Raw genomic sequence first — 144,179 nt, forward strand, 5'->3', positions numbered from 1 at the left:
ATGAATTGAATCTTTACCCTTGAAGTTTTGTCTTGTCTGATTGAATATTCAGAGATGAGAACACATGATTTATATCTTGCAATATGAATACTTGAGGTGACAATTGGGGTATCTTATTGATTCACTTGATATATGTTATGGCATTCAACTTGTGGATTCCCGCGGTGACATTGGGGTAATCTATGCATAGGGGTTGATGCACGTTTTTCTCCGACGGAAACTTCGGGGTCTCTTTTGTCGGATGTGGGGTTCCGGCAAACCCTTAAGGTTCGAACACTGGGGTGCGCGCGAAGTCTTTCCCTCCTACCGATCTACGCTCTAGCTCGCTAAGATCTCGCAGACGAACTCGACGAACTCGCAACACGGAAAGACACGAGATTTATACTGGTTCGGGCCACCGTTGTGGTGTAATACCCTACTCCAGTGTGGTGGTGGTGGATTGCCTCTTGGGCTGATGATGAACAATACAGAGGAAGAACAGCCTCCTGAGGTTGATGTGTTCTTGTGCTTGGCTAACTTGTGTGGGTGAGAGTGATCTGAATCAGTTGCCCCCTTCGGTGGTGGCTAGCTCTACTTATATAGGCCCTGGTCCTCTTCCCAAATATTGAGCGGGAAGGGAACCAACAACGGCGGGCAAATTTGAAGGGGGGCAGCTAGTACAAGCTATCCTGACAAAAGTGGTCTTCGCCTGCAAAAGGCTCTGGTGGTGACGCCGTCTTGGGCTCCATGATGACCTCTGTGTTGCCGTCCTCCTGGTCTTGGTCTCGTTGCACTGATATAGCAACCTTTGCCTGATGCCTCGGTACTCCTCGCTTGCGCCTGTTTCCTTAGCACCAAAGAGGAAACAAGGACGTTGCGCGCGCTGGCACCCGCCTGGTGTCGATCGTCATGGCTCACGTCACGTGAGCCTCATGAGGTTTGCCCCGCCTTGATATCTCCGCTCCTCGTGAGCTTGCCTGACTAGGCCAGTCCTGAGGAGGTCTTGCGTCGTCCGCCTCGCGAGGCTTGGCCCCTCGCGAGGGTCTTGGATGCCTTGTTGATGAAGATGGTCGTACGGCCTGCTGGCTTAGCCATGCCGTGGGCCGCAGGCAGGCAAGTCTGGGGACCCCCATTCCCAGAACGCCGACAGTAGCCCTCGGGCCCAAGGTGCGCTCGGGCTTGGCTTTGCGGCGAAGCCAAGGGTCAAGTACGGAGCACCGCGGGCCCCAAAAGCCTGCGGCCGCGGTTGACGCATGGCGGTTGATTGGGCGTGGGCGTCTCCGCTTCCCCACGCTGCCCTTTAATCCGCCTGGCTATGCGGCCCCCACCTCTCACACAGTTATTCTTCCTTCGCCCACGCCTGGCTCCTCCAATCTCCCTGCTTCCTCGAGGCCCTGCTTTGCCCTTCCGATCTGACTTGTGCTCCGCCTGCCTCATTGCCATGGCGCCGAAACAGGCTGAAAAGGGGAAGAAACCTCTGTCTTTGCCAACTACGCCTCCGCCCTTTGAGCCTCCGCTCGGCCGGCCTCGGGTGCTCAACGACGAGGCCATGGACAAGGTGCGCCCCATGCTTGCCTCCAGCTTCAACGAGTGGGGAGAGATGGTGGCTTGGCCCGCATCTCGCACTCGCATGGATCGGGCAGCCACTGAGGTCCCGGTCTTCATTGATGCCCTCTGGGCTGGCCTGATTCCTCCCTTCTCCGCCTTCTTCAATGCGGTGCTCGAGCATTATCAGATCCACATGCTTCATCTCGACCCTCAATCTGTGACCCTTCTTGCCGTCTTCGCCTTCTTGTGCGAGGCCATGGTGGGCATCGCTCCTTCTGTGGCCCTCCTCCGCCATTTCTTCTTATTGCATCTGACCGGTCACCGGCAGAGCTCGGGGTGCGTGGGCTTCCAGACCGTGGCCGCGACTGCGGGCGCGGGGATTGACTTCGAGCTTCCCTCATCCACGAGCGAGTTCCGCATACGATGGGTGTTTGTTGACGCCGGCGTGCTCAGCCCTCTGCTCCAAGTTCCGGCGGGGCCTGCTGTTCCAAACTCCGGCTGGGGCCATCAGAAGCTCACGAGCCCCCGCCTTGCCCCCGTCTGGGCCAGGCTGAGGTGGTTGAAGGACCTTGGCGTGACTGCGCCCATGGTGGTGAAGGAGATCATCAAGCGTCGAGTCGCTCCACTTCAGCGCCACTCCCGCCCGATGTGGGACTTGCTCCGCAGCCAGGACCACATGAGGTTTCAAGAGAAGGGGATTCCTCTCGCGACGCGGCAAACGGTGCTCATGGTCCTATCGGGTGTCCCTCTGCCGGATGAGATGTCCAGGATTAGCTGCCTGTTGTACCGCTGCGAGAACAAAGTCGCATTTGCCGCGAGCATGCCTTCTTTTGACGAGTGGGGGCTGCGCCCAATCAGCCTGGTGGGGTCCCACGAGAACCCCGTCGTCGTGGTTCCCTTCTTCGCCGCTGGTGCCGAGCTCGCCCCAGGTGAAGGTGCGGGAGGGCGAGCTCCGACGGGGGCCGGTGACTCGAGTGCTGAGGAGCACATGCCGAGTGGTGATCCTGGGGCGTCGTCCTCGGGGGCCTGCGACCCCCCTCCTGAGGCGTCGGTCACTGAGGAGACGCAGCATGCGGCTCCCGAGGCCAAGGCTCCAGGAGCCTCGGGAGGTTGTGGTGAAACAGTGCCCGGCTGTTCGCCGCTACCGGGCACCCCTGAAGACATCCTTCCAAGATCTTCTTCGGCCCCGCCACGCACCGGCCGTCACGTCCAGCGCTTCGGTCGTCTTTGTGTGGACTTCGAGGAGCTCCGCAAGAGGAAAGGATCCCCTAGCGGCAGCAATATCTTCGGGCCATTGAAGCGACGAAAGTACATCGCCATTGACACGTAAGTATCTTATTGTCATGGCTTCTTGCATGTAGTCTTCTTATCCTGACGTCAGTCCTTCAGGGCTCCTTCCGTTAAAGCTGTTGCGTCTTCTGAGACCTCCTCCTTCACCAGCTCCCCCATCGGCCTTGAGCGTTCCTAGTCTGCCTGCCGCCCCTGGAGCAGGGTCAGTTGGGGGAGCGTCTCCGCCTTCGTGGTGCGCTGAGCCCGCGGCTTGGCCACCCCTCCCCCACGGTCTGGCGTGGAGCTTGGCGGGCGTGCCCAAGACTCCTTCTTTGCTCATGGACAGCAGCTGGTTGGCTTTGATCTTCGGTTACTCTTCAAGCAACGAGCCCCGATCGGCTCGGGCTCCTCGCGAGGACTGGCTGACGTCAAGTGCGGCGTCAGCCCCCAGCCCCCTGCCGGGAGGTGGCGCGCCACTTGGCGCCCCACCCGCTGCCCCGGAGGTGGAGGACGAGGTGGGCAAAGCGTTCGAGCTCGAGCGCGGGCGGAGCGTAGTTCGTCACGAGCTCTTCCAGGAGGGGATGGGCGCGATGAGTCGACTTGGTGAAGAGCTCGCGGGTGTCGACTCGTGCCTTGAGGCTGAAGGTCTCTGGCTGGTGGAGGAGCGGCGCAAGCTGAGGGTGGCCATCAACCTCGGCCGCTATCAGCGTGACCTTGAGAACGCGAAGGCCGAGGCGTCCCTCAAGGTTTCCCACGAAGCCCGCTCGCGAGCCTTGGAAGAGGCTTGCGAGGCTGACCGCCGTTGCGAGGCTGTGGAGAAGCACGCATGGGAGCTCCAGGCCTGGAGCGCGTCCCTTGAGCAGTAGGTGGAGGCGCGCAGGGCTGCTCTTGCATCGCTGAGGGGGACGCCCGCGGAGGAAGAGGAGGTCCCGAAACGCGAGGAGGCGCTGGCCCTGGAAGCCGTGGAGCGCAGCCTCGAGCTCGAGCAACTTGAGACGAGGGAGCGTCAAGTTGCTCAAGCAGAAGATGCCGTCGGGGCTCACGAGGCCAGAGTTGAGGAGGAGGTCGACCGCTGGGTGGCTGAGGTTCGCATAGACCTGGAGGGTAGGTATGACTTGAAGCTGAAGCTCGCGGGTGTGGAGGATGCGGGCAGGGCCGCTGCCCTCAAGCCCAGGTTGGATGTGGCCGAGAGGCATGCGGAGGCCACGGCCGCCACCCTGGTTACGATGCAGGCGGACTTGGCCTCCGCCCGCGCCGAGCTGCTTTCTCTCCGGAAATGGGTTGATGACGCCGAGGCCGTCGCACGGCGAAACAGGGAAGAAGTGCTCCAACGTCGGACGCTGGAGCGCGAGCATGCTCCTATGCTTCAAGACCTCTGGAACAGGGCCAACACCACCCTGGGTTACATCTGCGATGAGAATGCTCCGGCCCCTCACTCGAATGACTATGCCAGCCATCTGACCTTCTTCACCGAGGTGGTGACGCGCCTGGAGGCCCGATCTGACAGAGCTCGCCAGCTTGTGGAGGAGAGGGGTCGTGGCCTACTTGGGCGCGCTTTCTCCCGTGTCTTCAGCCACCTTCGGAATGCCAACCCCGACTTTGATTTCGACGCCGCCATCGCCCCAGTACCCACGGCCGTCCGGGGTGACCTGGCGCGTTGGGTTGAGGACAATGTGGACGCGTTGGTAAGGGCCTTTACTTCGGAGGATGACGCGGTGGTGGTCGTCGCAGACGAAGGCGACGTGGTTGACGACGGCGATGGGGGCGTCGCCGACGGCGGCGGCGATGCCGACGAAGACGATGACGACGCGAGTGACGCGTCCGTGGGTGATTTAGCGAGTGACATTTCTGGCTGATCCCATGTTCTCCTGCCGTTCCATCCTGCACACAAAACTCGGGCGTGGCCCTTGGAAAACTTCTAAGAGCATTTTGAGAGAGGGAGCCCCTCATGTAAGCAAATTGCAGTTTTTACTTTCCTATGCGATGTGAGTATGTGTCCTCGTGAACTCGTGAATCCGGGGGCGAGTTTTCCGTCGTGGTTTACCTTAGTCGGCGCCAGCTTCGAGCTGGGTCGGGAAGCGACGAGTTTCTGAGAATCCTGTGGAGCATATCGCCCCGTCTGAAGGGGCCCCACAAGAGGTGAGCACGAGCCGCAGTGCTGGCGCGTGCTCGGCGAGCGTGCGCTTCGTGCGGTCCAGCTCGTGAGGAGCTCGTTAGGGAAAGGCAATGGACATGAGTCCCAGACAAAACGAGATCTAGAAGGCAAGATATTGCTCGAACGAGAAAAGGCACCCCCCGCGCGCATCGATAAAAATTCGGCTTCAACTTAAATCCAGATCCAGAAAGCAAAGCTACAGAAAGAGAGATCCAAAGCAAAAGGCCGCGTCCGGCACCTAGTCTAGTCTTCCGGTCTTCAAGTCTTCTCACCAGCGCAGAGCTAAGTGCTGCCACTAGGCGTGGGAGGGAGCCCCAGGGCCTGAGGCCGGCGCTCCTGAGACTCCGGGGCGTGTACAGCCCCAACTCATTATTACGTGAGAGTGTCACGGGCGGCGAGCTTCACAGGCACTGGGCCTTCTTCACAGGTACCGGCCTTGCTTCATATCGCCAGTCGAGGGCCCCGCCTTGCACCACCCTTGACCTCCTTTGAGCCGACCTGTTGCCAGGACGACACAAAAGAGGGAAAGAGGACGCCAGCGGTGCCCTCGGCAACCATAGGTCCTCTGCCAGGGGAAGGGTTGTCGAAGCCTCCCCGACAGAGGGCCTACCTCCGGGTGTCCCCTGGCTTCGCACGTTGTGGGGAGGGGCCTGGCTCCCGACCCCTCTCCTGCAGCCCCCAACGCGATCCCCCTGCCGGCAGGGAGGCCGCCGAGCTGGGGCCGCCGGCCGTTGTGGTGACCTGTTCCTCTTGCGACTCATGGTTAGCATAAGCTTGCTCCTGAGGGATTAGGGGTACCCTGTAGTGGTCGTTGTACACGCGGTCGTGGTGGTTCCCCAGCGGCTCCTGGAAGGCTTCGACTCCTAGTGCCCCTTCTTCCCAATCTTCTCCAACGAATGAGACGGGGTCGTCCTCCGGTGTGTACTCCTGGTCCGTCATGCGGGGCACATAGGCTTCCGGGGCTGTTACCCCGAACACCTCGCCGTAGTGCCCCACACTCCATGTTGCCCGGCCCAGCGTGGCGTCCTGAGGGTAGTAGCGTGGCATCTCGCCGGGACCATGGGGGGCGACGCTTGTGCCCGTGCTTGTAGCGGGCGGTGCGGGGGCGGCGGGGCCTCCGGCGCCGCCGGCCGCGCTGGTGTTGACGAAGCCACCATGCGCGCCCGCCAGCGCGTGGGTGCGGCGAGGCCCGCCATGAGTTCCCGCAACAGCCTGTGAAGAGAGTCGATAGCAGAAAGGCGGCGCTCGCGAGGCCGCAGCGTCCAGCAGCTCAACAATGCGTTCTAGCAGCGCGTCCCGGCCGCTCTCCATCAGCCGGCACCGCAGAAGCTCCCTTGCCATGGTGAGTGCCGCCCGCATGTTTGCCTGCTCTCGCCGCGAGTGCGGCGCCGTCGCCGCGGCGTGGCTTGCTGCCCTTGCAGCAGGTCGTACCTGTCGTGGGGTGGGGGTGGACGATGCCTGGCCGCGCCGCCCGTGCCCCGCAATGTTGGCCGACGCCCGCGCCGCCTAGAGCGCGGGGTCGAGGTCTTCATGGGCGGGCGTCGTCGCCCGGGCTGGCCAGGCTGCCTAGCGGTCGGAGCCAGCTCTTGGGTCGCCGGACATCTTGACCGTGGAGCGTCGGCAAGTCGACTGGCGGAGAAGAAGCTCCGGCGCACCCCTACCTGGCGTGCCAAATGTCGGATGTGGGGTTCCGGCAAACCCTTAAGGTTCGAACACTGGGGTGCGCGCGAAGTCTTTCCCTCCTACCGATCTACGCTCTAGCTCGCTAAGATCTCGCGGACGAAATCGACGAACTCGCAACACAGAAAGACACGAGATTTATACTGGTTCGGGCCACCGTTGTAGTGTAATACCCTACTCCAGTGTGGTGGTGGTGGATTGCCTCTTGGGCTGATGATGAACAGTACAGATGGAAGAATAGCCTCCTGAGGTTGAGGTGTTCTTGTGCTTGGCTAACTTGTGTGGGTGAGAGTGATCTGAATCAGTTGCCCCCTTCGGTGGTGGCTAGCTCTACTTATATAGGCCCTGGTCCTCTTCCCAAATATTGAGCGGGAAGGGAGCCAACAACGGCGGGCAAATTTGAAGGGGGACAGCTAGTACAAGCTATCCTGACAAAAGTGGTCTTCGCCTGCAAAAGGCTCTGGTGGTGACGCCGTCTTGGGCTCCACGATGACCTCCGTCTTGCCGTCCTCCTGGTCTTGGTCTCGTTGCACTGATATAGCAACCTTTGCCTGATGCCTCGGTACTCCTCGCTTGCGCCTACTTCCTTAGCACCAAAGAGGAAACAAGGACGCCGCGCGCGCTGGCGCCCGCCTGGTGTCGATCGTCATGGCTCACGTCACGTGAGCCTCGTGAGGTTTGCCCCGCCTTGATATCTCCGCTCCTCGTGAGCCTGCCTGACTAGGCCACTCCTGAGGTGGTCTTGCGTCGTCCGCCTCGCGAGGCTTGGCCCCTCGCGAGGGTCTTAGATGCCTTGTTGATGAAGATGGGCCGTACGGCCTGCTGGCTTAGCCACGCCGTGGGCCGCAGGCAGGCAAGTCTGGGGACCCCCGTTCCCAGAACGCCGACATCTTTATAGTTCTTTGTGTGGATTGAGTATTGTGAATATGAATTTTCTTTGGTGTTATCTTAGTACAAACTCTTGATTAGATCGATCGGAAAGAATAGCTTGCGTTATTCTAGTACGAACTCTAGGATAGATCGAACGGAAAGAATAGCTTTGAGTTGGTTTCGTACCCTACAAACAATTTCTATCTTTTGTTCTCCGCTAATAGGAACTCGGGAGTGATTCCCTATTGCACTTTGAGGGATACTCATATGATCCAACTATGTTAGCATTGTTGAGAGTTTGCACTAGCAAAAGTACGGACCCTAGGCCTTGTTTTTAAGCATTGCAATACCGTTTTTGTGCCCGTTTACTATTTGCTACCTTGCTTTTTTTATTTATTCAGATTATAATAATATATTTCTACCATCCATATTACACTTTTATCACCATCTCTTCGCCGAACTAGTGCACCTATACAATTTGCCATTGTATTGGGTGTGTTGGGGACACAAGAGATTTCTTGTATTTGGTTGCAGGGTCGTTTGAGGGAGACCATCTTCATCCTACACCTCCCACGGATTGATAAACCTTAGGTCATCCACTTGAGGGAAAATTGGTACTATCCTACAAAACTCTGCGCTTAGAGGCCCAACACGTGTCTACAAGAATAAAGTTGCGTAGTAGAATCAGCTCTCTGGCGAGACGAAGATCTAGTCGCCTCCGCAGGGGGGCGGCCGCGACCACGCCCTCTTGGCATGATGGCAGATAAAGAGCGGAGAAGAAGAGAAGGCACAAAGGGATGCCCCTCTTTCTCCTCCCGATCCCCCTTTTATAGCCAAGCAGGAAGGACTGGAGGCTTGCTCTAAACCTTCTCTGAAGGGCCCTTTCGAGTCTGGCTCATTAAGGCCATTGCCAACGAGCGAGGCCGTCGACCGCCATCCCCGCGCCAATCAAAGGCGCATGGGTATCTGCCATGGCACGCCTTTCCATATCCCGCACGCCCGCCACCTACCCCGCGCCATGCATGCGGCGTGCATGGCGGAAAAGGCGGGCGTAGTGGGAGGCATGAAACGGCGATTACCATCCCGTGAATAAAGGCTATGCACGGGCTGCTGCGAGCACAACAGACGAGAAGATTATAGCAGTTATCCCCTGCCACGCGTGCCCACACACTGTTTGGGCCTGGCCCAACGACGCTTCGCGCTCGTGTGTGGCCCATGCCCAGGGGCTCCTGTCGGTGTACTGAAGTTTGGGCCTTTAGCACCCCATACCTGTGCACGGGCAATCGTAGCCACACGCGCGGCAAGACATGAAGAGGGCGATCAAGGATAAAAACAAGATCACTAGAGAAGCGGCCAAGCCAGAGACGAGAGAACAGAGACGAGCTGGACCCCCGGCAAGATCTTTGCCAGGACGGCTTGCGAGACCCAGGCAAGATCCTTGCCGGGACGGCTTGTAGGGCACTAACAAGAGCACCACCCTTATGGTTGAGAGCTCTGTCACCATCGACAACATTAAGGCCAAGACCCAGGGGCGTGCGCGTAGTTGCGTGCAGATCTTTGTGAAGGCCAGAAGACAAGGTGCCTAGCAAGATCCTTGACGAGGACGTCTGCGAGGCCCCGACAAGATCCTTGCCGGGGACATTGGCAAGACCGCGGCAAGACTCCGCCACCCTGTCACCACTCCAGCGCAGTGGCCGACCTGCCAGCCTAGCAAGCGCCTGCGTGGTGGCATGCAGATATTTGTGAAGATCCTGCCACCTCCCCAGCGCAGCAGCTGGCTAGCAAACTTGGCACTGCATGTCTTGTCGGCATGGACGTGTGTCGAGACGGAGCGGGGCGGCAACGGAAGGGACGGGTTTTTTACCCGTCCCTGATAAAGCTGAAGGGCACGTAAGCAGCGCATATAATGCGTTTGTCCTAAGACGCCGATGATAAACATAGACATTGTAGCTACTTTTCACCTCCTGTGTGCCACTGTGGCAACCCCTTGGACATATAAAAGGAGGCCCAAGGCATGCTGGAGGGAGATTCGGACTTTTGGACCTCTCGGCCCAGCTTGCATGCGTAGCAGCTAGCCGAAGCTCAAGAACACAGAATATACACCAAAGCAGGACTAGGGGTTTATGCTTCTCAGTGGCCCTAATCTGGGTAAAAATCCGTCGTCTTGATCATTAGATCCGCTCTTTGCACCACCCCTCTTCCCTGCCAAACCGTAGAAGGGATCCACGTGATCCCGTAGGTGTCGTTCTCCGACAAGAAGAATGATGAGGATATGACTACCTTGAATACGACCAAAAATATTGCATACATGCATATTTGTGAGGTGATTTCTAATGCAAACTATGCAATAATTTATTTATGTTATGGAGGATAAAAATACTTCACAGACTTCTGTGTCGCAATAATTTATTTATGTTATGCAGGACACAAATACTTCACAGACTTCTATGTCATGTCTAATTGCAGGTGTATGGGACTTTTGTACAATCCACATATGAAGATAAGGGGAAAAGAGAAGTTTAGGTGTTGTTCAAAAAGTCCTCTCATGTCGCTTTTGGGCCAAGAGAAGATAGAGTCCAAGTCTCTCACGTTCTGGACTCAGATTCGGACTACACAGACATACCTAACTCAAAACGCCAAGATCTCTTTCATCCGGACTCCGAATTGGGTGATTATTTTTTTGTTGGAAAGTAGATTTTGTGCTATTTCGAAGCCAATTGGATTCACCTTCATATTCGTCCGGAGCGTTGAGATATTGATGAAACAATTTGACGCTGCAGGAGAATTCGAGTCAAACTACAAGTCCAAAGGTGTTGCATCATCTCACTTGGGCCCATGGGTCTTGTACGACCCAGGGTTAGTTTTAGGCTGCCTTGGGATGTCCTCCCACCTCCTTGGCCGCCACCCCTTGCTCCTATATAAGTAGATCAATCTAGTAGCTTTTTCCTTGGGATTTGTTTAGTTAAAAGTTAGCCAACGCAACTTCGTGTACTTCATTTGTGTCCAACGACGAGACCAAGACCACTTTAGGATCCCCACCATTATCAATACTTCATCCATATTTGCAATATTCAGGTTGCTTTATCATATTCTTGCTTGCTCTTTGATTGCTTGCAGGAATAGACCTTCGTGGTCAGGTTGATCGTGCTCCGGCGTGGTCAATAACCTCTCGGAGTTGGTTTAGTGATTGCTAAGGCGCAACGTCGTCCATGTTTGTAGTCGGATCGTCAAAGTCATCTCCACCAAATCGATAGTTATCATCTCATTGAAAGATCAGGAGACCCTCGCCTCTATCAAGCCCCCCGTGAAAAACTCTGGAGCACCACCACCCCAACCGCCCGGGATCCTTTGGTGAAAATTCAACTACACCCAAATAAACTACGAACCGAAAATCCCCGCGAGCATAGCCCCGATTTGGTGCATGTACCCCCATGAAAATGATTTGCTTCGTGGCCTACATCCACCACCATTCCTCGCGTCCTCCCGTGGACGTTGATGATGATGAGGTGTCGGCAAAGAAACCCCACTAACCACGTGATGTGCGAGCGAAAAAATGTCGGAGAAACTGACCTCAGATCATTGATGGAGTAGAATCTCTCCTCTCCGGTCGTTCGTTGCCTCGCGCAAGCCACCAGCTTCCCTCACTTCCTTCTTCTTCCGTCCACACGCGCGACTCCTATCGCGTCAAAATTGCTCGAATCCTCCCGCCTCCACTGCTCCGCTGGTCCGTTACCTTCTCTGCCGCTTAATCAGTCACCCTGGCCACACTCGCCGTGAAGCTCTATGGATGAGGGATTTGTGGATTTCTCTCCCCCTCTTGTCGCCGGGTAGAGAGGGAGTGGGGAAGGGAACGAGGGGACTGGAAAAAAAGCCGGGCGCGTCTCCCAAAATTTCTAAGGGGAAGCAACAAAAAACCACCGTCTCGTTCCTGTCCGCTTGGTCGGTCCACATCTCCATGTGTCTCGATATTACGATAGATGGACGGTTCTTGTGCGGCGGCTCGAGCGCGCTTGATAACGCACGCGCACCGCGCAACATTTGGGTTTATTTAGTGCAAGGTTTGGATGGCTGGCTCGCATACGTGTGTCCACGGACACATAGCTTGTATTTTTTTAACACAGTACAGAGCAAGCGCTCATACGTACACGCATACACTCACCCATATGAATACACATGTGGGACTTTCTGGACTAGCGTCATGCCGCTCTTCCCTTAGCCCTCCTCTTCCTCTACGCATGTTCTACTCCTTCCACCTCATCCTCTCCGCCTGTCCTTCTCCTTCTACCTCATCCTCTCCGCCTGCTCTCCTCTTCCTCTTCGCCTGTCCCCTGCTTTCTCCTGTAGATTGGAGAGATTTCTCTTCCTCTGATCTACTCCCTTGCTTCTTTGGTTGTTTTTAGATTTGGGATGGAGGAAAAGATCTGGCCAGGCATCTGGGTTCATTCAAGTGATATTGTCAATAGGTTTGATGTTACTAATGCTTTTGTTGTTCCTTTTAGAGGTGCTTCGGGTGGCCTTTGGCTTATGTGGATTGATGAGCTCAAAGTCTCTGTTCATACTGTTGCTTTCCACTATATTTTAGCTAATGTAGTCCACGTAGCTTCTGGGGTCAGCTTTTGCTTAATTTGTATATATGGTGACCCGTATCATAGGCAGACTAGTGCCATATGGGAGCAAGTTTCAACTTTTGTATATGATAACCTAGGCAAGCCCATGGTATGTATGGGGGACTTGAATGATATCCTATATGATGTTGACGGTTGTAATGGTAATATCAACTACTATCGTATGCATGCCTTTCGGTCTCTTGTAAAAAATTGTGGTTTGTTTGATATTGGTTATAGTGGCCGTGCGTATACCTGGCGTGGCAGACAAAATACTTCTAAACCTATTCATAGGCGTCTTGATCGTTGTCTGGTTAACTCTGATTGGTGCTCTTATTATCCTAATACTAAAGTGCTTAATCTTCCTATTATTCTTAGTGATCATGCTCCTATTTTAATATCTACCGAGGGTCAATTTGTGAAGCCTAGACAAACTTTCAAATTTGAAAACTAGTGGCTCATGGAGAAAGATTTTCAATCCTTTGCTAAATCTGTTTGGCTTGGTAATAATCTTACTTCTTTTGTTGCAAAGTCTTCTTCTCTTGTGGAGTCATTAAAAACTTGGTGCAGAAAGAAAAAACTTCTTCAACAGGATCTTTCGGAGCTGGAAGCCCGGATTAATGAGCTGCAACAACTACCTCTTCAACAGCAAAATCATGCCTTGGAAAACTCTCTCACAGCTAGGTATGAACACACTCTTTCCAAACTCAATTAGTTCTATAAGCAGCGCAGCAAGAAGTCTTGGGCTGTAGCAGGTGATCGCAATACTAAATTCTTCCACCAAGCTGTTCTCAAGCGTAGGAAAAGAAACACGATTTGTTCTATCAAATATGAGAATGATTTGATTCACTTTAAACCTGTTACTATCACGAATACTTTTGTTAACTATTTTTGTTACATTTTTTCTTTCTCCAATGATAATGTGGACAGACCGTATCCTCACACTCAACGGTCTACTGATTCTGTTGATCCCACTTACTCTATTCCTGATAAGAATGAGATTTTGCAGATCCTTAAGGACATGAAACTCAATGCTTCTCCAGGGCCGGATGGCCTCAATGTAGAGTTTTATCTAGCTATTTGGGATTGGATTGGGGATGAGGTAACTCAGCTTGTGACTAACTTTTATACTTCTGCTGTCCTTCCTCCTCATATTAATGATACCAACATTGCCCTTATCCCTAAAAAACTGGTTCCTCAAGTTCCCATGGACTATCGTCCTATTAGTATTTGTAATGTTATTTACAAAATCATTGCTAAATCTCTGGCTAATAGGATCAAACCTCATCTCCCTGATTACATTGATCCAACTCAGCAGGCTTTTATTGAAGGTAGGCGTGTTGGTGATAATATTATCATTGCCCAAGAAATTGCACACTCTTTCTCGCTCAAATCTTGGAAACGCGATGCTTTCATGCTTAAAATTGATCTTGCCAAAGCTTTTGATCGTTTAGAATGGAATTTCATTGTTTCAGCTTTGACACGTAAAGGACTTCATGATCATTTTGTTAATCTGGTTCATGCATGCATCTCTTCGCCTATGTTTTCTGTGCTCATTAATGGGCATCCCTCTCAAAAATTTAGAAGTTGCTGAGGTATCTGACAAGGTTGTCCCATGTCTCCTTATTTGTTTGTCATTGCCATTAATGACTATCTATCATGCTCAATGAGGCTCTTCAGGCCAATCATTTGCAGGGTATTTCTCTTGGACTAAATTGCCCCTCTGTGCATTCTCTTCTTTTTGCAGATGATTTGTTGGTGTGTGAGCAGGCATCTTGCCAAGAGGCACAAGCTATGGCTAATCTCATTCAATATTTTTGTGCTCTCTCTGGTCAAACTCCTAACTGGAATAAATCTGCCATTCTTTTTAGCTCTCATGTTTCTCAAGCCACTATGAATGACATTAAGCAAATTTTCTAGTTTGCTAATCTTGATGCTAATTTCACTCATCTTGGTCATCCTCTTATTCTTCCGGCTAAAAATAGAGGTGTTGCTTATAATTTTGTGTTAGATAAATTTTTGAACAAGCTGCCCTCTTATAAAGTGAATATGCTCTCGCATGTTGCTCGGCTTGAACTTATTCGCTCTATCTTCTCAGCTATTCCAGTTTATTATATGGCCAACATTTTGTTCTAAAAAAAATTCATTGCTAAACTCACAGCTATCATTAGGAATTTTTGGTGGACAGGTGTTCGAGAAACAAATTCGAAAAAGAGTCTTTGCCTCAGGGCTTGGAAGGATAACTAATTCCAAGGAGAGGGTGGCTTAGGAATCAAGAATTTAAAAGCGATAAATGAAAGCCTTATCCTCACTGCAGCCTGGAGGCTAGCAAAAAATCCTTCTTCCCATTTGTATCATGTTCTTCAGGCCAAATATTTTCATACTTCTACCATTTGGAAAGCTACGACTACTCCTCCTAAATATGCCTTTTGGGCTTCCATTTTAAAAATGTTGCCTAAGCTTAAAGAACATGCTTTTTACCAACTCACTCAAGGTAATATTTCATTGTGGAGCATGCCTTGGTGCAATCTTTGGAATTCTATTCATGATTATCTCATTCCTCAACAACCAGGCTTTGTTTATCCTTCTTTGGTTAGAGATCTTTGGTTGCCTGGTCAAAAAAGATGGGATCATGAACTTATTTTCTCTCTTTTTTAGGAGCCTCTTGCCTCTCATATTGTTAGTTTGGATATTATTGATGATGATACTGAAGATTTGCTTTGTTGGGCTCTCGCTCCTAATGGTATTTGCTCTTCCAAATCTGCCTATAAACTCTGCTTGTAGGCAATTTATGCTCATCCTAGAACTGCTCCTGTGGGTGTTTCTTCAGACTTGAAAAACTTTCTGAAGACTATTTAGAAACAGAAAAATTTGCTTCCTAGAGTTCAAACCTTTGCTTGGAGACTTCTTAGTAGGGCTCTGCCTACGGGAATGAGAGCGGGTCATTTTTTCATTCACATCTCTCAAAATTGCTGCAGATGTGCTCAACCAGAAGATGATATTCATCTATTCTTTCTTTGTGACTTTTCTAGAGCAGCTTGGTTCTCTTCCCCTTGGTTTCTTCGATCTGACATTCTTGTTCAAGGACACTCAACAATGCATTCCATTCTTATTCATCTTGTTACTATGGGGCCATCCTCATGCTTCTTTGCAGAATGCTCTCAATTTTTTGTGGTGCATTTGGAAAGCTAGAAATGATTTTCTGTTTGATCGCGAAAAGCATCTTCCTTATCAAGTCCAAATTGTTGCCGCTAATATGGATTATGGCTTTCAAGAGGAGCCTTTCCATTTCCCTAATAAGCAATCCTCTAATAATAATCAACATGCTTCTCATGATCTTCCTATACAGGGCCGCACTCTCAAGTCTGATTTATTGATCTTGGTACTAAGATTTTTTCGATGCAGCGTTTCGGTCCTAAAAAATCCTAGGTCTTACACATGGAGAAGTGGGGTCGGGCGTCGGTGTCTATTTTTGTATTCCTTCAAACCAAGGTGAGATCAATATTGAGGTTCAAACTTCGGCACCTCCTACTTCTACTCCTCTTCAAGCAGAAGTTGTAGCTCTTGCCTGTGCAGCTCAGTTGGCGGCTCGCCTTAATATTCATTGTCCCACGTTTTTGACGGACTATCTTTCGCTTGCCTTTGATGCTGCCTCTCGAAACATTTCTCATTCTACTTCGCATTGGAATATTAGAAAAGAATTGGCGACCTTTGTTAAGTGTACCTCTAATCGAAATCCTCAGGTGTTTCACATTTCCAGTGACTTTAATGGAATTGCTCATAACCTTGCCCAGCAGGTTTTCCGATCTATTGGAGGACCCTTTTTGACATGTTCTGCTCATTCTCATTCATCTTCTCCATGTCCAGTGGCAAATACATTTCCAGGTTTTCAATTTGAAGGTATCTAGCTGCATACGGTATATTGTTTCTAATGCAAGCAAAATCCAGTTGCAGATCAAGATGAACAATATTCTTCTTCAAGGAGTTATTCTCAGGAACATGCATGAATAGTTTTATATATTTGCTAGTTTTTGTAATCTGATCATGATGCTCAGGGCATTGAACTTCTGTTCACTTTGCCTTTTCAGGGCATTGAACTTCTGTTCACTTTGCCTTTTTAGGATCCTTCCTTTAGCTCCCTCTGAGAGTTTCTGCTATATCTCTTCTTCTTCTTTTCTTTTGCAGAACTCTGTATCTGACTCGTACTACCCTTTGAGCTGAATAGAATATTTGACACCTTTGATGCCTTCGTTTGTTAAAAAAAAGAACGTACACACACGCATACCCTATCCTTATGAGCTCCTTCAAGAGACTGGGCCGACATATCATTTTGAGATTTACGAAGTCATTTAGGCGCCTCGTCGTCGACGGAACGCCTTCTCCCACTAAAAGCGCATCATCGAAAATAAATCCAAGAATAATGCGAGTGCATGCTCGTTGGAGATGCCCTGGGTGCAAATAACAACTCGATAACACCCTCCCCCGCCCCCCCCCCCCCCCCCCCCCCCCCCCAATCCTCCCTCAAAGCGAGAGCTCCGTATCGCCGGCCTCCCCCTCCGATCCAATCCCTGCCTTTTGCCCTCTTCTCTTGCGCGGCCCTTTCGCTACCATGGCGGCGGAGGGGGAGGACAAGAAGGATGCTAATTCCGTTGGAGGCGGCGGCGGCGGCGAGAACACCCTGGAGGCGGCGGAGGAGGCGATTCTGCAGGCGGTAGGGCAAGAACCCGGTCAAGAATTGGAGGGCGAGGCGGAGGAGAGCGCAGATCGAGAGGGGAACGGCGACGACACTGGGAAGGAAGATAGTGGGTGTAAAGATCTGGTCCTGGTAGAGGACCCTGTCCTGGTCGAGGATCCAGAGGAAGGTACCTGTACTTCTCTGGCGGTCGCATCCAAGAACTTGTTCCGTCCATTGTTAAGCACGCAAGAAACTTTTCTGTGCTGTTATTTGGCTCTATTAGCTGACTGTTGGTAGTGTTCAACTGTAAGATGCAATAATACAATAGAAGTTCTATGGTGTTCTTGCGTAGGAATAGTTGCAGAAGAAACAGTATAGCTGGTTTTCGGGTGTTGCTAATTTTAAATTTAACAATTAACTATACAAAGGATGCTTTGTTGTACAAGGACAAATAGTGTCTCTTCAGTTTTTCCACGCTGTATATATATAATACGTTGTTCATTTAACTACGCACATAGGGGTGCCTTTCTTTTTTGCTAGTTATTTTGGGATTTAGTTTTTTTTGTTTCTTTATGGCTGTTTGAAGAGAATTATTTAGTTGCTAAGAAGAAAGAAATGACATAAAGCTCGAGGGGTTTCTTGTTAGTCGGATATTTTTATTTTCCAGTTTATTGTCAGGCATGTTTTTTTTTTGCTTCCTGTCGTTCTTAACTCCTTTGCATTGTACATTGACTTAGAATTTAGCAAGAAACTGTATGTTTTCAGGATTCCGCTACAAATCTGACGTCGGGTTCTTTAAGCATGGCAAATCTGATTTATTCATTGTTACGTTAGCTTTTCTTAATACTGACGATGCACAAAACATTAGATTTTGGGTTTACCATTGCTTAGCTGTCATTGTTGTCTTTATGTACAAGGCCGAGCTATGTAAGTGTCGAGTAGATTTCTGTACTGCACATAATACTTACTTGAGCCCATTAATTTGTTTGTATTTGTTTGGTTGACAGCGGCAGCAACTGCAGCACTTCAGGAAGAGATGAGAGCGCTTTTGGCGTCTGTCCCTGAAGGTGCTGGGGCATCATTTACTGCGATGCAGCTGCAGGAGCTAGAGCAGCAGTCTCGGGTATACCAGTATATGGCTGCCCGTGTGCCTGTGCCTACCCATCTCGTCTTCCCCATCTGGAAGAGTGTTACCGGTGCATCCTCTGAAGGCGCGCAGAATTACCCTACATGTATGCCCTTGTAATCTGTGTCATCGTTGATATGTTCCTTGATGTCAGAATTTATTGAATATTTGGTAGATATCAGAAAATATTCATGTTAGTTGATTGCGGTATCTAGGGCAGTGCAGTAAGGTCCTTGGATGTCATACCTAGTTGGTTTTATAGCAAATAAAAAGCTCCAACGACATGCAATAGCTGTTGAAATGATGGGAATGATCAAGAACCCCCTGAAAAGTTAGACATTTCATATTCATTTATTTTTCAGAGCTATTTGAGGCTTTCTAACTGATTTGTATTGCTGGACTGGGCAGTGATGGGATTGGCAACACTCTGCTTGGACTTCGGGAAGAGCCCAGAACCAGAACCAGGAAGGTGCCGGCGAACAGATGGAAAAAAGTGGCGATGCTGGAGAAAAACAATCCCAAACGAGAAATATTGTGAACGCCATATGCACCGTGGTCGCAAGCGTCCTGTACAGGTTATTGTTGAGGATGACGAGCCTGATTCCGCATCAGGGTCAAAATCGTCATCTGGCAAAGTCACTGAAGGAGGCAAGAAGACTGACAACAAGAGTTCAAGTAGCAAGAAGCTTGCAGTGGCAGCACCAGCTGCTGTGGAGTTTACATGATTGATGATGCAGCATTTGGAAGGTGCAAGAAGAGCGTAACCGCCATGGCAATTAGAGTTCCGTTATTGTAATCCTCGAAAGACTTTAGTGTTGTCTAGCTATAACCTCATTAAGCAAGCAAAATGTCTTGTCGGAAGAAGCCACAAAAACCCTGTTTAGCTGTCACTGAATCTTTCAGTTTAGGTGTATAGTTTGAATTAGCTTGGTCGTGCCTTCGGCCTTTGGGCAGGTGATGCGGCATAATTGGATAAGTCTTCCCTCACTGATAAGTCGCATTGTGACTCAAGAAACTGGTGGATGAATCTGCAGAGACTAGATACTATTTGTTGTGTGCTTTTAGTGGCCTTCACAATTGTGTTGTTTGTCAGTTGCATAACAATTGGAAGATCCATATAATTTTAGACCCTATGGAGATTCAGTTACGAGAATACATGTCTTTATTTTCAACATGCTATTTGTTAATGTAAGTTCTAACAACCTGAGGTGCTCTGATATGATTTGAATGCATGTGTGATGTAATGATGTGGTAATGGATACTGCTAAGGATGTTTTGATGCTTCCACTGATTGGTATTTGGTCTATCATTGGATAATGTCTGGGTACTAATCAAATGGCGGTGGAGCCATTTGGATTTCAGTTTGCATGGTTGAATTCCTCGGAGGCTTTCTTATACTAATAATCAAATGATATGATAGCACTCTTTTTCTTGATTGACCGCTAGAGTTAATGGAATCATCAGGATCTATTTGTGTGCCCGGTACAAGTTGATTCCAGGGTAATGACGCCTGATTTGATTTCCAAATGGCCGCGTGGGGCGAGACATGTGGTTGCATTGAAAGATTTCAGTTTTATTCCAGAACCTTAGGCTCAATCTGTTAAGTAAAAACAAGAGAGCTGCCTTGTTAATTACCAAAAACCTGGTGAGAACTGTTACAAACATGTTGATCAGGCACATTTCAGTTGGCTCGATCTCAGGCTGAAGGTGGGAGTGGGGTTAAATGGGACTAATCGGCCCATTCCACTTAAATAGCTTTAGTGGGATCCCATTGAATAGGACAAAAACTAAGTGGGCTAGCCCTATGCCCGGACCCCCGAGTCGCTCCCCAGGCGACTCCGGGGGCGCAACCCCGCCGCCACCTAGTACTCCCCCATCGGTGCTCCCCCTCCGCCGCTGCCGCCGGCATCTGCGCCGCGGTGGCGGCGGGCCCCCGCTGCCAAACGGCGCTGGGGGCAGATCCTTCTCGTGGTTGCGCTAGCGACTGTTGGTCTCGGCTGGGGACGAAGATGGCGGCTCGCGGGCACGCCGGGGCGGCGGCCCCGGGGACGCGGAGGAGCGGGAGGGAGGCGGCTTGCGGTTCCCGGCGTCGGGGCTACGGGATGGCCCCGTTTCTGGGGTCCGATCGACCCAGATCTGGCAGGGGCGGCGGCTTCCAAGGCGGGCCTCCGCGCGTGGCGGGCTGGCTGGGGCGTGGCTGCTCCGGCTGGCATCCGTGAGTCCGTGGTGGTGGCGGTGTGCCACGGATTGAGGGCGGCGACGCGGCGGCGTCGCTCGAGGTGGTGTGCCGGTAGCGGCGAGTTTGTCCGGATCTGGCAGTACTAGTGGCGGAGGCTACTGTGATGCGAAATGTGACTCTTCCAGATGCGGTGGTTGATCTGCTCTTGCGACTCGAGTGGGTGCTGGGTTCTCCGATCTGGGTTGGGAGAAATCCCTGCTTAGGCTCACAACGGCGACGCCCGCGGGTGCCGTTTCCTTTCTGGAGGCGTTGTGTTGGAAACGATCAGACTCCCTTCCTCGAGCTCGGGGGAAACCCTTGTCTTGGTCTGGCCTCCTGATCGGACGGCGGCGGCGGCGTCAAGGCGTTGTTACCTTCCTGAAGGCGTCGTCTTGTTGCTCGAGGAGTCTCGTTGGTGTGGCTTGAGTGAGTCGGCTGCCACTCTGGGCGTGGGCCTCCTGGGCGCAATGTACGCCATCTCCGGCGCTCTCACGACGGTACCTTCCCCAGGTTTGCTCAGGCCCTGCCGTTCACTTGCCGACTTCCTCTTGGCGCAATTGGGTGGCGGTACGTTGGTTTGTGTTGGCCTTGGGATTTTGGTCTTGTTGTAGAAGTCTCGGCGTTGGTTGTGACGTGGCTGGGTTGCCCTGTGGCTTGCCTTGTTGTCATTGGCATGAGGTTGGACTAGGAAAACATGTATCATAGTAGCCAGAATGGATGTGCGTGAAGGCTAATTCTCGTGATTAGCGTTGTAATGGCTGAAAGGCCTTGTATCCGGCTTCTTTGCTGCTTCTTCTTTAATGCTATGGTACGCATGCCTATGCGTATTCGAGAAAAAAAAGTGGGCTAGCCCTATTAACCCTTTGGGATTGACCCACCAACGTCTTCCTTCTATAGGTTTCTCTCCTGATACACGAGGCGCCGCGGCGCAGGCGCACTCTCGCCGCCGCCGCGCCGCCGCCCACGCATCCATCCATCCATCCACAATAGCAAAGCTACTTGTACCAGCACCATTGTGGGCAAATTTGACAAATTTAACCTATAATCGAAATCAAATCACAGAATGAACTGTCCGTGAAACTATTTCACACGGCTGACCCTTGGCGCCTAACTCTCAGGCGCTGCACTAGTGCAACGCCCAGGAGCTAGGCGCTGCACTGTGTAGTGTGGCGCCTAGCTCTCAGGCGCTGCACACTGACTTGGGCACATATGGGTGCGACGCTGGCCGTGTAGCGCCTATCTGGGAGGCGTTGCACAGTAGGGTGTGGCGCCGGCGTGGCGGGCGCTACACAAAAGGGTCAGGGGAGTGAAATAGTTTCGCAACCAGTTCATTCTATGCTTTGATTTTGATTATAGGTCAAAATTGTCAAATTTGCCACCATTGTGCCAATAGTACGTTGTAGCCTGTACCTGCGTGTGGGGGCTCTCTCTCTCTGGCTAGCTGCGCACACAAGAGCGGCATAGCGCGGCACTGCGGCCCAACCGGAGTGGCTTCTCGTCCGCGCCCCCAATGGCATCGCGCCGTGTGTGCAGTGTCGCCGCACCAGAGCATGCATGCATCCTCAGCGGCGACGCTGCAGCAGGGAGAGTGCACCATCCCTACTCCTCTTTTGGCGATTCATCCGTGCTCTCCAGCCACCTCGGTCGCCGCGAACAGCACTGCAGCTCAGCTCAGCTACCTCTGCAAGGCAACAGCTGTTTCTCTTCGGGTGGCTCCGTGGGGCGCTATTCCTACTGCACTAGGCTTCTCCTTCCTTCCAACCGTGAGTCCATTTTCTATGTGGGATCCCACTTGTGTCCACCTAATTTGTGTAACTTCTGGTGGGATGTCCGGTTATTCCCACCAAATATACTGGGACTAAGTGGGCTAAAGGTGGGACTCCCACGAATAGTCCCACTTACCGCCTAGGCCCAATCTTTCGATGATATATAGTATAGATTTTGTTGGGGAGGCTTTGACGACCAGACTCCAACACTCACTCGACGGTGTGTCTTGGCTATCACTTAACTAACTCCGGTATGGTTATTGATGTTGTTGGAAACGCAACCAAACATTCAATCGAAGAATAAGCAATAATTTGAGATATGTAATCTGGATTGTGGATATAAATTGAAGTACTTGGTTAACACAACATGATTCAATGACGCGTAGTACGAGACTCTGGTGTTTATAACAGAGAATAACAAAAGTAGTCTGAGCACTCCAATAGCTTCCCTTCAATAGGGCACACAAAAGTAGTTTGAGCATCTCCAACACCTGGATTTTTTCTCCAACAACAACCCTATAATAGGACACCACTACTCTAACAGCTGCCCTTAATATGACACTCAACCACATCTTTTGCTCCAAAATTTCATAAATATAGAAACACATACATGAACTATTGCTATAATTTAAACTTTGCAAGACACAAATGCACATATCAAATTTAACTTCAAATCCGCATATCAAATTCAAATGCAAACCACTCATCATAGTGCATCACCAATGCAAATAAAAGTACATAGAACATATCTTCTAAACTCTCACCGCCGACATGGCCACTTGTGCTTGCATTGTCTCCATGGATTGCATTGACTTTTCACCATTAGTTTCGTTGTCTTTTTTGCCATGTATGGTATAATCTATGCCTCCTCCCATGCCACCACCCATAGCACCCCCATGCCTCCTCCAGGCCAGCACTCATGCCTCCTCCCATGACACCACCTATAGCACCAAAGAATCCTCCCATGGCGCCTCTTGCCTCCTCTAAATTAGGAAGGTGTTGGGCCCCAAGTGCAATGGTTTGTAGCAAGCAGCAATTTCCCTCAAATGACCTCAAGGTTTATCGAACCAACAGGAGTTTGTGTTCACAACTAATGATCAACACCTCCACATACAAATAAAACACTACCTTGGCCCCTAAAGAAACTAGCAAGGTTGTCAATCCCACTAGCTTTGCTAGTTACAAAGGAATTAAAAGCACAAGTGTATGGAGAGTTAATTGCAGCAAGAAAGTAAAACAAAATGTAAATTGCGGTTGAAATATTATAGGAAGAAGATGGACCAAGATCCGTAGGTTCACTAGTGGTTTCTCCCCCGAAAGATAGCACGGTGTGGTGACCAAATTACAGTTGAGTATTGAGTAATTGCGGTATTTATGAGTATGGATATCCACGACATAATTAGCATATGAGCATCATGCATGTCCCAATATCTAGACCGCCATCGGACTTCATCAATATCTAATACTCCACCACAAGACCGCCATCCAGCATGCATCTCAAAGTATTAAGTAAACAGAGGATTTGATTAAGTAGTGCCATGAAATCGATGATACATTGCAAGAAAAATGATGTGTTTGAATAATTCCAATGAAATGTTTCGATTTCTCATTTAATTTCGTCAAACACAACTAAAATGTATACTAAAAACTTTTATAGCATGAAATTGAATCCACATAATTGTGATTAAATGATTAAACATAAATATATATCTAGCAACACGTGTTTTGTTGATGGACGCTGCTAGTGCGTAGTGACTAGCAGCGCACACTTATTCCCAAACATTGCTAAGGGTTAACCATATAACCGCACCCCGCAGGACATGTGGAAATTTCCCAAAATCCTGACAAGCGCACATCGATTTCAATCCCTATCCCTCTACCTTTGGTTAAGCGTCGCCCGCTCATGGCCGACCTCGCTGCCCTACCCGAGCTCATGGGCGCACCCGGTGCTCCTCTGTGTGCCGACGTGCCCCGATGTGGCCGCCCGCGGTCATCGCTACCCCATGGTCCTCTGCACCAGATTTGCCCCTGCTCCTCTGTGTCACAGCCTAGCGCTCCTCTACATCGCCGCTCGGTGCTCCTCTACGTTGCCGCGGTGCTCCTCTACGTTGGCCCTGCCCTGTCCTTTTCTACCTCACCCTAACATCCTCTACGCTGGTAGGTGAGCATCCTCCTCCCTAGTTTATGCTCAGTGGGGGATCTAGTGGGGGTGTCCCCCAGTGTTGCTGAAATTATGATGATATTTAGACTAAATTAGACTATATATAAGAATTTTCCCCCTAATTTTCAAACTTTAGCCCCCCCTCCAGTGTTGTGGTTCTCGGTCCTATTCATGTTGTTGATTGATGTTGCTCTACAGGGTTTGATGAGGACATCACTAATATAGTTACAATCACAATCCCTGCTGCTAGACATACTAGACCAATTACTAGAGTTCGCGCGTGCCCATTAAATTACCAGGTACTTTCGTTTCTTGGTAACGATTCTAATGTTCATGAAAACATGATGTTGCCTAAATTGGATACATTTGTTTTGCTTACAAATTAAGGGCCCAACATGGACAAGAAGGATGAATATTGCATCATGATCAAGCATGGAGATGATGGCGTGCGCAAGGGGAACAAGAACATAGTTTCTTGTGGAGTTTTCAACACTTTGGATCCATCATGATGACATAAAAAGACATGGACGAAATATACAAGACGGCCTTTCATAAATTCCGTCCAAAGCTTAATATAGGTGTTGCGCCACCTTATTTTTGGTCCAGTCCCATGTAATTTTGAAATACACTTTAGGCTGTTATTTAGAGTCCGTATTAATAGGGAAGGTGACATTGGACATAATTTAGTCCCACCTTTCCAAGGGTGGATAAAATTCCCTTTGTCTCCTTATAAATAAAACCCTTAGGGCATCATTTTATACTTCCGTTTTGTTTATATTAAAGTTCTCCATAGCTCCAACTCGTGTCCTTCGTTTGTGTTCAAAGACCAGACCAAGACGTCAAGTAAAGCTTTCCACTTATATTGCAATATCCAGATTGCAATCTCAGTTTCTTCCTTGTTCTTTATTTGCGTGCAAGAAATAGACCCTCGTGGTCAGGTTGATCATGCTCCGGCATGGTCACCTCTCGAAGTTGGTTTAGTGATTGCTAAAGCAAGACATCTTCGCACATTCCTAGTTGGATCGTCAAAGTCGACTTCCACCAAAAACGATAGCTAACTCTAACATTGGGACATCTTTGCCCCTATCAAGTGGTATCAGATTTCTAGGTTGCTTGATGAGATTTTCCAGTATTTTGTAGTTTAGCCTACAGTCTCGGAAAAAGCCACAAAAAATTAGGGTAAGATCATCATATCCGAACCAATATGAGACTTTTGCAATTTTCTGTTCGATGTTTTGCTTTGTTGAATTTGCGGTTGCACCGTTGTGTCGAGTTGTTGATCTTAGCGTATAGTCCTTTAGAGTAACTAGTTCTATCCACAAGTTGTCACGCCACCGCCGCACCATCTTCATCATCACTGTTGTATACCACCACCGCACCATCTTCATCGCCGCTGATATATACCACTACCACACCTTCTTCATCACCGGTGCCATATATACCACCGCATATCTACCACCAATCTGAGTACATATAGACCACCACATATCCGCCACCAATCCGAGTCCATATATACCACCGCATATCCGCCGCCAATCTGAGTCCATCACATATTCGGTTTACTTTTGAGATCTATCTGTAGCCAGTTTCGTGTTGCATTGTCTGAGTAGGTTTCAGATTTCATCAATCTTGCTCTGTCCCTAGAAGAGAGGTGATTTCCAAAAAAAGTCCAGAGAAAGTTCCACCCCTAGTGTCCAGAGAAGTTCCTTCATGTTTCAAGAAAATTTCCTTTCTAGTGTCTAGAAAAGTTCCAAAAACATCAAAAATAATTTTGTGCCTATACTGTTTTAGGCCTTGGGAAGCGTTCCGAGACAGTTGCCATTATAATGTTTTTTCACTAAAATAATAATTCAGACCGTGCTTCCCCTTGTTTACGTGCAGCGCCATGATTTTGTTAGTGTTCTAGGCTCGCGTCTATATCACAGTCTAGCCTAGGACCAGCACGGTACCGTCGTTGAGCGTTTATTCAACTTTGCATCTCTGAATTGATTATTGCTGACCTTTTTGCTACCATAATGTCAGCCATCCCAGCTCCACATACAACTACTTCGTACGTTTGACACCACCTGGCAATCGCTCTATGCAAGCTTTGATAGTTTGATTACAACGGTTGCCGACAATCACCTGCTGCTTGGTAAGAATGGGTAAGAATTTGTGATTAGCTTGACGGATTTGTGACTTTCCACCACACCACAACCTATTACAAGTCAGTAGAACCATATTCTTCTATGTTTCTATTGCTGCTAACCATGACAGGATCATACGTCGATGAGCTAGACTGGGAGAGCATGACGAACAAGGAACTATATGATAAATTTCAACAAATAATGGGTGAACAGGTGCAAGACACGCTGAACAGATTTGGAGAGGCCATGGAGACTAGATGGCTTGGAGAAGACGTTCGACACCAAGATGGAGGCCAAGTTTAATGAAGCACTCGCACGTCTACCATCACCACCACCGGCTGTACCTGTCGCACCTCTCAACAACAATGATACAACGCCGCCTGCCAAATCACATGGGACAAGCACAACTTGTGCCTCGAGCAAGGCCAACATTATTGTGCTGTTGCTAGTGTTGCTGCTTCTGTGGCTCCTGCTACTACCGTCAATCAGTACGATGACTATGATGGTGATTACGAGGATGAGGTTCCTCAAAATCAAAACTACATGCAACCACCAGCACCAGGTCGTTCGCATGCATACAATCGCAATAGTAGGTCTACACCACCCCCTTAGGTATGAGTTCATGACCATGTCCCTAAACTAAAATTGAATATTCTGCCATTTGAGGATATATACATTCTGAATGTATATCTTACTTGGGAGTTATAAACTGAACAACCTTTTGCATGCTTACGTGTCCTGAGGATAGACGTTTGCTTCTGTTGTTTGTGAATTCACTAGTTTTCCTTCTATTTGGTGGTTTGAACATTGTAGATTATATCATTATAATATCCGAACTAATTTTCACTAGTGGAAAAAGTGCTAGCCACAACTCTCATTGGTGGCGCGCCATTTCCAACCAACGCAAGCACTACTTTTTTCAAATAGTGGTGGCGTCGTCTTATTTGATACGACATTAGTAGATGCATAGCGCTGGCGTAGGAATTCAAGTGTACGCCATTAGTATGTGGGCCCGGTCATCGTCCCTTTTCGTGGAGTACTGCTGGCGTACGGAAAACACCTACGCCAGCACTGTGTGAGATGCTTGTGTCGTAGGACGTTGTGGCAACGCCTAGTGCTTAAGTGCGGCCCAATATCAGTTAACTGATATTATGCTAGCATCACAACTAATAGCACGCCATAGGTATATGTAGCTCTCTCTATATAGATTGATTGCTATGCGTATCTAGCTCATACTGTGAACATTATCTTTTTTAATTTTTTTTTTCAATCTAGCTTGTTTCTCTCTGCAGATCCTAAGTAATACACCCGGCCGTCCGCTGACCTGGACCGATATCATGTATCGACGACTATATTGATCTAATCTAGGCAATATACCCAATTTTCAGTTTTTCATTTTTTTAGCAAAAGGTATATATATACATATATATATATATATATATATATATATATATATATATATATATATATTGACATGTTGAAGACCTTTTTTGTAGGAAATGGTATGAAAAGAACGGTTCTTACATATATATTTATATGGATCAAACTATAAATGAGTTCTTCGAGGTGGCATTGGAAGATATGAATCGCAGAGGCAAGAAAGAGATATTATGTCCATGTAAGAAGTGCGGAAACAGAGTTTTGATTGACCCTTCCACTAGTCGTGTGAAGATGCACTTGTGTGAAGATGCACTTGTTGAAACATAGTTTCAAGCTTGGTTACACATGATGGACAAGTCATGGTGAGGACGAGGAGGATGCCGGAGCCGAAGAAGGCGCGACACATGATGATAAGCCAGAAGGAGGCATGAAGAAAGAGGCCGGACATGAAAATCAGCCGGACGGACAGGTAATCCGTGCAGAGGTTCAGGAAGTGAGAAGTCTTTTGTACAAAAGACAGAAAGAATATAGTGATAAAGACTTGTCCAAGAAGGAAGATCTAGATGAGCATGCTGATGACAAACAATTTGGCGTCTATCAAGAAGAAGGTGAAGTCCAGCTCAAAACAAAGTGTATGAAAAGAAGCCGAAACACGTTGTTTTGTGTAGAAAGTTCTGTCGAGAGAATTCAGAAACGACGCTGCACTTAATTTTATATATATCTTTTATTATTAAGCAACACTTTTGTATCGACTCTACGTATTTCAATCTTAATAAATTAAATATTCTCACATATTTTTTGGATGTAAAAGAGCTACACGCAAAATGGAGCTAAACGAAATTTGGTGGGTGAAGATTTGCCCCAAATCAGCTAAGGGAATGGTGAAAAATAGCTATGGCGTTGGTGGTCACCAACACCATAGCTATTTTTCATCATTCCCTTAGCCGATTTGGGGCAGATTTTGTTTCGTGCTAAACCCACACACTCCAGTTCTCTCGGGCCTCCGCCACCACCCTCGTCGCCGCCCGCCACCGCACCATCCGCTGTTGACGCCCCCGTTGACCTCCTTGGACGGCGCCGCTGCTTCTCCTGCCGCCCCTCGCCCCCTCCCCCACCGTGCCCTCGCCCCTCCCCCACCGCGCCCTCTCCCCCTCCCCACCAAGTCCTCGCCCCCTCCCACATCGTTCGCTTGGCCCCCGCCCCTCCCCGGCCGGCGGCAACCACCTCAACCTCGCCTCGGGCATCTCGGGTTGCGAAGCGTCTGACGTCGCTCTGCCCAGGCGCGGAGACCGCGATTCCGCCGGTAAGTGAGATATCTCCATTTTCTTGAAGTTCATAGACATATTTGTTACAATTGGTACACATCTATATTTTAGTGTAAATTAGTTGTTTTGTAATATTGTGAGTTGTATTGGACATGGATTTGAGGAAATGTGGCTGAAATCACAAAGATTTAATTGTTCATGGACATGGATTTGTCGAATTTTTGAGGAAATGTGGTTGAAATCATGTATTGTAGGTGCTGATTTGTTTGCAGGAACTGTATAGGGTTGCCAATGTTTTTTCGAAACGTTGATTAAATTCCGTTTCGTCAAATTTCTGGCAACCAATATGTCATATTTTTAGCAAAGGTCATGCCAAAATTTTGAATTTTGTATACAAATTAAGTATATGTCCTATTTGTTTGTAGATGTCCGACGTGGTCTCTTCTTCGACACATTCGTCCAACGGCGAAGATGTATTTACGGACGCGCAGGGAAATCATGACTATGAAGAAGATCTCCAGGGGGGATATAAATCCGGATGAGTGCTACATCAAAGGCAGTGGCTACAAAGATGTTCCTGGTGAGGATAGTATTCCTGATAAGGACACTGCTACTAATGAAGATGATATGTATGAGTATTGTGCTGAGGATGAGGAGGAGGTGGAGGATGCTCCAAAAACCAAGAAGCAGCGGAAACCTAGGAGCCGAAATGCTATCAGTAACGACATGATTGTGGTCACTCGAGTTAACTCCGCCGATCACCAAACTAGAAGACTTGAAGAAGAACTGGCAAGGCAGCATGTGGAACCTCAGAGCTCTCAAGGGTCCATGGCCAGGTGGAACACTCCTCTTAACTGGTCGATCAATGTGACCCTCGGCACGAACCCGTTGCATTCGCCGGCGGGTGGCCGTGAGAACGGCACCGGATGCGGAGCCAAATGGGATGATCATTATGTCGAAGACCACGAGCAGAGACGGTAGAGAAGGAGATCCAACAAGCAAACCATCGAACAGAAAATAATTGCAGTCACAGCCGCCGCCATAGCCGCAGCAACTGCCGAAATTGAAGCACGCATCAACACGCAAAGCCATGCCCATGCCCAAGCCATGTTGCCTTCAATAATCGAGAGCGTCAAGCAATGTATCAAAAACAGTGAACTAGGAAACATTGTCATCGATGCATCACCCAAGGATAGCAGCCCTTCTGTCTCTTTCATTGGCAACCCATCGCCAATGCCTGCTCTTTATGCTCTTATGGAAGACACTCCGTGCAGTCTCTTAGCCCATGTGAATGGTGAGCTGATTAAAGTTGCAATCGACTCGATCATTCGCCCCAAAGATACAATCATGCACGGAGTGCAGATGCCTGAGGGGGTCTTCAAAGTTGAGTTGTCTGTTGTCTTAAGTGGTTACGATGATATTGCTCCTCCGATACAACCTCCCGGTGCAGATATCCAGCTTACCCTTGGACAGTGCTTATGTTGGCCAATGATGTGGCTGAAGAGTCAAATTCGGCTAGGAAACGCCCAAATTCCAACAAGCTCACATCAGATGAACAATGGAAAGACGTCGTGTCGACGACCATCTCCTTTGGGTCAGAGTCAACGTGAATTGCATAACAACAATGTGGATGTCATTGAGGACCAAGTAAATAATGATGACTTACTTGTCAATCGATTCTTCTTGGCTGAAGAATACCAAAACTCAGCTGCCATGTGCAATCTTGATGGACCTATGATGATGCGGAGCATCCTATGGTCATCCCCATGGACCTACCTACATCTCCCATGACACCACTTGGACCAATGACAAGAGCCCGTGCGAGAGCTATCGAAAACGAGGTTAACTCTCTCCTTGTTGAACTCCCCTTTGACCCACTTGAGACATGGCTACTACCTCAAACGAAGATTCTTTGTGTGCTTAGGTACAAAGGAACCAGCCTAGGAGAAGCTATGGTGCAAGATGGACATCAAGAATATGGAGAGGATCTGCCCAGTCCGGACCGGGCGGTACTACCGCCCACAGCAAGCGGTACTACCGCTAAGCCCATCCAAGCGGTACTACCGCCGAACATCCTCTCTACTGCCGCTCAACCCGACAAACTCCTGTGATCGAGCGAAACGAGTCCGGTACTACCGCCCAGCCCGAGTGGTACTGCCGCTAAAGCGGTACTACCGCCCGAGGGTCCGGTACTACCGCCCTGCCTGTGCACAGAGAACGGGCCAAGGGCCCATGTATCCCCCCTCTCACTTACCCCTTCGTGGACTTAGACTATATATACTCCCCGCCCTCCTCCTAGCTAGGGTCAGCGTTGTGATAGCTCATATGTGAGATAGAGCCTCGCTCATCCATCCGGATCTGCTCCTCCGAGAGAGACCGACACCTCTTAGGAGAATATCCACTTGGATTCAAGACCCCTTTCGGGAAGACCTCAAGACCTCCTCACGGAGAAGAACCAGTTACCCTATGTATCGTCTCTTGTTGGATTTGGACCGTGTGATCTCTATGTGTACTTGGATCTAGCATATGTGTGACCAAATCTCGTTGGTTTGAGTGTTCCTCTTGTGTTTCCCTTCGTGATTTCCCCTTGTGTTCTTCGTGTTCATCGCGGGATCCGCTCCTTTCGTGAAATATCGGCCGTATAGGGTTCCACCTACATCATCTTGGTATCATGAGCCACGTTGATCATGAATTTGGAGCACCTACCCTTTGTTTTCTAGCTTGATTTTGTTGTGTTCTTCCCAAATTTCAAAAATCCCCACCAAAAATAACCCCAATTTTTTTGTGATTTGTTGGTGTGATGAAGTTTTTTTGGGTTTGATCCATGGATTTTCTTTGCCACGAGTGGATCTAGCTTTCCCATAAGTTTCACCTCTTTCCATCCATGAAATCCATTCAATTTTGCCCCCGAAATCATCCATTTCCGCCCCAAAACTCGCCCCGATTCAGTTATGCGAATATTTCCCGACACTAGCGGTACTACCGCTGAGCACCACAAGCGGTACTACCGCCCACCCAAGCGGTACTACCGCCCATCCCAGTTTCAGCCTTCGCGGATCGACTGTTTTTCCTAGGTCCTCCACCATATCTTCTGTTTTTCTACAACAAATTCCTCATTGCCAACCTCGATACGACCATTTGACCTTGGTTTTGAGAATTTGAGTTGTGGTTCATCGTTTCCTAGGGTGTTTAGGCTAACTAGGAACAGTTCGACATCGACATCACCGCCGCTCATCTTCGCCAAGGACTCGACACCGACAACCTCATCTTCATACGTCCTTGCTTACACACGACATACCACGGACGGTAACTTCGACGACATCTTTGTCTACTCCTTGCCATTGCATTGATAGCCCATAGCCCATTTTGTGTAACTTACCCATCGAGACTAGCCTTTGAGTATTGCCGGCAATGTTACTTGTGCACATTACTGATCATACTTCCCATAGCATACATACCATACCATCATGGTGCATACCTTGGTATCATCTCTTGTGTCACAAGGTTGTCATAAGCATACACAATTGCTATCTCGGTTAATGAAGTTTTGCATGAGAAAAGAGCTCAAAAGAGAAAGAGCCATCCAAGCTTTTAAGCAAAGAGGAAAAGATAAGCAAAAAGCTCATAAGCAATAACCATAGCAGCATACCACATTAAGATTGTCATACTCGATCATCTTGGATCATATCATAGGAATACCATACATATAGCATATTTGGGATAGAAGTTGTTGCATTTTTGCTTAGTAGGTTGTGCACAAGTTTCGTATCCGCCTATTGTGCAACCGTGCTAGTGCTACGTCTTGAGCATGCGTTGGTTTTCCCTTGAAGAGGAAAGGGTGATGCAGCAAAGTAGCGTAAATATTTCCCTCAGTTTTTGAGAACCAAGGTATCAATCCAGTAGGAGATTACACGCAAGTCACCTAGTACCTGCACAAACAATCAAGAACCTTGCAACTAATGCGATAAAGGGGTTGTCAATCCCATCACGGTCACTCGCAAAAGTGAGATCTAAAGATAATACGATAAATATTTTTGGTATTTTTGTTGTATAGATTGGAAAGTAAAGATTGCAAAATAAAATAAATAGGAAACTAGAATTGTAGATCGGAAACTTATATGATGTAAAATAGACCCTGGGGGCCATAGGTTTCACTAGTGACTTCTCTCAAGATAGCATACATTACGGTGGGGGAACAAATTACTGCCGAGCAATTGATAGAAAAGCGCATAGTTATGAGAATATCTAGGCATGATCATGAACATAGGCATCATGTCCGTGTCAAGTAGACCGAAATGATTCTGCATCTACTACTATTACTCCACACATCGACCACTATCCAGCATGCATCTAGAGTATTAAGTTCATAAGAACAGAGTAACGCATTAAGCAAGATGACATGATGTAGAGGGATAAACTCAAGCAATATGATATAAACCCCATCTTTTTATCCTCGATGGCAACAATACAATACGTGCCTTGCTGCCCCTATTGTCACTGGGAAAGGACACCGCAAGATTGAACCCAAAGCTAAGCACTTCTCCCATTGCAAGAAAGATCAATCTAGTAGGCCAAACTAAACCGATAATTCGAAGAGACTTGCAAAGATATCAAATCATGCATATAAGAATTCAGAGAAGAACCAAATAATATTCATAGATAATCTTGGTCATAAATCCACAATTCATCGGATCTCGACAAACACACCGCAAAAAGTATTACATCGAATAGATCTCCAAGAACATCGAGGAGAACTTTGTATTGAGAATCAAAGAGAGAGAAGAAGCCATCTAGCTAATAACTATGGACCCGAAGGTTTGTGGTAAACTACTCACGCTTCATCGGAGAGGCTATGGTGTTGATGTAGAAGCCCTCCATGATTGATTCCCCCTCCGGCAGATCACTGGAAAAGGCCCCGAGATGGGATCTCACGGGTACAGAAGGTTGAGGCGGTGGAAAAGTGGTTTCGTGGCTCTCCTGGATGTTTTCGGGTATAAGAGTATATATAGGCGAAAGAAGTACGTCGGTGGAGCTCCGTGGGGCCCAGGAGGGTGGGGGCGCACCTACCCCCTGGGCGCGCCCTCCTGCCTCGTGGCCTCCTCGCGGAGTTCCAGACTTCAACTCCAAGTCTTCTGGATTGCGTTTGTTCCAAGAAAGATCATCGTGAAGGTTTATATTCTGTTTGGTATTCCTTTTCTGCGAAACACTAAAATAGGCAAAAGAACAGAAACTGGCACTGGGCCTCCGGTTAATAGGTTAGTCCCAAAAATAATATAAAGGAGCATATTAAAGCCCATTAAACATCCAAAACAGATAATATAATAGCATGGAACAATCAAAAATTATAGATACGTTGGAGACGTATCAAGCATCCCCAAGCTTAATTCCTGCTCGTCCTCGAGTAGGTAAATGATAAAAACAGAATTTTTGATGTGGAATGCTATCTAACATAATTTTCAATGTAATTTTCTTTATTGTGGCATGAATGTTTAGATCCATAAGATTCAAAATAAAAGTTTAATATTGACATAAAAACAATAATACTTCAAGCATACTAATAAAGCAATCATGTCTTCTCAAAATAACATGGCCAAAGAAAGTTATCCCTACAAAATCATATAGGCTGGCTATGCTCTATCTTCATCACACAAAGTATTTAATCATGCACAACCCCGATGACAAGCCAAGCAATTGTTCCATACTTTTGATGTTCTCAAACTTTTTAAACTTTCATGCAATACATGAGCGTGAGCCATGGACATAGCACTATAGGTGGAATAGAATGGTGGTTGTGGAGAAGACAAAAAGGAGAAGATAGTCTCACATCAACTAGGCATATCAACGGGCTATGGAGATGCCCATCAATAGATATCAATGTGAGTGAGTAGGGATTGCCATGCAACAGATGCACTAGAGCTATAAGTGTATGAAAGCTCAACAAAAGAAACTAAGTGGGTGTGCATCCAACTTGCTTGCTCACGAAGACCTAGGGCAATTTTGAGGAAGCCCATCATTGGAATATACAAGCCAAGTTCTATAACGTAAAATTCCCACTAGTATATGAAAGCGACAACATAGGAGACTCTCTATCATGAAGATCATGGTGCTACTTTGAAGCACAAGTGTGGTAAAAGGATAGTAGCATTGTCCCTTCTCTCTTTTTCTCTCATTTTTTATTTTTTTATTTGGGCCTTTTCTCTTTTTTTATGGCCTCTTTTTTCTCTCCTTTTTTTTATTTTTCGTCCGGAGCCTCATCCCGACTTGTGGGGGAATCATAGTCTCCATCATCCTTTCCTCACTGGGACAATGCTCTAATAATGATGATCATCACACTTTTATTTACTTACAACTCAATACTTAGAACAAAATATGACTCTATGTGAATGCCTCCGGCGGTGTACCGGGATGTGCAATGACTCATGAGTGACATGTATGAAAGAATTGTGAACGGTGGCTTTGCCACAAATACGATGTCAACTACATGATCATGCAAAGCAATATGACAATGATGGAGCGTGTCAGAATAAACGGAACAGTGGAAAGCTGCATGGCAATATATCTCGGAATGGCTATGGAAATGCCATAATAGGTAGGTACGGTGGCTGTTTTGAGGAAGGTATATGGTGGGTGTATGATACCGGCGAAAGGTGCGCGGTATTAGAGAGGCTAGCAATGGTGGAAGGGTGAGAGTGCGTATAATCCATGGACTCAACATTAGTCATAAAGAACTCACATACTTATTGCAAAAATCTATTAGTTATCAAAACGAAGTACTACGCGCATGCTCCTAGGGGGATAGATTGGTAGGAAAAGACCATCGCTCGTCCCCGACCGCCACTCATAAGGAGGACAATCAATAAATAAATCATGCTCCGACTTCATCATGTAATGGTTCACCATACGTGCATGCTACGGGAATGACAAACTTTAACACAAGTATCTTTCAAATTCACAACTACTCAACTAGCATGACTCTAATATCACCATCTTCATATCTCAAAACAATCGTAAGGAATCAAACTTCTCATAGTATTCAATGCACTTTATATGATTGTTTTTATTATACCCATCTTGGATGCTCATTATATTAGGACTAATTTTATAGCCAAAGCAAATTACCATGCTGTTCTAAAAGACTCTCAAAAAAATATAAGTGAAGAATGAGAGATCAATCATTTCTATAAAATAAAACCACCACCATGCTCTAAAAGATATAAGTGAAGCACTAGAGCAAAATTATCTAGCTCAAAAGATATAAGTGATGCACATAGAGTATTCTAATAAATTCCGATTCATGCGTGTCTCTCCAAAAGGTGTGTACAGCAAGGATGATTGTGGTAAACTAAAAAGCAAAGACTCAAATCATACAAGACACTCCAAGCAAAACACATATCACGTGGTGAATAAAAATATAGCCTCAAGTAAAGTTACCGATAGACAAAGACGGAAGAGGGGATGCCTTCTGGGGCATCCCCAAGCTTAGGCTTTTGGTTGTCCTTGAATTTTACCTTGGAGTGCCTTGGGCATCCCCAAGCTTAGGCTCTTGCCACTCCTTATTCCAAAATCCATCAAATCTTTACCCAAAAACTTGAAAACTTCACAACACAAAACTTAACAGATCTCATGAGCTCCGTTAGTATAAGAAAATAAACCACCACTTTAAGGTACTGTAATGAACTCATTATTTATTTGTATTGGTGTTAAACCTACTGTATTCCAACTACTCTATGGTTCGTACCCCCCGATACTACTCATAGATTCATTAAAATAAGCAAACAACACACAAAAACAGAATCTGTCAAAACAGAAAAGTCTGTAGCAATCTGTATCAAACAAATACTTATGGAACTCCAAAAATTCTGAAATAAATTGGTGGAGGTGAGTAATTTGTCTATTAATCATATGCAAAAAGAATCAACCTAAAATCACTCTCCAGTAAAAAAATGGCAGCTAATCTCGTGAGCGCTAAAGTTTCTGTTTTTTACAGCAAGATCGCAAAGACTTCACCCAAGTCTTCCCAAAGGTTCTACTTGGCACAAACACTAACTAAAACATAAAACCACATGTAAACAGAGTCTATATGAATTATTTATTACTAAACAGGAACAAAAAGCAAGGAATAAAAATAAAATTGGGTTGCCTCCCAACAAGCGCTATCGTTTAACGCCCCTAGCTAGGCATAAAGCAAGAATTGATCTAGGTATTACCATCTTTGGTATGCAATCCATATGTGGCTCTCATAATAGATTCATAAGGTAATTTAATTTTCTTCCTAGGAAAGTGTTCCATTCCTTTCCTTAACATAAATTGGAATCTAATATTTCCTTCTTTCATGTCAATAATTGCACCAATCGTTCTAAGGAAAGGTCTACCAAGAATAATAGCACATGTAGGATTGCAATCTATATCAAGAACAATGAAATCTACGGGCACATAATTCCTATTTGCAACAATAATAACATTATTAATCCTTCCCATAGGTTTCTTAATGGTGGAATCAACAAGATGCAAATTTAAAGAACAATCATCAAATTCGCGGAAATCTAACACATCACACAAAGTTTTTGGAATCGTGGAAACACTAGCACCCAAATCACATAAAGCATAGCATTCATGATCTTTAATCTTAATTTTAATAGTAGGTTCCCACTCATCATAAATTTTTCTAGGGATAGAAACTTCTAGCTCAAGCTTTTCTTCATAGGATTGCATTAAAGCATCAACGATATGTTTAGTAAAAGCTTTATTTTGATTATAAGCATGAGGAGAATTTAACATGGATTGCAACAAGGAAATACAATCTATCTTAGAGCAATTATCATAATTAAATTCCTTGAAATCCAAAATAGTGGGTTCATTGCTATGTAAAGTTTGGACCTCTTCAATCCCACTTTTATTAATTTTAGCATCAAGATCTAAAAACTCCGAATCATTGGGACGCTTTTTAACTAAAGTTGACTCATCTCCAATCCCTTCTTTATCAAGATTCATAATGGAAAACAAAGATTTAATAGGAGTCACGTCAATTACTTTTAGATCTTCATCTTTATTATCATGAAAACTAGAACAACACGCTTCACAAAGCAATCTTTTTTAGCACGCATCCTAGCGGTTCTTTCTTTGCATTCATCAATGGAAATTATCATGGCTTTGAGAGACTCATTGATGTCATGATTAGGTGGAACAGATCTAAGTTTCAAAGAATCAACATCAAGAGAAATTCTATCCACGTTCCTAGCCAACTCATCAATCTTGGGCAATTTTTCTTCAAGCAAAGCATTGAAATTCTTTTGTGAATTCATAAATTGTTTAACACTAGTCTCAAAATCAGAGGGCATCTTATTAAAATTTCCTTAAGAGTTGTTGTAGGAATTACCATAGTTATTAGAGGAATAATTAGGAAACGGCCTAGAATTAAAGTTTCCTCTATACGCGTTGTTACCAAAATTGTTCCTACCAACAAAATTCACATCCATAGATTCATTATTATTCTCAATCAAAGTGGACAAAGGCATATCATTAGGATCAGAAGAAACACTCTTATTAGCAAACAATTTCATAAGTTCATCAATCTTTCCACTCAAAACATTAATCTCTTCAATCGCATGAACTTTTTTACTAGTGGATCTTTTGGTGTGCCATTGAGAATAATTAACCATAATATTATCTAGGAGTTTAGTAGCTTCTCCTAAGGTGATTTCCATAAAAGTGCCTCCCGCGGCGAATCTAAAAGATTTCTAGAAGCAAAATTCAATCCGGCATAAATTTTTTGTATAATCATCCATAAATTCAAACCATGTGTAGGGCAATTACGTATCATTAATTTCATCCTCTCCCAAGCTTGTGCAACATGCTCATGATCAAGTTGCTTAAAATTCGTGATATCGTTTCTAAGAGAGACGATCTTAGCGGGAGGAAAATACTTAGAGATAAAAGCATCTTTGCACTTATTCCATGAATCAATACTATTTTTAGGCAAATAAGAGAACCAAATTTTAGCACGATCTCTAAGCGAAAACGGAAATAGCTTCAATTTAACAATATCATTATCCACATCTTTCTTCTTTTGCATATCACACAAATCAACAAAATTGTTTAGATGGGTAGCGACATCTTCACTAGGAAGGCGAGAAAATTGATCTTTCATGACAAGATTCAACAAAGCAACATTAATTTCACAAGATTCAGCATCGGTAATAGGAGCAATCGGAGTGCTAATAAAATCATTGTTGTTGGTATTGGAAAAGTCACATAATTTAGTGTTGTCTTGAGCCATCGTGACAAACAATCAATCCAACACACAAGCACACAAGAGGCAAGCGAAAAGAGGTGAACGGAAAAGAGGCGAAGAAGAGGCAAAGGGTTTTCGAAAATCGTTTTAGAAGTGGGGGAGAGGAAAACGAGAGGGGAATGGCAAATAATGTAATGCGAGGGAGAAGAGTTTATGATGGGTACTTGGTATGTCTTGATTTGAGCGTAGATCTCCCCGGCAACGGTGCCAGAAATCCTTCTTGCTACCTCTTGAGCATGCGTTGGTTTTCCCTAAGGAAAGGGTGATGCAACAAAGTAGCGTAAGTATTTCCCTCAGTTTTTGAGAACCAAGGTATCAATCTAGTAGGAGATTACACGCAAGTCACCTAGTACCTGCACAAACAATCAAGAACCTTGCAACCAATGCGATAAAGGGGTTGTCAATCCCTGCAAGGTCACTCGCAAAAGTGAGATCTAATAAAGATAATAAGATAAATATTTTTGTTATTTTTGTTGTATAGATTGGAAAGTAAAGATTGCAAAATAAAATAAATAGGAAACTAGAATTGTAGATCGGAAACTTATATGATGTAAAATAGACCCGGGGGCCATAGGTTTCACTAGTGGCTTCTCTCAAGATAGCATATATTACGGTGGGTGAACAAATTACTGACGAGCAATTGATAGAAAAGCGCATAGTTATGAGAATATCTAGGCATGATCATGAACATAGGCATCACGTCTGTGTCAAGTAGACCGAAACGATTCTGCATCTACTACTATTACTCCACACATCAACCGCTATCTGGCATGCATCTAGAGTATTAAGTTCATCAGAACAGAGTAACACATTAAGCAAGATGACATGATGTAGAGGGATAAACTCAAGCAATATGATATAAACCCCATCTTTTTATCCTCGATGGCAACAATACAATACGTGCCTTGCTGCCCCTACTGTCACTGGGAAAGGACACCACAAGATTGAATCCAAAGCTAAGCACTTCTCCCATTGCAAGAAAGATCAATCTAGTAGGCCAAACTAAACCGATAATTCGAAGAGACTTGCAAATATATCAAATCATGCATATAAGAATTCAGAGAAGAACCAAATAATATTCATAGATAATCTTGATCATAAATCCACAATTCATCGGATCTCGGCAAACACACCACAAAAAGTATTACATCGAATAGATCTCCAAGAACATCGAGGAGAACTTTGTATTGAGAATCAAAGAGAGAGAAGAAGCCATCTAGCTAATAACTATGGACCCGAAGGTCTGTGGTAAACTACTCACACTTCATCGGAGAGGCTATGGTGTTGATGTAGAAGCCCTCCGTGATCGATTCCCCCTCTGGCAGATCGCCGGAAAAGGCCCCAAGATGGGATCTCACGGGTATAGAAGGTTGCGGCGGTGGAAAAGTGGTTTCATGGCTCTGTTGGATGTTTTTAGGGTATACGAGTATATATAGGCGAAAGAAGTACGTCGGTGGAGCTCCATGGGGCCCACGAGGGTCGGGGCGCGCCTAGCCCCCTGGGCGCGCCCTCCTGCCTCGTGGCCGCCTCGCGGAGTTCCAGACTTCAACTCCAAGTCTTCTGGATTGTGTTTGTTCCAAGAAAGATTATCCCGGAGGTTTCATTCTGTTTAGATTCCATTTGGTATTCCTTTTCTGCGAAACACTGAAATAGGCAAAAAAAAACAGAAACTGGCACTGGGCCTCCGGTTAATAGGTTAGTCCCAAAAATAATATAAAAGAGCATATTAAAGCCCATTAAACATCCAAAACAGATAATATGATAGCATTGAACAATCAAAAATTATAGATACGTTGGAAACGTATCAGCTAGCGTCTCTCTAGTGTTGTGCAACAAGAGCATTTTCGTGGATTCCACATTTTGGCTCATTCCTTGGTTGCACGACCCCATTTATCTATTTGCGTGTGTGTTTTCGTGTAACCATATCTTGCTATTGGTCTACTTGTTACATTTGCAAATTTGTGAATCTTTTCCAACATTATTGAGGCTCACTAACAATTGCATCAAATTTTGTGCCACCATCCTCACCAAGCTCCACCATAAGCTTTTATTTGTGTAGGTGTGAGAAACTGAGAAGAATTGGTACCAATTGTGCTATTTCCCAATCACACATTTGAGCGATCATTGATCCATCTTCAACATCGGTCAAGGTACATTTGGTATAAGTTCTTTCTCTTTCTCCCACTCACATATTTCTTTACTTGGAATGATGGATAGGCCAAGTACTTCTACCAACCCACTTTTCGTCGAGCAAGACGACGACATGTCCTCCTACGTCACAAAGAGCCACCTCTTTGGTGCACAACGAGCTTTGCATCAAGAGCAACAAGCAATGAGTGACCGCATCGACCATCTCGCCACCGACCTGCGACTATCCGAGCAACGTACAAGAGACTACTTCGAAAACAAGCTCGATGAACACAAACAAGAGAATGACGCAAGAAGGACGAGATTCGTGCCTTGTTGGTCAACCGATCATCTACCACTTCGTCCTATTCAAGACAGAGCCGCTCGAGTCGACACTCCGACGACACTATTTCCAGCTCAAGTACTCCGACATCAAACACTCTTCGTCGTGCCGTGCGTCAAGATCATCAATCCAACCGCAATCCTTTACACGACTACGATTCTCAAGAGCAAGTTCACGCGCAAGAACATCGACACCACCAAAACCAAGCTACTTTCACACAAGCACAAGAATGGCAACGCCAACGCCAACGAGAAGAGGAAGAGCGAGCGCGAAAACATCAAGACGAACAAGATGTCGAGGCACAACATCAAGAACAACAACTACGTGAAGCTCAAGCACTTGAGGCGCAACGTGCCCTCCGAGATTCAAGTCAAGCCGTAGCCACACGCAACCGACAAGCTCGTGAGCAACAAGTAGCGCTTCGCGATGAAGTTCAAGAGAGGATTTATCAATCAAGAGTGCATCATCAAGTTCCTCAAGCTCCTCCGCAAGCTTGACAAGAACCTCAAGTTCACCAAGAACATGAAGACAATGGAAATCCTCCACGACAAGAGCAAGTTGAGGGAGACAATCCTCCTCGTCAAGGACGTCACCACCATCGACCCCAACACAATGAAGAGCAACGTTATGGCATGCTAAAGTTCACCATGCCCAAGTTCTCCGGAAGCAATGATCCCGAAGAGTACCTTTCATGGGCATTGAAGGTTGACAAAATCTTCCGCTTACACAACTATGAGGAAGAGAAGAAGATCGCGATGGCATCCCTTGAGTTCCAAGACTACGTCCTCATTTGGAGGGAACAAGTCATTGAGCGCCGTGCGGCAAGAGGTGAACCACCCATCACTACTTGGGCGCAAATGAAGGATGTCATGAGAGCATGTTTCGTGCCTACCTACTACAACCGCGACCTCTTCAAGAAACTCCAACTCCTCAAGCAAGGAACCAAGAGCATTGAAGAGTACTACAAGGAAATGGAGATTGCCATGATACGAGCCAATGTCACGGAAGATGATGAGCAAACTATGGCACGTTTCTTGAATGGACTCAATCATCCTATCAAGAAGATCGCCGACTTCCAACCATACTCGAACCTCATCGAGCTAGTGCATCAAGCTACCAAGGTGGAACGTCAAGTGCAAGATGACTTCAAATATGCTAAGTTCTCATCCAAGTCCTATGGTTTCTCCAACTCTCAAGCTTCAACGACTCCAACACCTTCTACCTCAACCAAGTCACCTACAAGCAACGGCGACAAGTCAAGTTACAAGAAAACTTCGACAACCTCAAGTCGTCTTCCTACTACAAGCAACTTCAAGCCGAGAGCTTCATCGTCATCTACCCCAACCGATGAGACCATCAAGACAAGTTCCTTCAAATGCTTCACATGCGGCGGCCAAGGCCACAAGTCCTTCGAATGTACAAACAAACGCACCATGATCTTCAACGATGATGGTACATATGACTCCATGAGTGAAGGCGAAATGGAAGCCCTTGAGCAAGTGGCCATGCACCAACAAGTGAACGAAGATGAAGATGATCAAGTCTTTTGTGACGATGATTCGAGCCTCGCTCTTGTTGTCTCTAAGGTCTTGACACTTCAACATCAAGAAGACGAAGACCAAAGATGCCATATCTTCCACACCAAGGCTGGCATCAATGGAAGGTCCGTCAAGGTCATCATCGATGGAGGGAGTTGCCATAACTTGGCTAGTGAAGAACTATGCTCCAAGCTCCAATTGGTCAAGATGAAGCACCCGCACCCCTACAAGATTCAATGGCTAAGCGACTCCGGCACTATCCAAGTCGAGCATATGGTACAAGTTTCCTTCAAGATCGGAGCATACGAAGACACTATGGAGTGTGATGTTGTTCCGATGTCTGTTTGCCACCTCCTTCTTGGACGGCCATGGCAATTTGACCGAGGCGTCATCCACAACGGGCGTACAAACCACTATAGCTTCAAGATGAAAGGAAAGGAGTATGTGCTATGACCTATGTCTCCAAGCCAAGTGATCGCCGACAAGCAAGCCACCCATCATGGAGAGAATAGTGAGAGAGCGAACCACCAAAAAGAGAGTGAGCGCCACAAGCTCGAATTGAGTGCCTCCACGATGAGCGACAAGAACTTAGTCCTCTTTGCCACCAAACGCGAGATGAGAGAAGTGTATGAGAACCCACCAAGTGTTAAGCACTATGTTCTTTTGTGCAATGACGAGGCACCAAAAACTAACAACTCTCACAATCTACCTTTAGTGTTATCTTCTCTATTGCAGGAATTCCAAGATGTTTTCCCCGATGAGCTACCTCCGAGTCTACCTCCACTACGAGGCATCGAACACCGAATTGACCTCATCCCTAGAGCACCCCTTCCGAACAAGGCTCCCTACCGCGTCAACCCCGAGGAAACTAAGGAGATCCAACAACAAGTATAACAACTCATCGACAATGGCCATGTTCGAGAAAGTTTGAGCCCCTGCGCCGTCCCGGTAATCCTTGTTCCCAAGAAAGATGGTACATTTCGCATGTGTTCCGATTGTCATCCTATCAATGCTATTACCGTGCGTTATCGTTACCCTATTCCACGCCTAGATGATATGCTAGATGAACTTAGCGGAGCCACCATTTTCTCTAAAATTGATCTTAAAAGTGGCTACTATCAAATATGCATCCAAGAAGGTGATGAATGGAAAACCGCATTTAAGACCAAATTTGGCTTATATGAATGGCTTGTTATGCCAATGGGTTTATCCGAAGCACCCGGTACCATCATGCGACTCATGCATTTTGTTTTTCGATCCTATATTGGTGTATTTGTTGTGGTCTACTTTGACGAGATTCTTGTGTTTAGCAAATCCCTCAAAGATCATGCCACCCATCTTAGAACCGTGTTGCAAACTCTTAGAAAAGAGAGCCTTTATGCTAATATGGACAAATGCCTTTTTGGTGTTGATAAGCTTGTTTTCTTGGGTTTTGTTGCGTCTTCTAAGGGTGTTCATGTTGATGAATCTAAGACCAGTGCTATTAAAACTTGGCCCCAACCAACCAACTTGCAACAAGTGCGTAGTTTTCTTGGTTTAGCCGGTTTATATCGTAGATTTGTGAAGGATTTTAGCAACATTGCTTCACCTTTGCATGCTTTGAGTAAGAAAAATGCGCCTTTTGTTTGGGGACCATCCCAAGATACCACATTTAATGAACTTAGGAATTTGCTTACTCATGCTCCCGTGCTTGCATTACCCAACTTTGACAAACCTTTTGAAGTTCATTGCGATGCTAGCGGTAATGGCATAGGAGGTGTGTTAACACAAGAGAAGCGCCCAATTGCTTACTTTAGCGAAAAAAATTCTACAGTGCAACTCAACTACCCCATCTATGACAAAGAGCTATATGCTTTAGTGCGAGTTTTGCATGAATGGGAACATTATCTTCGCCCTCATGAATTTTTCATCCATACCGACCATGAAACGCTTAAATACCTTAAGGGTCAAACTAAGTTGAACAAGCGTCATGTTAAATGGAGTGAGTTCATTGAGTCATTTCCTTACGTCATCAAGTATATTAAAGGTAAGGAAAATGTTGTGGCGGATGCACTTTCCCGTATATGCATGCTTGTTACTCAACTTGAATTGAATGTCATTGGCTTTGAGCACATAAAAGACTTGTATGCGCATGATCCTATCCCTATGCCAAATGTTTGACGCATACATCTTGGGAACGCTATTACATCAAAGATGATTATCTTATGAGAGCTAACAAACTTTGCATCCCCGAGTCTTCTCTTCGTTTGTTACCTTCGCAAGAATCTCATGGAGGAGGACTAATGGGGCACTTTGGACATGACAAGACATTTGCCACGCTCTCCAAGAACTATTTTTGGCCCAAGATGTTCCGCGACGTCTCCCGTTTCACCACTCGATGCTCAACATGTCGCAAAGCTAAGTCTAAAGCTCAATCTCATGGCCTTTACATGCCCCTTCCAATTCCATATCACCCATGGGAGGATATTAGCATGGATTTTGTCCTTGGTTTGCCTAAAACTAGAAATGGAAAGGATTCCGTGTTTGTTGTTGTGGACCGATTCTCTAAAATGGCACATTTCATACCATGCAATAAGATAGACGATGCTTCACATGTTGCAAATCTTTTTTGTAGGGAAATCTTGCGCTTGCATGGAGTGCCAAAGACGATTGTCTCGGACCGCGACGTCAAGTTCTTGAGTTACTTTTGGAAGACCTTATGTGCTAAGCTCTGAATCAAGCTCTTGTTCTCTTCGGCATACCATCCTCAAACCGACGGCCAAACGGAGGTGACGAACCGCACGCTCTCCACTCTACTACGTGTGTTGATAAAGAAGAACATCAAGGAGTGGGAGGAGTGTCTACCTATCGCCGAGTACACCTACAACCGTGCAAGACATTCGACTACCGGCAAGCCCCTTTCGAGGTCGTCTACAGCTTCAACCCGTTGTCCCCATTGGACATTCTTCCTCTACCACTACAAGAGCGCACCAACATGGACGCGAGTGCCCGAGTGAACTACCTCAAGAAGATGCATGAAGATACAAGGCACACCATCGAGCGCCAAGTACAATGACTCGCGACCAAGCTCAACATCAACAAGCAACCCATGATATTCAACATTGGAGGTCTTGTGTGGCAACACCTTCACAAGGACCGCTTCCCCAACGAATGAAAGTCCAAACTTCTACCACGAGCCGATGGACCCTTCAAGGTGCTTGCACGCTACAACAACAACGCCTACAAGATCGACATTCCACGCGACAAGTACTCCGTGAGTGACATCTTCAACGTCAACGATCTCTCTCCCTACCATGGTGATGAAGATTTCGATCCGAGGTCGGATCTTTCCCAAGGGAGGGGAAATGATGCGGAGCATCCTATGGTCATCCCCTTGGACCTACCTACATCTCCCACGACACCACTTGGACCAATGACAAGGGCCCGTGCGAGAGCTACCGAAAACAAGGTTAACTCTCTCCTTGTCGAACTCCCCTTTGACCCACTTGAGACATGGCTACTACCTCAAACGGAGATGCTTTGTGTGCTTAGGTACCAAGGGACCAGCCTAGGATAAGCTATGGTGCAAGATGGACATCAAGAACATGGAGAGGATCTGCCCAGTCTGGACCAGGCGATACTACCGCCCACACCAAGAGGTACTACCGCTAAGCCCATCCAAGCGGTACTACCGCCGAACATCCGCTCTACTGCCGCTCAACCCGACAAACTCCTGTGATCGAGTGACACGAGTCCGATACTACCGCCCAGCCCGAGCGGTACTATAGCTAAAGCGGTACTACCGCTCGAGGGTCCGGTACTACCGCCCTGCCTGTGCACAGAGAACGGGCCAAGGGCCCATGTATCCCCCCTCTCACTTACCCCTTCGTGGACTTAGACTATATATACTCCCCCACCTCCTCCTAGCTTGGGTCAGTGTTGTGATAGCTCATATGTGAGATAGAGCCTCACTCATCCATCCGGATCTGCTTCTCCGAGAGAGACCGACACCTCTTCGGAGAACATCCACTTGGATTCAAGACCCCTTTTGGGAAGACCTCAAGACCTCCTCATGGAGAAGAACCGGTTACCCTATGTATCGTCTCTTGTTGGATTTGGACTGTGTGATCTCTATGTGTACTCGGATCTAGCATATGTGTGACCAAATATCATTTGTTTGAGTGTTCCTCTTGTGTTTCCCTTCGTGATTTCCCCTTGTGTTCTTCGTGTTCATCGCGGGATCCGCTCCTTTCATGAAAGATCGGCCGTATTGGGTTCCACCCTACATCATATGCCTGTTGATCCCGTCCAAGCAATCTCTGTGCTTCCTGCTATCCAAGCTGATCACCGTGTTGTTCCTTGCCAGAAGAGTCTACTGTTCAACGAGGACTTCACGCCACCAGACACACAAGTGCCACCATCTAGGAGAGGGTTGTTGAGTCCAAACACACTCAATGTGACGCTAGAAAATGCACTGACGGGCGGTGCAGCTAGCCAGCCTAACATGTCACACAAGAAGAGGAGGCGACCAGGAAATGCTAAGAAGGGCATTGCCGCCGCCAGCCAGCCGGTTAAGAATAATAAAGAATTAGTTCATCGTGTTGGATGGCGGCTTTACCATTCCCCGGGTGAACCCATCCTTCCAAAGGAGCTCTCCGATCTTCTGCAAACATAATTGAGACTTCTGCATGCCACAGTTCTCTATAGGGAGAAGTACGCATTTACTCATGCAGGTGGACATCGCCCCATTTTCACAGTGATGGTGCCACCTAATATTGGTTTCTGTGATAGTTTCCCCGCGGAGAAGTTCTATGTGCCATTCGAAGACATCTTCAACCTATTCCACCTATACAAGCTTGGTCATTCCTTAATACGCCTATAGGCAATCAATACCGCCTACACTGCCATATGTGAGCTGAACAAGGTTGTCGCGTTAGCGGACCCATACCTCATGCACGAGAGCAATGTCAATCTCCCTGATCACTGTCAGGCTATGAGGAACTACCTAACAGACTTCATGCTAGCCAACATGGAAAAAGATTGCCTGCCCTACTATCCGAAGAAAGTCATTGGTACTCGGTACACACTATTCTTTCGTACAATCTCATTTTGCTTCCACGTCAAAACATTATATACTCGAGAATAATTGATTTTTCTCTACTTTTCATGCAGAGAACATTGTGTCCTCATCGTTATTTCCTCGAAGTTCGCTGAAACTTATTTCTTGGATTCAACGAGGAACCTGAAGAAAGACTACAAAGGCATCAAGAAGGTTCTCGATGAAGTACTGGTTGATTATACTAACCGGGAAGGAGTGATCAGAGAGGGATATCGCAAGTTCGAAAAATTTAAAGTGGTACGCTTCGCCCACAAAATTGACTTTTGTTGCATGCAACAACCGGAAAACAGTGATATAGACGGCTACTACGTCGTCCACCACATGGAGGACTACATACGGAAGGGAGAACGCTTTCAAAAGAACTCTGACATCATCGCATGGGGGAAGAAAATGGAGGAAATTAGCCCGGGAGATAGTAGAGATGAGTTCAGACGCGTCCAAGTCAAGTTTGCTACCATCCTCAACAAGGATGTCATCCACCATGCCGACATTTTCAACGGCGGCACACCTGCCAGCTCAGAGGAGATAAAAACTCGTCTTAATAAGCAAGGTCACGATGCTGACAGACCGGTGTTTCTTGCGGATCTGACGAAGAAACACACTGATGATCCTTATTATTGATGTAATAGGATAGTGACATCTAGCTATGCTGTTGTGGTTCTGTAAACTACTCGATCAGCTACACATGTCATTCTGTCGTCTTATCGTACTTCAAAACTTCGCCTAGCTATCTTACTTTGAAGTGCTACACGGAATTATCGTGGATGTATTTTAATTAATGTTACCTAGCTAGAAATATTTTTGATCTTAAAAAACGCTACCATGGCACCGTTTTTCGGCTGACGTGGTAGCGTTTTCCCTATGCTTTCAAATTAAGTAATGGCGTCGGAAGGATATGCAACGCCTCTAAGGTTTCTCCATATTTACGTCATGTGGAGATGTACCAACGCCGTAGGTATATATGATATTACCGTCGTGCCACTTTAACCAACGCCATAGATACCAGAAACTCTGCTCGCGTAGGCACCAACACCACTGCTATATTTTAACATTGGCGCCATATTGGTGGTGTCGGGTTCCTATGCCAGCAAGGCACTTTTTGGCACGCCATAGCTAGGCTTTTCTGCACTAGTGTGGGCCGCTTCGAAAACTGATATGTGTACTCATTGGGTTCCACCATATTATCAATTTGAATTACTTCAAAAATTGCAGCTTTTAAGACAAGGATTTTTTTTGTAGAGGAATATTATCAAGAATTACACATTGGCATGATTAGATGTGGTATTGTTGAGGATAATGAAGCTATGCTTACACATTTTATGGAGGGGTTAAACAGAGAAATCGAACCATCTTAGAGTATAAAGATTATAACCATATCAGTTGTTTATTCCATCTTGCTTGCAAAGCTGAACATGAAGTGTAGGATCAACAAGCATTGGCGTGAACTAATATTTCTGTAGGTCGATCTTCATCATGGACACCACATACACCATCTACCTCCACATGTCCTACTGCAGCACCGCCTACTTCAGCTGCCAACTCGAACCGAGATACAAGAAAACATGCACCACCACCCATCGCCAAGAGCACACCTTCGGGTCCCGCACACAACTCTTCTTCATCCATGGCATCAACACGGCAAACACATGATGTTATATGTCATTGTTGCAAGGGTGGAGGTCATTATGTAAGTGTGAGATGACCATTAATGAGGATGTTGGGTATGAGTCCGCTAGTGACTATGATGAGGAGACTTTGGCCTTATCACAAGTGAAGAACAAGGTATTGATGATTCTGGCCACAAGACGCAATACATGAACGCTGCAGATGCTGAAAGGTATGCAAGTTTAGTTACTCAACGTGTTTTGAGAGTGTAGGTAACACAAGCTGAGAAAAATCAAAGGGAGTTGTGAAGGAACACTGTGTCCGAGTCATCATCGATGGAGGGAGTTACAACAACTTGGCTAGCATGGAGATGGTGAAGAAGCTGTCTCTCACCACCAGACATCCTCATGCTTATTACATACAATGGTTCAACAACAGTGGCAAGGTTAAGGTAACATGTATTGTTTGTGTGCATTTTAGCATTGTTATATATGCTAAATATGTTGATTGTGATGTGGTACCCACGCAAGCATGGTTTGTTTTACTTGGTGGACCATGACAATTTGATAAAAATTCTATACACCATGGTAGGAAAATCAGTATACTCTTGCTCATAAGGATAAAAATATTACTTTACTTCCTATGCCTCCTGATTTTTTTGGAAGATTACATTACTAGAGCTAGTAAAGCAAAATAGGAGCAAAATAAGAGTGGAAACCAGATTGTGGCAAAAGAATTTGGGAAACACAATAAGCATATCAAACCATTATCCAGTGTTGCCTCTGAAATTAAATTGAAAAGTGGATGTTTACTTGCCACCAAATCGGATATTGATGATCTAGATTTTAGCAAATCAGTTTGCCATGCTTTTGTGTGCAAAGAGGCATTATTTTCATTCAAGGACGTGCCTCCCTCTTTGCCTCCCGCTGTCACGAACATTTTGTAGCAGTTTGCCGACGTCTATCGGATGTGGGGTTCCAGCAAACCCTTAAGGTTCGAACACTGGGTGCGCGCGAAGTCTTTCCCTCCTACCGATCTACGCTCTAGCTCGCTAAGATCTCGCGAACGAACTCGACGAACTCGCAACACAGAAAGACACGAGGTTTATACTGGTTCGGGCCACCGTTGTGGTGTAATACCCTACTCAAGTGTGGTGGTGGTGGATTGCCTCTAGGGCTGATGATGAACAGTACAAGGGAAGAACAACCTCCTGAGGTTGAGGTGTTCTTGTGGGTAGGCTCTCGATCGGGTTGGATCAAGCTAAGATGAGATGCCCCTACTATGGTGGCTAGCTCTACTTATATAGGCCCTGGTCCTCTTCCCAAATATCGAGCGGGAAGGGAGCCAACAACGGCGGGCAAATTTTAAGGGGGACAGCTAGTACAAGCTATCCTGACAAAAGCGGTCTTCGCCTGCGAAAAGCACTGGTGGTGACGCCGCCTTGGGCTCCACAATGACCTCCGTCTTGCCGTCCTCCTGGTCTTGGTCTCGTTGCACCAATATAGCAACCTTTGCCTGATGCCTCGGTACTCTTCGCCTGTGTTGGCCTCCTTAGCACCAAAGAGGAAATAAGGACGCTGCGCGCGCTGGTGCCCGCCTGGCGCCCGCCTGGTGTCGTTCGTCATGGCTCACGTCACAAGAGCCTCGTGAGGTTTGCCCTGCCTTGATATCTCTGCTCCTCGTGAGCCTGCCTGGCTAGGCCACTCCAGAGGAGGTCTTGCGTCGTCCGCCTCGCGAGGCTTGGACCCTCGCGAGGGTCTTGGATGCCTTGTTGATGAAGATGGGTCGTACGGCCTGCTGGCTTAGCCACGCTGTGGGCCGCAGGCAGGCAAGTCTGGGGACCCCCGTTCCCAGAACGCCGACAGTAGCCCCCGGGCCCAAGGTGCGCTCGGGCTTGGCTTCGCGGCGAAGCCAAGGGTCAAGTTCGGAGCACCGCGGGCCCCAAGAGCCCGCGGCCTCGGTTGACGCGTGGCGGTTGATTGGACGTTGGCGTTTCCGCTTCCCCACACTGCCTTTGAATCCGCCTAGCTATGCGGCCCCCGTGGCCTACACAGTTATTCCTCCGTCGCCTGCGCCTCGCTTCCCCAATCCCCTGCTTCCTTGAGACTCTGCTTCCCTTCTCCGATCTGACCTGCCCTCCTCCTGCTTCGTTGCCATGGCGCCAAAACAAGCAGACAAGGGGAAGAAGCAAATGTCTCCGTCCGGCGCACCTCCAGCTGTCGAGCCGGTGCTAGGCCGATCCCGGGTGCTCAACGATGAGGCCATGGACAAGGTGCGTCCGATGCTCGCTTCCAGCTTCGGCGAGTGGGGAGAGACGGTGGCTTGGCCTGCGTCTCGCACCCACATGGCTCGGGCAGCCACCGAGGTCCCAATCTTCATAGATGCCCTCTGGGCTGGCCTGATTCCTCCCCTCTCTGCCTTCCTCAACGCGGTGCTAGAGCATTACCAGATCCACATGCTGCATCTTGACCCCCAATCGATGACTCTCCTTGCTGTCTTCGCCTTCGTGTGCGAAGCCATGGTGGGCATCGCTCTTTTGGTGGCCCTCCTCCATCACTTCTTCTCATTGCACCTGGCCGACCCTTAGCAATTCTTGGGGTGCGTGAGCTTCCAGGCCGTGGCTGCGACCGCGGGCGCGGGGATTGACTTCGAGCTCCCTTCATCCACGAGCGAGTTTCGTACGCGATGGTTGTTTGTCGATGCCGGCGTGCTCAGCCCCCTGCTTCGTCTCCCGACGGGGCCTGCTGTTCCAAACTCCGGCTGGAGCCACCAGAAGCTCTCGAGCCCCCGCCTTGCTCTCGTCTGGGCCAGGCTGAGGCTACTGAAGGACCGCAGCATGACCGCGGCGATGGTAGTGAAGGAGTTCGTCAAACGCCGGGTTGCTCCGCTTCAGCGCCACTCTCGCTCAATGTGGACCTTGCTCAACAGTCAGGACCACATGAGGTTCCAGGAGTCTGGGCTCCCTATTGGGACGCGGCAAACAGTGCTCAAGGTCTTGACGGGTGTCCCTTTGCCGGCCGAAATGCCTGGGAAGAATTGCCTGTTGTATCGCTGCAAGAAAAAGGATGAGTTTGTAGCGAGCATGCCTTCCTTCGACGAATGGGGGTTGCGGCCGATTGGACTGGTGGGGCCCCGCGAGAACCCCGTCGTCGTGGTTCCCTTCTTCGCCGCCGGTGCCGAGCTCGCCCCAGGTGAAGGTGCAGGAGAGCGAGCTTCGACGGGGGCCGGTGGCTCGAGTCCTGAGGAACACATGCCGAATGGTGATCCTGGGGCGTCGTCTTCAGGGGCCTGCGACCCCTCTCCTGAGGCGCCGATTATTGAGGAGGTGCAGCATGTGGCTCCCGAGGCCAAGGCTCCAGGAGCCTCGGGAGATTGTGGCGGGACGGTGCCCAGCTGTTTGCCGCAACCGGGCACCCCTGAAGATATCCTTCCAGGCTCTTCTTCGGCCCCGCTGCGCACAGGTCGTCACGTCCAGCGTTTCGGTCATCTTTGCATGGACTTCGAGGAGCTCCGCAAGAGGAAAGGATCCCCTAGCAACATCTTCGGGCCGTTGAAGCGGTGAAAGTACATCGCCATTGACGCGTAAGTACCTTGTTGTCACGGCTTCCTGCGTGTAGCTTCCTTATTCTGACGTCAGTTCTCTAGGGCCCCTTCCGTTGAAGCTGTTGCGTCTCCCGAGAAGCGGCCTCCTCCTTCATCAACTCCCCCATCCGCCTTGAGCGTTCCTGGTCTTCCTACCACCCTTGGAGCTGGGTCGGTCGGGGGAGCGTCTCTGCCTCCGCGGCGCGCTGAGCCCGCAGTTTGGCCATCCTTCCCCCACGGTCTGGCGTGGAGCTTGGCGGGCGTGCCCAAGGCTCCTTCTTCGCTTATGGGCAGCGGCTGGCTGGCTTCGATCTTCGGTTCCTCTTCGAGCAGCGAGCCTCAGCCGGCTTGGGCTTCTCACGAGGACGGGCTGGTGTCAGGTGCGGCGCCAGCCCCCTGTCGGGGGGGTGCGCCGCTTGGCGCCCAGCCCGCAGCCCCCGAGGTGGAGGACAAGGAGGGTCGAGCGTTCGAGCTCGAGCGCGGGCGGAGCGTGGTCCGTCACGAGCTCTTCCAGGAGGCGATGGGCGCGATGAGTTGACTTGGTGAAGAGCTCAAGGGTGTTGACTCGCGCCTTGAGGCCGAAGGTCTCCGGCTGGTGGAGGAGCGGTGCAAGCTGAGGGTGGCCATCAACCTCGGTCGCTATCAGCGTGACCTTGAGAATGCGAAGGCCGAGGCATCCCTCAAGATCGCCCATGAAGCTCGCTTGCGAGCCTCGGAAGAGGCTCGCGAGGCTGACCGTCGCCGCGAGGCTGCGGAGGAACGCGCGTGGGAGCTCCAGGCCTGGAGCGCGTCCCTTGAGCAGCAGGTGGAGGCACGCAAGGTCGCTCTTGCGTCGCTGAGGGGATGCCCGCGGAGGATAAGGAGGTCAGGAGGCGCGGTGAGACGCTGGCCCTGGAGGCCGTGGAGCGCAGCCTCGAGCTCGAGCGACTGGAGACGAGGGAGCGTCAAGTTGCTCAAGCAAAAGATGCCATCGGGGCTCGCGAGGCCGGAGTTGAGGAGGAGGTGAATCGCTGGGTGGCCGAGGTTCGCGCGGACTTGGAGGTAGGTACGAGCTGAAGCTGAAGCTTGCGGGTACGAAGGATGCTGGCAGGGCCACTGCCCTCACGCCCAGGCTGGACGAGGCTGAGAGGCGCGCGGAGGCCACGGCCGCCGCCCTGGTTACGGTGCAGGCGGACTTGGCCTCCGCCCTCGCCGAGCTGAGCTCCCTTCGTAGGCGGGTTGATGACGCCGAGGCCGTTGCACGGCAGAACACGGAGGAAGTGCTCCAACGACGAACGCTGGAGCGCGAGCATATTCCTATGCTTCAGGATCTTCGGAATAGGGCCAACACCGCCCTGGGCCATATTTGTGATGTGGAGGTGCCGGCCCCGCACTCGAATGACTATGCTAGCCATCTGATCTTCTTCACTGAGGTGGTGACGCGCCTGGAGGCTTGATCTGCCAGAGCTCGCCAGCTTGTGGAGGAAAGGAGGCGTGGCCTGCTTGAGTGCGCTTTCTCCCGTGTCTTCAGCCACCTTCTGAATGCCGACCCCAACTTTGATTTTGACGCCGCCATCGCCCCCGTTCCAACGGTCGTCCTGGATGGCCTGGCGCATTGGGTTGAAGACAACATGGACGCGTTGGTCAAGGCCTTCACTTCAGAAGATGACGGGGTGGTGGTCGCCACAGACGAAGGCGACGTGGTTGACGACGGCGTCGAGGGCATCGCCGGCGGTGGCGACGTTTCCGACGAAGACGATGATGACGCGAGTGACGCATCCGCGGGTGATGTAGCGAGCGACATTTCCGGCCGATCCCATGTTCTCTTGTCGTTTCATCCTGCACACAAAGCTCGGGCATGGCCCTTGGAAAACCTGTAAGAGCATTTTGGGAGGGGAAGCCCCTCATGTAAGCAAATTGCAGTTTTTACTTTCCTATGTGATGCGAGTTTGTGTCCTCGTGAACTCGTGAATCCGGATGCGAGTTCTCTGTCGTGATTTACCTTTGCCAGCACCAGCTTTGAGCTGGGTCACGACGCGTCGAGTTTCTGAGAACCCTGCGGAGCTCGTCGCCCCGTCAGAGGGGTCCCACAAGAGGTGAGCACCAGTTGTAGTGCTAGAGCGCACTTGGCGTGCGCGCTTCGCGCTGTCCCGCTCGTGAGGAGCTCGTGAGGGAAAGGCGACGGACATGAGTCCCAGGCAAAACGAGATCCAGAAGGCAAGAAATTGCTCGAACGAGAAAAGGCTCCCCCCGCGCACATCGATAAAAACTCAGCTTCAACTCAAATCCAGATCTAGAAAGCAAAGCTACAAGGAGAGAGATCCAAAGCAAAAGGCCGCGTCCAGCACCTAGTCTAGTCTTCTGGTCTTCAAGTCTTCTCACCAGCACGGAGCTAAGTGCTGCCACTAGGCGTGGGAGGGAGCCCCAGGGCCTGAGGCCGGCACCCCTGAGACTCCGGGGCGTGTACAACCCCAACTCATTATTACGTGAGAGTGTCACGGGCGGCGAGCTTCACAGGCACTGGGCCTTCTTCACAGGTACCGGCCTTGCTTCATATCGCCAGACGAGGGCCCCGCCTTGCGCCACCCTTGACCTCCTTTGAGCCGACCGGTCACTGGGACGACACAAAGGAGGGAAAGAGGACGCCAGCGGTGCCCCCGGCGACCACAGGTCCTCTGCCGGGGGAAGGGTTGTCGAGGCCTCCCCGGTAGAGGGCCTACCTCCGGGTGTTGCCAGGCGCCGCGCGCCGCGAGGAGGGGCCTTGCTCCTGGCTCCCTCCCAGCGGCCCCCAGCGTGTCTCCCTTGTTGGAACGGGTGCTGCCGTGCCAGGGTCGTCGATCGATGCTGCAACCTGAGTCATCTGCAGCCCATGGTTAGCATAAGCCTGTTCCTGAGAGATTAGCGGTACCATGTAGTTGTCGTTGCCGCCGCGACTGTCGTGGTTCTCCATTGGTTTTTGGAAGGCTTCGGCTCCTAGCACCCCCTCTCCCCAATCTTCTCCAATGATTGAGCCAGGGTCGTCCTCTGGTGCGTACCCTTGGTCCATCATGCGGGGCACGTAGGCTTCCGGGGCCGTCACCCCGAACACCTCGCCGTGGTGCCCCACGCTCCATGTTGCTCGGCCCAGGGTGGCGTCCTGGGGATGACAGCACGGCATCCGGCTGGGACCATGGAGGGCGACGCTTGCGCCCGTGCTTGTCGCGGGCGGCATGGGGGAGTCGGAGCCCCTACGCCGCTGGCCGTACTGATGTTGATGAAGTGTAACGCCCACGATGCGGCTATATCTCCCACTTGTCGAGGCACGACTTAGAGGCATAACCGCATAGTGGTTTTGTCGCAAGAAGGGTCATCTTCACACAATCCCATGTAATGAACAAGAATGGGATAATGAGAGTTGGCTTACAATCGCCACTTCACACAATACATAAATATAATTCATACATCATACAAAATCCACACATAGACCCGACTTAGGTCAAATCCAAATGAAAATAAGATAACCCCAAATGCTAGATCCCCGATCGTCCCAACTGGGCTCCAGGAAAAGAAACATAGTAACGACCACGTTCCACGTCGAACTCCCACTTGAGCTCGGTTGCGTCGTCTACACTGGCATCGTCGGCACCTGCAACTGTTTTGGTAGAATCTGTGAGTCACGAGGACTCCGCAATCTCACACCCGCGAGATCAAGACTATTTAAGCTTATAGGAAAGGATTGTAATGAGGTGGAGCTGCAGCAGGCACTAAGAATATATGGTGGCTAACATACGCAAGTGAGAGCGAGAAGAGAAGCAACGCAACGGTCGCGAAGCTAGAAATGATCAAGAGGTGATCCTAAAACTACTTACGTTCATGCATAACTCAAACCGTGTTCACTTCCCGGACTCCGCCGAGAAGAGACCATCACGGCTACACACACGGTTGATGTATCTTAGTTAAGTCAAGTGACAAGTTCTCTACAACCGGACACTAACAAATTCCCATCTGCCTCATAACCGCGGGCACGGCATTCGAAAGATAATACCCTGCAGGGGTGTCCCAACTTAGCCCATTATAAGCTCTCACGGTCAACGAAGGATAAACCTTCTCCCGGAAAGACCCGATCAGTCTCGGAATCCCGGTTTACAAGACATTTCGACAATGGTAAAACAAGACCAGCAAAGCCGCCCGATGTGCCGACAAATCCCGATAGGAGCTGCACATATCTCGTTCTCAGGGCACAACGGATGAGACATCCTACGAGTAAAACCAGGCCTCAAGTTTCCCCGAGGTGGCCCCGCAGTCTACTCGGTTCGGACCAACACTCGAAGGAGCACTGGCCCGGGGGGGGGGGGGTTAAAATAAAGATGACCCTCGGGCTCGCGAAAACCCAAGGGAAAAGGCTTAGGTGGCAAATGGTAAAACCAAGGTTGGGCCTTGCTGGTGGAGTTTTATTTAAGGCGAACTGTCAAGGGGGTCCCATAAATCACCCAACCGCGTGAGAAACGCAAACTCAAGGAACATAATACCAGTATGACGGAAACTAGGGCAGCAAGAGTGGAACAAAACACCAGGCATAAGGCCGAGCCTTCCACCCTTTACCAAATATATAGATGCATTAATTAAATAAGAGATATTGTGATATCCCAAAATATCCATGTTCCAACATGGAACCAACTTCAACTTCACCTGCAACTAGCAACGCTATAAGAAGGGCTGAGTAAAAAGGGTAACTTAGCCAAACAACGGTTTGCTAGGAAAGGATGGTTAGAGGCTTGACATGGCAATATGGGAGGCATGATATAGCAAGTGGTAGGTAGCGCAGCATAGCAATAGAACGAACAACTAGCAAAGCAAAGATAGAAGTGATTTCGAGGGTATGGTCATCTTGCCTGCAAGGTTCTCAGAGTTGTCGAAAGCTTGATTCTCGTAAGCGTACTCAACAGGTTCCTCGTTCACGAACTCGTCTCCCGGCTCTACCCACAGCAAGAACACAAGCAATGGAACCACAATCAATCACGAGAAATGCACAAGCATGCAACATGATGCAAAACATGTATGATATGCGAGATGTGGTATGCGATGCATATGCGTGCTCCGGAAGAAAAATGATGAACAAGGCAGTAAATTGGCAAACCAAGCATGCCACTGGAAAGATGAGATGATTTCGGTCGAAATCGATATAAAGATCACCGAAAACGGATGCACGGTTTGCAAATGGCAAGCAAAACAAGAATGACACGATTCTGCGATTACAGCATGATAGCACTTAGAATACATCAAGTAACTATGTTACAGCACTCCAACATAGCAACAAAGCATATGGCAATTATCTACAGGAGATGCTTGACAAAAGATGAACACTGAGCTACGGCTAGATCACAGCATAACAGGATCAAACAAGCATGGCAAAAGTGCAAAAGATATCAGGTTCACAGACTTAGTGAAATTACTGGACATGGCTAAAACAGCATCAGGTAGCAATGTTCAGAGCAAGCAACCAACATCATACAGGAACTTAACATAGCAAAACAAGGCATGGCATGAATCTACTAAATGCATAGAACAAAAGTACCTTACTGACTATAAGCCAAAAAGGACCAGACGATATGATGGCAACCATGTAAACATAGCAAGTTTCGTTAACAGGTTCCAGACTTGGCAGAAAACAGAGCATGGCAGAAATAGTATTATGAAGGCATCGTTGTGAGCTTGATTCACTCACCACAAAGCAATGCATGACAAAACAAGCATATCTACAGCAATATGGAATGTTTATGAAGCTATCCATGGCAAGAGGAAATACATAGCATGAATGGATCAACTACAACAACCTTGGCAAACTTGAATATCATGTTAACAATCTGCCAGAAATATTTTATAGCAAAAGTATAGCAAGATTAAGACATGCTATGGCACTCCATAATTTCAACCAGGGGCATGGATGGATAGAGCCCAACTATATCTACAAAACATCCTTACTGAACATCTCCAAAAGGAGCATCGATCTCTCTGTAGCCACATGGATACGTAGCAACAAGTAACAGCAGTCACAGACAGTAAAATTACTAAGCCCCTGAAATCAGAAACATCACGAAGCCTAGTTTGCATGCTTGTGCTAGTCACCACAGAGATCACAAAAATACATAGCATACACCCCTGTAAAGATGGCATGTCATACATCAAAACACATGTAGAGCTCATGCCCATAAGATGCACACATCAAATGCAACAAAAATAACAAATCCTCATGTTCTGATAAGTACAGCAGGTAACAGCATATAGCACTCTTGAACTAGAGATTCGGGCATCAAGATGGACTCAAATGAACATGGCACAATGGAACAAAATGAAGAGCATCTCGATACGAACATTTTGATATATTACACGCATGAAACGGAGCTGCGTGCAGAGAGTTATGATGCGATGAAGTATGCAATAGAATGTAAAAATCATGGGACTTGGAGAAAAATCAGGGGGGGAAGGGGTCAACCGTCTCGATCTGGATCTGGCGCGGTTCGTCGGTGGCGGTGCGAGCTCGCCGGAGTGAGCTCGGGAGAGGGAGGCGAGGCACCGGAGAGGGAGGAGGAAGGCGCCGGGGACGGCGGGCTCGGGGGCGCGGCGACCGGTGCCGGAGATGCGCAGAGACGGGCGTGGTCGGCGCCGGCGTCGGTGACGGGGCTCGCCGGCGAACGGCAGAGGCGGCGGCGGCTGCCGGCCGGGAGGCGGCGGGAGGTGGCGATCCCGTGCGGGCGACGGGCGGAGAGAGACCGGGCCGCGGGGGGGGGGGGGGGGGGGTGGGCTCGCGTGGGCTCTCCGGGCTTCGGCGGCGGCGCGGCGTACGGGCGCCACATGGCAGCCTCTGATAGGCTGCGGGCGGCGGCGGCTTTTGTCCGGCGCCGGGCGGACACGTCCGGCGGCGCGGAGGAGCGGGCTAGGGTTTCGGGGACCCGGAATTTCGGAGGGGGAGGTGTTTTTATAGGTAGAGGGAGCTAGGAGACTCCTAATGGAGTGCGGTTTTCGCCCACACGATCGTGATCGAACGACCTAGAGCATGGAAGTGACTTAGATGGGTTTTGGGCTGTTTGGAGGGGGGTTTTGCTGCAACACACAAAAGGACTTTGCGGTTACCCGGTTAACCGTTGGAGCATCAAACGACCTCCAAATTGAACGAAACTTGACAGGTGGTCTACCGGTGGTATACCAAGGCCACTTGACAAACCTCGGTCCATTCCGAGAACGTTTAACACCCGCTCACGAAAAGAAACAAGAGGGGGTGCGCCGGTGCATGTGGGAGTGCCGGATTGCAAAACGGACAATGGGGAAAATGCTCGGATGCATGAGACGAACACGTATGCAAATGAGATGCACATGATGACATGATATGAGATGCATGACATGAACAAAATGCAAAACAAAAAACAAAACCCGACCACGAAGGAAATATCATAACACATAGCCGAAAATGGCAAGAGTTGGAGTTACAAATATGGAAAGTTACATCCGGGGTGTTACATGAAGCCCCCGGGCGTAGTTGATCGCGCGCGGATGTGGTGAGGTTCACCGCGCGGCCCTACAGTGGCCTGAGGAGGAAGTCGATAGCAGAAGGGTGGTGCTCCCGACGTCGCTGCATCCAGCAGATCGGCAACGCGCTCCAGCAGTGTATCCCGGCCGCTTTCCATCAGCCTGCATCGCAGCAGCTCCCTTGCCACGGTCAGCGCTGCCCGCATGTTTGCTTGCTCCCGCCGTGAGTGCGGCGCTGTTGCTGAGACATGGCTCGCTGCTCTTGCGGCGGCCCGTACTTGCCGTGGGGTGAGGGTGGACGACGCCTGGCCACGCTGCCCGCGCCCGACGGAGTTTGGCGGCGCTCGAGCGGCCTGGAGTGCGGGATCGAGATCTTCATGGGCAGGCGGCGCTGCCCGGGCTGGCCAGGCTGCCCAGCGGTCAGAGCCGGCCCTTGAGTCGCCGGACATCGTGGCTGGGAAGCGTCGGCGAGCTGGTTGGTGGAGGAGAAGCTCCGGCGCACCCCTACCTGGCGCGCCAAATGTCGGATGTGGGGTTCCGGCAAACCCTTAAGGTTCGAACACTTGGGTGCGAGCGAAGTCTTTCCCTCCTACCGATCTACGCTCTAGCTCGCTAAGATCTCGCGGACGAACTCGACGAACTCGCAACACAGAAAGACACGAGGTTTATGCTGGTTCGGGCCATCGTTGTGGTGTAATACCCTACTCCAGTGTGGTGGTGGTGGATTGCCTCTAGGGCTGATGATGAACAGTACAAGGGAAGAACAGCCTCCTGAGGTTGAGGTGTTCTCGTGGGTAGGCTCTCGATCGGGTTGGATCAAGCTAAGATGAGATGCCCCTACTATGGTGGCTAGCTCTACTTATATAGGCCCTGGTCCTCTTCCCAAATATCGAGTGGGAAGGGAGCCAACAACGGCGGGCAAATTTTAAGGGGGACAGCTAGTACAAGCTATCCTGACAAAAGCGGTCTTCGCCTGCGAAAAGTTCTGGTGGTGACGCCGCCTTGGGCTCCACGATGACCTCCGTCTTGCCGTCCTCCTGGTCTTGATCTCGTTGCGCCAATATAGCAACCTTTGCCTGATGCCTCGGTACTCTTCGCCCGCGCTGGCCTCCTTAGCACCAAAGAGGAAATAAGGATGCTGCGCGCGCTGGTGCCCGCCTGGCGCTGCCTGGTGTCGTTCGTCATGGCTCACGTCACGAGAGCCTCGTGAGGTTTGCCCTGCCTTGATATCTCCGCTCTTCGTGAGCCTGCCTAGCTAGGCCACTCCAGAGGAGGTCTTGCATCGTCCGCCTCGCGAGGCTTGGACCCTCGCGAGGGTCTTGGATGCCTTGTTGATGAAGATGGGTCGTACGACCTGCTGGCTTAGCCACGCTGTGGGCCGCAGGCAGGCAAGTCTAGGGACCCCCGTTCCCAGAACGCCGACAACATCTTTCCACAAGATGTGCCATCGAGATTACCACCTATTCGAGGGATTGAGCATCAAATGAATTGACTTAAACTCATGGTGCCTCGCTGCCCAACCGTGCGCCATACCGTACCAATCTAGGGGAGACAAAGGAGATTATGTGTCAAGTACAGGATCTGCTGAACAAAGGTTATATACGCGAATCTCTTAGTCCTTGTGCTGTTCCTATTATATTAGTGCCAAAAAAGGATGGTACACCACGTATGTGTGTTGATTGTAGAGCCATTGATAATATTACTATTCATTATTGTCATCCTATTCCTAGGCTAGATGATATACTTGATGAATTAAGTGGCTCTACCATTTTCCCCAAAGTTGATTTGCATACTGAATACCATCAAATTCGCATGAAATAGGGGGAGAATGGAAAACAACATTTAAAACTACTTTTGGCTTATATGAGTGGTTATTCATGACTTTTGGGTTAACTAATGCACCTAGTAATTTCATGAGATTAATGAACAAAGTTTTATGTTCTTTCGTAGGATGTTTTGTGGTAGTCTATTTTGATGATATATTGATCTATAGTAGATCTTTGGAGGAACATTTATGTGTTGCTTTTATTGCTCTACGTGATGCATGTTTGTTTGCCAACCTTGGGAAGTGCACCTTTTGCACCGACTGAGTATCTTTTCTTGGCTATATTGTTACTCCACAAGGAATTGAAGTTGATAAAGACAATATTGAAGCTATTGAGAGGTGCTCACAGCCCAAAAAAGTCACATAAGTAAGGAGTTTTCTTGGCCTCGCTGGTTTCTATAGGCGTTTTGTGAGAGATTTCAGCACCATTGCTGCACCTCTCAATGAGCTTACAAAGAAGGATGCGCCTTTTGTTTGGGGTACCACATGCTACTTATGATAGGTGTTGGGATTTCCCCAAAGAGGAAGGGTGTAGCAGAAAGTATTTCCCCCAGTTAAGAACCAAGGTTAATTGAACCAATAAGAGATCCACACAAACGACCTTTAGCAGTACCTACACGCACAAGAGAAATACTTGCACCCAATGCAGGCAAGAGGGTTGTCAATCCCCTTGTACTCGTTAATTCTAAGGATTAAATCTGATAGTGGGACATATATAAATTGCAAAACTAAATAAAGTGCAGCAAGGAAATTAGGGTTTTAGCAATATGGATTTAGATGGACCCAGGGGCCATAGCTTTCACTAGAGGCATCTCTCTCAAGAGCATAACAAATGGTGGGTAAACAAATTACTATTGGGCCATTGATAGAAAAGCGCATAGTTATGATGTTATTCATGGTATGATCAGTACATATGCATTACGTCCATGAGAAGTAACTTACCTACGCCTACTACTATTACTCCACTTCGGGAGCACCTCTTGCCTATCTACGTATTAAGTTCATGACAAATAGAGTAATGAAAGAAGTATGATTACATAATGTAGACAGAATAAGACCAACTAATACAAATACATGCCTCGCTACTCCTCCTGTCATAGAGTGAGGACACTGCAAGATTGAAACTAGTGAGTCTCTCTCGATGGCTCCTCCCACCCCCCTCCCCTCCCCCTCCACCACCACCACCACCACCAACATCGTCGGCAATCTACCTCTCCCACGGCGATCATGATCTATGTGCTGGTATCATGGATGGTCTACTCCCTTGGGATTTTAACCCCGGCCTCAAGGTCGAGGACCAGGTTCGTAGGCGCTTCAGATCCACAGTGCACTTCTCTCCATCCTCTACCTCCAAGGAATTCTTCTTGGTGGTCACCTTTTCCTCAGCTTCCTTCCTCCTCTCTTGTGCTTCGGTTGGATTGGCTTTGCAATGTTGTATTGAGGGTCTTGCTTCTGGTTTCAATGTGACCCATATTGGTGCCAAGAATTTTCGTTTCTCAGTGGCCTCGAACAAAGTGGGACATTTTATCTATGCCCTAAGGGATAGAATTTGGCCAGACTTTGTCTGCCATTTTGGGTTATTTAAACAGCCATGGAATGCTCCATATGATGGGTCTGATAGATGGAGCACGTCACATGAAATCAATGAGTTATGGTCTCGTGATCCTAAAGCCATTCGCTCCAACCTGGGTTTCCTTGAGAAAAGTGCTTCTAAGGATTTTTCTTCTAGTAGTGAATTGGCGAAATTTGGTTTCTCTAAACAGATTTCTACAAACTTGATGAGTTCTTTTGATGATGCTGCTGGCCACATTTCGGATGATTGCCATGATCCTTGTTCCGATGAACTTCTGGCCAATGCAACGGTGTAGTTTGGTAGTTTGGAAATTCCTTTCTCCGCGGTGGGCAATAATTTCCTTTCCAAAAGTTTTATTGGAAAGGACCGCAGAGAGAGTAATTGGAGGGACATTCCTTGTGCTGTTTTGGAGCGTATCTTGGATCTGCGGCAGGCTCATTATGAGGAGACACACATCCAGCAAATCTGCGAATTAACTGACTTGCCATCTTCGGAGGTCATCCACAATCTTCTGGGGCGTTGCTCTAGGTGCTGGTCTCCGAACCATAAGGTGGTTCAATGTAATGCCAAGTTTTGTGACTCTTGCCATAATTTTGAGCGGGCGTGTTTCTGCCTGAGACTACCCCCTGACCAGCCCACCATGGCCTGCACCATATGCAACAACACGGCCCACCGTCGGGCATCTTGCCCAGGACTCCTATGCTGCACACGGTGCTCGTTCCTGTGCCATGACCCACATTACTGCTCAGATCAATATCGCCTCCATTTATTTTGGCGCAAGAAGAAGATGGAGCGGCAGCATATCCCCACCACAAATCCTAGGCGCAGGACACGTAAGCGGAATCCACACCTCCCAAAAGTTAAACAGATTTGGCGACCGAAAAAGAAACCAGAATCTGGGGCCCTTCCCCCGAATGCCATTGGCTTGACGACTCCGCTTTCGGCCCCTCGCCACTTCCCTATTTTGCCACCCCAGTCGACCAACGAGGAGCAAGGAAATCTTCTTCCCTGCTCGTCATCTCCGACGACTGCAGCAGCGAGCGCGGTCGAGCTCTCCACCGCCATGGCCAACTTCCCGGCCCGTCCCTTCCAGTTCGTGCCGATGGGAGCCCAGATCGAGCGTGAGCCGGACAACCGCCTAGCGCGCAATATGATCGTTGTTGATGATCCGCCACTCAGCCATGAAAGGTACGCCTTGGTCACTGCTACCCCTTCAGTTCCTGGTCATCAGAAGCAGATGGTGCTGAATGAAGTAGTCCGCATCATGACTGAGGATTTTCACCTACAGGTGCCTGATGCTTTTGTTTATCCCATTGGGGTTGGCATGGTTGCATTTGCGGATGTAGCGCTCAGGGATCAGTTTATTCAGGAAAGCCCGCACCAGTTAGATCCTCTGGATGATGAGATGACCTTTTATTTTGTGCCACATGATGAAGGAGAAAATATGCGTTAGTGCCCCTTTCAGTATGTTGCCTGGCTTCTGTTTCTAGCTTTCCCAATGGACTATCGGACGGATCATTACATCAACAAGGCTGTTTCTTGCTTTGGCAAATTAGATCTTTGGCACATGCCGGGGCAGAATAAGGAGCGGATTCTAGTCAGAGTTCTTATTAGTAACATTGCACAGGTGCCGCATAGTCTAGTTGTCAAGCGTATCGGCACCTTGCCGGGCATGGGCAGATCCTGGTCAGTTTCGGTGTATGTCCTCAATGGTAGAAATGTTCTCCCTGAGCTGGTTGGCAATGAGGATGAGGCTCCTCCAATGAATGCATCCCCCCATCCATATGAATTGCCCTATCTGACAGCAGCGCAGCAATGGCTGCTTGATCACCAGCAGATGATGCAACAGCAGATCGATGCAGCGTGGGAACCGCAAGCTCCTCTTCAACAACAAATGCAAAATGATGGCTGGGGAGTTTGGCCTGTGGTACCCCCGCCATATAGAGGATTTAGCTTTAGAACCTTGTTTCAATACAATGGCCCCTCGCTAATGGATGGAGTGGAGCAGGAAAGTAACATCTCTAATGATCCACAGGATGAATGGTCTGTCTATTTTGAGATTGAGGAAGCTGCAGATGCTCTGATCAATGGCAGGCAAGTTCCTGGAGCCCACTTCGTTCGTGCTATGGGCACCTCTCACACGATGAGGGTGAGAGCTGAGGAAGATCTTTCTTTTCTGCAATTTCTCTGGGTGATTTCTCTGGGCAGATTCACTCGTTGCATTGAGGGGCCTGAAGATTACTCTACTTCAACACTGTGCCATGGGTGCCTGCCGATAAACCCTCTCACTTTCTGTATTGCTGTAACTCAGGCGGTCAACAGAGGGAGATGTGCTGTGAGCAGTGGCCTTGGCTGCCGCATGACAGTCTATTTCGACATGCCAGTCATCATCCCGTTGGATATCTGGGAAAGGTACGCGATACAGCTCTCTCCTGCAACTGCTGGCGATGGCTTGGTGTCTAAAGCATCTGTTGAAACTCCTGATACTTTAGTGCCTGTGTTATCTGCTGCCAAGCCAACCAATCAGTATCTTCAGAAGATGGTCGCGGCGGAAAAGGCCCCTATTGACACTGCATTTCTGCGCCGCAGCTCTCGTTCCACGAAATACGACGGCTTCAGAATCCCCCAGGTCACTGACATGAAGAAGGGACAGTCCAGGGTCAAGTAGCGGGGCGCACCCTCTGTTGTCCGTTCTTCCAAGGCGACGGCTCCATGCACCAACCTGCTGATCAATGTCCCTTCCACGACAGATGACCAGGTGCCTCCCCCAACTCCTATCCATCAGCTTCAGTTTGTTGGCACTACTCTTTGTGGGATTCCACCTGAGGATCTAAGTTCCCAGAAGCTCCTAGAGGGCGATCAAGGGGCGGCCGACCCGCAGCTGCACTAGGTGGGATGTCGCAGAATAAGCAGTGGAACGTTCTCTGCTGGAACGTGCGCAGGATCAACTCTGAAAAGAAGCAGTTGGCGATTCATAATGATATCGATATTAGTGGGTGTTCAGTGGTTTGTTTACAAGATACTAAGCGCGACTCTTTTGATGCTTCGTTTGTTAAGCAGTTCTGTCCAAAAAAAATTGATATGTTCGAATTTGTGCCCTCTGTTGGGAATTCTGATGGTCTTATTACTGTGTGGATGAGCTCGGTTTTCACTGGTGTTCCAATTTTCTCTGAATCCTTTGCGCTCGGCGTCAGGCTCACTTCGGCGCGGTCTAACGATTCATGGATGTTAGTTAATATTTATGGACCATGTGTCGATCCTAATCGAACAATCTTTACCACTTGGTTGTTTGACCTTGATATCCCTAACAGTGAAGATTGGCTCATTCTCGGCGATTTTAATTTTATTCGTGCACCGGACAACTGTAAAAGGGGAGGGGGAGACGCTAACGATATGTTACTCTTTAATGAGTTCATCAGAAGGCAGTCCCTGGTTGAGTTGTCGATCAAGGGGCGTTCGTTCACCTGGAGTAACATGCAATCGGATCCGTTGCTTGAGCAACTCGATTGGCATTTTACTTCCGTTAATTGGGCCGCGAAGTATCCCAACACTGTTGTTATGCCTCTGGGTAAACCCACGTCCGATCACGTCCCTTGTTATGTCAGCATACAATCCAAAATACCCAAGTCCAAAATCTTTCGCTTTGAAGATTACTGGATCAAACAACCTGGGTTTTTTTATGTGGTTCAACGATCGTGGGCCAAACGCTGCTATGCCCCAAACGCAGCCGCGGTGCTATGCAAGAAGCTTAAAACTCTGCGCTATGATCTCAAGCAATGGAGCAGGAAAATCTCCAAGCTTTCGATGCTCATCGACAATTGCAACAAGACCCTCTTGGAGATTGACGGCCTAGAGGAGAGGAGAAGATTGTCTGCTCCTGAGACCAACTTCAGATTGATCCTGAAACAACATCTTCTTTATTTGTTGGACTGCAAGAAAGCTTATTGGAAGAAGCGTGCACGGTCAGATACTTCAAATTTGGAGACGGCAACACGAAATTCTTTCATAGAGTGGCCACTGAACGGTACCGTAGAAACAGTATCGCATCTCTCAGATTACCCGACAACTCGGTCATACATGATCACGTGGGCAAGGAGGCTGTGCTCTTTCAGGCGTTTAAGGAACGACTAGGGTGTTCCAACCAGACCGACATGAAATTTGACTTGGCTCGGATCATCAAAAAGGTAGAAGGGCTTCAAGCTCTGTCTGCTCCTTTCACCCACGACGAAATTGACAAGGTGATCAAAGAGATGTCGGCCGATCGTGCTCCAGGCCCGGATGGTTTCAGTGGTAGTTTCATCAAGTCGTGCTGGCATATCATTAAGGATGATTTCTATCAGCTTTGCTTTGAGTTTCATGCAGGTACTCTGGACCTTGAGAGCCTGAACACGAGATTTATCACTCTTATCCCTAAAATCCAATCGCCGGAAACAGCTAATGACTATCGACCAATTACTCTGTTGAACTGTTGCCTCAAGATCCTGACCAAGCTCCTCGCTAACCGTTTACAACAAGTCATCCTCAAGATTATCCATCGAAATCAATATGGGTTTCTGAAAGGCCGATCGATTCAAGACTGTGTTGCTTGGGCGTACAAATTCATTCATCAGTGTCAAGCCTCGGGGCGTGAGATCGCGATCTTGAAGCTGGATTTCGCTAAAGCCTTTGACATGATCGAACATGCCTCGATGATGGAGATTATGAAGTGCATGGGATTTGATGATCGGTGGCTTGGGTGGATCAAATGCTTGTTTTCGACGGCCAAGTCCTCGATTCTACTCCATGGGACCCCAGGCAGACAATTCTTCTGCTTGCATGGCGTGCGACAAGGAGACCCACTGTCTCCTCTTATTTTTGTGCTCGCAGCCGATCTGTTGCAAGCTACCATCAATGACGCTTACAGAGCGGGGGATCTCCAGCTGCCCATGCCCGCCCGAGAGGGTGATTACCCTGTGATCCAGTACGCCGACGACACAATCCTTGTGATGCCCGCTGATGAGATCCAAGCTGAAACCATCAAGTCCATCCTACAAGACTACGCGTCGTCAGTGGGGCTGCGCATTAACTTCCAGAAATCAACTCTTATTACAGCCAACACAGCCGCGAACACCACCTCGCATCTGGCGCAGGTTTTTGGATGCTCCATTGGGTCCATGCCGTTTACATATCTAGGGTTGCCCATGGGAACGGCCAGGCCAACAGTCGCAAACCTCATGCCACTGGTATCGTCTGTTGAGCGCAAACTCTCTATGGCAGCCTCTCTGCTTGACCTTGGTTCGAAGCTTACTCTGGTGAACTCGGTGATTACCTCCCTTGCGATCTATGCGATGTGTTCCATCAGACTCCCCCTAAAAATACTAGATCATCTGGATAAATTGCGGCGATATTGTCTCTGGGCAGAACACGAATGATGGCTTGAAAGCAGTCTCCATGGCATCTTGGGATTTAGTTTGCAGGCCCAAGCACAAGGGAGGACTCGGGGTGCTTGACCTGAAGATCCAAAACCAGGGCCTGCTGCTTAAACAACCGCACACATTCTATAACCGCATGGGCATTCCGTGGGTTGATCTTGTTTGGAACACATACTATGACGGCTTGGTCCCGCATGCCTCGGGTCCGTGTGGGTCGTTCTGGTGGAAGGATGTCATGAACCTGGCGCCTACCTACAGAGCAGTCACTTCGGTTGAGGTGGGAGATGGGAGCTCAACCTTGTTTTGGAAAGATGCCTGGCATGGTGATATACTGGCTGATAGTCACCCCCGTCTTTTCTCCTTCGCTAAACACGAAGACATATCTGTCAGAGTGCTCCTGACGTTGCCTACGCTCGGACAAAACTTCTACTTGCCGCTTTCGGTTCAGGCTAGAGATGAGCTCGATGATCTACAAACCTCCTTGGCTTCGCTGGAGCTCACGGAGGTGAATGATGCCTGGCACACGGTCTGGGGATCGGAGGAGCTCGCCTCCAGTAAGTTCTATCTGCACTGTTTTCGGGACATGGAAGCGGATGATGTGTTTAAATGGATCTGGAAAGCAAAGTGCACCAACAAATGGAAGGTTTTTGCTTGGCTGCTTCTTGCGGATAGGCTGAACACTCGGGGGCTGCTCAAGAGGAAACACATGAAGCTGAGGGATGATAACTATGCATGCCTGCTATGTCACCAGCCACCCGAGGAAACGGTGGAACATCTGTTCTTTCACTGTGAATTCAGTAAAACATGTTGGGGGAAGCTGGGGATTGCATGGCCAATGCATGGCAACCGGGTGCAATTTTTGCATGCAGCTAAAAATACGTGGGTCGGGCCAATGTTCATGGATGTCTTTATCGTAGCCTCCTGGAGCATATGGAAGGAACGTAACAATAAGCTGTTTAGAAGTGTGGCGCCGACCGTCGATGGGTGGAGCCAGAGATTCAAAGGGGACTTTGGCATGATGAGACACAGGATCAAAGAGGCCTTAGTGCCATTTGTTGATCAGATAGTTGATCTGATCTAGCTTTACAACCTTATACCTTTGATGTATAGGGATACTCTAACTCCTCCTGTCCCTATGTAATTTATTTCCCATGTAATCTTGTGTCTTGAGATGTAATACAAAAGTCAGTGGGGGGTTGCCCTCACTGTCCCAAGCTTTCAAAAAAAACTGCAAGATTGAACCTACCACACTCTCTCGCTGAATATAAATAGATTTAGTTGGCAAACTAAATGGATAGATCGGAGAGACATACAAAGCTATAACAATCACACATAGTAAAGTTTAGAAAATACTCAATTACTTTCAAGTGAATAACCTAATCATAAACCCACAATTCATCGATCCCAACAAACGCACCGCAAAATATTACATTGAATCAATCTCCGAAGAAAACATTGTATTGAAGATCAAAAAGAGAGATAGATCCGTCTTGCTGCTGCTATGGACCCATAGGTCCTGTGGGGAGGCAGCAAGGATGATGAAGAAGGCCTCCTTGATCGATCCCCCCTCCGACAGAATTCCGGAGAAGGCCTCCAGATTGGATCGCTGAAGAACAGAGGCTTGCGGCGGCAGAAGAATTGTTTCATGGCTTCCTCTGGTGGTTTCTCATTTTTAGGGAATTTATAGGCTTGGAATTGGGTCAAACAGAGTTGCGAGGGGCCCACAAGCTTGGGTGGCACCCCCTGAGGGCGCACCACCTGAGCTCGTGTCCCTCTCGTGCATCGTCTAGTCTCCCCCCGAAGCTTCTAGGATCCCTTGTGGTCCAGAAAAAATAACCATAAAGTTTCATCGCGTTTGGACTTTGTTTGTTATGGTTTTCTATGAAACAATAAAATAGGCAAAAACTGGCCCTAGGCACTAGGTTAATAGGTTAGTTCCCAAAAATGATATAAAATTGCATATAAAGCAGACGAGGTTTATATATAATAGCATGAACAATAAAAAAATATAGATACATAAAAAAAAATCAGCATCCCCAAGATTAATTCCTGCTCGTCCTCGAGTAGGTAAATGCTAAAAACATATTTTTTTATGTTGAATGCTACCTAACATGTCTTATGATGTAATCTCTTACGGTATGAATATTGAATAACGATGAAATAATTGTTTTCAACATAATAATATCCATGAATACTAAAAAACAATTATTACTTTTCAAAATATATGATGCTTAACGAATGTTATCCCTACTCACTAAATTATGTAAGCATGGCATGATTCCATCTTCCCAACATAAATACAAATCATGAGCACCCCGGTGCCAAACCAAATAATTGTATCGTACTTTTTCTTGCTTCAACATTTTTAACTTCACTCAATATATGATCGTGAGACATGGACTTAGCACTATGGGTGGAATAGAATATGTGGTAGAGGAATATAAGGGGACAAAAGTGAAGAAAGTCCCGCATCAACTCGGCGGATCATTAGGTAATGGAGAGGCCTTTCAATCGATATCAATGCGAGGAGTAGGGATTGCCATGTAACAAATGCACTAGAGCTATAAGTGTATGAAAACTCGCTACTAAAACTAAGTGGGTGTGCATCCAACTTGCTTGCTCATGAAGACCTCGGGCATATGAGGAAGCCCATCATCGGAATATACAAACCAAGTTCTATAATGGAAAAATTCCCACCAGTATATGAAAGTGACAAATCATGGAGACTCTGTATATGTAGAACATGGTGCTACTTTGAAGCACAAGTGTGGTAAAAGGATAGTAGCATTGCCCTTCTCTCTTTTTCTCTCGTGTTTTCTTTTCATTTTTAGAACAATATAATGAACCTCATCCCCACTTTTTCGAGGACTCATCAGTCCCCATCATTCTTTACCTGACTGGGACAATGCTCTAATAATGATCATCACACTTCTTTTTTTACTTACAACTCGATGAACTGAAATAATATGACTCTATATGAATGCCTCTAGCAGTGTACCAGGATGTGCAATGATCTAGCATAACATGTATTACGATGATGAACGGTGGCTTTGCCACAAATATCATGTCAGCTCTATGTGATCATGCAAAGCAATATGATGATGAATGATGTGAATGGAAGTGGCATGGAAATATATCTCGGAATGGCTACAGAAATGCCATGATAGGTAGGGATGGTGGCTGTTTTGAGGAAGTATATAATGAGGCTTATTTGTGATAGGGTGTATCATATCACGGGATTTGGATGCACCGGCGAAGTTTGCACTAATTCTCGAGGTGAAAATGGGCAACGCACAGTATCAGAGAGGCTCGCAATATGTGGATAGGTGAGAGTGTCGTATTAGTCCATGAACTCACATTAGTCATAAAGAACTCATATAATTATTATGGAAGTTTTATTAGCCCTCGAAGCAAGGTACTACTTGCATGCCCATAGGGAGGAGGTTAGTAGGAGTTAACCATCGCGGGCCTCTGATTCGAACAACACAAAAGGATTTCAACGAGGAATAAAAATGCTCCAACATCCTCGCCATGCCATGACAGACACTTAAATGAGTAATACATAACATGATTTAATATCCTATTTTTACTAACCAATGATTGTGAACTAATACTCTTTCATATCACTACATCAATATAATTAAATCACACGTTTCATATTCAGTGATCTCACATGAAAGTTTTTATTATACCACTCTTGTATACCTATCATTTTCGGACTAGTTTTATAACCCGTGCACATTACCACTTCCTATTTAGACTCTTAAAAAGATATAAATGAAGCACGAGATCATAAATCATTTCTATAAAGTATACCTACCGCCGTGCTCTAAAGATATAAGTGAAGCACATGAGCAACTGCCTACTCAAAAGATATAGGTGAAGCACATAGAGCATTCTAGCAAATTATGACGAATGTGTGTCACTCTCAAAAGGTGTGTCTAGCAAACAATGATTGTGGCAAAGTAACAAACAAAATAAAACTATAGCACAAGACGTTCCAAGCAAAACTCATATCATGTGATGAATAAAAATATAGCTCCAAGTGATATTACCGATAGATTGTAGACGAAAGAGGGGATGCCATCTGGGCATCCCCAAGCTTAGACGCTTGGGTATTCCTTGAATATTACCTTGGGCGTGCATTGTGCATCCCCAAGCTTACGGTTTTGCCGCTCCTTATTCCTTCATCCATCGCGATCTCACCCAAAACTTGAAAACTTCAGCACACAAAACTCAACAGAAACTTTGTGAGAGATGTTAGTATAATAATTCAATCATACACTTTAGGTACTGTTATAAATAAATCCATATACCTACTGTATTCTAACTTCTCCATGACTTATAACCCCCAATATAATACATAACATCATCAAAATAAGCACACTATGCAAAAAAAAACAGAATTTGTCTAAAACAGACGGTACTTTATGACAGAATATTTATCCATACCTATGTAACTCCAAAACTTCTGAAAAATTAGGACAACATAGAAAATATGTATTACAGTAATGTGTAAAAAATTCGGCAATTGATCACATTCCAGTACACGTCAACAATTCACGCTCTGGACGCTAAATTTCTGTTTGTACACAGTACCAGTTTTGAACAATCATCCAAATCATCCTAAAGACTTTACTTGCAACAAACACTAATTAAAAGATTAAAACATCCATAGTAGTAATAATCATGCTTGCACACAAGAACAAAAAAGATAACTATTGGGTTGTCTGCCAACAAGCTCTTCCTTTATAGCCATTAAGGTAGGCTTTGAGATTCCAATGATGCTCACGTCAAAGACAAGAATTTAAGCACAAAGATAGCATTATAAACATGTGACAAACACATTTAAGTCTAACATACTTCCTATGCATAGGAAATTTATAACAAAACAAAATATCAAGACAAGAAATATTTAGCATATGCAAGGAAGAAGAATAAAACATTGAAAATCTCAACATAACGAGAGGTAGTTTGGTAACATGGAACATATCTATACTTCCCTCTCTCAAAATAATTACACTTAGGATCATAATCAAATCAACAATATAGCTATCACAAAATATCCTCTTCATGATCCACATGCATGCAAGCTTGATAATCTTCTATGATAGTGGGATTGACATCAACTAAAGTCATGACCTCTCCAAGCCCACTTTTTTCAAAAAAATCGTAAGATTGATAATTCTCCGAAGTAGTGGGATAATCATTATCTAGAGTTGACGCTCTTCCAAACCCACTTTTAATAGTATTATGAATTTTTTATCATCAATAATAGATTCATTTTGAGGCTCAGAATTCTCAAGATCACAAGAAACATCATGATAATCACCCCAATCATGATCATGGGCACAATTGACATTCATGAAATTTATACTAACAATATTGCAATCATGCTTTTCATTTAATAAATGTATCTCGACAACATTTTCTTTTATCGCTACTTCATTATCAACAAATTGGTTTACAATAAGTAGCAAGTTTAAAAAGATTAGCAAGTGGAGAAGGCTTCATATGTGTAAGGCCCCAGACACACCCGCCGGTTATGGCCGTTACCCCTCTCGAGATCTAGACCGGCCCCACAGATCAATACTAGTCTTTCCTGCACACTTTGTCCTCACTCGTGCGCCCTCGGGACCAACTTCCCGATCGGTCACCCATCCTAGAATTACTCCAAGCCAAGCACGGTTAACTTGGGAGTTCTTTTTGAATGGGCTCTCGGAAAAAGAAGGAACTCCTTATTGATATGAGTAGTCTATCATCCCTATTAAATCAGGATATCACATACACCCCTACTCAAAGGAAGCGACGTCCTCGTCGGGCCACAGGAACATTCCCGCCTGGCACATACGTCCGTGCGTCCAGTCTGGCACATGTGCCATGCCGTGTGTCATGATGGGTCATAAACGTCATGCAGAACATGACAGCCAACCTGTCCGCAAACATCCATGTAACTGTGAGGGTCGGCTCTTATACCAACTTGTAACGCCCTGGACACACCCCTGGTGATGGCTGTTACCCCTTGCATGATCTAGACTGGCCTCATAGATCAATACTAGTCTTTCCTGTGCACTTTTTCCTCACTCGCGCGCACCAGGGACCAACTTCCCGTTCAGTCACCCATCCTACAATTACTCCAAGCCAAGCACACTTAACTTGGGAGTTCTTTTCGAATGAGCTTCCAGAAAAGAAGGAATTCCTTATTGATATGAGTAGTCTATCATACCAATTAAGCCAAGCTATCACAATATGTCCTTATTTTTATTTTATTGAGTCAACATGATTATTGCAAGAAAATAAGGTGTGTGTGTGTGCAGGTACCTCCGGTTGTCTGATGAAGTCTCACCGGCAACGGCACCAAAAATTCTTCTGCAACTTATGACATGCATTGGGATTTCCCCGAAGAGGAAGGGTGAAGCATTATAGTAGCATAAAGTATTTCCCTTAGTTAAGAACTAAGGTTTATCGAACTAATAGGAGATCCACACAAATGACCTTTAGCAGTACACACACACAAGAGCAAATACTTGCACCCAACGTGGGCAAGAGGGTTGTTAATCCCCTTGTACTCGTTAATTGCAAGGATTAAATCTCATATTGGGAGATATATAAATTGCAAAACTAAATAAAATTAAATAAATTCCAGCAGGGAAATTAGTGTTTTAGAAATGTGATTTAGATGGACCCGGGGGCCATAGCTTTCACTAGAGGCATCTCTCTCAAGAACATAGCAAACAGTGGGTACACAAATTACTGTTGGGCAATTGACAGAAAATCGCATAGTTACGATGTTATTCATGGCATGATCGGTACATAGGCATTATGTTCGTGACAAGTAGAATGTTAAACTTACTAACGCCTACTACTATTACTCCACTTCGAGAGCACTTCTATGCTTGCCTCTCTACGTATTAAGTTCATGACAAACAGAGTAATGCACGAAGTATGATGACATTATGTAGACAGAATAAGACCAACCAATATGATCAAACCCCCGTTGTTTTAGCCTTAGTAGCAACAATATAAACAGGTGCCTCGCTACTCCTGTCACAGAGTGAGGACACCATACGATTGAACCTACCCCAAAGCACCTCTCCCGCTGAAGATAAATCAATCTAGTCGGCCAAACTAAGTGGATAGATCAGAGAGAATTACAAAGTTATAGCAATCACACATGATAAAAGTTAGAAAAAACTCAATTACTTTCAATGAATGATCTGATCATAAACCTGCAATTCATGGAATCCCAACAAACGCACCGCAAAAGGTTACATCGAATCCATCTCCGAAGATAACATTGTATTGAAGATAAAAAAAGGTAGAGAGAGCCATCTATCTACTACGATGGACCCATTGGTCCTATGGGGAACTACTCACACATCATCATGGATGCAGCAAGGATGATGAGTAAGACGTCTGAGATCAATCCCCCTCCGGCAGATTACCGGAGATGGCCTCCAGATGGGATCGTGGAAGAACAGAGGCTTGTGGCAGTAGAAGAATTGTTCCGTGGCTTCCTCTGGTGGTTCCTCGATTTTAGGCAATTTATAGGCTTGGAATTAGATCAAACGGAGTTGCGAGGGTCCCACAAGCTTGGGTGGCGCACCCCCTGGGGGCGTGCCACCTGAGCTTGCGGCCCTCTCGTGCATCGTCTGGTCTCCCCCCGAAGCTTCTAGGGTCCCTTTTAGTCCAGAAAAAATCACCATAAAGTTTCATCGCGTTTGGACTTCTTTTGTATAGGTTTTCTACAAAACAATAAAACTGGCACTGGGCACTAGGTTAATAGGTTAGTTCCCAAAAATGATATAAAATTGCATATAAAGGACACACGATTGATAATATAATAGCATTAAATAATCAAAAATTATAGATACGCTGGAGACGTATCACCACACAGGAAGAAGCCTTCACGGTATTGAAAGATAAGTTAACACATGCTCCTTCACTCCAACTTCCCGATTTTAGTAGGACTTTTGAGCTTGAATGTGAGTGGAATTAGATTAGGAGGTGTGTTACTACAAGATGGTAAACCTGTTGCATACTTTTCTGAAAAATTGAGTGGGACTAGTCTAAATTATTTTACTTATCATAAGGAATTATATGCTCTTGTTCGGACTTTGGAAACATGGCAACATTATTTACGGTCCAAAGAATTTGTTATACATTCCGATCATGAATCTTTGAAACATATTAAATGTCAAGCAAAACTGAACCATAGACTTGCTAAATGGGATGAATTCATTGAGACTTCCCCTTATGTCATTGAACGCAAGAAGGGTAAATAAAATGTTATTGCTGATGCATTGTCTTGTCGCTATACTATGCTTTCACAACTTGAATTTAAAATATTTGGTTTGGAGACAATCAAAGATCAATATGTGTAGGATGATGATTTTTAAGATGTAATGCAGAACTAAAGAAGGAATAACATGGAACAAGTTCGTCCGTAATGATGGATTTATGTTCCATGCTAACAAGCTATGCATTCCAGCTAGCTTCGTTCATATTTTGTTGTTGCAGGAGGCGCGTGGAGGAGGATTAATGGGACACTTTGGCATGAAGAAGGTGGTGTACGTACTTGCTACACATTTCTTTTGGCCAAAGATGAGATGTGATGTTGAGCATTTTGTTGCTTGTTGCACTACATGTCTAAAAGCTAAGTCATGACTCAATCCTCATGGTTTATATATGTCTTTGCCTGTACCTAGTGCTCCATGGGAGGACATATATATGAAATTTGTTTTAGGTTTACCTCACACAAAGAAGGGGAGGGAGATCATATTTGTTGTCGTGGATATATTTTCGAAAATGGCACACTTTATACCATGTCATAAAAGCGATGCTGTTGCTAATGTTGCTGATTTGTTCTTTCGTAAAATTATTCGCTTGCATGGTGTACCAAATACTATTGTTTCAGATCGTGATACTAAATTTCTGAGCCACTTTTGGAGATGCTTATAGGCTAAGTTGGGGTTGAAATTGCTTTTTAGTACTACATGTCAACCCCAAAGTGATGGACAAACTGAAGTAGTCAATAGAACATTGTCTACTATGCTTAGGGATGTTTTGAAGAATAACCTTAAAATGTGGGAAGAATGCTTGCTTCATATTGATTTTTTATAATCGTCAGCTGCATTCTACTACTAAGATGTGCCATTTTAAAATTGTGTATAGTTTCCTACCTCGTGCACCCATTGATTTGTTGCCTCTTTCATCTCCTGAGAAGGTTATTTTTGATGCTAAACAACGTGCGAAATTGATCTAAAAAATGCATGAATTAACTAAGGGAACCATTGAGCGCATGAATGCGAAATACAAAGTTGTTGGCGATAAGGGTAGAAGACATATTGTGTTTGAACGAGGAGATCATGTTTGGTTACATTTACGCAAAGATAGGTTTCCTGATTTGTGCAAATCTAAGTTAATGCCACGTGATGGTCCTTTTAATGTGTTAGAGAAAATAAATGGTAGTGCATACAAACTTGAGCTGCATGTAGATTTTGGGGTTAGTCCTAGTTTTAACATTGCAGATTTGAAGCCTTATGTGGGTGAGGAATATGAGCTTCCGTCGAGGACGACTTCAATTCAAGTATGGGAGGATGATGAGGACATCACTAGTACATTTACACGCACAATCCCTGTTGCTACACACACTGGACCAATTACTAGAGCTCGCGCACGCTAATTAAATTACTAGGTACTTCCGTTTCTTGGTAACGGTTCTAATGTTCTTGAGAATATGATGTTGCCTAAATTGGATACATTTATTTTGCTTACAAATGAAGGGCCCAACATGGACAAGAATGATGAACATTTGAGCATGATTAAGCATGGAGAAGATGGTGCGTGCAAGAGGAACAAAGAACGAAGTTCCTGGTGGTGTTTTCAACACATTGTAGCCATCATGATGACATACAAGGACATGAAGGAAATATACAAGATGGCCTTTCATAAATTTCGTCCATAGCTTGATATAGGTGTTGCGCCACCTTATTTTTGGGCCAGGCCCATGTAATTTCGAAATACACTTAGTAGGCTATTTTTAGAGTCCGCAGTAATAGGGAGAACGACCTAGGACATAATTTAGTCCCACCTTGCCAAGGTTGGACAGAATTCCCCTATGTCTCCCTATAAATACATCTCTTAGGGCGTCGTTTTAGACTTGGGTTTTGTTTATATTAAAGTTCGCCATAGTTGCAACTCGGGTCCTTCATTTGTGTTCAGCGACCAGACCAAGACGTCATAGAATCCCACTTGATTAGTAACGATTTCCTATTATATTTGCAATATCTAGATTGTAATCTTAGTTTCTTGCTTGTTCTTCATCTGCGTGTAGGAAATAGACCCTCCTGGTTAGGTTGATCGTGCTCTGGCGTGGTCAATAACCTCTCAGAGTTGGTTTAGCAATTGGTATGGCGCAAAGTCTTCACACGTATGTAGTCGGATCATCAAAGTTGACTTCTGTAACATCCCAAACTTTCAATTTGGAATGTTATACATACGTCATCATATGCATATCATATTTTATTTGCATTTTGGGTGTGATCCTAAAAATCCTAAGCAACTCAAGGACCCACGGAGAGAGTTGGGGATTTTATTATTTTCATATTCGAAATTTTCTCAAATACTGAAAAGGGGATCATTTTGGTTTTAATTATTTTGTCTCCAACAATATTTCATATTAAAAATAAATGAGAGGAGATAATATGACTTCTCCAAAATAAAAGAAATATTGGAGGAAAAATGTTAAAATCAAATAAATAATTTTATTTGGATTTTATTGCTATTTTATTCGAATTAGAAAAATATGCATTTTTCAAAATTACATTTTTAGGCCAAGAAAATGTTCACTAAGTTCTAAATTTTTTATTTAGACAGTGAAAATTTGTTTTGGCATTTTTAGATTTTTATTTTTATTTATTTAGGATTTTTCTCGGCGGAATTTATTTAAAAAAATGTTCCGGACCGACTGGGCCGAAGCCCAGCCGGCCCACTCCCGCGCCGCCGTCCCCGAGACGGACTCCCGAAGGAGTCCGATGCCGCCATGCCGCCGGTCGCCCCTCCCGCATGCCAGGCCCCCTCGGGCCTTTAAAGGCCGGAGCCGCCGCCCCTCCGCCCGCACAAAAAGCGCTCGTCCCGATCTCATCTCCGATCTCCCTGCCGCCGACTCTTCCTAGCCGCTCCCCACGTACGAACTCGTTCGGTGCCGCCGCCGCCGTCCGAGGGGAGACACCGCCGCCGCGTCTCCAGGGCAGGACGGCTTGAATCCCTATCACCGGGATCGCCCCCGCCGAACTCCGGGCCATGGCGAGATCCAGCAGGCCGTGGCGGCGATCAGCACCGGGATAGGACCAGGAGGCCGCCGGCGTCTCCCTGATCCGTGACCCCGATGCCATGGAGCTGCTCGTCAAGGTCCGACCCCCTTCCCTTTCCGTACCTCGGGCGCCATGGCCGAGCATCCATCTATTCATCCATCCCCAATTCAATTCAGTTCATCAGCACTCGTAGATCTCAACCCAGCCGAATTGAATCTTGCTGTAGGTTCGACGCGCGGTTGCTGCTGGAGCGGCTGCGCAACAAGAGGCTGATCTTCGTGGGGGACTCCTGAACCAGAACCAGTGGGAGTCGACGGTGTGCCTGGTGTCGTCGGCGATCCCGTCGCGCGACCAAAAGTCCCTGGCCAAGTTCGTGGGGCCCAACGGCTCTCTCAACGTGTTCACGGCAGCGGAGTACAACGCGACGGTGGAGTTCTACTGGGCGCCGTTCCTGGTGAGCTCCAACTCGGACGACCCCCAGGCGCACAGCGTGGTGGACCGCGTCATCGCCTGGCTGTCCATCGCCAAGCACACCCGGCACTGGCGCGCCGCCCACTTCCTCATCTTCAACACCTACATCTGGTGGCTCAACAACTTCGAGATGAAAGTGTTGTGAGTCCTCCGTCCTCCGTCCTCCCTCCATTGCTTGCTTGGTTCAGTGGGTGAATCGGTGTGAGTGATGAAGATGATGATGATTGATAGGGATTCTTGCTGGTTGCAGGAAGAATCCTCGGGCGTTGCCGGACAAGTACACGCTGGTGGATCGGCCGGTGGCGTACAAGGAGGTGCTCAAGACGTGGGCAAATTGGGTGGACCGCGGCGGAGGAGACGAGAGAAGGCCACCGTAGAAGACCGCAGGCGGAGGAGAGGAGACGCGGGTGAGGTAAGAGGAGTCAAATCCCCATCCCGCCCCTCCCCACACGCCGCCGACCCACCCGCGGCATTCTTTCCGGTGTGCCAGGTAACTGAATCCACCTACGGTCTACTCGTACCTTTTTTGGGATTTTTTGAACTGTTTTGGGGATTTTGATTTGGGGGCGATGTTGACATGATTTTTCGAGCTGGGGGAATGGCTTCTTGTGCGCTCAGTTTGTTGTCGTCTGCAGGGGAAACAACAGCAAGATGGTGGTGCGGGTCTTCGGGTATGGGTCCCTGATCTGGAACCTCGGCTTCGATTTCGACGAGAAGATCCTGGGATTCATCAAGGGCCGCAAGCGAACGTTTAATCTCGGTATTCTTGGTTGTGCCTGAATGATTTGAAGCAAATCTGAACCTGTAACTATAGTTCTTGGTCTGAAGATATCACATCTCAACTTTTCTTTCTCCGCAGGCACCTAGAGTCGCGCGGCGACCTCACCGTCCTCCTCTTCCACATCGTCCTCGGCTGCAAGTTCATCGCCTCTCAACGACACCGGCAAAGCCAAGCTCAACGGCCTCTCAGTTCAGAGCAACGTCCAGGCAAGCCGTTCGTCCTGTTTCCTCTCTTCATCACAGTTGCTCTTCCGTGAGAATGGTGCTATGATGATGATTGCCTATTTGCTTTGGTGTGGGTTCATCGGGTGGAGGAGCAGAAGAAGCTAAACGTGCCCTCCGATGAGGTGTTGGTCAATGCCCCTGTCAGCAGCGGCCGCATCGTATGAATTTTCTCTCATCTCGGTTCTTTTTATTTTTGAACAAGATCATTGGTTCCATTCTGTTTGTGACACCGCTCTGCGAACGACCTCATATATGCAGTGTGTTCTTGTGTCCGAGGAGGACGAGGAGGCTTCATTCGCGGACCGAAAGCACCGTGGGAAGTGTGTAAAAAACTTCCACTATATATGCTCTGCTCACAAACTTGATATGGTTGAGCAATTTTACTTCTGTTGTTTCTGATGAAATGTGTGGCTCATCAGAGCTATTCCACAATTTTGTCCCCACTTGTACCTTTTTGCACTTTATATCTGTAGCTTCTTTCAATTTTTTAAGACATTGTTTTTCGTTTTTTAAGTCTTCACGTGTGCAAAATTACTTCTGTGGTGAGCCGACATCTGGTTAGCTTGACGAGTACTTCCTGACGGCTGATGTCCTGGAGAACTATGGACTTATGTAGAAGAAAAAAACTAGAGTATCTTCGGGCTATATCCCTGTTTGATCTATAAATGTTCGGCAAAATCACTTTTCTTATCAAAACATGTGGACATTTGCTTATAAGATCACAGTTTTAGTACTCTCCTTGAGGGTGATTTATTGCTCTTTGCATTGAAGTTCAAAGTAATGGCATTTTATCTCTACATTGCTAGCAAAGTGAGGTGCCAGAGATAAATGAAACTCCATGCCAGTGGTGCTGCCTTGATTATAATACATCCAGAACAGACACATAAACTCCTCTGTTCTAATAGCACTTTATTCTTATGAAATCTGGTTTTGAGCATTTTATTACGGAGGGCAGCATGGTTTGTTCAAGGATCAGATGTTACTCGTGCTTCTGAATGCCATGTTTCAGAGCTGATAGCACACGCTTCAGAAAGATAATTGTAGATGATGCGAATAACTTAAGTTTTTGTCAAGCATCAGTACACTGTATGCACTATGAAACAGATTAGTTTATATTCATGCTGAATATAAACAAAGTAGGATACATTCAGCTATTATTACTTGCAGAAAAAGCTGCATGAAAGCAATTATATGGAGTTTCAAATGGGAAAGAAATCACAAAAGATCAGTTTTTCCCTTTCCTTTTTAAGCAGCTTTCGTTTCTGGTACCACATTGCAAAGTAGGTGAACTCTGACTATAACCAAATAGTACTTTGCTGTTTTTGTGTATTCTAAACCATACACTTGTCCATGCATATGAATTTCATTAATTTTAAATACCAATACTGGTTTTGAAAAGACTGGTTCATAATATGCTTAATTATGTTGTGGTTTTTCTGTACCAATGAATGATCCTGGTGAGTGGTTAAAATATTTGTTGGCACATGTGGCTGTATTAGTGAGAGGTCAATATGCAGCCTTTTCCACTAATTAGCATGATTTTGATAAGTTCAGATTCTGAGAAGGAAAAGAAAGCCTCAGGGCCAGAGTATTCAGGAGGACACCAATCCAAACCCATGTCTGAGGCAGCTTGAAAGAAGGTTTGCTGCAGAGAAGAGATAGAAAGAGCGAAATAGAGATGGTAGGGGCGTGATCTGTTGTAGGTATGAAGTGAAGTAATCCTTCCTTCCCTGCTGTTTGTTTTTGCAAGTCTGTTTTGCACAACTCTATTTGCAGTGCGTGCAGTAACTGAGGGGCTGCGTTTTGAGGGTTTTAGGTGTCGAATATGACCGGACCATTAAAATAAAAGTTGTATATCTTTTCAAGACCTTTCCAACCAATGTTTATTTGCAATTTTTCTTCAGGTGTTCTAGGAGATATGCCTATCTGAAGTTACTGTTAGTTTCGTCAGACTGCAGTTTCAGTCATGACTTCCTATTTTGCGGGCAGTTTAAAGTAACTTCAAGGCTGAATCTGTCCATGGGGCTATGGATGTATTTTCAGTATTTGGTTTGAAATTTCCATGGATAATTTCTTCTCAATTTTTCGCTGAGTATAGTGAAAGATACAACCTTCTGAATGTGAGATCTTCCTGAAACTATATAGTTTCGGTTGTGAGTTTCAAATTGGTTTGCCGTTTTAACGGTACTTAGAGGCCGAATGTATTGTCTTGAACGAAACTGTTGCATCTTGCTTTAGAGGTTTTCTGATACGGTCACAGCTGCCGCAACTGACGATTCATTAACTCCCTCATCGTGTAACTTCCCTGCTGCAGGTGATTGGATCAGCGAACCTTCTCTGTAGTTTAAGATTTGATCGGTTGGAGGAACGTGGTAAGTCCCTAGCAAAATTCTTTTGCCTTGTTAATTCTGCGTTTTTTAGCAGTGCAGCTGGTCCATGTCATATCATCAAAGTCATCGATCTTTGACAGAATGTAATGCATGAGCAGTATAGTATTATCTCTTATTATGTGAACCCTCAGATACCTTTCCATGAGACTGAAACCCAACTGTTTCCAAATTTCTTATGTGTTTGTGTATATGACGATACATAAGTGAGTTTCACCATTATTGGTCTATTTTTTGATGTTTTTTCCAAGGATATTAGATTGTTGAGTTAATTGTCAGTGGTGCCATCACACTGAGTTGCCATTAAACTGTAAAAGTTACGTTTTTTTGTTTACCAATGCAATTATTTTAATTATTATAGAACATCTGATTGACGATGTGGTCTGTGTTACTGGAGTGAGCTTTTTTCTGGAATGGAATACATGTTAAAGCAGAACCAGTGTAAGCTGATATTCTTCATGTTGTCCTTCAAGACAATATTTCATATGTTGTAAATATTTCATGGTCACCTGGTATTGGAATCTGACATTTCGCATGGTGGTGAATGACTGAATGCATGCCGAGGCAGTTCCATACAAAAACAATTTCCTAAAAATTAAAATAAATACGTTGTTGATTTATTAATACAAATACACCACCAATAAGGCTCACTCTTGGACAATGAGGTGTCTGCTCGACATATGTTAAGATGAACAGGACCTCCAGCTCGCAGCTCCTGCGCGTGCTGCAAGGCGAGCTCGGCAGCTCCAGCTCCTGCTTGATCAAACATCATTTGTAACATTTACCATATCACTATGGTTAAGAGGTGAAATATTTACATGAATAAAATACATTGTAACTTATACCCGTGGCAACACATGTGCATTCATTTGTTGGCCCGTGGCAACGCACGGGCAATCTACTAGTACTCTTTTCATATCCAGTTTTTATGCATTAGTTACAACCCTCAAACATTGCATGAGTAGGATCTCTTAACATGTGGGTTTTGGGAAATAGATGATGAGGTAAAACCTATTGCTTTTTTATTATCAAACCCTTGGGAGTTACTTCTACGTTATGCTTATATTGCTATGCTATGTTCGTAGATGTGGATTGAGTTTGAGTGTATCCATGACAGATGTGAGATTATTAATTAATGGTTAACTTAAGGTGGCTACTTAAATACACATCTGGGTGGATTGGTTGCGGACACCTGGGGATATACCAGTGCTGTCCTTTGGTTCGCCACCCAGGCTCAAAGGGATCATAAGATTATTCATGCTAGAAACTTTCGTGTGCAGCCACAAGCTATTATGGGCTCTAGCATAATTGAGTATGTTGCATGACCTCTTTCAGTGGTAGGCTAGCAGATATAGGGGAAAGTAGGTGAAACTGTCTACCCAGAGTAAAGAGTTAATGCTTTTGAAAGACTGTGTCTCGTTCATCCATTTCTCAAACACCATGTAGTGCAAGAAATCCAACGGAGGAGATCGAGTCTTGTGGGGAAAAATGCGCAAACCTCTGCAGAGTGTACAAACTAATCATGGTTAGCCGTGTCCCCGGTTATGGACATCTTGAGTATCTGGTTCTTGGATTATCATGTTGATCTCATCACTCTAAATTAATTCATTGGGTTGTTAATTACTTTTAATTGGGATTGAGATGGGGGTACCATTCTCAATGTTTATCAGCTACCATGATAGTTAAACAAAATATATTCCTTTGATGTAGAAAAAATTGGCTTTTTGCAAAACATTGTAACCATAGAGCCTCCACCAGCCATATATGCATGTAGTGATAGCATTATTTTGTTCATTGCTCTACTATGTTACATTGCCAGCATATTTCATGTGCTGACCCATTTCGGGCTGCAACATATCATGTTGCAGACTTTTCAGACGAAGAGTAAGGTTCGCTAGGCCGTTGTCGTGCACTCAGCTATGCCGTTGGAGTTGATGGACTCACTTTATCTTCCAAGCCTTCCGCTGTTATCTTATTTAGATGGCCTTAAGCCATATTTATTGTAATAAGTTCTCTCTTGAGACTATCGATGTAGTAAGTGTGTGATTGCTACTTTGTTATCAATCCTTCAAGTATTGTGTGTCAGCATTACCGATCTAGGGATGACACTTGAGCACAGAGATTTGACCGTCTGAGGTCGGATCGCTACAACTTCCACTGACAATCATAGCTACCTCTCATCGAAACATCAAGACACCTTTGCACCTATTAGGGTTAGTCATGTTTGCTTGCTTTTCTAGGTTTTAGTTAGATAATAATTTGTTAATTTAGTATGTTGCTACTACTCTTCCAAACAATGATGATATTGCTATTATTGCTTCCATGTTCATTGTTAGTAGTTAGTTTGATTAGTATGCATGTTATAAGTTCTTATGGTTCATGGGTTGTTGCTATTTATGTACCATGTCATACTCGCCATCGAGTTGAGACCTTCCTCGGTTTTTTTCCTTATATATAAGAGTGCAAATGTTTTGGCAAAATGTTGATTCGTCAATGATTTGTCAAATTTTGTAATGTTTCATCAAATTTCATCAATGTCGTGAGCGGTTTTGAGAACTTAGAAAAATCTTTAATGCATCGCCTTAAAAACATGCATACCCCACAAAATTTTGCATTCCTTTTGCATCCCACGGGTAATGTAAATTTCCAATTACTTTAACTCTTACCGAAAATTCTATGGCCTAAAACCACACCTTTGGTATCAATGAGGTGACACTTCTCCCAGTTTAATGCAAAACATGTTCATCGCATTTCTGCAAAACCTTTTTAAGATTGTACAAATAATGATCAAAGGAAGTTCCTTGGGCAGAAATGTTGTCATGAATACTTCATCCGTTCACTCTATGAAATCAACAAAGATAATTGAAATGCATTTTTGAAACATAGGTGGCCCAATGCATAAACCAAAGGGCATTCTTTGGTAGGCATATGTACCATAAGGTCATGTAAATGTGGTTTTCTCTTGATAATGAACGGGGTTGTTGGCCATCCTTTCTGATATTTCATTGATGAAAGGTAGTGGATGATGATCTTTCTAAGTCCACTTATTCAATTTCTTGCAACAAACACACATACCATATATGTTGTGGTTTTTTAACGACATATGTCCTCAACTGGAGGCCATCGCAACTAGGTGGTTGCTTGAACGGGGTTGATCGAGAATGAAGGACACAAGTTTACCCAGGTCATCCCCTCATGGTGGAGGTAAAGACCTACTTCCTGCTTGATTGATATTGATGATGATCTCGATTACAAGGATGCGGATTCGCTAATCTAGCTTTCAAGAGATTGCAACTTAGTCTTTCCTATTATGTTTACAAGAGATTCCGGGCCGTACTATCAACCCGTATCCTACTCTAACCCTGTATCTATCTTGCGTCCCAAGTTAGGAAATCAACCACCTCTTGGGCCTTCTTGTTGAGCCGGCCCACTAGTAGCTTATACTTGAGCTGTCCTTTGGCGAATGCCCTCATGGGCCTTGTGGCCTCCTCTCCTTCGTGACATGGAAATAATGCTGACCCATGGAACCTCCGTGCTCCGGGCTGGGTGAAGACTTTTTCTGAGTCTTAGTCGTGGGGAGTATCCCCGACATTAGCCCCCAGTTTAACTTGGATTTATCCAGGTTAAGCTCCATCCTGAAAATAAGACAAGATCAAATTGTTAAGGATCAAGACGGGTCTAGATCTTTTGAGATGGCATCTTTCATCCTTCCTTTATGAGGCTGCCAGCCGGGTCAATCCATTTGTCGGCCCGCACGGCTCTCTACACACTTGGCATGTTTTCTGCTATTTCACGATGTGACATCATCATACTGGTCTTTCGATTTGCACGCATGACATCATAACGGATCTTTTGGGTGGACATGTCAGATCTTGTCAATCATGAAAATCGAGGCGTCGTCTTAGCCCACATTTACTACACACCCTAGGGTTTCGCACCTGCCATTTCGGGTTCTTTCCCCTTATAAATAATGCGACGGACCCCCAGGGGTCAGTTTGCCTTCTCTATCTCCTGCCCTTCTTCTTTCTCTCGCCTCCGATGCACATCGCCATCTTGAGCTCGCCGCCTTCTCGAGACAGTGACAACACCAGTGAGGACGTCGTCATCTGAGCTCACCAGAGACACCACGACTGCCTCCGTGACCTTGATCATCTTCAAACCTTGCTTCGTAGATCTATAAGTACCTCGCTCTTCGCCCATGCCACTTTATCATTGTAGTTCATCACTTGTTCATTGGAGTTCTTTGGAAAATGAGGCCGTAGATCAAGTTCATTGACGAACCACCAATCGTAGGGTATTTAGATGTTTCCGCTATGTAATTCATCATATCTTAGATCCCTTTTGTTGCGTTCAGTAGATTCAGCTGCTGCTTGCTTACCTAGCAAGTCTGCCATGACTAGGGTTTTCTTTTCTTTTTTCTAACATTTTCTAGACCTGTGTTGAAATCGATCATGTATAAAAGTTGTTTGTACTCCAGAAATTACTTCACAACTTGATGAATCAAAAATTACCATCATCTTTTGCCAGCTTAAACCATTACCGGCTCTCAGATCATAGCAGTTTGTGGCTGGTATTTTTGTAGACCTATGCTCATTTTGGTAATCGCAACCCGGGCACTCATAGTCGGCTCTATAGTTCAACTTGCCATTGTCGTAACCCAGAATGCCTCCATAAATTTGCCAGCCACTACAAGAAATATGTCAACTAGTGACCTTCTGTCAGTGACCCTGGAAGAATTGGTCATAGATCTACGACCATTTGAGACCAATTAGTCAAAAGCTGCTCGGGGGGCTCCAAACCCTCAACTATATCGACCATTTTGGCCATAAAGGTCGTAATTTCCTTGCACGAAATGGTCATAAAGCAGACAGCACTGATCCGCTGCCTTATTTCTAGCTGATCACGACCAACATAGATGGTCATAACCTTGTAAGTTGTGGTGGATTGCTATGACTAGGCGCCACCTCATCAGTTTTGCCTATGTGTCATGTCCATGTGTCAATTTTTTCCCTAGGTTGTGAAGCAACCTATATTTCTGTCATTCCCAAAATTCCCCAAAAAATGGGCATTCTTTACTATCCAAATCATTGCCTCATGACAATATTCAACTCCATTTGCCTGGTAAATCTTCCTTGGCAAATTTCCAAAGTTTTTGTTCAACTCAAGCTGTTGTGAAGGAAGTACTAGCTAGGCATATCCTAATAAGCTGAATTTTTGCCACATGTTCTATATCCCCAAATCATAGCTCTCCACAAAATTTGAACCCCATCTAACAATACATGTGAGTGTGGCTTCAACATTCATATTTCTGTCCAGTGTGGTACGTTGCAAAGCAAGTGACACCTCGGCTCCTCCATTTGAGCTACAAATTTTCCAAGATAGTGTCCTTAGTAGATGATCATCCTTGGCCAAAACTCAGGCCCATTGGCCATGTGCATTTCCCGTACCACTAATCAAACACTTGGGTGCTAATTCATGTTTGAGCATTGTTTGGTCACCTCGTGAGATTCTTCTGTTGTTATTTTCTTCCAAGCATCTACTTGGGGAGTGCCAAACCTACTAGACATGCTTAGGCTTCCCAGAACGCATGGCAAGTCCATGGGCACGCGGTGACCACGCGGCGGGCATGCGAGTCTACGCGCTTTGGAGTTGGGGCCCTGGGCCACCATCCAAACCTCAACGTATCGCCACCAAACCATGTATTTCTGATTAAATATATACTGATGTATCTGGAAATGTTTTTTTGGAAAAATATAATAGCAAACTATGAGGCAGGTGTAGTTCAAATCTGACCCGCTTCCTACTGAATCGGCGGAAATTTATCCTTTTCACGAGAGGTGTATCAAAAGTTTTGACACCCAACCATTTTGTCAATTGTGCATTATATATGGCATAGTATTATATAAAAATGATTTGGTCCAGTATTGCAACAAATATATGGTAGGTCCTTCACAAAAAAACTCATTTTGGGCACTCGAAAAATAGAAAATGAATTTTTCGTCCAAAGAAAATGAAAACTTCCTTAGGCAACATTGTGTGCCATCCCAAGATGCACCCTTATGCACAATATGAGATCATTTGAACAAACTATGCCATGAATGTGGCCATAAGATTGATCATTTGGCTTGAAAGCCATGCATCTTCACAAATGATAGCTCGTTTCTGAGAACACTTTTTCAAAATAATTACTGTATTAAAAGTTTATTATTTTTCCTGGTAACTTGGTCACATATAATGACACAATGCGGAGGTTTTCCAATTTTTTGATTTTTTTTTGAATTTTTTATGCCCGTTTCAAAATGTGGTCAAAACGGCGGGCATGACCGTTCCTAGCTAGTGGTTGAATCTTGGAAATTTTTTTGTGTTTCTCTGATTAAATAGATACTTATGTACCTAGAAATGATTTTTGGAAAAAATAAATAGCAAACTATGAGGCAGGTGCAGTTCAAATTTGACCCGCTTCCTATTGAATCAGCGGAAATTTGTCTTTTTCACGAGAGGTGGATCGAAACTTTAAAGACCCAACCATCTGGTCAATTGTGCATTATATATGGCCTATTATTTTATAAAAATGATTTGGTCCAAATTTGCAACAAATATTTGCTATGTCCTTCACAATAAAACTCATTTTGGACACTCAAAAATTAGAAAAATGAATTTTTTGTGCAAAGAAAATGAAAACTTCCTTAGGCAACATTGTTTGCCATCCCAAGATGCATCCTTGTGCACAATATGAGATCATTTGAACAAACTATGCCATGAATGTGGCCATAAGATTGATCATTTGGCTTGAAAGCCATGCATCTTCACACATGATAGCTCGTTTCTGAGAACACTTTTTCAAAATAATTACCGTATTACAAGTTTATTATTTTTCCTGGTAACTTGGTCACATATAATGACACAGTGCGAAGGTTTTCCAATTTTTTGAAATTTTTATGCCCGTTTCAAAATGCGGTCAAAACGGCGGGTAAAACCGTTCCTAGCTAGTGGTTGAATCTTGGAATTTTTTTGTGTTTCTATGATTAAATAGATACTTATGTACCTAGAAATGATTTTTGGAAAAAATAAATAGCAAACTATGAGGCAGGTGCAGTTCAAATTTGACCCGCTTCCTATTGAATCGGCGGAAATTTGTCTTTTTCACGAGAGGTGGATCAAAACTTTTAAGACCCAACCATTTGGTCAATTGTGCATTATATATGGCCTATTATTTTATAAAAATGATTTGGTCCAAATTTGCAACAAATATTTGCTATGTCCTTCACAAAAAAACTCATTTTGGACACTCAAAAATTAGAAAAATGAATTTTTTGTGCAAAGAAAATGAAAACTTCCTTAGGCAACATTGTTTGCCATCCCAAGATGCATCCTTGTGCACAATATGAGATCATTTGAACAAACTATGCCATGAATGTGGCCATAAGATTGATCATTTGGCTTGAAAGCCATGCATCTTCACACATGATAGCTCGTTTCTGAGAACACTTTTTCAAAATAATTACCGTATTACAAGTTTATTATTTTTCCTGGTAACTTGGTCACATATAATGACACAGTGAGAAGGTTTTCCAATTTTTTGATTTTTTTTGAATTTTTTATGCCCGTTTCAAAATGCGATCAAAACGGCGGGCAAAACCGTTCCTAGCTAGTGGTTGAATCTTAGAATTTTTTTGTGTTTCTATGATTAAATAGATACTTATGTACCTAGAAATGATTTTTGGAAAAAATAAATAGCAAACTATGAGGCAGGTGCAGTTCAAATTTGACCCGCTTCCTGCTGAATCAGCGGAAATTTGTCTTTTTCACGAGAGGTGGGTCGAAACTTTTGACACCCAACCATTTGGTCAATTGTGCATTATATATGGCATAGTATTTTATAAAAATGATTTGGTCCAATATTGCAACAAATATATGGTAGGTCCTTCACAAAAAAAACTCATTTTGGGCACTCAAAAAATAGAAAATGAATTTTTCGTCCAAAGAAAATGAAAACTTCCTTAGGCAAGATTGTGTGCCATCCCAAGATGCACCCTTGTGCACAATATGAGATCATTTGAACAAACTATGCCATGAATGTGGCCATAAGATTGATCATTTGGCTTGAAAGCCATGCATCTTCACAAACGATAGCTCGTTTCTGAGAACACTTTTTCAAAATAATTACTGTATTACAAGTTTATTATTTTTCCTGGTAACTTGGTCACATATAATGACACAATGCGGAGGTTTTCCAATTTTTTGATTTTTTTTGAATTTTTTATGCCCGTTTCAAAATGCGGTCAAAACGGCGGGCATGACCGTTCCTAGCTAGTGGTTGAATCTTGAATTTTTTTTTGTGTTTCTCTAATTAAATAGATACTTATGTACCTAGAAATGATTTTTGGAAAAAATAAATAGCAAACTATGAGGCAGGTGCAGTTCAAATTTGACCCGCTTCCTATTGAATCGGCGGAAATTTGTCTTTTTCACGAGAGGTGGATCAAAACTTTTAAGACCCAACCATTTGGTCAATTGTGCATTATATATGGCCTATTATTTTATAAAAATGATTTGGTCCAAATTTGCAACAAATATTTGCTATGTCCTTCACAAAAAAACTCATTTTGGACACTCAAAAATTAGAAAAATGAATTTATTGTGCAAAGAAAATGAAAACTTCCTTAGGCAACATTGTTTGCCATCCCAAGATGCATCCTTGTGCACAATATGAGATCATTTGAACAAACTATGCCATGAATGTGGCCATAAGATTGATCATTTGGCTTGAAAGCCATGCATCTTCCCACCTGATAGCTCGTTTCTGAGAACACTTTTTCAAAATAATAACTGTATTACAAGTTTATTATTTTTCCTGGTAACTTGGTCACATATAATGACACAGTGCGAAGGTTTTCCAATTTTTTGATTTTTTTTGAATTTTTTATGCCCGTTTCAAAATGCGGTCAAAACGGCGGGCAAAACCGTTCCTAGCTAGTGGTTGAATCTTGGAATTTTTTTGTGTTTCTATGATTAAATAGATACTTATGTACCTAGAAATGATTTTTGGAAAAAATAAATAGCAAACTATGAGGCACGTGCAGTTCAAATTTGACTCGCTTCTTGCTGAATCGGCGGAAATTTGTCTTTTTCACGAGAGGTGGCTCGAAACTTTTGACACCCAACCATTTGGTCAATTGTGCATTATATATGGCCTATTATTTTTTAAAAATGATTTGGTCCAAATTTGCAACAAATATTTGCTAGGTCCTTCACAAAAAAACTCATTTTGGACACTCAAAACTTAGAAAAATGATTTTTTTGTGCAAAGAAAATGAAAATTTCCTTAGGCAACATTGTTTGCCATCCCAAGATGCACCCTTGTGCACAATATGAGATCATTTGAACAAACTATGCCATGAATGTGGCCATAAGATTGATCATTTGGCTTGAAAGCCATGCATCTTCACACATGATAGCTCGTTTCTGAGAACACCTTTTCAAAATAATTACCGTATTACAAGTTTATTATTTTAACTGGTAACTTGGTCACATATAATGACACAATGCGAAGGTTTTCCAATTTTTTTTTGAATTTTTTATGCCCGTTTCAAAATGCGGTCAAAACGGCGGGCATGACCGTTCCTAGCTAGTGGTTGAATCTTGGAATTTTTTGTGTTTCTATGATTAAATAGATACTTATGTACCTAGAAATGATTTTTGGAAAAAATAAATAGCAAACTATGAGGCAGGTGCAGTTCAAATTTGACCCGCTTCTTGCTGAATCGGCGGAAATTTGTCTTTTTCACGAGAGGTGGCTCGAAACTTTTGACACCCAACCATCTGGTCAATTGTGCATTATATATGGCCTATTATTTTATAAAAATGATTTGGTCCAAATTTGCAACAAATATTTGCTAGGTCCTTCACAAAAAAACTCATTTTGGACACTAAAAAATTGGAAAAATGAATTTTTTGTGCAAATAAAATGAAAGCTCTATTTGGCAATATTGTTTGTCAGTCCAATATGCACACTTATGCAAAATACGAGATCATTTTGACAAACTATGCCTTTGTTATGTTTAGAAAAATCAGAGTGGATTGGATGGACCAATGAGATGCGAGGAACCGCCTTCACGCGGATCACCAAATTGGACTCAATCTGAGCCATCCATGGTGCACCCATCCAACGGTGGAGCTTCTCCCGAGAAAAAAAACCCTAACTCACCACCCAACCGCTGACCCACTCTCTCCCCCTCCCCTCGACCCCCCAGATCCCACCTCCTCCTCGCTCTCTCTCGATCCCCTGCAGATCCAGCCGCCGCCGCCGCCGCTCGCCTCCATCCTCTCCCCAACCCCGGTCGGCCTCCACTCCACTCCCCCGCCGGCGCCAACCACCGCCGCCCTCCACTCCACTCCCCCGCCGGCGCCAACCACCGCCGCCCTCTCCCCCTCCTCTCCCCTCACCCATGAACGAGAGAGGGAGAGAGAGCCGACGGCCAGATCCACTCACCAAGTCCCTCTCTGTCGCCGCCATCAAGATCTAGGCCGGGCAATTCCGGCGGCGCGCATCACACTCCTGTGGTCACCTCGCGCCTCGCTCGATCCCGCAGTCCTCCTCCGTCTCCTCACCTAATGACTAATCTCCGCCTCAGCTAGATCTCGGCCGCGTGGTTGGTGCAGGATCCGCGTCGGCTGGCGGCGACGGAAACACATGGCGCACCGGGTGGACAACGACTCCGGCGTCCGGCGTCGGCAAGTCCAACGTCCTCTCCCGCTTCACCCGCAATGCGTTCTACCTCGAGTCCAAGTCCACCATCGGCGTCGAGTTCGCCACCCGCACCCTCCTCGTGAGTACTCACCACCATGGGCAGGCCGGCATCCAGGTCGGCAACACGTGCTGGGAACTTTACTGCCTCGAGCACGGCATTCAGGTTCATCATACCCCATCTCCCACCTCTCACCCCTTCTCATGTCGACTCGTATGCGATTGCTCAGATGTGTTGATTGGTTGGAGAAGGTTTCTCGTCGTGGATCTTCTCTGGTTTGGAATATTTAGGCTGTAATTGATGCGCGATTTGAGCTGTGATGGGATTGCTCGATTACCTTTCCGTGTAGGTCTAGTTGTTTTCACGCGAGGATGCGGCAATTAGTGTTCGATCCACGCGACCCTTCTGAATTGGTCAGGAACATGAACTGTTCATAGTCCCTAATTTAAGCCTCCGACCTGTGATATTTAGTCATTTCGTTTTGTATTTTAGATCTGATATGCAATTGGAGTCCTAGGATCAAAATTTTCAGGAGAAATGAATACACTTCTGCACTAGTTTAGTTGCCACTTTTGTGTGAAATCTCAGATCTACTTAGGCCATTATCATGCTTTCCATGGTCAGTTTTGATGTGCTCTGAAATTATGATCTGCATCCAACTAAACACCTCATTGTTCCCTGCTGTAGCATGATGGCCAGACGAACGGTGACAAGACCATCTGGTGATTCGCTTCTTGCAAACAACAGCTAGTAAATCGGTCACCGTGGGGGCGGGGACATGAGATTCAGAGAAGAGATGCTGCTGCCTGCCTATACTAGTTCATATGTATCCAGCTGCCTAGATCTACCATACTCACCTCGTTTCACTCTGCTATTAGTAGTTCCTAGGCCATTAGCTCCTGCTTGCTTTTTTTGCTGCACAATGCTCATTTTGCTGCTAGTGTCCATTTAGCAGTTTTTTACTATGTTTTGGCCTAGTTTTGTTCACGTGTATAATAAGCATCCTGAATGCTCATTTAGCAGTGTATTAATAACACTGCTAGTTTTGTTCACGTGTATTCAGATTAATACACTGTGTTATTAAACTGCACAGTGCTCATCCTGTTGGCTACTTGTCGATGTTCTCCGCATAACTATAGGCTGCCATGTCTTTTCCACTTTCCTTTTCGCTTTCTGTAATGCTAACTTGACGGTAACCCTATAGTTTGTTGGCTGTTGCAACCCAGCAGCGGCGCTTCCATTTTAACGCATGTACTAGTGTGCTAAAACTTGCAAAAGACACAAATCTTGAGCTTTCTTTATCGGCTTGTTGCTGCTGCTCCTTGTGTACAATGATTGATGTTGCTCTAGTTAGTGTTGCAGAGGAAGAAAGAGGATGTATTTATATTACTTGCTTCTGCTGCTTATATATAGACATGTATGTATGTTTACTTCATTTCTTCCTTGTCTCTCCAATCCCCTCCTAATGAATTTGTTTGTTCGATTTGGATTAGTAGGCTCGTCCCTGGACCAGATGTTCAAGTACAGCCCCATCCACCGCATCGACCTGGAGTCAGGTATGTACTCGTCTTGTTGAACAAATGGGACAGATGCTTCATGGCGTAATGCTTGATGCTTGATGCATGTATCATGTTTGTTCATTGGTAAATATCTAAATCATGGCTGGCCTGATGCTTCATGGCCTCATGTTTGCTTCAGTGGTAGCACATTCAGATGTATTAATTATTTTTATACATGTTCGCGAATTTGGACGACGATAACAAACTGTAATCATGAATACTTGTCTAAAAACTTGAACAACCATCTTGTTTAATTTGGTGATGTTCCTCCATGCTAAGAGCTAATCTGCTGCACTATTATTTAGTTTTCATCACTGGTTTTGATTTTGCTAAAATTATATTTTCTTCTGTATGCTTATAGTCTATTAGTTCTCATTCTAGCTCTAAATGTTGTTTGCGGCATCACATCAAGTACGCCATCAAAGTAATTCACCACTCCACCATCAACTATGCTTTGCTCTACTTGCTCTCCTTAGTTTTGCTCTTTGCTGGAAAGCACAAAGAAAATTGAAGCTATGTAGATGATTTGATCTGAAGAGGGTCAAAGAGAAAATGCCCACGTGTTTACTGCCTTATTATGTTCTGCTTGAGTTGACACTATTTATGTCCAAACCTGGGTTTATACTCTTTGCTTATCGCCATCACTCATCGGTTGGGCTGTTTACTTAATGTATTTGTTGTCCGATTTGCTCCATCATATTTCCTGATGTACTTCTACATATATATGTTGGTTGTAATCTGCTTGAACGATCCAAGTACTTGATATTCCATTCTGTTCTCGTAGGTGAATGGAGCTTGTGTTGTTGGTAGAACTCCGTTGATGACTTCTTCCTATGTTGAAGAGCATGTTCCGTGGTATCCAAGAGTAGATAGCTTTACACTGGCAGAGCGTTTTATTTTTCGATCGCAATGTTTGTGATTGTGTGGAATATTGTACGGTTATCTACGTGAAGTTTGAAGTTCCTGGGCATGCAATATTTGATGGTTAAACTGGTTATTGTGATGTGAACGAGTGTATGGAGTTTCACATGTTTTGTTCTATACATAATATATTGTAATAAACCTATTTTGGTTGTTATTTGAAGATTTTCATATTCTTCTCTTCTTTCTGTTTGATATATACTGCTTAAAAAGCGATGTGGATCCACTGCCAGGAAAAAATCTGACAATTGGGACCCATCTAAAAACTGGAGATGACAAAAAAGCTGGAAATTAAAATGAAATGGACCTCAAAGGCCATACCCTAGAAAATAAAAAGGCCAAATTGTTGGGCCAGGCCCATGTAGCCAGAGAAAATTAACAGAAAATATACAGTAAAAAGGCTGTATTAATAGGCTCGGCCCATATAAACACCGAATTGGACCGGGCTGATTCTTATCCACGTCAGCTTGCCACGTTGGATCCTACGTGGCCTGGGGAGGCTGCTAGTGACCAACAATTTGGTCGAAGAACCAACGACCTTTTACGTATCACAAAGGTCGTTAATTTCAGTTTACGACTGCCAGCTTTTGACCTTCTGTTTTTGGTCACAAAAAGGTCGCAAATGAAAAACAATGACCTTTAAGTGACAAATAGTGATGGTCGCAGTTGACATATTTCTTGTAGTGAGCTTATACTTTGTTTCATATGTATCAGTCGACTTATGCTCATTTTTTTATACTTCATAGTTGAACCTTTATTGCAACAGAGCTCATGGCTCCCAATACCAACAAAGCTGTCAACTGGGCTATATCGAGCATGACTGCACTTATTCTGAATAATTTGGTGAACTCCGGGTTGCTCCTACCTTAGGCCGAGATAGAATGGCGTGTACCCGATGAAGCAATTAGTCCACAGCCGGGTCAGAATGAGGTTGTCATATTTGGTGACTGATATGTCCATTTTGCATCATGTTTTCATATCGATATTTATTTCATTATGGACTGTTATTTCACTTTATGATACAATTCTATGCCTTTTCTCTCTTATTTTGCAAGTTTCACATGAAGAGGGAGATTGCCGACAGTTGGAATTCTGGACCGGAAAGGGCTATATCGAAGAAACATTTGCGCACAACTTCAAATGACCTAAAAATTGACGAAGATTTATTTTGGAATATATAAAAAATATCGGAGAAAGAATTACCAGAGGGGGACCCACCAGGCAGACACAAGCCTGGGGGCGCGCCCTACCCCGCTGAGCGCGCCCCCCGAGCTTGTGGGGCCCCTGACAGGCCTCCGAAGCCCATCTTCTATAAGGTGCCATTTGACCTAGAAAAAAATCAGAAGGAAGGTTTCAGGATGAAGCACTATTGTCTCGAGGTGAAACCTGGGCAGGAGCACTTTTGCTCTCCGACGGAGTGATTCCGCCGGGGAAACTTCCCTCCGGGAGGGGGAAATCGAAGCCATCGTCATCACCAACTATCCTCTCATGGTGGGAGGACCAATCTTCATCAACATCTTCACCAGCACCATCTCATCTCAAACCCTAGTTCATCTCTTGTATTCAATCTTTGTCTCAAAACCTCAGATTGGTACTTGTGGGTTGCTAGTAGTGTTGATTACGTCTTGTAGTTGATGCTAGTTGGTTTATTTGGTGGAAGATTATATGTTCAGATCCTTAATGATATTCAATACCCCTCTGATCTTGACAATGAATATGATTTGTGAGTAGTTACTTTTGTTCTTGAGGACATAGGAGAAGTCCGGTTATAAGTAATCATCCGAATTTGGTATTCATTTAATATTTTGATGATATGTATGTTGTTGCTTCTTTAGTGATGTCGTGTGAACATCGACTACATGACACTTAATCTTCTTTGGTCCTAAGGGAAGGCATTGTGGAGTAGTAACTAGATGATGGGTTGCTAGAGTGACAAAATCTTAAACCCTAGTTTATGCGCTATTCCGTAAGGGGCTGATTTGGATCCATATGTTCCATGCTATGGTGATTTATCTTAATTCTTCTTTCGTAGTTGTGGATGCTTGCGAGAGGGGGTAATCATAAGTGGGAGGCTTGTTCAAGTAATAACAACACCCAAGCACTGGTCCACCCACATAATAAATGATCAAAGTAGCGAACGTGAATCAAACAAACATGATGGAAGTGACTAGATGAAATTCCGATGTGTCCTCAAGAACGCTTTGCTTGCTATAAGAGAAAGTTCCGGCCCGTCCTTTGCTATAAAAAGGATTGGGTTCATTATAAATTACCTTGCTATCAAACTATCTGTTGCCAATAATTTCAGTGCTTGGAGAAAATACCTTGTTGAAAACCGGTTGTCATTTCCTTCTGCTCCTCATTGGGTTCGACACTCTTACTTACCGAAAGAACTACGATTGACCCCCTATACTTGTGGGTCATCAAGACTCTTTTCTGGCACCTTCGCCGAGGAGCAAAATGCCTTTGGTAAGTGGAATTTGATAAGGAGACATTTATATTACGTGCTGAAATTTACTGTCAGTTGTCACTATGGAAAACAATCCTTTGAAGGGTTTGGTCATGGTATCTTCACCTCAACCGAAAGCACAAAGAGTTTCCCCCCAACCTACTAAAAATATTTATTATGAGATTTGTTCAGGTATGTTAGAGAAACTACTAGCTAATCCTTATGCAGGAGGTGGAACGGTACATCCTGATATGCACCTAATCTATGTGGATGAAATTTGTGGATAGTTTAAGTCTGCAGGTTTATCCGAAGATGGAGTGAAGAAGAAGGTATTCCCTTTATCTTTGGAGGGAAAGGCATTGACATGGTATAGGCTATGTGATGATATTGGAACATGGGATTGGAACCGATTGAAGTTGGAATTTCATCAGAAGTTTTATCCTATGCATCTGGTTCATCGTGATTGGAATTATATATTTTTACCTCGTGAAGGAGATAGTATCGCTCAAGCTTGGGGTATGCTTAAGTACATGATGCACACATGCCCCAATCATGAGCTCTCTAGAGAAATCATTATTCAGAATTTTTATGCTCGACTTTCTCATAATGGTCGATCCATGCTCGATTCTTCTTCTACTGGTTCTTTTATGAAGAAAACTATTGAATTCAAGTGGAATCTTTTGGAAAGAATTAAATGCAACTCTGAAGACTGGGAGTTCGACAAAGGTAAAGATTCAAGTATAAATCTTGAGATTGATTGTGTTAAATCTTTTATGGAAACCGATGCTTTTTATAAGTTTAGTGCTAAATATGGACTTGACTCTGAGAGAGTAGCTACATTTTGTGAATATAGAGGAACCCATTATAGTTAAAGATGAAACTGCCATTTACAATGTTGATCCTGTTGTGCTACTGCTTATATTGAGAAACCTCCTTTTCCCGTTAGGATCAAGGAACATGCTAAAGCTACAACCGTGCTTAATAAAACTAATATTAGAGCACCTAGACACTCTGAACAAATTAAGGTTGAACCTAATATTGCAATGTTGAAAGATGTCTTGTTGATAATATTGATGGACATGTTATTTATTTTTGCGATGATGTTGCTAGAAATTGCCAAACCCGTTAGAAATGAACACGATAAGGTAGATAAGAATAAACCCGTAGTGGGCATGCGTGTTGTTTCTGTTAAGATTGGAGATCATTGTTATCATGGTTTATGTGATATGGGTGCTAGTGTCAGTGCTATTCCGTTTACTCTATATCAAGAAATTATGAATGATATTGCACCTGCTGAGATTGAAGTTATTGATGTCACTATTAAGCTAGCAAATAGAGATACTATTAGACCACTTGGGATTGTTCAAGATGTTGAAGTCCTGTGTGGTAAGATCAAATACCCTACTGGTTTCTTAATACTTGGTTCACAACAGGATAATTTTTGTCCCATTATATTTGGTAGACCTTTCTTGAATACTGTTAATGCTGAAATTGATTGTGTTAAAGAGAAGGTTAGAGTTAACTTTGGTGATGTATCTCATGGGTTCAATTTCTCTAAGTTTAATAGCAACCACATGAAAAGAATTGTCTTGTAAAGATGAAGTTATTGGTCTTGCTTCTATTGTTGTTCCTCCTACCAACCCTTTAGAACAATATTTGCCAGACCATGAAAATGATATGCATATGAATGAAAGGAATGAAATAAATATTTTCCAAACAAGTACATATCCTTAAACATAATTGGCCTATTGAAACTCTTGGGGACCCTCTTCCAACTAAGAGTGATCCCGTGTTTGAATTGAAACAATTACCTGATATATTGAAATATGCTTATCTTGATGAAAAGAAGACATATCTTGTTATTATTAGTACTAACCTCTGAGAGCATGAAGAAAAGAGATTAAAAAATCTGAAGAAGCACCCTACTGCTATTGGATATACTCTCGATGATCTTAAGGGCATTAGTCCCACTCTATGTCAACACAAGATTAATATGGAGCCTGATGCTAAGATAGTTGTTAATCATCAATGATGATTAAATCCTAAGATGAAGGATGTGGTAAGAACTGAAAGATTAAAGCTTCTGGAAGCAAGTATAATCTATCCCATAGTTGATAGTATATGGGCAAGTCATGTTCATTATGTCCCTAAGAAAGGAGGCATCACCGTTGTTCCTAATGATAAAAATGAACTTATCCCGCAAAGAATTTTAACTGGTTATAGGATGGTAATTGATTTCAGGAAATTAAACAAAGCCACTAGAAAAGATCATTACCCCTTGCCTTTTGTCGGTCAAATGTTAGAAAGATTGTCTAGGCATACACACTTTTGTTTTGTTGATGGATATTCTGGTTTTTCTCAAATACCTGTGTCAAAAGAAGATCAAGAGAAAACTACACTCACTTGTCCTTTTGGAACTTATGCTTATAGATGTATGCCTTTCGGTTTATGCAATGCACTTGCTACCTTTCAAAGATGTATGACAACTATATTCTCTAATTTTTGTGAAAATATTGTTGAGGTATTCATGAATGATTTTTCTGTGTAGGTGACTTATTCTGATGATTGCTTAAGCAACCTTGATCGAGTTTTGCAGAGATGTGAAGAAGCTAATCATGTCTTGAATTGGGAGAAGTGCCACTTTTATGGTAAATGAAGGTATTGTCCTTGGGCATAAATTTTTTGAATGAGGTATTGAGGTAGATAAAGCTTAAGTTGATGCAATTGAGAAAATGCCATGTCCTAAAGATATAAAAGGTATAAGAAGTTTTCTTGGTGATGCTGGTTTCTATAGAAGGTTTATTAAATACTTCTCTAAAATTTCTAGGCCTCTTACTAATCTTTTGCAAAAATATGTTCCATTTGTTTTTGATGATGATTACATAGAAGCCTTTGAAATACTTAAGAAAGCCCTGACCCCTACACCTATTGTTCAACCACCTGATTGGAACTTGCCTTTTTAAATTATGTGTGATGCTAGTGACTATGTTGTTGGTGCTGTTCTAGGACAAAGAGTTGATAAGAAATTGAATGTTATTCATTATGCTAGTAAAAATCTAGACAGTGCTCAAAGAAATTATGCTACTACTGAGAAAGAATTTTTAGCAGTTGTGTTTGCATGTGATAAATTCAGATCTTATATTGTTGATTCTAAAGTAATTGTTCACACCGATCATGCTGCTATTAAATATCTTGTGGAAAAGAAAGATCCTAAACCTAGACTCATTAGGTGGGTTCTTTTGCTACAAGAATTTGATTTGCATATTATTGATAGAAAGGGAGCTGAGAATCCCGTAGCTGATAATTTATCTCGAATGGAAAATGTTCTTGATGACCCACTACCTATTGATGATAGTTTTCCTGATGAACAATTAGCTGTTATAAATGCTTCTCGTAATACTCCTTGGTATGCAGACGATGCTAAGTACATTGTTGCTAAATACATACCACCTAGTTTCACATACCAACAAAAGAAAAAGTTCTTCTTTGATTTAAGACATTACTTTTGGGATGACACACATGGAACATATAAACAACGCTAGCCTACCCGGCCATATAGAGCACTTGCGATCGCTAAGCCAGCCGGATCGTTCGATTGTTTTACTATTCCTCCACTTTTACTGCTAGCAGTTTCTTACCCGTCCGATCTTTTAATCCATGTGTCACGTTTGTACATGCTAAAGAAGCGGATGACAGGTGGGCCGCGCTATGTGTGGGCCTAATGGAATGAGGTGGGGTTTGCTGTTCGATTCGGTGCAGCAGATTGATTTACTGGCAGGTGAAAACCTAACGCACGCACGCGACCTCCTCCCTTCTCTTCCCAGCTCCTCGACCTCCCTCCCAGCCGCCGACTACTCCTCCTCTTCCTCCTCCTCCCCTTTCTTTCACGTGACTCCACCATCGATCCCCACGCTAGCCCTTCGATGGATCTGGGGTTGGGGCGCTCAAGGATGGAGGTGCTCATGGTGGAGGGAGCGAAGGACGGCCCGCAGGCGAGCTCGAGATGGAGGCGGCCCCGTGGGAGAGGCAGTGAGTCCGGAAGCAAGGGCACGGAGGTCAACAACGAGTGCTCGGGAGAGGAGAGGAAGGCGGCACTCCAGGCAGTGGTGTTGGGCAGAGAAAGATGCTGGCGGCGGAAGGAGCAGCTCGTCTCTTCCCCTCGTCTCACCTCATGGATGAAGGCGCCGGTTCCAGGAGCTCCATGATTGGAAAACGTCTTCCTTCAGAATTTTGCCAAGGTGCTCCTCTCTCTTTGCTTCTTCTCTCTTCTCTGTACTTTGTTTGGGCAGTATTTGCCATGTCCCCTGTCATGTTTTATGATGTGTTCATGAGCTAATTTGTTCTTATGGTGGTTCCATCTTTATTTCTATCTCACATGATTTTGCTGCAACGAATTTGTTAATGAAATTCTGCTTAAGAGCTTTGACCTGGCCAGTGATCTTGTCTCACATTACAGTTTTGGAATTTGTCAACGAAAGTCTTCTCCGTTTCGGGGAGGAGATCGAACACACTTGTTCTATTGATCTGGAGGGTACATATACAAAGGGAACAGAGGGCGTCTGGGCCATGATGGTGATCGTGGGCAGCCATGTTTGAGAGGTGGAGGGACGTGTGTGTGCATAGGGGAAAACTGCACACACGTACACTGTACTGGCCTACTCAGCAGACTACATACAATACTCACACACACGTATACATGTAGGTTATCACACCCCGCAGTCATGACGTCGCGCGGAGCGACGCAGAGACTGGAACGGAAGTCATGGAAGACGTCGGCCAGCAATCAGGTAAACCTTTTGTTTGGACTATTTGTCAATAGAATATTTGAAGCACTTGACTAGACGTTGTATACCAAGTAGTTCATCAATTGTCTTGCTGGCCTGCAGTGTTCGCCATCATGTAATTTTAGAACAAAATTCAGAGAAAACTTACTGCATGTTATGCGTGAGCCATTGAGGAGTTCTGATAGTATGTACATTCTAATGTTTTTGGTACGGAATATTGATTTTACTAAGTCTTCGTCTGTTAATTTTTGCAAATTTCAGCATGAATACGCATTCATACTCATTGTTGTCTACACATATATTCATGTTCCTACATGTGCAGTATGCAATCATGTTCTTTTCTTGCGATGCTTTTGACCTGTTAATCTTTCATTTGAAAGATAATCACCAAGCGAAATTAATTGAGACTATTATCAAAAATCCTCATTTTGGAGAAGGGTTAAGCAATTGGTCCGGACAAGATGTAATATCCGCAGGCATGAGTTAACTGCATATTGGAATGTAAATCCCATAAATGGCAGCTACTTTGCGTCAACAACTAGATAGGTTCACAGTTGGAGTAGCATACATTTTAGTGATTTTATTTCAGGCTGCAACTGAGCCAACTTCCCAGTGAATACTACTCTTGCTTTGACAGCTCACTGATTTTATTAGGAAACCGTATCTGTTAATATTTTCTTGTCAAATTCACAACTGCTTATAATAATCAAACTATATAGTGATGTTGAGAGATTAACCACGGCAAATGAGCCAACTTCCCAATGAGTAGGCCTTCATAGGATCCTTCAGTAGTTGGCTTAATCACTGGGTGCATAGGTGATTACCTTATGTGTGGTTTCTTTATGAAAATAAATTATTTGTTAATCACCACGGGTTATTGGGTATCTGAGTCTACAATTGGATGCAATAGTAGAGAGGTTTCCGTTTGCATAATAAAGCAAGTTCATATACTTTGTTGCCACTGCGAGCATAGAAAAGTAGTTTATGCTGTATTGCTGGGATGAATCTGTCTTGTACGTCGTTTTGGTCTTATATAGTCACTGTCGAGATATTCGTGGTGCTTGATTCTTCCTATGTATTTCTTTTCTTTTTCACGATTTCATATGTATCTATTGTATAATCTGAACCTAATTGACATGTGCACTGATGAAGCACATGGGGTGTAGATGAGGATGAAATGAGCTAGGAGGAATATTGCTGGTGAAAAAAGGCCTCCCAGGCGGTCCTCACGAAAATTTACTCCGTCATCCGATTTGGTTAAACAATCCTATATTGACCCCTAGCTGCCTCAACTGGTGGATTCCACTAGCTTCCCAATGACCAATAATAATCAGTCTCACTATATTAAGAGTTTAAGACACATGCATCACTGTTAGACATCCCAACTGAAACCACATGTAGATAAGTCAGCTTAATTACTCTACTACTTTCCAGATGGCATCAGTTAAACAAGAGGAGGCAAACACAACCAGTGATATCAGCGGTAGCCAAATTACCCATGGTAATGCTCAAAAACATACTTATGATGACTATTTTGACTTAGGTTTCAAATCATAGACATTATTTCTACTTACCATGATCTTAATTATTCATCACAGACGAACTGTGTCGGAAGCACAACAAGCCATTCGAGTATATTCATTGCCCACACGAAGCAAGCTCAACCCGAAAGTTCAAAGGCAAGAAAATCCATCTAAAGCCTGGAAAGTACATTCTCTGTGGTAAGAGCTACATTACTCTTGTCATTCCAACAACTCTCACAACAACTGCTACATGGTATAACTTTGTATAATTTAACATAGGTGAGCCTGGCATCGACCACTTAGATGAGTTTAGTCGCCACATTGTGTGGGGCAACACAGTTAAGCTCTACAATCATAATGTTCTTAGACTGTGAAAGATCATCCACAACATCACCACGCCTGATCGCTACTATGTGTGCCACATGACAGAAACATCTGCAACAGATAGCAAAAGAATGGTAATCCTTTGCAATTGCTATGTTCTGTTTCATACAGTGACATGGTATAAAATGATATACTAACTAACCTTTACTGTTATTTTCAGTACTTTACGGTTCCCTTTTCTATGGGTTCCTTTTTCTATGGGTTCCCTTTTCCCACACATGGATGGTGATCAGGGTGAACTGCCAAGCACTATTGGAGATGGAACTATTGCTGTCACATCCCGCTTTATCAAGGGTGTTGACAAAAGGGCCACCATCACTAGAGGCTGGAGCGACTTCTTCCATCGGGCACACATGAACAAAGGGCAAGCATATGCTTTTGCCTTCAAATGCACTTCCAAGGGACTGCGCCTGATCGTATACTCAATATAAGCAAGTTGCAAGAGCCCCTTGTTATATTACTTAGCATTAGTATAGATGCCTACCAAGACTTCTATGTTTATCATCCTTTTGGATCTTATGTAATCACCTAAGACAATCATGTGTGTTTAACTATCGGTTATTTGTTGCTTAGACTGTTGTGTGGTATGCTTTTCAAACAACCATGATGAAAGAAATATATGCTTTTGCCTTGAAGTGCACGTTCAAAGGCCTCTGCATGATTATCTATCCAATCTAAGCAGATCACAAGAGTCCTTTGCTACATGACTTAGTATTATTTTGGATCTTATGTAAAACATGTATCATCATCAATCCGTACTTATTTTCATATGTTTTATTTTGTGTTTACATATTTTAATGCACACTCATTCAATACCTGGCTTGCATTTGGCCTTTGCGCCATCGACGCAACGGGTCATCTTGTCTTTATAAAGAAGGAGTAGATGGTATTATTAGGACCTTGTTGACCTGAGCATGAATAGGAACAAGTCCTACGGAAGTGTCATTCCGAGGCATACAGAGGACACCATGTTGGAGACAGAATCACACATAAGGTATTACAATCTGGTTTCTACTGGCCTACTCTCTTCAAGGATGCACGTAAGTTTGTCCTTTCTTGTGATGAATGTCAAAAAATTGGTAATATTAGCACACGTCAGGAAATGCCTATGAATTATTCACTTGTTATTAAACCATTTGATGTTTGGGGATTTGATTATATGGGACCTTTTCCTTCCTCTAATGGGTATACACATATTCTAGTTGTTGTTGATTACGTTACTAAGTGGGTAGAATCTATTCCAACTAGTAGTGATGATCATAACACATCTATTAAAATGCTTAAAGAAGTTATTTTCCCGAGATTTGGAGTCCCTAGATATTTAATGACTCATGGCGGTTCACATTTTATTCATGGTGCATTCCGTAAACTCCTTGCCAAATATGATGGCAACCATAGAATTGCATCACCATATCATCCTCAGTCGAGTGGTCAAGTTGAATTGAGCAATAGAGAAATAAAGTTGATTTTGCAAAAGACCGTTAATATACCTAGAAAGAATTGGTATAAGAAACTGGATGATGCTTTGTGGGCATACATAACTTCTTATAAAAATCCTATGGGTATGTCCCCTTATAAAATGGTATATGGGAAAGCATGTCACTTACCTCTTGAGTTAGAACATAAAGCTTATTGGGAAATTAAAGAACTAAATAATGATTTCAAACTTGCGAGTGGAAAGAGGTTATTTAATATTGGTTCTCTAGATGAATGGAGGACACAAGCTTATAAAAATGCCAAGTTGTTTAAAGAAAAAGTTAAAAGATGGCATGATAAAAGAATCAAGAAATGGGAATTCAAGGTAGGTGATCAAGTTTTATTATACAACTGTCGTTTAAGATTCTTTGCAGGAAAGCTTCTCTCCAAATGGGAAGGACCATATATCGTTGAAGTAGTTTATCGCTCCAGAGCTATCAAGATAAACAATGCCGAAGGCACTAATCCGAGGGTGGTTAATGGGCAAAGAATTAAACAGTATATCTCAGGTGCAGCCGTTAATGTTGAAACCAATATTATTCAAACTATGACACCAGAAGATCACATAAGGGAAACCTTCTCGAACGCTCTACAACCCTAAAAAGGGGTAGGTATGTGGTACGGTAAGTCAACCGACCCCAAAAGTTCCATAAAAGTACTTCCTGTCCGTTTTGGAATATTTAAAAAATTAGGAAAATAATAAAACAGCCCAAAAAGTGCACGAGGGAGCGACAAGCCCGACGGACGCGCCCTACCCCCTGGGCGCGCCTCCCAGGCTTGTGGCCCCCTCGTGGACTTTCTCGACTCCGCTTTTCTTCCATATTACTTGTCTTGAACAAAAAAAATTCATTATATATACTTCCTGATGTTTTGACCACCACACCGCAAGATTCTCCTATATTCTTGTTTCGTGCTATTTTTCGGACAGATCTAGATCACCATGGCGCCTCTAAGCTCGTCCAAGGACAAGTTCTTTGAGAAGGTCATCAACCCTTATCTTCCAGAGGTGATGAAACACCCTCAGGAGATCGAGATGCATGAGGGAGTACTTCACATCCGGGATGTTCAATGGCCTAAGAAGACCGGAAGCGAGAAGGCCAGGCTGGTAGCGGTGGAGCAGGAGATGTTAAAGTGCCAGGGGATGGTGGAGCGTGGACTCATCGCTAGCCACTCCATGATCACGAAATTCAACCGTGAGCACAAGTTGGCCAGGCAGGAGGAGATCGGAGACACCATCTTCAAGCTCAATGACAGGATCGCTTTCCTTCTGGCCCAAATCTATGATTTCCAAAATTAGAACTTTGAGTGTGAAGCCAGGTTTAAAGGTATGAGTTTAGTTGCAAATTTCAGGACCCCGAAGACACGTTCATCTTTTTATGATTGGGAGCCTATGCCTTGGAAGTCGGAGGACAAGCCTACACCTTCATCATCACCACCATCACCAAAGAAGGAGACTTGAGTACACAGGTATGGGTACTCCCCTTGGCTTGTGCCAAGCTTGCGGGAGGTTCCCCGGTATCGTATCACCACCACTCTTATCATCATTCCCTATCTTAGTTTGATCCTTAGTTATTTCGTGATTTAGAAGAATGAAGTTTTAGTTTGATCTCTTTTCGAGTGCTTGATTAGTGATCTATCTATCTATGTAATCGTGCGCGAGATATATAATAAAGAGTAGTTTGAGTTTTGCTTTGCTTTTTGTTTAGATCTTAGCAATTAAAAATAATAAAAGATCATATGCTAATCCTGTGGGGAGTAATGACTTCACATAAAAGAATTATAGTTGATAAAATTTGTTGGAAGTTGACAAGCATAACATTGGTCATTGGTGCAGTCCATGAAAAAACTAACGAAGGAAGAGAGGTCTCACATATAAATATACTATATGGATATCTTTTAAGATTGTGAGCCCCCATAAAATATTCTATATCAATTAGTTGATGTTTGACAAGGAAGACAACATAATTAGTTATGGTTGTTTAGATTCACAAAGAAGTTATATGGTTATGGATCTTCTAACATGTGGTGCTTGTCTAGGATCTTTTGCTAGCCAAAATTCGCACTAAGTAGAGATACTACTTGTGCATACACAACCCTTAAACCCAGTTTTATGTCATGAGAGTCCACCATATCTATCTATGGATTGAATAAGATCCTTCAAGTAGGTTGTCCTCAGTGCACAAACCAATAAAATTGCTCCTAAATATGTTTGATCTTTTATTGTAAGGGAAAATAAGCTTTGTACGATCTTGGGATGGTGAAGAAATAAAAGCAACAGACCGCATAATAAAGGTTCCTATCACAATGGGCAATATAAAGTGACGTTCCTTTGCATGAGTTCCATGTTGTGGGTACAGTGTGCTAACCTATGCAGGGTCTACAAACTATCGATAGCCGCGTCCTCGATTATGGACACAGTTTGTTGTAGGTCACAACGTTCGATCAACACACACGATGACGGAATGACTTATATTTATATGTGAGCAAGTAACAGTTTGGCAGGATGCCGTTGATGATATTGGGATGATCTGTAGGATGATCATCAGATTGTGATGTGATCACGCAGTGATCACGAGGATATATTGATCACGAGGTTATCGAGAGGATATGTTGCCTGGCCGTATAGCCAAGAGTGAGATGATCCATGTGACCCAAGAAGATGGTTCATCTGTAATTCTAGCATTACCATATCATCATTAATAGTACTTCCACATCATAGTAGTTGTTCATAACTTAACCTATTAATGCTATGTTGTTGTCTTGCCTTGATGCTTTTGGTTGTTGTGAGCTTGTGAGTACATTCCAAGTAATCACCTGGCATGTCATGCTTGATTGCAGGTGATGTCGTGATTGATTGTTTGTCAAGGATCTCGAGTCTACAAGCTAGGTCATGTCCCAGCCAGAGTCCCTGCGGAGTGGAGTCCATCACCCTCGTCGTTGTTCCTCTGCTATAAGATGTTCCGCTACTAGCATAGAGCTACCTTAGCAGGCGTAGTTTCACCGAGCCGATGTAATCCTTTGTAATATCCGAACCCTTATACTCATATTATTTTTAATAAAGAGTTGATTTGTTCTATGCCAAGCGGTGTTGTATTCCAGAAGACTTGATCTCTGGGCTGGAATACGGGGTGTTCCGGTTCCTCTGAGCCGGGGTGCCACAAGCTGTGGTATCAGAGAGGGTCTGCTGTTGGACGCCCTAGTCAGCACGAGCATTAGGAACCGGTAGTATAGAGTCTAGCCAGTTTGCTGCATTTGGTTGGTGCATTTGTTTGTTGCATAACATGCATATAGATTTATTATCTTATCGCTAACGGTTGATCTTGTGAGTGTAGATGGCATTGGTTTCGATCCACTACAACCCGCCCCTGCATTCCCCCTAGTTTTGCATACCTGTTCTTCGGGGTTTGGCGTCATCTCTGTCCTAGCGGAGTGACGCCGAGTGTTTGTGGGATCAGTGCTCAGGTGTCATGCCATTATATCTTTTATCCAGCCACACCTATCATTTCAGTGGTAGACACGCTTCTATCCCAGATCATGCCTTTTGTCTTGTCGTTTTGGCAACCCTTACTGATCTTCGTTATGAGAAAAGGGCAATACCGGTAGACCTAGCTTTCCACCACTATCCTTGTCGGGACACCGATCCCAAGTCACACCGATCTAGCATGTAGCACATCATATCACTTTGCGGCCTCACGCACTGTAACCCACAGCTGTCGCCTTTACCATGGCCGGGACCGTTTGCGTGTTTTGGCTCACATATATGATTATGTCGCTAGCATCCATATGACAGAGAACCCGGGTCAACATGACTAGTCATAAACCAAGGTGGCACAAACAACAGGGACAAGCATACGTAACCAAGTATCGGTGTATAAAACATGGGTGTTTTACACCGTGACTTATGCACAGACAAGTAGTAGTTCCCTAGCCGGCCGAAGAGCTTTTACCAATGGTTGACAAGACCAAGGTCGACTAGCTTAGAAGAATACTTTCAAGCCAAAGGATGCTGCTCTTTGAGGAACAAGGAGCGCATCAAGAAGACCTAGACTCAAGGCTAAGATGGCCTACTTAGCTGAGGAGAAGAACAAGACAAGATGCTAGAAGCAACCCTTGCCGGCAAGGCGATGGCCCGGCAAGGTCCGTGGTCGGCAAGCTCTTGCCAGCTACCAGCACTCCACCTCATCGATTAGTTAGTCACTAATCGGTGAGGTGTTGAGCCTGCAGGTGGTTTGGTGGGATCTGTCGGGCACGTGGCAGCTCGCTGGAAGCGAAATTCTTTTGATGACACCCGTCCCATAGGCGTGTCAAGATAATAGGAGGCTGCTAGGCAAGTGGTGCACCAACCTTGCCAGGGCTCCTCCTCCTCATGACACATAACAGAGCATTAAATGCTTTTGTCCTAGCCTGACAGAGTTAGGTATGATAGCACTGTTTACAGTCTAATCAACATGTAATTACCTTTTTTCCACAATAGTGACCCCTTGAGCAATAAAAGGAGGGCCATGGAAACCTTTACGAGGGTTGGAACCCATTCCAACTCCACGCTTGGGGGAAAGCGCTCCTTGTACTTGTGCACCCACATTCTCAATACACCAAGGCAGGAGTAGGGTGTTACACCTCAAAGATGGCCCAAACCTGGGCAAAGATCCCTGCACTCTCTATTAGTCCTGCTTTTTGCGTTCTATGCATTCCCTTAGCTGAACCACAAAGGGGCTGGATCACCCCATAGATAGTCATTCCACACTGACATCTTTGGCGCACCAGGTAGGGGGATCATTGGCGTGAACCTGGATTAGCACACAACACGTCAATTTCATCAAGTTTCGTCACCATTCTCATCATCCATCGTGCCCACGAAGAAGGATTCCATAGCGACGAAACCTTCCACATCCAAGCTTCCATCACACATGTCCGCGGGCGGCACAGGTAGCGCCACCGTCATGGATAGTGCGAACGCTGCGGTAGGCACGACCAGCGCGGGCGGCGCGGGTGCTGTGCCCACTGCGGCAGGAACGAGTGGTGGAGGCACTGGAAGTAGTCACCTTCCACGATCCTCTGGCAAGCACATCAACAATGGCGCGGGTGGCGGGCACGCAGCTCCCGCTTCCTCAGCGCACGGGCGATCGCAACCACCAGAGCAATACCGTCCGGTCGGGCGCAAGCTGGGATCCTCCCGCTGCAGCGACTCTGACGGTGGCGATGGAAACGAATCGAAGCACACGCCATGTCCATCGCGAGATGGACATGACGTGGCTCCAAGCGGCGTTGTTGATCAAACACAACAACGCCCGCACGGCAAGACGCCCGTTGATCAGGCTCAAGATATTCAGGCGCCACTTCCGCCATGCCAAACTGGTGTTACTACCGCGGTACGACGACAAGATCGTAACGACGCTCCTGCTGGCTCTGCCAGGAGTCGAGCGACATCGCCTTCTTTGCTCTCCAACATGCCTTCGACGGAAACGGAGGCAATGGCACGAGCCCAAATGCCATTCCTCCGACATTAGACAAGATGGATGAGTGGAGGGCCACCATACAAAGTTTAATTGGTTTTGCAGAAGCAAAGAAATCCCAGCTGGCGGAACCCTCATGGCGCCGGCGAACAACACTGGTAGCTCAGACTGATGGCCATGTTGTAGGTGGTGCACCAACGGTGCAATCGCCTCCACGGCAACAACCCCACCAGCAGCGTCAGCAACCGCATTGAACCCAAGGAACTGCTGAGCCCGATGAAGCGTCGATGGCTTCTTCAGTTCTGTGGACATGGCAAGATCAGCGACAGGTGCTGCTGGGTAGGCGAGCAGAAGATGCTCGTACCACCGTTCAATGGCACTAGGAGGCATGCCGTCAATCTAACGAGCGCAACGGTCCAGTCGTCGATAAGACAACACCCATTATTGGCAGGTATCTACCTTACGAGGTTGGGTGCCCTACTTTCACACATGAGCTGCGGTAAGTCCATTGGCCGTCCATCCGTGCATTCAAGCCGGAAGTGCCAGAGAAGTATGATGGAAAGCTAAACCCGACATAATTCCTAGGCATTTACACAATTGTAAGCAAGCTGCCAGGGAAAGGGATGAAAAGATCCTTGCCAATTATTTCCCATTGGTACTCAAACCCAATGTGAGATGTTGGTTGATGAACTTGCCAGAGAACTCCATTTCTTCATGGTCAGATCTATGGAACGAGTTCGTTGGTGCCTTCGCTAGAGGCCAGAAAAGCCTCGGACAGCCCAGTGATTTGCAAGTGACCCCATAGAGAGAAGGAGAAGATCTGTGCAAGTATATCCAAAGATTCAACCGCGTACATTGCAGCATAACAGATGTGTAACCTGCAGCTGTGATTGCCGCGTTCCACATGAACATGCACAATCGCAAGATGTGGGAGAAGATGAACATGCGACTGTCGAAGACCGTCAACAAGCTTTGCACGTTGGCGGACAAATGTGCACGTGCTGAGGAGGGAATAAAGCTCCCTAGGGAAGATGCTTGCACTGAAGTTTATTCTGGAGACGACGATGCCGCCACCCCGAAGAAGAAAGGCCGGAAGCGCAATAGAAAGCACAGGGGTAAGTCAGTTATGGCCATGGAAGGGTCCGTCAACTGTAGTTCCGCTAAGAAAACCAAGACAGATCTTCTCCCGCCATGGAAGGGCCGCATGCATTGACTGTCAGGTAGCTGCGGTGGGCAAGAAGGCCGGCGAGTCTGACGGGCCATATTATAAGATTCACCGTACCATGGGTCACGAACTCCAAGAGTGCCGACAAGTCGAGCAGCTGGTTGAGAAGCAAAATGCTAAGTATGAGAAGCGCGACAAGGAGAAGGGCCAAGATGGAATGGGTGGATCCAGCAAAAAGGGTCGTGGTGGCCGAGGGGGCGCCATGGCAGAACCAGTAAACAGAAGGGAAAACCTGCTAGGGGCACGGAAAATAAAGAAGAAGATGAAGAAAGTGAATAGGAAGATGACGACGAGTCCCGTGAGCATGAATTCTAGAAGGCAACAGAAGCCATGTGCATTGACGGAGGTGCATCTTTGGATTTCTCTCACCAGCAGCTTAAGCGAGCGTGTGAGGTCAATGCAGCGGAGCCAGCAGTAGATGCTCAGAAGCCCCTCAAGTGGTCACACATGCCTATCATTTTTTTATGTCATGGACCACCCTGATCACACAACTGCGGTCGGGTGTTTGCCATTATTGGTTTCACCAACAATACACAACCTTAAGGTCAAGAAAATGCTAGTTGATGGTGGGGCCGGCTTGAACTTGATCTCTCCCGATGTGATCGAGAGGCTGCAAACCCCTGATGAAGAGCTTGAGAAAACTGGGACGTTCCAAAGAATTAACCCAGGAAGGAGCCAGCCCAGGGGAAAGTTCACGTTGTGATAAGCCACAAGTATAGGGGATCGCAACAACATTCGAGGGTAGAGTATCAACCCAAATATATAGATTCGACACAAGGGGAGCCAAAGAACATTTGTAAGTATTAGCAGTTGAGTTGTCAATTCAACCACACCTGGAGATTAAATATCTGTAGCAAAGTGATCAGTAGCATAGTGATATGATAGTTTGATAGTGATAGCAATGATAGTAACAGTAACAGTAATGGCGACAACAGTAGTGATAATTTTGTAGCAGTTGTAACAACAGTAGAAACAATAGTAACTTAGCAAGAACAATATGTGAAAAACTCGTAGGCATTGGATCGGTGTTTTAGTTGGATAATATGCATCATATAACAGTCATATCCTAGGGAGACACAGAACTAGCTCCAGTTCATAAATATAATGTAGGCTTGTATTCCATAAATAGTCATACGTGCTTATGGAAAAGAACTTGCATGACATCTTTTGTCGTACCCTCCCGTGGCTGCAGGGTCCATAAGGAAACTAAGGGATATTAAGGCCCCCTATTAATAGAGAACCAGAACAAATCATGAACACGTAGTGAATACACGAACTACTCAAACTACAGTAATCACCGGAAAGTATCGCAATTGTTGTCACCTTGGGGTTTACGGATCATAACACATAATAGGTGCATATAACTTGCAAGATCGGATCACGAACATAGATATACTGGTGATAACATAAATGTTTCAGATATGAAATCATGGCACCGGGCCCTAGTGACAAGCATTAAGCATAGCAAAGTCGTACCAACATCAATCTCAGAATATTGTGGATACTAGGGATCAAGCCCTAACAAAACAAACTCGATTACATGATGAATCTCATCCAACTCCTCACCGACCAGCGAGCCTACGAAGGAATTACTCACTCCCGGCGGTGAGCATCATGAAATTGGTGATGGAGGCTGGTTGATGATGACGAAGACCGAAGATCCCCTCTCCGGAGCCCCGAACGGGCTAGCTCCAGATCTGGCCTCCCGTTGAAGAACATGAGGTGACGACGGCTCTGTATTGTAAAACGCGGTGAAACTTCCTCTCCTATTTTTTTCTCCAAAAAAGGGATTTTATATCATCGGAATTAGGGTCAGTGGAGGCTCGTGGGCCCCACTACCCACCAGGGTAGGCTAGAGGGGGGTGGCGCGCCCTGGTGCCTTGTGGGCAGCTGGCCCCCCTCCAGTGGGTCTTGGTTCCATTTTTTTTATTTATCCCAAAATAATTCTCCAAAAAGTTTCGTCCAAATCCAAGAACTTTTATTTCTGCACAAAAACAACACCATGGTAGTTCTACTGAAAACAGCGCCAGTCCGGGTTAGTTTCATTCAAATCATGCAAATTAGAGTCCAAAACAAGAGCAAAAGCATTAGGAAAAGTAGATACGATGGATATGTCTCAACTCCCCCAAGCTTAACCCATTGCTTGTCCTCAAGCAATTCAGTTGCCTAACTGAAAGTGATAAAGAAAAACTTTACGAACTCTTTTGTTCTTGTTTACATATATATGCTTAAATAGCACCCAGGTTTTCAGCAAAGATCATGACTAACCATGCCGACAATAACCCTTAGAAATTATATTAACTCATATCAATGGCATAATCTACTAGTGAGCAATAATAAGATACCTCAAATGCCAACACTTTGTCAAAACAATCATGATATAATATGACAACAATGGTATCTCGCTAGCCCTTTCTGAGACCACAAAAGATAAGTGCAGAGCACCCCCAAAGTTCAAGCTGTGACTAAACATTGTAATTCATGGTAGAAGAGATCCAATCATGATGCATTCAACATTAACTATACACAATGCATGAGGATGACAATAGTGCTCTCATGTTTGGTGCTTGTTTGAGAAGGTGATGACTCAAAATAAAAGTAAAATAACATAAAAGTAAATAGATAGGCCCTTCGCAGAGGGAAGTAGGGATTTGCAGAGGTGGCGGAGCTCAAAGCTTAAATCAGAGATAAAATAATTTTGGGAGGTATACCCTTCCTGTCAATGTTACGAACAAGAGTTTTCAGTATCTTCCATGCTAAACAAATAACGACAGTTCCCAAGCGATAAAAGTAAAGTTTACTCCTCCTCCACCAAGAAACACAAGCCATGGCTTACCAAATCCATGGGTGCCTTCCATGCCAACAATAGTCCTGGGGGAGTTTTGTTTAATTATTTGCAATTTGATTTCGGGACTAGGCATCCCTATTACCAGCCCCTCTCGTGCAAGGACGGGTGAATAAACACTCATCATGAGAATAAGCCACTTAGCATGGAAGACATTGACCACCCCCTGTCGCTCCATGAGCCATCCAGGCACACAAAACAACTGTTCATTTGAAATTTTGGCACATGCAAATTTACTTGAAATGGTAGGGTAATATCGCATATAGGAAGATATAGTGGACTCATCTGGAATAACTTTGGTTTAAGGATTGTGATGCACAAGCAGTATTCACGCTTAGTACAGGCAGAGGCTAGAAAATAGGTTGAGAAGCGACCACCTAGAGAGCGAAAACGGTGATGAGAATGCATTATGGATAATTAACATTAAATACTAGCATGAGTAGGATATAAACACCATGAACATAAATATCATGGAGGCTATGTTGGCTTTGATTCAACTACATGTGTGAACATGTGCCAAGTCAAGCCACTTGAAACATTCAGAGGAGGATACCACTACATCACAATCATTTTAATGCATGTTGACACCCAAGATAAATCATTATCCACTCCTAGCTACTTAAGCATGGCATGAGAAACTATAATCCCTAATTGTCATTGCAAACATGTTTAATCATAATATGTTGAATCATGGATACTGAGTTAAACATATTTAAAAAAACAAAAACAAGTTGAGTTCATACCCGCTTTTCCCTGCTACAGTCACTTCATCAAATATCGTCATTATTGCCTTTCACTTACATGACCGAGTGATATGATAATAATAATAGTGCAAGAGTGCCGTGAAGTAAGTTGGAATCTGCAACATTTTATTCAGAGGAGAAGGCAAAATAATATGGGCTCTTTGTTAGATCAACAATAATGCATATGAGAGCCACTCAACATTTTCATCGTGGTCTTCTCCTTAGTACGACTCAACGAGACAAAAGAAAAGAATTTTAGAAAACACACTGAAATATTTTTGGAGTTTTGAGTTTTTCTTAAAAAGGAAATAAAAGAAGGAAAAATGACACAAGAAAAAAAATTACACAGGAAAGCTCGCAACAAGAAAAAGAAGAAATGGGAAATCTTTTTGGGGTTTTCTTTTAATACTACAGCTAAATTAAACTAGAAAGAAAAACCGAAAAGAAGCAAGATATTTTTTTTTGGATTTTCTCAAAGTTTTTCAAACACACAAGAAGAAAGCGAGAAAATAAATCTAGCATGGATAATACAATGAAAAAGTGTGAACACCGACAAATGGAACAAAGTGTGTGAGCGTGAATATAATGTCGATGGAAATACGTACTCCCCCAAGCTTAGGCTTTTGGCCTAGCTTGGTAATCATCATCCATAGTAGCCTTCCAGTGCCATGTGAAAGTGCTGAGGTGGCGGCACCTGAGCGTCCCACTCCTGGGGCTCCTCCTCTACCGCTGCCTGGTTGTTCCGGTAGGCAATAATGTTTGCCGGTACGATAATGTGTCCATTCCTGGTAATAGAATCAACCAAAGCAGGTGCAGGCAGTGGGATAACATCATGGGTTTTCTCACTAAAAATCAAGTTGTATCGAATGTTGTTAAAAGAATCAGTAGCATTAGTAAATTGGTGTGCCACCATCACCTGGTAATCTAGATAAACTCGGGACAAACGATAGTCATGGTGGCGTATCTGAACATTAAAGTGACTCGCTACGCGAGTGGCATAAATACCACCATGGATTTTTCCCTTAGTTCTGTTGAGGTGCAGACGACGTGCAACAATAGCCCCTAGGCTAAAGGTGTGATAATTGTGTAATGCACCACGTGAAATGGAGAGATTAGGAGAACTAAGTACACCACCTTTCTCCCTAGCAGTTAAATACTTCATGTTGAATAAAGCGAAGTAATGCATAGAAGGAAACTACAAACTAGTGGCGGTGGCTTTCGACACGCCTCTTTCCTCACCCACTATCAAAGTGAGGAGGAAGTCCTCAAACTCTGCCAGTCTAGGCTCTCTCAAGTCCCCGTCAGAGGGAATTAAACATATCTCACAAAACTCAGTGAGCGGTATCTGACAGGTCTTAGAATATAAATTGAACCGCACCGCAGGAGGTTCATGCCTATTCAGAAAATATTTTTTTTTGCACAAAGGAGTTCGTGAGGAGGTGGTGTTGGTCACGCTCATCTACGAGGAAGTTGGTTAGCCCGATACTGGACATGAATTGGGCAAAGTCTTGATGGAACCCGGCCTCGTCCATGAAGGCATCATGTGGCTATTTGCACGGTACTGTCAGATGATTCCCCAATGACTCCCTTGGCATTCTTTTTGGAGGAAAACTTCCAGAAGATACTCATCTTTTTCTATGAACAAAATTCTGAAAATTTTGGGCCACAAAATTTTGTCAACAAAACTCCGCAAGATTGATAGCAACTACTCATATGGATGCCTAGAGGCCAAATCAAACATTCAAACTACTTGGAACTCAAAGAATTCAACATGCAAGCTCATTTACAGCATCACCAAGAGTAGCTAAATACTCAAAAATTAGACCACTAGAACGAAAACTGGTTGGAGCAATGGAGGAGTCACATACCAACTAGCAATCCCCCAAAACAGTTTCGGAAATGGAGCTTCGAGAAAAGAGATCAAAATCTGCGGGTTTGAGAGCAAGAACACGAGAGATAGAGGTGGAGTGAATTTTTTCTGGAGGTAGGAGATGACATGGGCTAAAGGGATACGCGAGGGGGGGGGGGGCACGTGGGGCCCATTACCCACCAAGGCGCACCTGGGATAGCTGGCGCACCCTGGTGCCTTGGGGACTCCCTCATGATGTTATTTGTACCAAAAATTCTTAAATATTTTGAAAAAATCGTGTTAAAATTTCAGGTCATTCTGAGCACTTTTATTTTTTACCACTTTTCTATCGCACAGAAAATTCAGAAAGCATGATAAACATGGAATTTTATTTTATTTAACTAAGAAAAACAGAAAACTAAAAGCAGGGACAGAAGGTTGTGCTTACTAAATTCATCGACCACATGCCTCTCGAAAATAATCCATTAATAAGGTTGATCAAGTCTTATTAACAATCACTTTCGATTAACATGAACCCGAAAAACCGTCGTAAAACACTAAGTTACCTCAACGGGAATATGCATATCTCCAACAATAAGCATTTCATATTTCCTTTTGGCAGTAGGCAAAGGGAGTTGAAAGCTTCCAATAGTGATTGTCAGAGACTTTTCAATAACATTAATACCATTCACTTGAAATCGTTTCTTCGGAAAGTGCACCGTATGCTCATTACCATTGATATGAAAAGTGACTTTGCTTTTATTACAATCAATAACAGCCCCTACAGTGTTCAAAAAGGGCCTGCCAAGGATAATCGACATGTTGTTGTCCTCGGGCATCTCAAGTATAAGAAAGTCTGTTAAGATAGTAACATTTGCAACAACAACGGGCACATCTTCACAAATACCGATATGTATGGCAGTTGATTTGTCAGCCATGTGCAATGATATCTCAGTAGGTGTGAGTTTATTCAAATCAAGTCTTCTATATAAGGAGAAGGCATAACACTAACACCAGCTCCTAAATCACATAAAGCAGTTTCGACATAATTTCTTTTAATAGAGCATGGTATAGTTGGTATTCCTGGATCTCCAAGTTTTTTAGGTACTCCATCCTTAAAAGAATAATTAGCAAGCATGGTGGAGATTTTAGCTTCAGGTATTTTTCTTTTATTAGTAACAATTTCTTTCATGTATTTAGCATATGGGGCCATCTTTAAAATATCTGTCAAACGGGTACGCAAAAAGACTGGCCTAAGCATTTCAGCAAGGCGTTCAAATTCTTCATCATCTTTTTTAGATGGTTTAGGTGGAAAGGGCATGGGTTTCTGAACCCATGGTTCTCTTTCTTTACCATGTTTCTAGCAACAAAGTCTCTCTTATCATAATGTTTATTTTTAGGTCATTGGTTATCAAAATCAATAGCAGGTTCTAACTCAATATCATTATCCAGTTCTTTATCATTGTCTGGTTGAGCATCTACATGAACATCATCATTATCATTTTCATTGTCACTAGGTGAATGTTCATTACCAGATTGAGTTTCAGCATATGAGATGCATACATCATTATTATCTTTAGTAGGTTTTGCTATTTCAGGTTCACTAGGGGTATGCAAAGTCCTATCATTTTTCTTTTTCTTTTTCTTAGAAGGACGAGGTGCATCAGTATTAACTCTTTGATAGTCTTGTTCAATTCTTTTAGGGTGTCCCTCAGGATAAAGTGGTTCCTGAGTCATTTTACGTCCTCTAGTTGCTACTCTAACAGCATAATAATTCATATTATTGTTCACTTCACTAAGCAATTCTCTTTGAGATTTAGCAACTTGTTCTAACTGAGTTTGGACCATAGAGGCATGTTTTCCTACACCTCTAACATCATTAGTGATTCTAAATAACAAGTCACTCAAGCAAGCAATCATATCAGAATTTTGTTTCAATTGTTTCATAACATTTGCATTGAAGTGATCTTGTTTACTGATGTAATTGTCAAATTGATACAAACATTGACTAGGATGTTTATTATGAGGGATATCACCTTCACCAAACTTTAAAAGAGAGTTTACCTCTACCACATATGAAGGTGCATCAAGACCATGTCTTTCTTCCATAGGAGGTAAAATTTTAACATCTTCAGCTTTAATACCTTTTTCCTTCATACATTTCTTTGCTTCTTGCATATTTTCAGGACAGAGAAATAAGATACCCCTCTTCCTCCGAGTGGGTTCAGGTGGTGCTTCAGGAAGAGTCCAATCATCATATTTCTTCAATATATTATTCGATAATTCCTCAGCTTGTTCAATAGTTCGTTCCCTAAAAACACAACCAGCACAACTATCTAGGAAGTCCCTAGAAGCATCAGTTAGTCCAGTATAGAAGATATCAAGTATTTCATTTTTCTTAAGAGGATGATCAGGGAAGGAATTAAGTAATTGGAGAAGCCTCCCCCAAGCTTGTGGGAGACTCTCTTCTTCAATTTGCACAAAGTTAAATATTTCCTGTAAGGCAGCTTATTTCTTATGAGCAGGAAAATATTTTTCAGAGAGTAATAATCATATCCTGGGGATTACGCACACAACCAAGAGCAAGAGTTTTGTACATATCTTAGCATCACCCTTTAATGAGAACGGAAATAACTTAAGGATATAGTAGTAGCAAGTTTTCTCATCACGAGCAAAAAGGGTGGCTATATCACTTAACTTAGTAAGATGTGCCACAACAGTTTCAGTTTCATAGCCATGGGAAGGATCATATTCGACCAAAGTAATTAACTCTGGGTGGACAGAGAACTCATAATCCTTATCAGTAATAAAGATAGGTGAAGTAGCAAACTGAGGATCATATTTCATTCTAGCATTTAGAGATTTTTCTTTCAACTTGCATTATAATTTCTTAAGATCATCTCTATCTTCACAAGCAACAAAGTCTCTAGCTACCTATCCATCCATAACATAACCCTAAGGTATCTTAGGCAATTCAAATCTAGGAGAGCTAGGTCTAATAGGTGTTTCATAGTTTTTAGTTTCAAAGACTTCATCAGTTTCAGCATTCTCAATATCTTTAGCTCTAGCACGTTGTTCATCAAGAAATTCACCTAGTGGCACAGTCTTATCAAGCAAAGTACTAGCATCATCAATAGTATCATTTAGAGCAGAAGTAGCATCATCAATAACTTGCGACATATCATGATTAATAGCATGTGGCGGTGTTGCAAGTCTATTCAAAGCAGAAGGTGAATCAAGTGCAGAGCTAGATGGCAATTCCTTACCTCCCCTCGTCTTAGAGGGAACGATCTTGGTTCTAATACCTTTCAGATTCTTCATAGTGATAAATAAATATAAATCACAAGTGACTCAACAAATATAGCAATGCTCTCCAGCAACGGTGCCAGAAAAAGGTCTTGATAATCCACAAGTATAGGGGATTGCAACAATTTTCGAGGGTAGAGTATTCAACCAAAATTTATAGATTCGACACAATGGGAGCCAAAGAACATTTGTAAGTATTAGCAGTTGAGTTGTCAATTCAACCACACCTGGAGATTAAATATCTGCAGCAAAGTGATCAGTAGCACAGTAATATGATAGTTTGATAGTGATAGCAATGATAGTAACAGTAACGGTAACAGCAGTAGTGATAATTTTTTGTAGCAGTTATAACAACAGTAGCAACAGTAGTAACTTAGCAAGAACAATATGTGAAAAACTCGTAGGCATTGGATCGGTGATTTTGTTGGATAATATTCATCATATAACAGTCATAACCTAGGGCGACACAGAACTAGCTCCAGTTCATAAATATAATGTAGGCATGTATTCCGTAAATAGTTATACGTGTTTATGGAAAAGAACTTGCATGACATCTTTTGTCGTACCCTCCCGTGGCTGCAGGGTCCATAAGGAAACTAAGGGATATTAAGGCCCCCTATTAATAGAGAACCAGAACAAAGCATGAACACGTAGTGAATACACGAACTACTCAAACTACAGTAATCACCGGAAAGTATCGCAATTGTTGTCACCTTGGGGTTTACGGATCATAACACATAATAGGTGCATATAACTTGCAAGATCGGATCACGAACATAGATCCCGCTCGCTCCCTCGCTCGCACGCCGCCACGCCCAGCCACTGACAGGTGGGACCCACCTGTCGGGTTCTTCCTCCCCAAGCCAAGCAGGAGTCCAGCTCCCATACGCCGTCGCCGGCCGATGCCGAGTCCCGCTCGGGACTCCTCTCCCTCTGCCCCTCGCACAAGCCGACCCCCTCCTCCTATTTATACCGCCGCCCGGCCCCGTTCCTCCTCCTTTGCCGCAAACCGCAGCCACCGCCGCCCTCGCCGGAGTTCCCGCCTCCGATGAGATCTGCCGCCGCCGCCGCGCCCCGTTCCGTCACCCTCGACCTCCGCCGACGCCGCCATCGCCTTCCCCTCCTTGCGCCGCTTCTCCCAGACCCCGCGGCCACGCCGGAGGACCGCCGGAGCAGCCACCCCGACGCCGCTGCCGACTCCTTCTCCGGCGACGTCGACGCCCACCACCGCGGTAAACCGCCGGTGCTCCTCGTCCGTCCGATCTAGGTTAGATGGATAGGATTAGATTAGTTCTTTTTTTATTCGAATCGTTTTTTTACTTAGTGAACGTTCACTGCTTTGCCTTCGCAGCGAACGGTTTTTAACCAATAGATTTCTGACACGTGGCCAGGGACCTAGGTGTAGATTTTATTTTTGAGTTCAGTCCCTAATTTTCAAAACACCACAACTTTTTACTCGTTTGACCAAATCCAACGAAACCAACGCCCACTTCTTCGTTATGATCCCCACTATCCAGTAATCCAACTCAAACATGTTTTTGAAATTTTAAAATTTGAATTAGATCAGATTTGAATTTGAATCTTCTTTTGCTCGTAACTTGAGTTTCGTAACTCCGATTTAGTTGATTCTTTTTGCAAATTAAAGCTTTGACCTATAATTTCTGATAAGGCCAAATTCACATAATTTTGGTACTGTTAGAAATTGTTTTATGTTGCAAGAGTTAATTTCTTGGTTTTGATGTTTTCCGAAGTATCTTCTTCGTTCTTTCTGATCTTTTGAGTGATTGCTTATGTGTGGTTACTATTGCTTTCTCACGATAGATTGAACGGAGTGTGATGAGTAGAACTATCAAGAGTTATGAGTGCGAATCATCTTCATCAACATTGCAGGCAAGTTCACACTTTGATCATATCCCTTTCATACCCAGTTTTTATGCATTAGTTTCACCCTCAAACATTGCATGAGTAGGATTGATAACATGTGGGTATTGGGAAGTAGTTGATGAGGTAGGAACCTATTGCCCTGCATTCAAACCTTGGGAGTTACTATTACATTATGCTTATACTGCTATGCTATGCTCGTAGACGTGGATTGGGTTTGAGTGTATTCCATGACAGATGTGAGATTGTTTACTTAATGGTTCAACTTAAGGTGGCAACTTTAATACACATCTGGGTGGATTGGTAGGGGCACCCTGGGGATATACCAGTGGACTTGCCCGGACACCTGGGGATATACCAGTTTTGTCCTAGGAGATCCCGGGGATATACTGTGTGATCATCCTATGGTTCGCCACCCAGGTTCAAAGGGATCATGAGATTATTAATGCTAGAAACTTCCGTGTGCAGCCACAAGCTATTATGGGCTCTAGCATAGTTGAGTAGGTTACATGATCTCTTGAAGAGGTGGGCTAGCAGATGTAGGGGAAAGTAGGTGTAACTGTCCACCCGGAGTAAAGAGTTATTGTTTCTGAAAGACTGTGTCTCGGTCATCCGTTTCTCAAACATCATGTAGTGCGAGAATCAAGCGGAGGCGATCGAGTCTTGTGGGGAAAAGTGCACAAACCTCTGCAGAGTGTACAAACTAATCATGATTAGCCATGTCCCCGGTTATGGACATCTTGAGTATCAAGTACTTGGATTATCATGTGAATCTCATCATGTTACTTTAATTAATCTTGTTGGGTTAATGATGATACTTAATTGGGATTGAGATGCTGTCAACCATCTCAATGTTTAACAACCACCATGATAGTCAAATAAAATTTATTCCTTTGCAGTAGGGAAAAATTGGCTTTTTCACAAAACTATAACCATAGAGCTTTTCCACCAGCCATATATGCATGTAGTGATAGCCTTTGTTCATCATTTCTCTATGGTGTGAATTTGCCAGCATATTCCATGTGCTGACCCGTTTTCGGGCTGCAACGTTTCATGTTGCAGGATATCTTACGACGAGTAAGTGATACGTTAGGGTTATGATTTCTACACTCAACTTTGCCGTTGGTGTTGATGGGAATCCACAACCTTGTTACTTCTGCTATTTGGATTGAGGTAATAGTATTTACATTATTTTATACATGTGATTTACCTCTGTTATAAATCCTCGAGTATTGTGTGTGTCAGCATACCGATCCGGGGATGACACTTAAGCACAGAGACTTGATCCATTCCGGTCGGGTCGCTACAGGAGGTGTGTTATTACAAGATGGCAAACATGTTGCATACTTTTCTGAAAAATTGAGTGGGCCTAGTCTGAACTATTCTACTTATGATAAAGAATTATATGCTCTTGTTCGGACCTTAGAAACATGGCAACTTTATTTATGGCCCAAAGAATTTGTTATACATTCTGATCATGAATCTTTGAAATATATTAAAAGTCAAGCAAAACTGAACCGTAGACATGCTAAATGGGTTGAATATATTGAGACTTTCCCTTATGTCATTAAACACAAGAAGGGTAAAGAAAATGTTATTGCTGATGCATTGTCTCGACGTTATACTATGCTTTCACAACTTGACTTCAAAATATTTGGTTTGGAGACCATCACAGATCAATATGTGCAGGATGCTGAATTTAAAGATGTATTGTAGAATTGTAAAGAAGGTAGAACATGGAACAAGTCCGTCGTTAACGATGGATTTGTGTTTCGTGCTAACAAGCTATGCATTCCAGCTAGCTCCGTTCATCTTTTCTTGTTGCAGGAGGCACATGGAGGAGGACTAATGGGACACTTTGGCGTGAAGAAGACGGAGGATATACTTGCTACACATTTCTTTTGGCCAAAGATGAGATGGGATGTTGAGCATTTTGTTGCTCGCTGCACTACATGTCAAAAAGCTAAGTCATGACCCAATCCTCATGGTTTATATATGCCTTTGCCTGTACCTAGTGTTCCTTGGGAAGATATATCTATGGACTTTGTTTTAGGTTTACCTCGAACAAAGAAGGGGAGGGATAGCATATTTGTTGTCGTGGATAGATTCTCGAAAATGGCACACTTTATTCCATGTCATAAAAGCGATGATGATGTTAATGTTGCTGATTTGTTCTTTCGTGAAATTATTCGCTTGCATGGTGTGCCAAATACTATTGTTTCAGATCGTGATACTAAATATCTTCGCCACTTTTGGAGATGTTTATGGGCTAAGTTAGGGACTAAACTGCTTTTTAGTACTACTTGTCACCCCCAAACTGATGGACAAACTGAAGTAGTAAATAGAACATTGCCTACTATGCTTAGGGCTGTTTTGAAGAATAATAAGAAAATGTGGGAAGAATGCTTGCCTCATATTGAATTTTCTTATAATCGTTCGTTGCATTCTACTACTAAGATGTGCCCTTTTTGAAATTGTGTATGGTTTCCTACCTCGTGCACCTATTGATTTGTTGCCTCTTCCATCTTCGGAGAAGGTTAATTTTGATGCTAAACAACGTGCTGAATTGATCTTAAAAATGCATGAGTTAACTAAGGAAAACATTGAGCGTGTGAATGCTAAATATAAACTTGCTGGAGATAAGGGTAGAAAACATATCGTGTTTGCACCTGGAGATCTTGTTTGGTTACATTTGCGTAAGGATAGATTTCCTGATTTGCGCAGATCAAAGCTAATGCCACGTGTTGATGGTCCTTTTAAGGTGTTAGAGAAAATAAATGATAATGCATATAAACTTGAGCTGCCTGCAGATTTTGGGGTTAGTCCCAGTTTTAATATTGCACATTTGAAGCCTTATTTGGGTGAGGAAGATGAGCTTCCGTCGAGGACGACTTCATGTCAAGAAGGGGAGGATGATGAGGACATCAATACCATTGTTACACCCACAACCCCTGCTACTATACATACTGGACCAATTACTAGAGCTCGCGCACGCCAATTAAATTACCAAGTACTTTCGATTTTTGGTAATGATTCTAATGTTCATGAGAATATGATGCTGCCTAAATTGGATACATTTGTCTTGCTTACAAATGAAGGGCCTAGCTTGGAGAAGGATGAACATTGGAGCAAGAACAAGCGTGGAGTTGATGGCATGCACAAGGGAAACAAGAAGGGAGTTTCCAGTGATGATTTCAGGACTTTGAAGCCACCATATTGAGTGCATGAAGCCTTGGACGAAATATACAAGATGCCACTTCATAAATTTCGTCCAGAGGCTATTATAGGTACTGCGTCACCTTATTATTGGGCCAGGCCCATGTAATTTCGAAATACTTGAGTATAGGCTGTTTTTAGAGTCCGTATGTGTGGGGAAACAAGAGTTAGGGTTGGCTTCGGACCCCCTCCTCCAAGGGCCACGAAATTCCCCCCTCTTTCTCCACATATACATCCCTTAGGGCGTCGTTTAGACTTCGGGTTTTGTTTAGATTAAAAGTTTGCCATAGCTGCAACTTCGCGTACTTCGTTTGTGTTCAACGACCAGACCAAGATGTCACAGAACCCCACCTTGATCAATAAAGCTTTCCTCTTATATTCGCAATACCCAGATTGCAATCTTAGTTTCTTGCTTGTTCTTTGTTTGCCTGCAGGAAACAGACCTTCGTGGTCAGGTTGATCGTGCTCCGGTGTGATCCATTACCTCTCGGAGTTGGTTTAGCGATTGCTAAGGCGCGACGTCCTCGCACGTTCGTAGTCGGATCGTCAAAGTCGACTTCCTCCAAAACGATAGCCACCATCTCATCGAAAGATGGGACACCTTTGCCTCTGTCACGACGCCAATAATGTAGGAGTACTACTAGTATTTTGTGTCAAACTTTGACCATCTATTTAACTAATAAAATGTTAATTCATGTCACCAAAAATCATGTCACTGGATTCGTATTTGAACATAGTTTTTAATGGTATAGTTTTTTATGACATGCATTGACACTTTGTTAGTTAAATTTACGGTCAAAATTTTACACTTAGTACGAAGCGGACCAATAAACCAGGTCAGAGGTTTATATATAGGTCAATAAAAAAAATCATCAACCAAGGTAGTAGTAAATGATGAGTGCCCGAAGATTTTTTTTCCAAAATTACTCAATAATGGGCTCGTTTTCCTCAATTAAATTGTGTTTACAAATGTATTAATTGGAATGAATGTGTGAGGAACAAAATTCTTACACGCATTGGTGAGTTTTATCTTAATTCTTGCATGCAATATTTTTAATGAAGCTTGAAAATATGAACATGTCGATGGGAGGGAGTAAAAGCCTCATGCAGGCATGCAACACTCACACGAACACATGCACGCACGCAACACTCATGCATCCATGCGGCACACAACACATGACGCAACACACACGCTCACGCTCAAGTGCTCAACCTACTCCCTTCGTCCGTGAAAGACTGTACATATAGAGATTTACACATTGACCAAGAGGAACCCGAACTTCATGGCATAATTAATGCCCAAAAGTATAGCAGACTTATGTGTGCATGCGACCATTGAGAGAAGAAGACTAAATGAAGGTTGTTGCATGCTGTAATTATGATATACATGCAGCCTATAGCTAGAGCACAAGTTGGTGCATTAGTCAATCAATGCCGATTAGATTAAAGGCTAAGTGCATTGGAAGTGTAGATGTACACTCTTTGTTGGGATAATTTCTAATGCTAGATGTATAGTTTTTCACGGACCGAGGGAGTGCACATGCATACACTCGCATACACATCCATGGTGGTTCGTGCAAGGGTTGGACTCCTGTCGCGCCTGCGTAAAGTTTTGTTTAACTGATTTCTTTGCTTTTCCAACTGACAAGTGGGACCCAGAAACCAGGTGTCAATTTAACCAGTCAACGAAGTGCCACGTCGACTATGTGGCCAATCAGCAGGGTGCAATACAGTGCTCTACGGTGAGCTAGTGACCGTATAATCACCGCAAAACTATATAGTGACCGTAATGTGCGTATTGTTACATACGTTGATCGCCAGTGTGTTTTTTTGATTTCAAATTAATCCAGTGTGTTACGACGTAGTATGGACTAGTACTACTTTGATGTGTCCCGTCAACTCGTCAAACGAGGAGAAGCTTGCTTACTACGTCCTCTCCCTCGCCCACACGCGGTGGCTCACAGGACGAGGAGAAGCTTTCTTACTACATATGCCTATGCCCTCTCCCTCGCCCACGTACGCGGTGGCTCGTAGGACGAGGAGAGGGTTTTGACTACAACGCCCTCTCCCTCTCCCTCGCCCTCACGGTGGACGTGCATCAGTTCATTCGGTGTCGGATTGCCAGAAGCATATTGTACTGTAGTATCATCATTGTTGGACCTTCTAAAGAGGCGAAGAGCCAAGTGCAAGGTTCACAGGAGTACGAACTGTTGAACCTCCCGAAGAGGCGAACAACCAAGCGCAAGGTTTATAGGAGTTGTCGCCCTAGTACTACAACTATAGCGAATGATCGCTATTGTATGATGCCGCCATGTCCCCTATAGCCAAAGTTGTGCCACCTTTTTATTCTCATAGAGTGTGTTGGAGCCCGTGGAATGATGACCACATGTACAGGGGACCTATCGTAGTCCTTTTGATAAGTAACAGTGTTGAACCCAATGAGGAGCAGAAGGAAATGACAAGTGGTTTTCACCAAGGTATTCTCTGCAAGCACTGAAATTATCGGTAACAGATATTTTTGTGATAAGATCATTCGTAACGGGTAACAAGTAATGAAAGTAAACAAGGTGCAGCAAGGTGGCCCAATCCTTTTTGTAGCAAAGGACAATCCTGGACGAACTCTTATATAAAGCAAAGCGCTCCTGAGGACACATGGGAATTACTGTCAAGCTAGTTTTCATCATACTTATATGATTCGCGTTCGTTATTTTGATAATTTGATATGTGGGTGGACTGGTGCTTGGGTGCTGCCCTTCCTTGGACAAGCCTCCCACTTATGACTAACCCCTCTCGCAAGCATCCACAACTATGAAAGAAGAATTAAGGTAAACCTAACCATAGCATGAAACATATGGATCCATATCAGCCCCTTCCGAAGCAACGCATAACTAGGGTTTAAGCTTCTGTCACTCTAGCAACGCATCATCTACTTATTACTTCCCAATACCTTCCCCTAGGCCTAAATAATGGTGAAGTGCCATGTAGTCAACGTTCACATAACACCACTAGAGGAAAGACAACATACATCTCATCAAAATATCGAACGAATACCAAATTCACATGATTACTTATAACAAGACTTCTCCCATGTCCTCAGGAACAAACGTAACTACTCACAAAGCATATTCATAATCATAATCAGAGGAGTATTAATTATCATTAAGGATCTGAAAATAGAATCTTCCACCAGATAAACCAACTAGCATCAACTACAAGGAGTAATCAACACTACTAGGAACCCACAGGTACCAATCTGAGGTTTTGAGACAAAGATCGGATACAAGAGATGAACCGGGGTTTGAGAGGAGATGGTGCTGGTGAAGATGTTGATGGAGATTGACCCCCTTTCGATGAGACGATCGTTGGTGATGACGATGGCGATGATTGCCCCCTCCCAGAGGGTTGTTTCCCCGGCAGAACAACTCCGCCGGAGCCCTAGATTGGTTCTGCCTAGGTTCAGCCTCGAGACGGCGGCACTTCGCCCTGAAAGCTTCCTTCTGATTTTATCCAGGGGAAAAGACACCATATAGCAAAAGATGGGCACCGGAGGACTGTCAGGGGGCCCACAAGGCCGGGGGCGCGCCCAGGGGATAGGGCACGCCCTCCACCCTTGTGGCTGGCTGGTGGCCCCCCTCTAGTGCTTTCTTCGCCCAATATTTTTTATATTTTCCAAAACTAATCTCCGTGAAGTTTCAGGACTTTTGGAGTTGTGCAGAATAGGTCTCTAATATTTGCTCCTTTTCCAGTCCAGAACTCCAGCTGTCGGCATTCCCCCTCTTCATGTAAACCTTATAAAATAAGAGAGAATAGGCATAAGTATTGTGATATAATGTGTAATAACAGCCCATAATGCAATAAATATCGATATAAAAGCATGATGCAAAATGGACGTATCAACTCCCCCAAGCTTAGACCTCGCTTGTCCTCAAGCGAAAGCCAATATCGAAAAATATGTCCACATGTTTAGAGTTAGAAGTGTCGATAAAATAAAATACTGACATGAGGGCATCATGATCATCTTTAGAACAACAACATATATTGTCATACAATTTCTTATGCCAAAGTAACAATTCGTTCATAAAGTAAAGTATGAATCAGAAACTTCATTGAAAACTAACAAACTATGATCTCAGTCATTGAAGCAATTGCAATTTATCATAACATCAGAAAGAGTCAAATAAGAGCTTTTCAGCAAGACCACATACTCAACTATCTTTTAATCATTCAGAATTGCTAACACTCACGTGATACTTATGGGTACAAAGTTTCAATCAGACACAAAGAAAGATAGGGGCTTATAGTTTCGCCTCCCAACCTTTTACCTCACGGGTAATGTCAACAATAATACTTCATGAAAACCTACATCCAAGCGGATATATATATCCGGATCTCTCCAACAGATAGTACTTGCCAAAGGAAAAAGTGTAAAAAGGAAAGGTGAAGATCACCATGACTCTTGTATAAGGGTAGAAGATAAAAGTAAAAGATAGGCCCTTCGTAGAGGGAAGCAGAGGTTGTCATGCGCTTTTATGGTTGGATGCATAAAATCTTAATGTAAAAGAACGTCACTTTATATTGCCGCTTGTGATAAAGACATTTATTATGCAGTCTGTCGCTTTTATTTCTTCCATATCACAAATTCATATAAAGCTTATTTTCTTCACACTAATAGATCATGCATATTTAGAGAGCAATTTTTATTGCTTGCACCAATGACAACTTACTTGAAGGATCTTACTCAATCCATAGGTAGGTATGGTGGACTCTCATGGCAAAACTGGGTTTAGGGATGTTTGGAAGCACAAGTAGTATCTCTACTTGGTGCAAAGAATTTGGCTAGCATGAGAGGGAAAGGCAAGCTCAACATGTTGGATGATCCATGACAGTATAACTTCTATTCAAATATAAGAAAACATAACCCATTATGTTGTCTTCCTTATCCAACACCAACTTTTTAGCATGTCATATTTTAATGAGTGCTCACAATTACAAAAGATGTCCAAGATAGTATATTTATATGTGAAGCCTCTCTTTCTTTATTACTTCCTATTAATTGCAACAATGACCAAAACTATGTTTGTCAACTCTCAACAACTTTTATTCATCATACTCTTTATATGTGAAGTCATTACTCTCCATAAGATCAATGTATGAACTTTTTATTTGTTTCTATACTTTGTTTTATTTGATTCCCTCAAGATCATAGCAAGAAAGCAAAGCCCTCAACTCAAAACTACTCTTTATTATATATCTCACGGACTCGATTACATAGATAGAGATCAAAGAAAAACTCAAAGCTAGATCATACTAAATTTTTATTCTACTAGATCAAGATATAACCAAAAGGATCAAACTAAGAAAAACGATAAAGATAGAGTTGTGGTGATGATACAATACCGGGACACCTCCCCCAAGCTTGGCAGTTGCCAAGGGGAGTGCCCATACCCATGTATTTATGTCTCTTTCCTCGGAGGTGATGATGTGATATTCTTGGCGATGGTGCCCCTTAGAATACGATTCTCTTCCTTGAGCTTATTAATTTGCTGCTTAAGATCCATTACTTCCTTGCAAAGTTTACCTGTGACGGCTAGAGCTCCATCCACCCATGGATGTTTCCTGGCTGTGGGAGAGAAAGCAACACTCTTTTTCATATTTTCATAAGAGAGAAATCTAGCATTTGGAGGAATAACCGAATTTGGTATTGCTGAGCTCTGAAGTTCCTTCAGCATGAATCTAGTTTGAAGATGAGAGGTAACTTCTTGATCCTCCTACATGGCATCCACTCTTTTCAAGTCAGCCTCCATCTCTTCCTCCATTGCTTGCCCAAAGTGGTTGGCTTCGTTGTACGCTCTTTGACCCGGTGTCGGGTGAGATACACGACTCGCCCCGACCGACTCTTCCGAAGACATCTGTGACGCCCGAATAACTACGCTACAGTAACCCTCCACTAATGTTGCCACGTCACCATCATTACTGTTGATAAACTCACGTTGTTTCAAAACCCGTTCTAATTCAAATTTAAAATTAAGTCAAACTTTTAAAGTTTTCAAAATGTCAAAACTAAATTGTTCTAAAGGTGTCAAATAATCCATAGGAAATACTGGTGGAGAAACCAACTTTTTTATGAAATGGTTTAGTGCCCTTAAATAAATAAACAGTGGCCAAACAATAAATTAAATGCCTTTTTGATTTATAAAAATGCTAGTATATTTTATTTAACTGCCAATCTTCTTGTGGCAGTGAACTAATTTGGCATGATAATATTGGTGTAAGTCTCATATTTTATAGACCTAAAATGCTGTTGAAAATTAAAAGAAAACAGAAAGCAAGAGCTAAGAAAAGAACACAAAATAGAAAATAAGAAGGGGACCTAAACCTACTGGACCCGTGGCCATCCCAAACCTCCTGCTATAGGGAGGCAGGGGGTCGTGGCACCCATCGGCAGGCCATGGCCGCGCCTTGCCTTGCGTGGAGGCCATCCAGGGCCTCCCCCCTTGTCTACAAGGGCCCCGCCTCCCTCTCGATGGAAACCCTAGGACACTTTCCCCCTCACCCTCTCCCTCGCATCTCACTCTTGAGCCGAGCGCTGTCGTCACCGCTGCTCGCCACTAACGCGGCCACCAGCCACCCTGAGCCACGAGAAGGCGCCCGGGAGCTCCGTCGTGGTCGGCTCCATCACCACGCAGAAGGGCTCGAGCCAGGAGGCCCAAGAGCTCGCCATCGGTCGTCTTCCCCGCGTCCGGTCGTCGCTTCCCCGCCCCGGGTCTCCTCCCTCGACGCTTCCCCGGCCTCCCGAGCACGTCGTCGAGAACCGCTGTGAGGCCCTTCCCCGATTCCCCTTGTTTCCCCTTCGATTCCATTGCCTTAGTCGCCTGTATGAGCCGTAGTCCGCCATGGCCGAACCTCAGTGTCCACGTACGAGCGCCTGCTGCTCCTTGCGCTGCTCTGCTTGCTGCCTCTGCTCTACTACGCTACTGTTGCCTATTGCTGCTCCGCTGCCCCGCTCGCCGCCCGCTGCCGCTCCCTTGCCTCGCTTGGCCGTGCTTGTTGCGAACTCCTAGCCGCCATGGTCGCGCCCGACGATGCGTGCTGCGTCGCCACGCGCGCCCGGGCCGTGCCTCGCGCGCAACTGCTGTGCTACGGTCGCGCTGCTCGCCTGCGGCGTTGCTGCTTCTCTCTTATGTGCTGTTGCTTGTTGTTGCCGCTGATTGCTACTAGGTGCTGCTGCTCACATGCTTCTTTTACTACTGCACCTAGCCCTGGACGCCAAGGCCCCTGTATATGGCTGTGTGCGTGGCCGGCTGGACTATGTCCAGTGATGGCCGGTCCTTGTTTAATTAGGTTAAGTGTAGCTTACTACTGTATTAGTTTAGTGCTAATTTAGCCTATTAGCAAATGATAGATGGGCCCCGTGGGTTAAATAACCCTTGTCTAAAATTATGAATCAATTACATGTGGGACCCTTGGTTAAATTAATCCAGTTGTTTAAATAATAATCTGCTAAAAATAGTGTGTGTCTTTGGCACCTGGGTCCCACTAGGCCTTTTGACCAGTCAACCATGGACCAGTCAACTGCTGACTGGCCCCACTGTGAGCCTCCTATACACAGTGGGGTGCACTGGACCGGGTGCACCTAGCCTTTTCCTTTTATTTTTCGAAATTAGATAGATTAAATCTGTTAATTTTAGAATATCATTAAAACTTTGAAAAACATAGAAAAATATTCGTAACTCGGATGAAAATGTTTTCTACATGAAAGTTGCTCAGAATTTCGAGACTAATCCGGATGCGCGGTCCGTTCGTCTGCCACGCGTCCCTAGCATAGCAAACCTGCAACCGTCCCCCTTCGGTTCGTTTGTCCACAAATGCCAAACTTCAGGAAAACTTTCCTGGTTGAATTCCACTTTCACCTTATTCGTGTAGGCATATGTTAGGTCACACCCGGCACATCATATTGCCATGTTATACTTTGTGATGCTATGTTTGCTTTATATTTATTGTTTCTTCCCCCTCTTCTCTCCGGTAGACCCCGAGACCGATGCTGCCCCTGTGATCGTCTACGTCTACGACGACCCTTCTTCCTTTACAGCAGAGCTTCCAGGAAAGCCCCCCTTTGATCATTCCGATATCGCCCATTCTATTCTCTTATGCTTGCATTAGATTTTGCTACTGTAATTGGTGGCTCCTATTCTGATGAATAGCCTGCTTTTGTAACATGCTCATTGTACCTTACATGCTTATCCTAAACTGCTTAGTATAGGTTGGTTAGTGATCCATCAGTGACCCCCACCTTGTCCTTGTTGCCCCTGCTTCATCATTGAAGACCCGATCAACGGGATCGAAGACCAGGCCCTGGCACCGCACATCACTTTCCCCTTAGTTGCGCGACACTACACGGTTATTATCGAGTGCCGAGGGTGAGACCTCTTCAGCACTTCTGATGTTAACCCTGTAGTGTAGCTATTTGGTCGTTGTCATCGAGGGTGATTTCCTCCTTAACCACTTCCGATACGACTCTGTCGTGCAACCCCTCAAGTGTGAACCTCGAGGGTGGTCCCTCTTACGTTCACCTTGATGATTACATCGAGTGGAATTCGCCGGGGATGATTCCTCGGGTTTTCCCCTTGATGTTTGGACACACAGATACTTGGACTTTACCTCTGCTACTTGGAAAAGCGGTTCGACCCTGAGGGGTACCCGCGAGTGATGTGGAGATGGGTTGACCTGGAGGGTGCCCGCGAGATAATTACGAGGCGTGGCCGGGTATTACTAGCCCTTGCCGCAAGTCCTCGAGATGGGGCAACGGGGTCACATCTTTCGTGAGTCTCTGCTTGTTACCGCATGCTCCTAATCCACTACGATTTGGATATTTGATCCGAGGGGCCTCTGGCCTGATAGCACTAACCATCACGTGGGCATAGTATGGGCGTTCTGCGTCGTATGCATCAGTCGAAGCATAATAGACGTCAGCGACTGAGCGGCGCGCGCCGGGTTGGACTGGTAAGCACCTGCCTTTTTAAAGGAGGTAGCTAGGTCTGCTCACCGGCCGCGTACGCAATGTGCAGGAGTTCCCGGGGCGATGGCCCATTACCCCTTGGGGCATAGGTTTAGTCCGGCGTGCTGACCTCTCTATTAAGCCTAGGTCGGGTTGCGACGTATTGTTTGGCCGAGGCCGGGCATGACCCCGAAAAGTGTGTCCGACCGGAGTTAATCGAGCATGGTGGGTAAGTTGGTGCACCCCTGCAGGGAAGAAAACATCTATCGATAGCCTGTCCTATGGTAATGGACACTTGGAGTTGTATCCCGATCGATACAACTAGAACTGGATACTTGAGATGAGACTTGGATATGAGGTGATAAGTGGACAGTATGGCTCTGGGATTGCTTTCTCGCAGGGAGTCGAGAAAGGATCTCTGGCTGAGGTTGATAACACTTCTACTACTTTACTTTATGCTACTCTACTCCCTCCTGTTGCTGCAAGATGGTGGTTTCCAGAAGATGCTAGTCTTTGATAGGCTAGGCTTTCCCCTTCTCTTCTGGCATTCTGCAGTCCAGTCCACAGATACAATGCTTTTCATTGATACCAATGCATATGTAGGTTAGATCCTTGCTTGCGAGTACTTTGGATGAGTACTCACGGTTGCTTTGCTCCCCCTTTTCCCCCTTTCTTCTTCTTTCCGGTTGATGCAACCAGATGTCGGAGCCCAGGAGCCAGATGCCACCTTTGACGACTGCTACTACCCCGAGGGTGCCTACTACTACGTGGAGGCCGCCGACGACCAGGAGTAGTTAGGAGACTCCCAGGCAGGAGGCCTTGCCTTTTCGATCGTTGTTGCTTTTGTGCTAGCCTTCTTAAGGCAAACGTGTCTAACTCATGTCTGTACTCAGATATTATTGCTTCTGCTGACTCTTGTGTATTCGAGCTTATGTATTCGAGCCCTCAAGGCCCCTGGCTTGTAATATAAAGCTTGTATTATTTTAATTTGTGTCTAGAGTTGTGTTGTGATATCTTCCCGTGAGTCTTGATCTTGATCATAGACATTTGCGTGTATGATTAGTGTACGATTGAATCGAGGGCGTCACAAGTCGGTATCAGAGCCGACTGCCTGTAGGTAGCCCCCTTTCCAGCTCCTTGGCCGAAGTTGAGTCTAGTCACTACAAAAACTTTTACTAACATGGCTGTGTGGCTTACGGGCCCACGTCGCCATTGGGTGGTATTAGGATCTTTTACTCCTCGTCTATACTCTGGGACTCTGTTCTCTCTTCTATTCGGGTTAAATGAATTTACTAACTACATTAGGTTCTCGTAACGACTTTACCCGGAGAGCCCCTTCATTCCGAACGGTTACCTGCTTCACGAGAAGACTTCAAAGATAATCTCCGATCTACTCCCGAGAACTTGTGTCTATTTCTTTTGCAATCCCTTATCACCGTTGAATCCTTATGGATAACTGCGTACCTCGCCATTCATACTTCCATCCCTAGTTGTTCTTGTTATTACAAGATACCCGAAAGTATTCTACGACTTTCGAGAATCTTTTTTCCGACTGCCTTGCAGCTCTTTTCCGCCTGAATAACCCTACGAATAATTCGTCACACTTATCAGGGGTTCGTTCATCCCCAGTTGTTCATATTTCTCACAAAATTCTTTGGAAAACTACCCGATCTTCCGATAATCCTCAGTAGCCTATTGCTCTTGTTTTTCCTTATCGTCTTGCATTATGGTTAATTCCATATGTCTAACAATATTCATTAAACTCCTTTGAGATTGTCACTCTTATCCTATTGATTCGACATGTGCGTGAATGCACACATTCATTAGTTATTCCCTGGTAATTATTTATCCTTCTGGCTCAGACTCCACTCCGGGTATGAGCTGGTTCTCGGCAAATCGAACAATGAATGATTGTCGGTCTATGTATTTTCCACTTGCTTATCTTTTGATTAGAGCATCTGCTTCTGATCCCCCGAATTGGAAATCATAATTCCTTTGCATTTAAGCTTTGGAATTATCAGATATTTCCAAAATCTGATGCCTCTGCATTATTTCTTCTTCTAATTGAATATCGATACTCACATCAGCTCCGTTCTTGATCGCCGGATCCATTATTGGATTATCATCCGACAGTGTCCTTCATATTCAAAGAACCTCGTGAAGTTCTTTCCCAGATACATAATGCCTTTGGTAATTGTATCCTCTCCTTTTGTCAACCATGCTCTGCTTTCGAGCTTGTGTTGTTTACTTCTGAAGTTTGTGGAATAGGTTCCTAAGATGCCCCTATGGGTTGAACCTATGCTTCCCATAATCCGTTTGAACCCGAGAGTATTAACGAGTCTCACTCTTCTGGTGTTTAGCCAGATAACATTTCAACACTACAACTTCATCGAAAGCGAGAAGTAAATGAAATGATATGCATTGAAGAAGTGGGAGTCGACCTTGAACTTTGTGTTCATGCCCATGGACACGATGTAGATCTTATCATGGAAGCTTCTCTTAAAATTAATTATCCCCACGGTATAAGATCATCTTATATCTGGGATTTGATCCTTTGCAACCGTGGTTCTGACCATGAGTGTTCCCCTTTGATCCCATTTCTCGGACAAGTTAAAGTACTTGCCTTCTGCACATCAATACATCTCCGCAACCTCTATTTTGATCTTCCTTCGATTATTACCCTCCGGAATCTCGAGGATATCAAAGGACCGTGTTGCTTCCTATGAGTCTTCATCTAGTATTGCTTCTCACCGATTTCATATTTCCCCTGGGTTCTGATTTATTAGTCACTCAAGAACACCGATAAGTGAATCGATCCCGCACTCCGAATCAATAACTCTAAGTAATTTTTGTTGCTTACGAGTTAAATAATCCTTCAAGTCATTCCTAGCCTTATCGGGTATATCATTATCGTGCTAATTTTAACTGTGCTACCTGGTCCTTATTCCTGGAGCACAACTTTTCGACGATGAGCGAAGCTTACGTCGATCTTCCTCATCTTATCATTCCACCTTGAATAACAAGCTTGAATCCGAGCTTGTGTCGTATCCATGGTTCCAATAGCCTTTGCTTCATCATTCCTTTTGCTTGATGTCGTTGCTGCTCGATGGCATCTTCATAGAGCCTCTCGACAAAATTTGTCGTGATCACCATCAATATACTGCCTTGTTCTAAGATATCAATCGAATTCTTGAGGAGAAATACCATCCTTGCCCGTCGATGATTCGTGTTGTCATCGACACCACCCTTGACTTCCTGCCAATACAGACTTGGTCATGTTTTGGTTATATCTTACATTCCTTGACATTCTTGGAATTGTTCCTTTGTACTTCTTGTGACCTTCAGATTCAATCTTGCTTGAAACACCATGTTAATGTTACCTCAAAGCATGACTGTGGTACGCCGAACAACAACAAGAACATTGGAAGAGCATTGCCAAATGTTTCTTGCTCTATTATCCAAACACCGTTGTATGGATAACATCATGAATTCCCTTGCCCCTTTATCCAAATGGTGATGTACTTGTTGATCTAACATGTATATCATGCTCTACTTTTCCTTGGGAAAAGATACACTCCTAAATCTTGTGTATAAACATATTTTCCTTTCCATTGGTTTGCCTAACCTTTCTTGTAATCTATATATGTTATAAGTAGAAATAATTCCCTGCTTACGGAAACACCTCGGTTTACAACTCTGTCATAGTGACCCTGTTACTATTGCTGACGACATCCCAGTAACCCCCGATGGACGAGAACTTTGCCTATTGGTCCGCCTCGTTCAACGAGCAGGAAAATGGTTCTCTTCATCCCTCACCCTTGGTACCAACGTTGTTGCCAACATAACTGATAGTCTATCCTCTGACCGGCCTTCTTATCATGACCGTGCAAAATGTTAGCGCCCTTCCTGCTTTTAACCCACATGGTAGGCCCATAACCCACAGTTCCACCGGATCGAAACCTGACCCTCATGTACATCCCTGTCTTCCAAAATTGTTCCTCACGCTTGGCTAGGTATGTAATTCATGAGCCACCTTCTTGTGATCTGTTCTGGTATCATATGCAATACTTGTTCTCGATACTTTGAACCCCTTTCACACTCTGTTTCAGACATCGAACGATTATCCATCCACTTGAAGCTTCTTATTGCACCCTCTAGAATTTCTCTCGATGACTTTCCTGAATTTCAACTCGAGAGATGCCTCTATGGCACGTTCACTGAGATAGCCCCCAGGTACCTATCTTGTGTTGAGCTCCATCCTTCCCGAGTCTTTCCCCCTTACTCCACCCCTTAAATCTCGGGACGAGATTTCTTGTAGTGGAGGAGAATTGTGACGCCCGGATAACTACACTACAGTAACCCTCCACTAATGTTGCCACGTCACCACGATTACTGTTGATAAACTCACGTTGTTTCAAAACCCGTTCTAATTCAAATTTAAAATCAAGTCAAACTTATAAAGTTTTCAAAATGTCAAAACTAAATTGTTCTAAATGTGTCAAATAATCCATAGGAAATACTGGTGGAGAAACCAACTTCTTTATGAAATGGTTTAGTGCCCTTAAATAAATAAAAAGTGGCCAAACAATAAATTAAATGCCTTTTTGATTTATAAAAATGCTAGTATAATTTATTTAACTGCCAATCTTCTTGTGGCAGTGAACTAATTTGGCATGATAATATTGGTGTAAGTCTCATATTTTATAGACCTAAAATGCTGTTGAAAATTAAAGGAAAACAGAAAGCAAAAGCTAAGAAAAGAACACAAAATAGAAAATAAGAAGGGGACCTAAACCTACTGGACCCTTGGCCCTTTTAGCAAAACAGGTCTAGCCCACCCCTGCCATCCCCAACCTCCTGCTACAGGGAGGCAGGGGGTCGTGGCACCCATCGGCAGGCCATGGCCGCGCCGTGCCTTGTGTGGAGGCCATCCACGGCCTCCCCCCTTGCCTACAAGGGCCCCGCCTCCCTCTCGCTGGAAACCCTAGGACACTTTCCCCCTCGCCCTCTCCCTCGCATCTCACTCTTGAGCCGAGCGCTGTCGTCGCCGCCGCTCGCCACTAACACGGCCACCAGCCACCCCGAGCGACGAGAAGGCGTCCGGGAGCTCCGTCGTGTCGGCTCCATCACCACGCCGAAGGGCTCGAGCCAGGAGTCCCCGAGCGCTCGCCATCGGTCGTCTTCCCCGCGTCCGGTCGTCGCTTCCCCGCCCCGGATCTGCTCCCTCGACGCTTCCCCGGCCTCCCGAGCACGTCGTCGAGAACCGCTGTGAGGCCCTTCCCCGATTCCCCTTGTTTTCCCTTCGATTCCATTGCCTTAGTCGCATGTATGAGCTATAGTCCGCCATGGCCGAACCTCAGTGTCCACGTACGAGCGCCTGCTGCTCCTTGCGCTGCTCTGCTTGCTGCCTCTGCTCTACTACGCTGCTGCTGCCTATTGCTGCTCCGCTGCCCCGCTCGCCGCCCGTTGCCGCTCCCTTGCCTCGCTTGGCCGCGCTTGTTGCGAACTCCTAGCCGCCTCGGTCACGCCCGACGACGCGTGCTGCGTCGCCACGCGTGCCCGGGCCGTGCCTCGCGCGCAGTTGCTGCGCTACTGTCGCGCTGCTCGCCTGCGGCGTTGCTGCTGCTCTCTTATGTGCTGCTGCTTGTTCTTGCCGCTGATTGCTACTAGGAGCTGCTGCTCACTTGCTTCTTCTACTACCGCACTTAGCCATGGTCGCCAAGGCCCCTGTATATTGCTGTGTGCGTGGCCGGCTGGACTATGTCCAGTGATGGCCGGTCCTTGTTTAATTAGGTTAAGTGTAGCTTAGTACTGTATTAGTTTAGTGCTAATTTAGCCTATTAGCAAATGATAGATGGGCCCCGTGGGTTAAATAACCCTTGTCTAAAATTATGAGTCAATTACATGTGGGACCCTTGGTTAAATTAATCCAGTTGTTTAAATAATAATC

General features: G+C 45.2%; 5 protein-coding genes and 2 long non-coding RNA genes across 10 annotated transcripts; all 7 read left to right on the forward strand.

Annotated features, from left to right (window-relative positions):
- Positions 1-16,544: 16,544 nt before the first annotated feature.
- On the forward strand, positions 16,545-19,163 carry LOC109738947 (growth-regulating factor 11). The gene is made up of 3 exons (XM_020298039.4): positions 16,545-16,967; positions 17,788-18,012; positions 18,315-19,163. The coding sequence occupies exons 1-3, from the start codon at positions 16,715-16,717 to the stop codon at positions 18,629-18,631; spliced, it is 795 nt and encodes a 264-aa protein (XP_020153628.1). The 5' UTR covers positions 16,545-16,714; the 3' UTR covers positions 18,632-19,163.
- Positions 19,164-67,181: 48,018 nt separating this feature from the next.
- Positions 67,182-70,778, forward strand: LOC109738927 (uncharacterized). Its single transcript, XM_020298023.1, has 4 exons — positions 67,182-67,513; positions 68,072-68,248; positions 68,341-69,586; positions 69,687-70,778. Exons 1-4 carry the CDS (start codon positions 67,182-67,184, stop codon positions 70,776-70,778), a joined length of 2,847 nt encoding a protein of 948 aa, XP_020153612.1.
- Positions 70,779-80,753: 9,975 nt separating this feature from the next.
- Positions 80,754-83,205, forward strand: LOC109738957 (xylan O-acetyltransferase 7). 2 transcript variants are annotated; one of them, XM_020298055.4, is made up of 6 exons: positions 80,754-81,109; positions 81,239-81,624; positions 81,734-81,973; positions 82,119-82,243; positions 82,343-82,646; positions 82,747-83,205. In XM_020298055.4, the coding sequence occupies exons 1-3, from the start codon at positions 81,092-81,094 to the stop codon at positions 81,858-81,860; spliced, it is 531 nt and encodes a 176-aa protein (XP_020153644.1). In that variant the 5' UTR covers positions 80,754-81,091; the 3' UTR covers positions 81,861-81,973; positions 82,119-82,243; positions 82,343-82,646; positions 82,747-83,205. The 2 variants fall into 2 exon arrangements, with proteins under 2 accessions (XP_020153644.1, XP_045088936.1); XM_045233001.2 differs by having other exon boundaries at positions 80,819-81,109; positions 81,734-81,895.
- Positions 83,206-83,855: 650 nt separating this feature from the next.
- Positions 83,856-84,653, forward strand: LOC141041652 (uncharacterized). The gene is made up of 2 exons (XR_012202516.1): positions 83,856-84,191; positions 84,393-84,653. It is a non-coding gene; the product is annotated as an uncharacterized lncRNA (long non-coding RNA).
- A 12,177-nt stretch (positions 84,654-96,830) lies between these two features.
- Positions 96,831-98,239, forward strand: LOC123497363 (uncharacterized). Its single transcript, XR_006671053.2, has 3 exons — positions 96,831-97,040; positions 97,117-97,179; positions 97,967-98,239. It is a non-coding gene; the product is annotated as an uncharacterized lncRNA (long non-coding RNA).
- Positions 98,240-104,328: 6,089 nt separating this feature from the next.
- Positions 104,329-107,875, forward strand: LOC109738973 (uncharacterized). Of its 3 annotated transcripts, none has more exons than XR_005767968.3 (6): positions 104,329-104,787; positions 105,006-105,336; positions 106,768-106,834; positions 106,932-107,054; positions 107,136-107,314; positions 107,401-107,875. XR_005767968.3 is itself a non-coding variant. In XM_040398807.3 (6 exons), the coding sequence occupies exons 1-5, from the start codon at positions 105,138-105,140 to the stop codon at positions 107,228-107,230; spliced, it is 381 nt and encodes a 126-aa protein (XP_040254741.1). In that variant the 5' UTR covers positions 104,335-105,137; the 3' UTR covers positions 107,231-107,314; positions 107,401-107,875. The 3 variants fall into 3 exon arrangements, 2 of the variants coding, with proteins under 2 accessions (XP_040254741.1, XP_020153651.1); XM_040398807.3 differs by having other exon boundaries at positions 104,335-105,148; positions 105,252-105,336; XM_020298062.4 differs by having other exon boundaries at positions 104,338-104,787; positions 105,252-105,336.
- A 1,781-nt stretch (positions 107,876-109,656) lies between these two features.
- On the forward strand, positions 109,657-110,013 carry LOC109738937 (uncharacterized). The gene has a single exon (XM_020298030.1). It carries the CDS (start codon positions 109,657-109,659, stop codon positions 110,011-110,013), a length of 357 nt encoding a protein of 118 aa, XP_020153619.1.
- Positions 110,014-144,179: the final 34,166 nt, after the last annotated feature.

Source organism: Aegilops tauschii, chromosome 2 (assembly GCF_002575655.3).
Source record: "Aegilops tauschii subsp. strangulata cultivar AL8/78 chromosome 2, Aet v6.0, whole genome shotgun sequence".
In the NCBI taxonomy this organism is placed as follows: domain Eukaryota; kingdom Viridiplantae; phylum Streptophyta; class Magnoliopsida; order Poales; family Poaceae; genus Aegilops; species Aegilops tauschii.

Coding starts and splice junctions, on each gene's coding strand:
- LOC109738937 (XM_020298030.1), top strand. CDS start 109,657: ATGGCGCCTCTAAGCTCGTCCAAGGACAAGTTCTTTGAGAAGGTCATC.
- LOC109738973 (XM_040398807.3), top strand. Junction 106,835..106,931: donor CGGTAGCCAAATTACCCATG/GTAATGCTCAAA, acceptor TATTCATCACAG/ACGAACTGTGTCGGAAGCAC. Junction 107,055..107,135: donor TGGAAAGTACATTCTCTGTG/GTAAGAGCTACA, acceptor AATTTAACATAG/GTGAGCCTGGCATCGACCAC.
- LOC109738947 (XM_020298039.4), top strand. CDS start 16,715: ATGGCGGCGGAGGGGGAGGACAAGAAGGATGCTAATTCCGTTGGAGGC. Junction 16,968..17,787: donor GGTCGAGGATCCAGAGGAAG/GTACCTGTACTT, acceptor TTTGGTTGACAG/CGGCAGCAACTGCAGCACTT. Junction 18,013..18,314: donor CGCGCAGAATTACCCTACAT/GTATGCCCTTGT, acceptor TGGACTGGGCAG/TGATGGGATTGGCAACACTC.
- LOC109738957 (XM_020298055.4), top strand. Junction 81,625..81,733: donor AACTTCGAGATGAAAGTGTT/GTGAGTCCTCCG, acceptor TGCTGGTTGCAG/GAAGAATCCTCGGGCGTTGC.
- LOC109738927 (XM_020298023.1), top strand. CDS start 67,182: ATGTCGCAGAATAAGCAGTGGAACGTTCTCTGCTGGAACGTGCGCAGG. Junction 67,514..68,071: donor CGGTCTAACGATTCATGGAT/GTTAGTTAATAT, acceptor GCAATGGAGCAG/GAAAATCTCCAAGCTTTCGA. Junction 69,587..69,686: donor AGCTTACTCTGGTGAACTCG/GTGATTACCTCC, acceptor GTCTCTGGGCAG/AACACGAATGATGGCTTGAA.